The following is a 144179-nucleotide window of genomic DNA, read 5'->3' as shown; positions in this document are numbered from 1 at the left end:
TGTGGCCATTTGTGTTGATTCTTCCAACCAAGCCAAAATTAAACATCACCTTTCTGTGGAAATTATAACAACTGCTGTTGGTTGGTGGACCAGAAGGTCTTCCACTCAAATTATACAAATCTCTGCTAGTAGGAACGGGCAAATAAGTGTTTTTCATTTCACAGGAAAGCTTTAAAATATTAGACTGAAACAATTTGTCTTTTTTTGTTGTTGTTGTTGTTTAATTTCTTTTCTTTGGAAGAAAAACTGGAAAGAAAAAATAACTTCCTGAGTGCGGAAGACTCCATTTGACTATTGACAGCATGTGGCATTCTAGAACACTTGTGTGAAAAGTAAAGCAACAGCAAAATGGAGAACATGCTTTTTTCTTTTTTTTTTATTATCTCAGAGCCCCAAAGTCTCCTCGTTGGGTTTGTCCACATTCCTCAAGTCTAGTCATTAATCTCCACTTATCTCTCTTCTTGTTGAATGCCAAAATGTAATTGGAGCATTTAATTTAACCTACCAAAAATGTCATTTGTTCACATTGGGCAGAAACTGAAAATTCAGTTTGGATCTGATTTTTAAAATATTTAGTTTTCAAACTGAAAATCAGTCATTAGCACAGTCCTCCATGGAGGAAATTTGGGCTGAAGTTAGTATTTTTATTTAACGGAGTACACTGCCTTGTGAGGATTTACATTGGGAACATATACATACTATAAATACACATGCACTATATTTGTAGAAGAGTGGAAAGATCATCTGTCTACAAAGAATAACAAAACATTTCCATTTTCAAGAAAAAGACCCTATTAAATCATATGCTCGAATCTTAATCTAAGAGAAACGTTCCCCTTTCAGACAAGAAAATGCTTTTAGAATGATAAGAGCAAAAGTTACTTTCCTGAATGACCAAAGCTGAATACACAGCTGGACTGCCCAAAGTCTTCTATTTTCTTTAATTTCAGTTTTGTAAGATCGCAGGTAACAAATCATCATTAATTTGACAGTCTGGCTTTCCGTAGGTTTCGTTTAACATGCTGGCATGCTGTCTTTGACTCAGGAGTTACAATAAATTATAACAAAGCCTCCAAATTCAAACAAGTTTCCTTCACATTATCAAATCTTAGCATGTTTTTAAAAATCTGCTTACCAGTTTCAAATGGCCAGTTGACTTGACTTCCCCTATCACTATATCCTTCAGAGTTCACACTCCTGGCATGACTGTTTGCAGGATATGATTTAGAGGTTTCACTCCTATGAACTCACAAAGTCTTTGGAAAGGGGAAATAACTCTCAGATCTTAAGACTAGAGATAGAAATGTTGAAATATGTTTCAGCAGCAGACAATAGCTAAACTCAAACTTTGCATATTGCTATATGATTCCTTTGTTGCACCAATGAGCACTGCACCCTATCATGGCACACTTTGTCAGCATTTCATATTAAAGTTCTCTTTAGCTTTTTGTCACACAGAAATATTTTCTAGGTTCTCTGTCCTCCAAATTAACTCCAACCATCTGCCACCATCCAGGTAGCTATCCAAACCTGCTCTCTGAAAACAGCAATGCACGCATCACTCTTCTTTCAGCCAAAATTTAAGAAGATTCTTGACTTGATTCCTCTTTAAACCATCCATCTTTTTTGTTTAGAGCTAATTTTCTCCAGAGAAGACATTCTTCTGGCTCTGCTTTCCTTTTTCCAGTATCAAGCCAACACAGAGCTGAACAATGCGTTCAATTCCCTATCACCACTGACAAGAGAATTCTGAGAGAGAGTTCTTGCCTGTGCTCAGCCTATTTCTTCTCCTGACATTACCCAGCTTTGGGGCATTTCTCTCCCAGACACAGACAGACACCAGATTTATCTCATCTTGTAGACAGCCAGGAACTTCTTAGGGCTTCTTCACTAGAGTGGCTCTCTCACTGCCTAGTATTTGCTATGACAACCTAATGAGGTAATAAAAAAGAAACAGGTCTCAATCAAAGGAAAGGTGTGATATTATTGATGTGTAGAAATACCTAAGGGAAAGAAGTAAAAAAGATGGAACAAGACCCTTCCCAGGGGTGTGCACTGACAGAACAAGAATTTATGAGCACAAATTGAAATTAATAAGTTTTAATAAGATCCTAATGATTTAAATGATGCAAGATGATGGATGAAAATAGACTTTCTTCTCTCTGATTACATAAAGAAAAAAAAAGAGTAATGCAAAAAGCTGAGAGAAGCATGGTGAGGAAACCTAGCAGGCAAGTCTAGAAGCTTGAGATATCATTGTTTATTCATCTATTTATATGTTTAAGCCAGTCTTCTCCCTGAACTAGCATCTCAACATAGTGGGCTATAAAGTTTTATTCAGTCACTCCTTATGCTACTAGTCAGTGGGTGACAGCCCAAGCATCAGTTAGATAGATGCTAAGCAACACAGTGAGCTGATTTATTGGTGTGAAATTGGAACGGAAGAAATGCCAAATTCCAGAAATCACAGTCTCAAAGACTGCACACTTTCTGTCCCTTTCTTCAGACTGTTCTAACCCTTATTTCTCCATTCCTACTCCTCTTCCTACTAACTCCAGCAAGGAGGTAACACAGCCACCATTGTGCTTTGCTGTACAGAGAACAGCCCAACCAGAAGGACGGGAAAGCCTTGATTCTACACAGCTGTTCTCAGCGAGGTACAGAGGTGCCAGTCTCTAACACAGAGCTCTCCTTAACCAAAAAAAAAAAAAAAAAACCATCAACTTTTCTTCCTTCCTGAGCAGTTTCTGAAATCTCCAGACTGTGAAAGCTCAGATTGATCCAGGAAAAGATGGCATGTGAAGAGATGAGGAATGTCTGCTTCCAGATGAGAAAGGAGTAACATAAATTAGTACAGATTACTATAGAGCTGGCAGTGCTGGTTAAAGAGCAGCAGGAGAGTTACCAAGATATTAGAGAGAGATGACAAGATGGTGACAAGATGGCAGGAGGTAAAAAAAGCAGCTACTAGTTGATCACCTTTTTATTTTTCCAGATCCAAGTAGGCCCGGATTTTATTTAATTCAGCTAATAGGGATTTTTCTGTCTTCCAGAGGGTATTTGTTTAACTCAAAATATAGGCATATGGGAACGATTTCCACACTGTTCATAATCAGCAGGAGCAGAATGGCAGGTGATCATAGAGATGGGCTGAGAAGTTTGGGAAGAATATAAGGCAGCATATGTTTGTGTGAAATATTCTGTTCATTCATTTCCATTTCTACTGAAACTACTTTCTAAAGGCATGTTCACAGTACACATTTCTCACTGATCTCTTTCACTACTCTCAGGCATAGATGGTCATCCAGCAGTATCACTGGCCCTAAATGAGCACTTACTCAGTGGCTGACATAACATCCAGCGTATAACCTTAGAGAGACAATGGCCAGATAAATCATATACCATACAGGAAAGCCATACTTAGCACATTCATAGTATCTCTAATCTCCTGATACTGGAGAGATCTTGGAGAGAAAGTACTATCACAACCATATTTTTCAGTGAGGGGAAAATGAGGCGGCAATAAGCTGAGCTACTGAAGCAACTCAAAAAAATAAAGAGCAAATTGGAGGAAGAGTAAGCAGCAGGACCCAGATCTCCAGATCTCAGGCTGTAGTCTCCTACACTTCCTGTGGCAGCTTAAATCTTCTAACTTTTCTACATATGTTGCCGAGCACCACTCAAGGTTTGTAAGCTTTTGATGGGTTAATTAGCACTGAAGCATTTTTTTTCTTCTGTGGTCTAGACATAGAAATATCCACATTTTGTTTCCCTTGAAAGGCAGCCCATCCTGGAAAATGTACTTGATCACCCATTTCCATGTTTTTCTAAGGCCAGATGGGGCTAAACATGAATTGAAGATTTTTCTTTTCTTTTCCTTTCTTTAATGTTTCTTTTCCTTTCTTTCACCGACTAGCAGCTTGTTTGTTTTCTTTTGAGGATGATGCCAACTGTAAAATAAAAAATGCAATTTCCAAGGTGGGGAAATTAGAGAATGATGGATTTGCTGTTGCCAAGAAGAAATAATAATTCCTGGACCTAACAAATAAGTCTGAAAATAAAGAAGGGATTATTAAATGTTATATAATTTCAACAACTTCAACGCCGAAAGAGCTTTCAAGAGACTGTCCTCATTTCTTTTTAACACCCTGGTGACCATAGCCCATATACTTCATGCTCATGCTGCTGTAAAGTTGTGTCCCTTCACTTGAATTACCTCAGATGTCCTTGATCAAGCAAAACAGGGTCTCCCTCTCATCCTCTGCTCTTCTCTTCTAAGCATATGCTTGGATGCAAACAGTGTGTTAAAGACCTGGGCCTCAGCCAAACAATATGGAACTAGATTTGAATTTTCCCATGTGGTAGAAGATTCAAGTTTAGTGAGTTGTGCCTCTAAATTGAGTGGTCCAAGTCCACATACAGTGAAATACTGAATCCAATCTAGTTCTTCATTTTAATACCACCGCTATTTTATTTGCTTCTAAATGTATTTTAAAGTGTAAAACCAATTTTTCAGCACATTCCTGCAGTAGTTTTTCCAGTATACATACAATAAATGCAGAACTAAGTTTGAAAAAAGAAAAAGAAGTGTCACTAGCACTCATTTGGGAATAGCTGTGCAACTCTTCCCCAGCGTTCCCACTTGAAAAACATCCACAATCTGTGAACAGCGCATGCCACACCACACAACTTTACATCCTCTTGTTATAAGTCAGCATACCTACTTTAAGTAGTCACTTTGCCAATACTCAGAAGAGCATTGGCCATCTGAATGTCAAAACTGGTTGGCCAAGAAAATTAGCATATAGTGGAGGTGGGGATTTTTACTTCACAGATCAGCTGTGCACTTACTGACTCAAACTGTGCAAGAGCAATAGTACAGTGTGCTCCGGATTTATTAATAAGATTTTATCTTTTTATGTCAAATGTAGGTTACTGCATATAGCAATCAAATAATGTACTGCCAGAAACAAATGACTTCCATGCGCTAGAACAAGAACGTACAATATTAGGATTCTTTCCAAATATTATTGCCTTGGGCACTCCATTCATATTTATTGGACATAAACACTGTATTGTGTTTCTACTGAAGTCAAGTTTATGAATGCTGACACACAGTAGTGACATCTACATTCTTGAACAGGACTTGAAAAAAAAATCTGTTTCAAGCAGTAAAGCAAGTGTCAATGTGATAAATTCTTCGGAAAACATACTATTTCACCCCTAATATAGTAGGATAAATGCTTGGAGCAATCCTTCTTCATCTGCCAAGGCTTAATTCCAGTTCTTTGCTAGTGTTACTGCCACGACTACACTGGTGTAAAACTACAGTAATGAAGTCCAGAATCAAGCCAAAGGGGTTACCCAGCAATGAAGAGTGCAATTTTATGGTCTGCATCTTGATCTTAAAGACAGCCCAGCCCCCTTGCCCTTTCCCCTCAAAGCAGACTCCTCTTCTGTCCTATCAAAAAACAGCTAACTAAGAATGTTAAGGTCAAAGACCACCTGGAAATGCCTGATATTTCAGGTAAAGACATTTTTCATGTCACTGACTGTTGCCAGAATTATCCACACATGAGCCAGAAAATAAATGATGAATAAATGATGAATAAATGGCCTGATGTAGATGATTTCATGTCTCTGCTTTTCCCTCTTTCATTTACTGAGATTACATTTCTTAAGAACACACACCATTTAGCATAACGACCTCCAGTCTCATGTGCTGTAACCAAAGGCGTAGCGCAAACCATGTTAAGGCTTTATTTACGGCTCTATTCACTTCCACTTTTTGCTGGTTTTTTTTTCTTTTTTTCTTTCTTCTGTATTTCTGGTGTTCTATAGTTATCTGAACAAAAACCTATCCTGATGAGGATAGCAAACTAAACATAACAAAATAACTTAGATTACTATACATAATTACAGTGTTATAAACATTAATATTTTGCAGGAAAATAAGGGTTTGGATTTCTACTAAGATTGCTATGTCATCCTAGAAGAAAAATCAGAAAAGTTAATGCATTTCATAGGTATTTGTTGCTGAGAGTAATATTGAGAATCTGCTATTAGTATCACCATGGTAGCTGAACGTGTTTACTTAAGTGCTATTTAACATTCTCCATGATGTGCAGAGCCATCTGAAGACTTTCCTGAACTGTCAGGGAGTACCAAGAGTGATGCTGCTTCATAAGGAAGGAGAGCCAGTAGACAGGGTCATGGAAAGGCAAGAAGGAACAACATCCTCACCAACAAAAAATCCAGTCCTACAGCATTCAAAGAGGGGAAGAATCACAGAACCACAGGGGTTGGAAGGGACGTCAAGTGATCATCTGGTCCAACCCTCCTGCTAAAGCAGGTCCCCTGCAGTAGGCTACACAGGAAAGCTTACAGGAGGGTTTTGAATATCTTCAGAGAAGGAGACTCCACAGCCTCTCTGAGCAGCCTGTGCCAGTGCTCTGTAATCCCTAAACTAGTACTTTCTTTACATTCATATAGAACTTCCCGTGTTCCAGTTTGTGCCTGTTGCCCTTTGTTCTGTCACTGGGCACCACTGAAAAAAGCCTGGCTTCATCCACTCAGTTCCCACCCATTAGATATTTATCAGCATCAGAAACATCTCAGTCTTCTCCAGGCTGAACAGTCCCAGGTCTCTTAGCCTTTCCTTGTAATGGAGATGCTCCATTTCCTTAATCATCTTTCCAGCTCACCACTGGACTCTCCAGTAAGGTCCTGTCCTTATTGAACTGAGGAGCTCAGAACTGGATAGTTATCCACATGCAGGTCCATGAGGCAGAATAGAGGGGGAGGATCTCCTCCTTCAGCATCCTGGCCATGCTCTTTTTACACACCCCAGGATACTACTGGCCTTCTTGGCCACAAGGGTACACTGCTGGCTCACAGCCATCTTGTTGTTCACCAGGACACGCAGGTCCTTCTCTGCAGAGCTCCTCTCCAGCAGGTCAGCCCCTAATCTGTACTGTTGCATATCAGTACTCCACCCCAGGTCTCCTACTCAAACAGAAACTCATAACAATAGCAACTTAGATTAGTATTCAGACTCTTGACAAACCCCTAAGGTCCAAGAAGCCTGTATTAAGAGAGATTTTTTTTGAATATTCCAGTTAAATTAAATCAGGTTTTTTCAGAGCCCATACAAAAGGTGCTTTCTTGGAGGTTTATAACCTGACCACCTGTACTTTACACCTGTTGAGTAAAACAAGTCCTATTGACATGCAGCTTTTCCTCAGTGCTTTCAGCCTCATTGCCCCATAAAATGCTACACCTGTACCTTAAGGCATTGGCACTCTAGAGCTTTTGAAAGAAAAGTTTGCCACAGCTTTTTTGTACATGGTCAGAACCAACATATTTTACTCTAGTCTTATTTTTGGAAATGGCTGAACTGAGTTTTCCAAAATAATCAGCCTTGGGCATAAAACTGACATGGAAAATTTCAGCCTAAACTGCAATTTTGACAAAATTATAAAACAAGATGCATTATTATGGGAAGGACAGGGCCAGAACAGGTACCGCTACAAACCATACCTTTGATACTGACAAGTGATGTAGATATCCAAGCATAAGTTATCAAGGAATTACTGCAATAACCTCTCTACCTCACAATTCTGTAACAATGAATTTTTATCTGAAAAACCCTCAGCATTACATCAAACTACCCTGAAATAGTCAGCAAAAAACACTAACATTCCAAGAACATGTTCTTTAAAACAGCTAGTATGATCACAGAGTAAATTAGTATGAGTCTGTGGCATGACTGGTAAGGTACCCTTACATTCTGCAACACACAGCAATGAAACAACAATCACTAATGTGTGAGGGTACGTATGTCATTAGAGAGTCCTCCTTCAGAGGAAGAGGATGCAGAAATGAGAGAAATCTGTGATAAATCTCAGTTGACAGCAGGTTGTCTCTGTGCTGTGAATAACAATAAATTTTCATATATCACACCACTCTGCATATTTCACACTCTCCAAACGAATTTATCACAGACAACTGAAGCCACTTAAGTCACTTAGGTGCCTAGACTTTGCTGACTGTATAGGCTTACCCTCTAGCCAAGGAAGGGAGACAAACCCTACAGGGAAATTTATCTGATCTCAGCATGGCAAGCAAAGTTAAGTGGAATAATTGTCTTCTCTGGAACTGCTGGTCTTCCTCTGCTGACAACAGGAAAAGCCCATATAAGGAGCTAGACTAATCGCTATATTTTAAGACAGCTAAAACAAATTGCTCCCAGCACATCAGCATCTACAAACACACACAATAGAAACCTTCTTGATCTACTCTCAGACTGAAATCCTGTAGTCTCGATGGTCAGAATACATCCAGCTTTTTAATGTTCTCTGAAAGATGTTTATAAGCCAACAATTTTGTTTTCCAGGAACATCTTTACTGTAGCTTAGAGTGGAATCAAACTAATACTGAACAGTAAGAGTCAGAAACATTTATTTTGGCTCCAAAATATGAAATTTAGCTCATTCAGCATTCAGAGACATTGGCAGGGGAAATGGCACAGCAAAAGCTTTGATTTTTAAAGAGTGTCAGCCCCACCTGACACAATGGAAAATATTAAAGATTTTCCTTGTACCTATGAGTTTAGAAAAGGAATACTGCAAAGTTCAGGAATGATTTAACAATCTGAGTTGTGAATATATGTAGCACCATTAACATGATTAAGCTTGATACAACAACATACAATGTATTGCTTCTGCAGGAAAAAAATATCTTGTCAATGACATTATGGTGCCTATACATCTACCAGTGTAGTTCTCAAAACCAGCTGAGATTGTTGCTGAAGAAATGGTTTCATTTAGCATTCCTTTCTTACTTTATCAAATATAAAAATAATATGAATACTCCCTATGAGACAAGCTCCCACTTTTTATTTAGTTGGTTAATTAAGGTGTAAGGAAGAGACTTTGCCACGGTAACCCAGCCGGCTGCAGATGTCAGCTGTTCTCAGTTTCATGGCTGAGCATCTTACAGAGAGCTGTCTCCCCTTCTCTGCAGTGTTCCTATCCATATCATTCACAATCTTGGTTTAAAATCTCATTGCTTGTTTTCTTCTTTTTCTTTGCTAGCACCTGCTCCACTCCACATGGCCCCTTCAAGCCTCAGCCTTTGTCTTTTGGATCTTCCCCTGAATCTCACTGATGAGTTCCTTGCTGTCTTTTTAAGACATGTAAACTACTCTGTTTACAATGAAATATATTTCTAAAAACCTTTTACTTTTGAAAAGCATCAAGTTTCCACTGGGTAGCAGACTATACTTTCCAAAGCAGAATACTGCTCTCAGCATTCTTGCACAACTCATTTTTCCTGCACGCCTGTTCTTATTCCTCTATACATCCATATACAATCCAATTTTTAATATTCATGGCATGCATGGTAATATTATATCATATTATTTCAGGAATACAGACTATATACAGTCATCATATAATAGGTAACTGCTTAGTGGAAGAAAAAAAAAAACATTTTCCAGTTCCTTACTTATTCCTGCCTCCTAATGCTGATCACACAACACCACATCAGGCTCCATATTACTGAAGCAGCTGAGCATCTACTAAGTACAACTCTGGGACAGTCATAAGGATTAAAGACCATCTTCAACGCTGTAAGTTGACAACAGACTATTTTTTGTCAGATGTTTTCATTAAACAGGAGCTGCACTGCAAGCTTTGCTGGGCAATGGGAGGCAGGAAGCATAGCTTGTGTAACAAGGAGCAGGAGCAGCACATGTTTTGTATTCAGCCCTTTGCCTGACTCAACAGCAGTGTCAAATGGCCCTGCTGGAAGCCACATCCAGAACTTCTTGGCCAGGAAGAACAGCAAGTAGAATTCCAAGGTTTGCAAAGGTAAAGTAAGAGAGTACAGAAGGGACTCTAAGAGACCTGAGAGTCTGTAGAGAAATATCATGTACTGAGAGAGGAGAAATGACCCTCTAGGTCCTAAGAACTGTACCAGTGTTCAGGCTGAGAAGGGTTGAGAGAAGTAATGTAAACAACAGTGGAACTCTTTTGCAGATGGAAAATTAAGCTAATATCTCTCACTTTGGATCAAACCACATCCTATTTTCAGGATCGTTGAGTGTAGCCACATTAGACATGCATCTGGCCTAGTGTGCTTTTCCAAGCCCAGCAATGCCATAGCAGACATACAGTTCAGTTCACAGAAACTGCTATGTTCCAGATTTCTTCTATTATAAAATGAAAAAAAAGAGAGGGAAAAAAAAAAAAAAAAAAAAGCATCGTATGACAGCTCGAAGTGTCCAGAGAAGCCTTAAATGCACAAAATCCCTTTTAGTCTCATACATAAAATACATAATCCTATGTTCAGGTATCAGGGAAGCAGATCACAGATGAAGCAACTGCAAAGCATTTCTTTGTAGCTCTGTATGCCTTCCTTATGCTGTCTCGTTCTTGAGAATAAATCCCAATAATACCTCATTTTTCTTTTTTTCATTTACTTCTCTTGACTCAAAGATCAAGCTTCTCCTCTCTAGTGGACTTGGAGCTGCCTGCAAACCCTGAATCCTCTGTCCTGATTTATGGTGATGTTTACTGCATGTAGATATTGAATCAATACAATAGCAGGACAATCAGGTTTGAAAATGAAATTGGGATTAGATTAGTGTTCTTCACTATACACCTGAGATTCAGGGCAAAAGCCTTTGTTGTTATTATTATTATTATTTTGACAGAACATGTAAAAGACAAATCTTTTCTTTCCAAGAGATAATCAGTCCTGGCATCAAGAGCAGGAACCCAGGGATTCAAGAATCTTTAAAGAATTAAACTCAAGAGAAAATGGGAGAGAGATTTTGTTTTGAGACTGAGAAATCAGAGTCTTCTATATGATAAATTACAGAGAGGAAGACCCATTAGGATGCCTGGGAAGAGACAGTAAAATCCAAGTCAGGCTGTTGGAGAAGTGAACTAGGTACAAACCTAGTGCAGTTTTAAAGGTCTGTTCCTCTGATGTTACACTTTGGTTCAGTTAGAGCTATACAGCAGTTTTGCTTAGGCAGACTGGCCTCCTTATTCACAGCCACAAGGTTACTAGCCCAAGAGAAAAACAATAGTCAACAGATACATGTGAGAACCTGCTGGGTGAGCCCGAATGATAGACAGGTTGCTTTTTTGTGACAATAATTCAAAAAAAGATGGAGGTGTGAAGCTTTGTAAGCCCCTGCTGGGGTATGTGCAGAGAAATCCAGCAGGGAATATGTCTCTCATCATTGACTTTACCATGCTTTTCCTACTGTTAGATTAAAGTGATGGCAAAACATTTAGAAGCATAGGAAACAATCCTACATTAACAGGCTCTGTTATGTGCTCGAACTACTGCTTCCAATAAATACAACCTAATAGACAAATGTGTATTTCAACACTCAGATACTTAAGTTCCTCCTCTCGTTACCCTAACACCTATTTCAGAGGTTACTGTTGCTTGTATGGGTGACTCACTACTGCTACTGAAATACCAGCTTTCCTTGTCTCACAGCAGAAAAGGCCCTATGAAATCTTGGGCTGCAGTTTTTAATGCGATTGCTCCTGTGCTAATACAAATCCCAGCGTGTGCAAACTCAAACAAGTGAGTACATCTGCAAACAGCAGTTAGTCACGGACAGCTGTATTTGCAAAACAGACCCCAGAGTCACTATAAAGCTCCCTGCTTCTAGAAATGCATTTACTGACTTGCAATTAAACAGAATCATTTACAGAGCATGGAAGCTCAGCTTGCACTCTGCTAATTATAAGAGCTATTTACTTTGTTATAAATTGCTGACAGCACCAGCAAGGCTGGACATACAAACAGATGCTCCTACTGTGACTTGGTGACACTTGTTAAGTTTCTTCCTATGTTGTAAATAGTAAAAATTTAGTTATCAGCTCTGATGCTGTATGTGAGATAATTTGAGTCCTTTCAGAGCATTGTTAACTCTAAAGGATGGAAGAAGCAAAAGGCAGTTAAAGGTTGCTTGGTGGTGTTTTTTTCCCCCCACAATGCCTTTGATAAACACAAGCTAAAGCTCTGCTGAATAAAATGGTGCTGCTGTTTTTGTGTTTCAGAGTAGAATCACAATAGAAAAGGTTGCTACGGAAATGAAGGAAGGAAGCCAAAAGAAAATTGTGTTTTCTTTTTTCCTTCAAATGGACAAGTTTTGAAGTGGTTATATAATATTTAAGTTACTGAATACTGAATGCTACTCTGTTCAAGAATAAATGATTCACATATGTGGAATGATTCAGCCAAATTTACATTCTATGAATAAATGTTTATTTATGAAATTACACATGCTGCACAATCGAAATGAAGCAGGGACAGGCTATGACAGCTCTCCTAGGATATGTGTGATACTGAATCCTTCACAGAGCTACTAAACTGGCAGATACATATTCAGCAGGTAGCTGAATTCAAAGCCTGTTTCTCACAACAGTGTTCCTGATTCATCCTTATCAGGCCATGCATACACCAGGTAGCCCTCCAGAGATGGTAGACTAAGAAAAGTTTTTCAGACACCAGGGATACACCGTAAGGTGGTAAAAGAAGAGGAGAGCTGTTAAAGAAAGTCATCATCTAGCTCACCAGTTAGCAATCTGCACAGTCTGAAAGGACAGCATTATAGTTCAGAACAGAATGAAAAGCAACCATTAAAAACTTCATTAACGTTGACACAACTGCAACCTCCTTAAGCTTCCAAAGGAATGGCTTTCTAAACTGCTGGAAAGGTTGAACAAGTTTCTCAGCGTGAAGGGTCCAAAGAAAATTTCTTCAACTTTGGCTTGCATGTGTATATCTTTGAAACTTGAGGACACAGTCACATATGAAAAATACGTGGACTGTACTGAAACTTTCTGCACTTGAACTTCACATTATATAATTCATTAACTTACAAGTTACCTTGGGGTATTTCCTCCCGCATCTTCATATACAAGACAGAGGAACTGTTTTTATGTTAAACAACCAAGCGGTATCACCTTTCTCTTTCCTTTTCAGGTAAGAAAGCAGATACTGACTAAACAATTAGCCCAGAGCTTAGAAAAACAGCTGATATATGGGAGCTAAGACCCTGCTTACAGCAGGGCCATATCTTATTTCAGATGCTGACTCCCTCCTCACCAGACCCTTGTGATTTTTCCCAAACTTGTTTTCCCACCTGTGAAAAGGCTGTAACAACCAGCCCAAAGGAATTCCAGCTAATTGTGGAATTCATACAGCTATATGGTAACCAAGCTGGAAACTGAATTTAGGAGGCTTTGTCCCAACATTTGTGCCTGTTTTTGTGAGCTTCCTAATTGAATTCAGAGGCACCAAAACTTGCAACTTTCCTAAGTGTTTATGAAAGCATGCCAGAGAACTCTGCAAACAGATTCTTCACAATTTGAATACACATATAAAAATGCACATAAGCACTTCCCTGCATTCTGAAAAGTCAGAGTTAAATATAACCAATAACAAAAAAAACATGAGAAAGGGGAATATGTTTTAAAAATGTTAAGTCTGTTTCTTCCATTTTGCAACTTGTCATTTATGCCCAATAAAATAAGTACAGATGCACTGCTAAAGCATAGTATAAAATAATAAGGAACTGAAAATTCTAGATCAGTGTCCATAATGTTAAAATCTGGTATTCAAAGCCTTGAGACTTAGTGAGAGACATGAAAAAAATGACAAGTTATAGCACGTATAGCTAAGCTAAGCTTCTGTTAAGCAAATGCAAACATATATGTTTTAGTGGGAATAGTGGAAATGTTCTTCACTGAGGCTGAGGTTTCTACTACTTGTCACTAGAAATTACTGTAAAAGGGCATGTGTGCCCTGTTGAAAGTTTTCGGATACATTTTTCACATGTCTATAAGTAAGAATGTAATAATTCAGCCTGAAAACTGTGTGACTTATGAGCACCTGAAAGAACAAATTTAGTAAGTTACAAAATTAATCATATTTTAACTGAAAACTATTATCACCACCCATGTTCTCATTATACAAATCCTGTAAAATCAAGAGGCTGTATAATCTACTGTCACAGAAGTAATGCAGCCATAATCACTTCTGTTGTTATGTAGTATTCTGATCAAAGGATTTTTATAGTATTCATGCTGAATGCTTCAATGGTGAAAAAAAAAATAAAAATCAGGATCAGCGATCACCAAAGGGTGGAGCTTCATTTTGTTTCACTAGGAAGTATAAAGCCAAGTCATCTTCCTAAACACGTAAATTTACAATCACATCTTTCACCTCCAGTTCTTCACCTCTCCCACAGATAAAATCTAACGCTTGCCATTTTATATATGAGCCAACTATAAGGCGACCTTGAGCAACTTCCTACAGTCCAACTGGAAGTGACAGCAATGGGTGCCCTAGAATTTGCTTGAGCCTCTTGTCTTGGACAAAGTGATTAACAACACACATTAATATTGCAAAGCACTGACAATACTCCTGCAGGTGAACGGGTTACAGAAGAGATCCAGATTGCTAAGAAATTCTTCAAATACCACTGAATTCAAGCAGCGTTACATAAAAACAGGAGCTAACAAAATGCACTATTGAAACTCTGACACAAGGTGAAATTTGGTTGTATTTTCGATACTCGAGGCTGACTGAAACCTTGGAAGAAAGGCACTGCATTTGGAGCTCTTGCTCAGATTCAGAGCCGAGCCTTAACTCAAACAGAACAGGGTCCTGCACGTGGTCCCCCATCCCCAGGCGCTGCGATAAGGTTGCTCCCCCCTCTCCTCTCCAAAGCTGGATGAGACCTAACATCGGTAACAGGCACCTCATGCCGTCCCGCTTTCCCCCTCGTTAAGACCCTGCCCGTACCCCTCTGCTGCCCGTCGGCCGGAGGGGGTGGGCGCCACCTGGCGGGGCGGCGAGAGGAGCGCATCCCTGGCCCCGACCTGAGGCTGCCTCCGCAGCAAGAAGGGGCTGCTGCCTCCTCCCGTGCCGCGGCTGGAACGACCTTCCAGGCGTGTGCAAGGCAGGTCTTGCCGTGCAGCTTACCAACAGGGTTTCAGTCTAAATGCAAAGATTAACACCACCGTGCTGTCTCAATGCTCCAAAGAGCACAGCCTCCTTGGCCAAGAGCTGTTAGCAAGCTGGCAACGGGTAACATTAAGCGAAAATTAGAAGGAAAAAAAAAAAAAAAAGCCTCTTGATTCTCCTGAAAGCCATTACAAGCTTTTCATAATGTGCTTTACTGAAACTGGGAGGCTTTGAGACTCTAAGAGCATCAGAGTCTCAAATGTGTTCTGGTGCTGCCATGGTGTGAATTTGCTGTGCTAGCTCTCTAGCCACCCCTGCTTACTCCAGCAGTGTTGTATGCCAGCCTCCAGACCACAGTCATGCATCAAAATGGGCTGCCAGGCCCAGCTGTCACCAGCCTGATGCCTTGGATTTTTGGTGGAGTTACCATCACTGTGTAGATACATCCTAAAAACAATGCAGCTGACTTGCAGCTTTAAAACACCAAGCAAAAAATAATCCACTACAGAAACTCTACAGACTTTGTCAGTTCTATTGAATTTACACTTGTTACAAGAGGATGGGTTCCAGGTTTCTAATCATACAGAAACTTTAAGGAATGGCTTCATGAATTACTGGTTTGGTTTTTTTTAATGTCCTTTTCTCCCTCTTTCCATATGTTCAACTTCAGACAGAATTATTAGCATTTTAATCTTTTAAAAAGTTGCTTTTCTCACAAAACAAAAATTGCTTACAGAGAAGCATAAACATATAGGGAAGACAAACTGTCAAGAGAATCAGCCCTCTTCAATGAATCCACTCATCAGAATCCACTCAGGAAAGCATTCAGCTCACCTCAGTGAGACTAAGGAATCAGGCCCTGCACTGCTATCCCAGCCAGGAAGGAGTCAATTTCAAGGCTGCATCTCACCCTGGGCTCATGCCTTCAAGGAAAGGTCAAAAATAGGAATTACAAAGGAGACCCCTCTCAACCACCCCCTTCAGTTTTGTTCTTACCCTTTTAGAAAGCTCTTAAAGAGCAAGCACAGTTATATTAAAGAAAGACCAGGAAAATAAGCTCTTGTTCATAGAATTCTGATGCCCATAGCATAAGAATATGTATGAAGGATCAGTGTAGGAGCTTTCTGTTCTCAAGGCTTGAGCTTTGCATCCTCTTGCTCTGGACAGCAGCTCATGCATTCATAAGGTAATGTACTGGCTATACGTGCCAGAAGAGATCATTGTATGCATTGTATTCCCAAAGCATGAGAATCAGGCTTTGCATTTTCTGAAGGTTCAGAATAGTTCCCTCTTTGTTGCTAGTGGAAATAACTTCTTGTTTTAATGCACAGTAGGCGATATTTGCTTCATCCCAAAGCATTTCTAAACTATAATCAGAAAATAGTGTTTTCTTAAGTAGGATCACCAGTTTAAAATGAACAAGCAGTCTTAAAATGTACAGTAACCCTTAAGTCTACAGATTATGATTAGCTGTACCATAAGATTTCACAGAACGCATTTCAGAAAGCTTATATTAAGAAGCATAAAGATAAAAGGAAGAGAAATGAATAAAGGAGAAGAGCAGGATATCCAGCAGTTGTTTGCAATTGTACGTTTACTTCAAAGTTATGGCTTTGGTAAGTTCACTATCTATGAAGTATCAAGTTTTCCCACTGTGGTGTCAGCTTTGGAGAGAGATTTCTGCTTGTCTGCATTGCCATTCCCAGTGACACAGCAGCTTGTAACATTCCAAGAACTTTTCACTTGTTCTCTATGCTTTTATTTCTTTTTTGGTATCCCCAGTCTGAATGTTCACCAGATGCAATGACTGTTATATGAAAACAAGGGGAAAAAAAAGACCAAAGATCTAAATAGATGCAGTATTTCCCAGTGGCTTATTTTCTAGTGGGTTATCCTTGCTGAAATGAGTATGTAACAAACTCTGCTAACCAGTGGGAATTCCAGAGATGAATTCATACCAGATATACTCAGCTCCATGTAGTTCTTGTTGACTATTGTGCAACAGCCGATCTAATGACTTGAATAAAAAAAACTACTAAATTCACTTAGTGGCTTATTTACCCCCACCGCCCCCATTTCACTTGTAACTTATGAAAGTTCACAGGACCAAATCTGTGTGCAAGAGAATATTTGTGGTAGCAAGAAGGTTCTGTCTATGTTTGTGAGAAGGTCCATCTGCAGCAGAAACATTAAAGTACTCATACTGAAAATTCATTGCAAGTTTGAGTTACCCAATCAAGACACAGAACCACACCACCTGGAATGACTACAGTAGGCTCAAGAAATAAACTTCCACAGCTCTCTGAGGAAAGGATCTGAAAGCAGCTGATAGGCTGGAAGGTACTCATCTACACCCCCCACCAAACCCTTGGAAATCATTAGTTCATCTTTAATGGCATTTCTGCTTTGCCAAGCTTGGAACAATGCTGGACCTGAGTAGTGAAGGGTATCTGCCCAAGGACTGCTGATAACAGATAAGCAAGCGGAGAGAGGATACAGCTGAAAGATAACACCAACCTCCCCACTCATTGATATAAAGATGAGAAGCAGCAGTGTTGCTAGTCATGCTCACCTACAGAAACTTACTAAGGAGTGGTCCAGTCAGTTAGCAGAGACTGGACACTATAACAAAACCAAACACAGGACCTCCAAAATGAAACAAGTAAGAACTCTCAAGTGCTTTCTGTGGGGTCCATTACCTTCCCAAGGTTCAGAAGCATCTCTGCCCCACTACTATGGGATGTATTTAACACCAGCTCTACAAAATTGCCAAGTCATATGATGAAACTACAGAAAACATGAGCTAAGAGAACAAATCTCAAATCACTTCACACTGCTTTTGAGGCTGTTTCCCTGCTCCCTTCCCCTTCAGGCATGGTTCCTTTTGAACTGTTGTCTCACACTCCAAACCCCTAATGCCTTGATATGCTCGGCAAGAGCTGATATGTTGTGCATCTGTAAAAGGCACACTCCTTATTCAAAGGGTGGTGTCCCATTAGCAACAGCTTTAAAAAAAATGATTTAAACATTATGTTCATTGCACACAAACACTTCTCACAAAGCCTTCTGTTCCCATTGAGGCTAAAAAATTCCATTGTATGCGTAATCTTTTATGAGTGCATTCTTTGAATACTTTATATCTTAGAACTGTAACAGTGCTGTTTATAAAAAGGAATGATACTGATAGCAATGTTAGGAACTTTCAGAAGGGACCACTTAGATCTTTAAATTTCCATATTAGTCCGGTTTCAAGAAAAATATAAAGCAAAACAAAGACCCTCAATTGCATAGTTTAGATTCTTTAAGAAACAGCTTCACATGCCAGGCTAAGAGGATAGAAAAACCAATCTTTGCCTCCTTGATCAGATCTTGCAGCCTTCTGAGGACAGATTCACATCAGAGATTTTAATCAGGCACAGCTGCAAACTGATTTACAACTACTGAGTCAGATATCCCAAGCTGTCCTGATGGACTGGGGATACTTAGAGAAGATAAGGGAGATAAGAGGTCTGAGGAAGCAGATAGCCGACCAGTTTGAGTTGCGCAGGGAGCGAGGGAACCTCTGTATGTCAACCAGGGCCTGTGTCCACAGGAAACTCAGATGAATGGTGCACCCACTGTCCTCTTATTAATACTCAGATGCTTTTCATTGCAAAGCCTCTGTTGTTAAAGATTAACACTTTGCAGCCCAACTCAATTCTAGCTCTAACAGCAAGGGACAACCTTTGTAGTCTAAGGCTGCTTGATCTTTATGTTGTCTTCAGCTAAGAGAATCTCAATTTGCTGCCTCCTTCTCTCATCATTTTCTTGGTTGTCCTCTTAGTTTGCTTCTGTGGGTGAAATCACACCTTATTCCCAGCTCCTTTTAAGCTCAGTACCACTCAGCCATTTTCCCTATTTCAAGTACTAGCCTGAACTTGAATGAATGAGCTTGGTTTATTTGCAAAAGCACTTGCCTCTCTTTGTTCACAATAGAGCTAGTGGAAAGAGAAATCATACCAGAATATATTAACAAGTGTTTAGGACACATGAAGTAGCTTTTCAGCTCTAGGTAAAGCCTCAGCAACAATGCATGAGTGAGACATGAACATGCCAGAAACAGTCTGGAAGAAAGCAAAAAGGAATAACTGGAGGTCTTCAGAGCAAGACCTATGAGGTAATACTGAATGAACCAAAATTGTTTTCTCCACTGCAGAGAAAAGCAAAGGGGGAAGAAAGTGATATTTCCATACACTGAACACCACTGCAGAGTTGAAAAGGTTACACAGATATTTCTGTTCATTGGAAATAATGTAGGTAGAGACAGGGGATTTGTTAAGGGAAAGGGGAGAAAGGGGACCCATCTGGTTTGCTGTTTTTCTGATTCCATGCAAACTTCAATGTTGGCACATTCTGTCCTCACTCTAGATTTTCTGTCCCTAGGTTTAGAGTGATTCCGAGTTGTGGTTTTTTTCTTTTTAATTCTATACTAGCAGTCCTCACTATTTCGAAACACCTGGCTAGACAATGAGCCAGCTGATCTCATTTACATGGTAATCTTTGATTTTAACTTCAGTTAAACTCTTCCTTCACTTTTGGACCTCCTTCAGCTCGTTTCTTCCTTGCCAAAACACTACCTAGTGGTACTCTTCTGTAAATCAGAAATGTAATTTAAAGGTTCAGTGAGAGTGATTATTTCAAACTCCTTTTAATCCTCATACAGGAACACTTCCATTTAATGCCCCCAACATATATTCTGGCTAGCTGCAAGCCTACATTTCAAGGAGTAGCCAGATTACCCTGCACTGTAAGTGACTGTGTTAGGACAGTGCTACATATTTGATAGTAAGGCATACACACTTGGACTCACCTGTGACAGTGCAACCGCTTCACTTTGAACTGGCTTGAAGAACTGAAAGAATAAGGTCATTTCTTCCCAAAACATGTCACAGAAAAGTTTCCTCATAGTTTCAGTACCTTTAAGAACTTGCAAGTTACTAAATATGACATAATGCTTAACACTTGCAGTGATGTGCATCTGGTTTATATGTTACCTGATGGTTTCAACTGCAAGACACGTGTTATATCATCTCTGTGTGCTATGTGGCATGACACCTGTTTTAGAGAAATAGTGAGGCCCATAAGATTCCACTAAGGCCACAGGATTCCTTAGCAGACCAAGAGCCAAAACATGAGACTCACAGTTTTACAAAACATCTTGCATAAAACCTCAATTAAGACTTTCGAAAACTCACAAAATGTGTTTTGCATCTACAGGTTTAAGGAAGAAATTACAATCTTTTATTGTGCATCTGTTTTTCCAGCCATTTGTAATTCAAGCAGCTATTTGCAGTGCCTGAAATATTTTCTAGAAAAGAGAGAGAACGTGGTATTAGCAAACAGCAATTTGCCCTAAACAACCAGAAATCCTGTTTTCCTTACACTGGTAAAGGCTGACCCTACGGTGATCATTATGAAGGATTCTTTCAAGAATGTCTCCTTTAACTAAGAGCTCATAAAAGGCATAGAGGGTCAGTGAATTAACAAATACCAGCAGGTCAGGGAATACAATAACAGCTTATTTTCCACCCAAGAATTAACCATTCTAAATAGTTCAAACTCAGTTTAGAAAGTGAAAAGAAACTAGGGGCAGTGGGGAAGTCATACAGGACAAAGCTGTATTTTATATTAAATTTGCCAAGTTATTTGGAGAACAAAGACAGTCTATCAAAACAAAAATGCTGCAGTTTCCTGGAGCGCTCTGGAAACTACAAATCTTTGCATAGGAGAAATAGCTAACGCTAGAGGCCCAGTCTGTCAGTGGGAGCAGAGCTGACTGTAATTATTACATCTTTACCCCCATAAATCTTGTACCACTATTGCAGAAGGCATTCCTAAGCAGAGAACTCAATCATTTGAGCTGTAACTATTCTGTTACAGCTACTTCTGTATGACTCCCTCCTGTGGACACATTAGTCTAGAACAATTAGTGAGTAATTATTTCAAAATGAAGTCACTCTATTCTAGAGCAGGACGTCCACATGAGGGAGTTACACTGAGTAAAGCTCTTCCACTGCAACACAGCACTGGTCAACTTCCCCATGTAAACAAGCCCCATGCAAGCCCTGTGACTCTGGTATTAAACTTGAGATACCTCTCAAGATTAAAGTTATGGAGTCCAAGGGAGTCCAAGAGAATCGATCTTCCAAAAAATTGTATAGCTTAAAAACTAACCCTAGAAGGACCAGAAACATATTAATACACCATTTTTTGTATCATAAGTATAATTCATTTTATGTTGCGTGAAATGTAATAGAAATCACTCTGGTGTTAAACAGCTACATACATACATACTTTGGAGTATCTTTGCCACCCCAAGTCACTAGAAAGCTCAGAGAAGCATTAAAATATGCTGTCACTCCAGAAGATTTTATGAGCACTCAATGACACAATAAAGATAAGGCCTACAGAAGATAGGTAAATGCTATGTAAATGAATTCAAAGTTCAATAGCTTGTACAGTGTGTTATAGAAGTGTAGAGGCAAAAATTTCACCCATACCACGCAGTCATCCACAGGCATAATAAAATCCAAAGAGAAAAATCAGGGAAGGGAATAGTTTACACATTTCTGTACAATCTGTAGGAAGAATATGTCTCTCCTATAAGTTGGCAAGAGGGTAAAAAGCATTTGTCTCCAAACTCAGAAGAGTAAAATAGCAGTTTCCTAATTCTTTTTATGGAAGCTTGCCTTCCCTTAGAAATGGCAGAGAACAGGCTTCTGAACTGAACTATAAGTCTCATCTGCAACAAGAAAGGGAAACCTTCTGTAAAGCTCTCTTCATGTGCTTGGCCCCTCCTGAAGCCACCATGATTTCAGAAAAAGTCTCTCTGTTCTTCCTTCAAAAGACAGGTTAGCTTTGCACTGCTCACAAGCAAAAATCATCCCAAACAGACAGCTTAAGAGGAAAATAACCTATCCGGTATACTCTTCATTAGTTCCCCAACACCCAAGGAAAAATAAATTCGAATTCAGAGTTATTTTGTCTAAGCACATTCAAATATGCACAGCCCTTTCTGGCACCTTTCCCATCAGACTTCATCCTTCTACCCACACCCACCACAGCAGTACAGCTGGTCAAAAGAAAACTCTGAGAAAATGGAAAAATCTATTTTCTTTCATTCTCAAAAGTGATTTTGTTGCTTGCATTGAACCTTACCAAAAGCATTATGAGCTAGGCAGAAAAAAGAAAAGGATTTCCTTCTCCAGCTAGTCACAAACAGCAGAAATACAGAAAAATCATAGGCCTATTAAGACAACAGACCTTAGGCAAGGTAAGTACAGCTGACTGCATTCTATAAAATATATATAAAATAATTATAAATGACAGCTGCAACAAGCTCACACATGCAGGAAAACAGATTTAGTCCAAAACCAGGTACAGTAATAGATCTGATGTAGAGCTTTACCATATACAGATTTCCTTGGCACACATCCATTTTGTCAAATTCCTGCAGTGTTTCTTTGGTTTGAAGAACAATATCCCCAGTAACAGTATGATAGTAAAACAGATAGCTCACTAGTAGAAGCTGCAGTAGTGCTGGTGGTTGCCTTAGTGCTCTTTTGTAATACCAAAAAGATGTGTTACATCTACAGACGCTGGGTAATGCTTTCATTAAAGCCAAATGGCTTAATACAAGATTCATCATAAACAGGTTGTGAAATAGAAGTGATTTATATGAACACATTTGGAGAACATTCAAGGACTTCATGTATGAAGTCAATCCTGATTTATTCAACAAAGCTGACAAAGTTATTTATGCAGTAGAAGATGCATATGGGAATATTTGCCAAGATTTTCACTCTTCTATAGCACAGATGTATACATACTTAAAAACACTATACAGAATATATCTACTCCACTGGGTAGAGACTGATCCAGCCTCATTCTGCTTGTGCTCTGAACAAGCTAGACAGAAGCCAATCACAGACCAAAATCCATACAGCCTTCTAAAATGATGTTTGCCAAACTTCAGTGGATGTGTACATAATCAAGAAATATTAAGTAAGGCAACATTTTATTAATTCTCATAAATATCTGCGTGACTGTGACTGGCTATGGTACTATTTCATAGATTTTGTTTCCCTGTAGGATTGGCACAATGGTAGCAAAGTAAAAAATACATATATATTAAAAGCTAGAGGTCAATTCTTACATGGGAACATTCACTTTTTAACATAAATCTTAAAATAGAATTATTGTTTTGGTCATCACCATTATTTGTTTTGACACATTTAACCTGAAGAATATTGCTGGTGTGCTCTAGATAATATGGAAAAAACAGACCAGATAACACATTTCTGACATGAGTTAACATGCACTGTCAGTATCATATGCCAAATAACGTGCACACCAAGGCTCTTGCCAACATACATTCTTTTGTGTTTCATGTGGGGGAAACTGTATTAGCGCAATTACAGCATGAGTGACAAGTTCCTAATTTGCTGTCTTAATTCTAAACATACTTAAAATAAACTCTGATGTGAATCATTTAACGTCTTTCCTTTCCCCAAAATGCTTTCATTCATTTTTTAAGGTCCTGCTCAAAGATGTCTAAGTCATTGCACCACCAAGAGAAGGGACACGGATCCTCAAGTACTTAGATTGTAAGGCAAAATTAAAGGGTTTTCTTTGGAATGCAAAGGAAAACGGAATGGGATAAAATGTAAACAAATCTATAGTGTTAGGACTGAAAAGTACGAGATAATAGAATCATAGAATCACCAAGGTTGGAAAAGACCCACAGGATCACCCAGTCCAACCATCCACCCATCACCAATGGTTCTCACTAAACTCTGACCATCAACACAATGTCCAGATGTTCCTTGAACACCTCCAGAGTTGGTGACACTACTACTCCTCCCCCGGGCAGCCCATTCCACTGCCTGACCACTCTTTGAGAGTAGCAGTATTTCCTAACATCCAGCCTGAACCTCCCCAGTGCAATCTGAAGCCATTCTCTCTAGTCCTATCACCAGTTAGGCCAGAGAAGAGGCTGACCCCCAGGTCACTACAACCTCCGTTCAGGTAGTTACAGAGAGCAACAAGGTCTCCCCTGAGCCAAAATGCAAGATGTTAATTACTATTGTTAATAATTTTAACTGAAAGTGTTATTCTACAGTTCTAAATATCACTGAGAAGTTCGGAACTGAACAGATTCAATGGGAAGTGGTATGATGTCCATGATATAGTTTTCCACACCAAGAAAGTAAGGGTGAAAAATCTTCATTTAGTCAGTTTTAAAATGGTTAAATTCTTATTCCAGTCACTGAGAAGTGGAGAATTCTTATTCCAGACAAAGTTCAGTATTCATTTATTCAGTTTTACAGTTCTTCTTTAATTAACTTCTTAAGACCCTTCTGTGTGGCTTATCAAGAATACACAGTATTTAGGACGCAGCTGCATTAACCCAAATATCACAGCTTTTACTGTGAATGTAAACCATACGTGAAGCCATCTGTAACGAGCCATAAAAACAAATCTCTTGGGCTTCACTGAAAGGCTGTTCATTCTGAGAAAGTGAATGATATCTTCTGAAGTCAACAGGAATTTTATCCAGAATTTAAACATACACAGTCTTAGCTGTTATAGCCTAGTAACTGCTCTTTAGGGTGATGTAACTTCTAAAAAACAGAGCAATAACGTCTGAACAGGTAAATATGAAACTACTAGGCTGTTCTCAAGAATCCACAGGAGAGTCTAAGGAAAACAGCTCTTAAGAGCCAGTGCTTCCAAAACACTGGCTTGCTGTTCTCTAAGATGAAGTTATAAGGCAGGGCTGCAGTATAGCTGTCTGCATTCTGACATTGCAGGCTGAGAGTATGGGAAGGAAGGAGGTATAAAGACAGTGCTGGAACACACCCTAACCTGCTGGCCAGATGAGTTAAAAAGAAGTTGACAACTGCTCACAGATTCACAGAATTTCAGGGATTGGAAGGGACCTCAAGAGATCATCAAGTCCAACCCCCCTGCAAAGGCAGGTACCCTACAATAGGTTATACAAGTAAGCATCCAAATAGGTCTTGAATATCTCCATAGAAGGAAAATCTACAAAACCCCTGGGCAACCTGTTCTAGTATTCTGCCACCCTTACCATATGGATGTTCTTCAGCATGATAGTACAGAACTTCCTACATTCAATTTTTTTGGCCATTCCTCCTTGTCCTATCACTGCACACCATGAAAAGAGCCTGCCCTCATCAATTTGGCACCCACCTCCCTTTAGATATTTACAGACACTAATCAGAGTCCCCTTAAGTCTTTTCCCCCAGGTTGAACAGACACAGATTACTCAGCTTTTCCTCTTAGGGGAATTGCTGCAGACCCCCCCAGTCACCTTTGTGACCATCTGCTGAACTCCTTCTAGGAAATCCCTGTCTTCTTTAAACTGGAGGGCCCAAGAACTGGACACAGTATTCTAAATGTGACCTCACCAGGGCAGAATACAAGGATGCTGAGGAAATGCTGGCTTCTTGCTTACTAAGGATTTTGTAATCAAAGTCATGAGGAAGTTAATGCTTTAAATAGGCTGAAAGTCCTATACCACAAAGCAATGAAAATCCAGATGACATAGAGGAAGCAAAAGGAACACAGCAGCAGTTTTATCCCACCAGTTCTGCTTCAGATATCAACCTGAGAGATGGAAGTGAAGCAATTAAAATTGCTAGCTAATCTCATATTATCCAGAAACAAATCAATACCTCAGAATCACCAATCAAACAATAAAGCCTTGTGACCTCTGCAAGAAGTGAATTCTAAGGCCGCAAGAATAGATAAAGCATCTTCCAAGACAGATTTAACATCTTTTAAATGATGTTTTCTATGTTCCCATTACAGCCCTGCATACATTTCTTTGCATGTATAGAATCACAATCAAAGGACGATTTGGGTTGGGTGGCATTCCAAGATCACCTAGCTCCAACCCTTCTGCTGTGGCCAGGGCCATCTTTCACTAGATCAGGTTGCTCAAAGCTGAGCTGTAACTTTTTTCTTTTAATGCAAATATGTTCTTGGTCTGTGCCTGTTGGATTTTACTGCTCATGCCCTGGACAGAGACAAGATATACCCAGCCACCTTCCGCAATGCAGATGGGAACAGCAGTCTTGCAGGCTCCTCATTGGTTTAATGATCAAAATGGAAATTAAACTTTTAACAATAGCACAAGTCATGTCAAAGGCAGATGTTTGTTTCATAACAGTTTTTAAATGTAATAAATTCTAAGGTTATTTAGTATAGTGTCTGGAATATGAAGAAACGCTACATGATTTTCAGTACAAAGCCTAAGATAAAATATTGCCTCAGAACCCAATCCTTCCATCTTAGGATGGAAGGAGAAGAAAAAAGTCACTCTTTTTTTCAGCATCTGATTCTTGCTTTTGTTCCTCTCAGTCCTTTCCCACTTGGCTCTGAGTGCCTGGTGTTCAACTCTGGTATGGCTGCTGGTATGTTCAAATGGTCCCAGATCACTTTGTAAGGTTTTTAGGTCATGACTTCCATAAAAGAAGCTAGCAAACAGTAAAAACTGCTGGGATTAGTTACTGGTGAACTTCTCGGAGAAACAGAATGTTAGAGAAGCACTGAACAATTGAAACCAATAATTCAAGTTGTCCAGCTTTGTTACCAGCCATCCCCAATTTGTGGAAATCATTCCGTTCCCATCTGTCATCATAGTGAGTAAGAACTTCCAACACAATCTTAAATTTCTAGGAAATATCTTTATCATAATAATTTACAAGTAGAACTTTATCCAAGACTCCAGACACCCCTTACAATAAAAATAAAGCTGCCCAGTGCTCAGCACGTTGCCCCAAGGCTTTCATTGTCATGATGCAAATTTAGGTGAAGCAACTGAAGCAGAGATGGTCAGATTATCCTGTGTCAAGAGAAGACTCCAGTGAGTATTTAATTGATCACAAACATAAGATAGAGATCCAGTCTCAAATTACTGCTTTTTGGAGCACCAAAAAAGGTAGGAAAAAATCTGCATGGTTGTCTATAAGACTACCCAAACAAGAACAGCTTTCCAAGGGTCCCATTAACTTCTCCTTCAGAGAATGGAAGCTTAGGCTACCTAATACTTACTGATCTTTTAAGAACTATGTGTCTGAAGCTTCACAGCACAGGACAAAATGTGTAGTGATGAATTGTATAAGGCTGGTTCAAGGAACAGAAAAAAAAGAAAAATCAGTGCTCTCTACACACTGATTTCAGATGTATGATGCCAACAGGTAATCTGCATGTAGAAGTATAATCAAAATCCATATGCCTGGAAATAAGCATATGCTTTATTATCATTCAAATTCTTTAAGAAGAAAAAGCTATCTTTGTTAGGAAAATGAAACAGTGAGTACAAGGGAGTTTCTGGAATAGAAAGAGGAGCTGCATGCAAAACCAAGTATGAGAAGGGACTCCAGATATGGAATTTTCTTCTGAGACCAAGAACCCTCCCTGGAACTTGATCCAAAAAGTCTGTATCACCTACATGTCAGTAAGAATAAGCAGATTTGCAGGGATTTCAGTGGGAAGTTACATAAATAAAAGGATCTTCTTGCAAGACTAGGCTGGAGGCTAGAAGAGCTCCCATGATACTCATATATCTAATTAAGAACAGCAGATTGGAAGGGACTTTTGGGTCACTGAGTTCAGTCCCTTGTTTTTGCAGGCAACCACGCCATGTAATCTTTTTCATATGCCGCTAAGGCTCTGCTTAAAATCAATTAAGAGATTTTGTGTGTGNGGGGGGGGGGGGGGGGGGGGGGTGAGGGAGCAGGGTTTTTCTTGTGTTTTGCTCCTGGTACTCTTAGGGAAAGTTGTCTTAGACTCTTTTCTTTCAGGATGAGAAATGCTTTAAAATCCAGAATAACTGCGCTCAGATTATACCCATCTTTTCTTGTGTTAGCATTTCCCTTAGCTTAAATAGCACTTTTCCTAATATATTTATAGAATACAGTCATAACACTCTTTGATTGGCCTAACCAGGCTGGCTCAGCTCTTTCTCTCCATGATTTCTCCAGCCCTGGATATTCTGAGCATTTTTTCCACCTGTCTCTGTTTGAATGAAGTTTTCTTAACAGGTATTCTGGCCCTACTCAGTACTCAGATGAAGACTGCTTGCAGCAGTACTTCCCCAACAAAGCTTTCGGAAACATCTTGATTGATGCAGCCTGGTCCATTTAAGCCCATTTCTATTAGACATAGTAAGTGGAAATTTCAGCAGGAGTGAAGTTAGTCGGTGAATAGATTCTTTGACCAGCTTTAATAGCAATATACCCAAAAGATTTATCAGAAATTATATTAAAAATTACTCTTTCACATGAAAGAATTCAGATTTATCTGCTGCTGGATGCTGCATTTGGCATGAACTGCAAACTTGCAAAAGGGTGGAGGATTTGATCAGAAGATCCAGAAAATTTATGTGGGTAACTGAAGCCAACCTATTTGGCAAAACATACAGATAATGTTACTGTCACATTGCTTTGATATTCTTTGAGTTTGTATTTCATAAATTGGAAGCAACGAGACATAATAAAAGGTATTCTCCATAGGATAAAATAAGCAAAGAAGATGCAGGTTTTGAAGCTGCAGAGAATCTGTCTTGTTATATTCACAGTACAAATCCTGGGACCTAAGATTTGTGTACCTGTCTGCTACACTGGCCACTTTTGAGAAAGTGACAGGTGACACTCAGTGACAACTGGATAATCTCAAATTGATACATACCTTCCTGATTCTTTGTAATACTACACTCTTTGGACTATGTCCCTAAGTAGAGGCATTTCAAAATACACCTGAAACCTGAAAATACAGGTAACCATAGCTGGTGAGTATGCTTGCTACTTTTGTTTATAAGCAGCTAAGTATTAATTGACCAACTTCCTAGTCAAGAACATTAACAAGATAATCCAGCTACATAACAGTGATAACAGGAGTGACTGACATTTATGGGAATTTCCCAATCAGCAGCAACATACATGGTTAAAACAGACTACACTGATGTGTAATATTTTTATGACCAAAGCATGCTTCCATTTATTTACACTAATCACACTGTAAATCAGAACTAGTTTTGTATATGCTTGCAAGAAGAAGATTTGAATGCTTTTTAAAACTAGATTCTCTAAATGAAAATCCCCCCATATTTCCTTCTTTGACAGTTACCCCATCTAATCTATAGACAGGATTGAAAGAATCACCATTTCTTCTAAAGTCAGCCTGGCATAAGCTGTGCTGCAGTTGCCAGTACTAATTAACATTTCTGCCAGCTGTTTGCTGGTAAAATGAGTGGCATTTAACAGAGAACCATATTACTCTCAGACCAAGAATAATGAGCTAGGGTTTCCTTTCTGATGAAATAAAACCCCTCTTGTTACCAGATGCTTCTTGTCTGAAATAATGACTTAATCTTGGTGGCACTGAGTAGTTAAGTCTTTTCTCATAACCTCTTCATGAAGCATGTTCAGTCAGTGCCTTCACCTTCTTAAAACTTACACGTAATTGTGATCCCAGACACTTGAAGTTGGGTTACAGGCAAGCTGAAGCCAAACCAGAGCCACAATATTCAAGCTCTGGACTCTTAAAGCTATGTGCGTAGGGGTACACATGCATACAAGTTCAAGACCTTGGGCTGGCAACCTCTTCCTACCCCCACTCCCCCCATCAGTTATCTTGCCCATTTTATTTGGAATTTACTTCTCTCCTTTTACTTTTGTAGGCACACAGTAAACAAAAATGGGGGGAAAAAACCCATCCCTATACTGAATAATGCAATCAAACACTACCATGAGAAAAAAAAGAAACTGTTTCAACATGAGAAACATTGCATGGTTTTGTGGGAGTCTTCCAATAGTTGTCTACCTCATTTAAAGTAAGTAAATCCTGTTTTACTTCCTTTCCCACTTAAATTCTGTTTCCATGAAGTTGAAACTAACATGATAAAGAGCTAAGCCAGTAACAAAAGCAATACTTATTATAGAGGTATTCACCTGAAAAAGAGAACATCTCAGCTCTCATATTGATCTAAGAACTGCTAATTCAAGCTGTGCAAACACCTGACCTGTGGTTTGAAAGTGACAGAAAGGTACAGAAAGAAAATCTGAAGATGTTGTTTTTGTTTTCAGACAACCAAAAGGGATGATGTGTTTAATTTCTTTTTTTGCTTAGGTCTAATGAGAATGGTGTTCTGAATGACAGCGTTTTTGGAAACATACTTTAAATCTTATTAATTTCAAAATGTTTTATTTACTAGAATTCAGACTACCATTTTTTTCCTGTTGCTTTTCCTCAAGCATTTATTTTGGCCAAAAACCTTGACCTATACCAGCCCATACTTATGAAATGTTCCCATTCAACATTTTTTGAACACAGTTCTGACCAAGATGTTTTTCCTGATCCATTTTAATTTCACTTATTCCTTTCTGGAGAAGAGCAGTGTCCAGGCATCAACATTCAGATCCACAAGCCATGCAAGAGCTCCCGAGATGAAAGGATTCCACTGAGTTGTTTGGCAAGTTACTCCTCCTCTCCTAGTTTCTATCTAATGGCACAAATATTTGCTCTCTTGCCTCACACCCAGGGCTCAGAAAAACCCCACATCGGGTGTGCAGCACCAGACTGAGAAGCACAAAGCTGTCAGAGAAGCTGGATGCCTTTGGCAGCTTTTAGTCCCTGCTCCCAAGAAAAGCACATGCAGTGGTAGAAAACACCAAAGGAGAAGTTTTGAAAGACAGCAATAATTACATTCCTGGGTGTCACTCGTGCATTTGGAGACTACCACGCCCTAAAGCAATTTCTTACAGTGGAAATAAATAGTTAATTGAACCATATTTTATAATTGTAACCATCTCAAAGTGAGAAGAAAAAAGCTCCCACATGCCTTTTACTTTCTTGGACAAAACTAGTTTGTCTAACAAAAAAGACCCATGTGTATTCCTTTTTGTTTCTTTCAATTAGCTGCTGCTTTTCTCCATGGCTACCAGCATTTAGCTGAACAGATATCATTCATTCAACTGACAGCAGAGTGAAAAATGCCATTTACTTTCACTGTATCTGACATGATCCCTACTTTAAGCTACACCCGAGAGAATTAACCCACCAGCAATGGCAGAGAGCTCAGATACTTCCCAGATAGGCCATTTGAGGGAAACGGAGAATGTTTAACCACTGCCTACCTCTGCTGGAAAAGAAAAAACCTTGATGCCCCCTGCTGCTGTCAGCTGATGCTGGTTCTTCTGTAGCATAGTGCCATAGTGATACCTTACAACTGCTAAAGCTTTCCAGGTAAGATATTTAAATCTGCCAAATACATCACCACGCCTACTTCAGTTTGTAATCAGTTTTCAAGTAAGTGACACACCCACTTCCTTATGCCTTAAAAAGAAGTGGAAGACCTTAGAAATTAATTGCACTAGCATCATTTGCCACCCATGCTTGGTGGCACTTCAGCGCTTCTTGTGAGTTACACACCTTATACAGCTGCCTCAGCAGAGCATGAGGAAAAAAAAATAAAACCACCTCTGGCTTAACCTCTTTTTTAAACAATTCCTTCATTAAAAAAGGAAAATGATACCAATGCCCAAATTAGGGCATCACCAAATCTGACGATAACATCTGTGGGAAATTTAAGTGGCAAATAGCTTGTGTCTATCAGAGCATGAGTGATTCATAACAAATTGTGTTGGCAGGAGCTCAGATACATACATTATATATGTTATACATTTTAGCAGAATGCATATTTAAACATGAAATAAATTACTGTAAGCAACAACATATACACACCACAGGCTCAACAAATGCAATCTCCTTTGTAACCAGAAGGACTAAGTCCCTTCTGCTCCATTTGCACCATCATTTTCAATTGAGTCCAATGAATGCTTATATGAGAAAACTGTTGTTAAGTATGTGGACTGCATTACTCATTTCCATGTCCTACAGTACACACCTGCAACAGTCTGACTGTAAAGTTGCTGAATATTCACTTGTGTAGTGTCTCAGAAGAGCAGGCTGTGACTGACAGCAGGATTTGCCTGTCTTTCCCTCCACAAGTAGGAAAGGGCCACAAAACACCATTCAAGCAAAGCCACGGGTCACAGCAAATCTAACCCTTAAAGGCAAAGAAAATCCAAGCAAAGAAGCTTGGCTCCCATTTGCTTTCCATTGGCTCTTGATCTTCTAAAAACCAATCTTCAACTTGAGATCCAGCAACAGACCCAAAGGATTATTTTGTTCCTATTTAAGATTAATGCTGCAGATATGTGGGGGCTACACATCGTCCAGTGACATAAAGTTTCATCACCAGCCAGTATTTTATTAAGAGAAATCCCTAAATGCTGTTACTCATCTTCATCTCTGCCAGTAGCTAGCAATAAGTTGCTTTTTCAGCTTAACTACATCCTTCCTTTCACTCATCTTTAACTGCAAGAGAAGAGCACAACAGTGGCTGGGAGGTGGTGGTATTATTTCATTCTGTAGCAAATCTCCCACGGAGAAGAGTTCAATTGCTATGCTCTCAGACAGAGATTACAAAGTCTGTTAAGATTTTAATTCTCCCAGGGGATACACTGTTTCATACTATGTTTTTTGTATAAGGCCAAGAAAGAAGAGGGCTTGATCTTAGGCATCCAGGCATTTCTGTAAGATTAAAAACAAAATCTAAGAACCTCACTTTCTCCCCTGGCTCATTTCCATTCAGAGGCTGCTGCTATTGTAGAAGTTTCTGGAATAAGCAATAGATGCAACCTATGCTCACTGAGGGTGGCGAAACTGGCTTTATTGACAGCCAGTCAGAAAAGGCATCAAAACAACGCAAATGAAAGAGCCACACCACCCTATGCTGTTTACTGGACCAGATGCAGTTTCCATGTAAGAGCAATGAGGCCAGCAAGCCCAGACCAGTGCCACATCCCTCCACCTTCCCCACTAAGGAGGAGAGGACAATACTGTCATAATCTAACTGGGGAAATACCTGCCATACCACTAATCCTTTGTATCTGATATTCCCTGTGTATTATACATATAATGTATAGATTATATATCTTATAAAGATCACTTACATTTGTAACACAATGTTAATCACAATTTCCAGTCCTAGGAGTTAAATAAAACAATGTTATCTACCACACAGTATATATCACAATAAGCTTGAAAAGTCTTCTCCTCCTCCCCAGAGATGCCTTTCAGTCTTTCTTGAAAAGAAATATTTTCTGCCTTCAGTTCTTGTGTTTGGTCTGTAGCCAGAGCAAAATATTTTGGGAAAGTGTGAGGCCACTTGGACAAGACATCCCTGGGAAACTGGACTAAAAAAAAGGAGGTGTTGTCACTTGTCACTTCAGAAAAAAATTGCTTTCCCTCTCCCTTATCGTACATACAGGCATGTCTTCAAAATCTGAGTTGGCAGATAAACCCTAATAATGACCTTTTGTATTATCTAAGAATTACAGGATTTGTTTTCGTAAGAGGAGGCACAACTTTTGAAGACAACTGTCAAACAATCCAGACTATATCTTATCCATCACAAACAGCTTTGCACCTACCACGTCACTCCTGTATGTATAGTTGGATAGTAGCATTATGGATCTGTTCATGTACAGGAGGTTTACTGCACACAGAAGCAGCCTGCATGCAAAGACACCCAGCTATCAAGAGAGAAGTTGCCCAGAGAAACAGATCCCTTCCACATCAATTGCTATATTACAATTCTGTACGACAAGAAGGAAGTTCTGACCAATCTGACCAAGCCACTTTTAAGTCATTCACATGACCCTGAAAAGCACTTGTGGTTCCCTGGACAGAATGCACAGGTATTACAGCACATCACTGCTCTGGCACACAAAGCACAGAGCCCCAGTTACAGTCACATACAACAAAATTCAAATTTATCTTATTAAAGGCAACAGCTTTCAAGAGTCATCTGAGGGTGCCATTCCGTCCTCTCTAGTGTTTTATAAACATCACCTGGAAATCCTTCCTTTGTAGGCTTTTAGACCAACACAAGAGTAGAATTTCTCCTATTTCTTGACTAAAAGAAAGAGTGACTAGCAAGCCTTTCTGCAAGAACAGTAATCCCAAGGCTTCCTTTTGGTGATACTTCTGGCATTCAGACACAAAAATATTTTTGTATTTTTTTCCTCCGGCCACTTGTACTGGGGCTAGGAAAATGACCCTATCACACAGAGAGGAATCAGGCTTGGAGAACAATACATAAGAGCAACAGTGTGTTCCATATCATAATGTGGAAGCTGAAAAGAACTTATAGTGCAGGCAAGGAAACTGAAGGCACAGAACAGATACAGGCATATGAATGTCTTATTCTTTGTAGCCTTTGTCTTATACATGGCAAACAGATAAAGACCATTTCCAATTTCCTGGGAGTGGTTCTTTAGTTAGAGGCCTATGTTTCCTACAGCAAAGGGACTCATAGGTGCCAAACTGAGAAAGCCAACACAAATGGGAAATAAGGACAGGGAACAGCTGCCCCACTATCCCCAGTCCCACAGCAACTGGGACATGTGGTTCTGCCCAAAGCAAGGACAAGCAAGAAGGAAGGGTACACTCAAAAGCCTACAGCACTGTTTATTTTGTAATTGTGCCACAATATTACATCAGTCTCCCTTACTAACAATATTATTTTGCTCCTGAATATCATTCCCTTACATGATCAATTCTGTGGTTCAGACTCAACAACAAGCATCCAATATCTAGGTGTAACTGTGCTACAGCTGTGAAAGGAACTCCACAAATGCCCAAAACAGACAGAAGACCATGTGGCTTTGACTCTCACAAATACTCATTGACTTAACAGTGCTCACAGCAATATTTTTCCTTACAGTAAGCATTCCTTAAACACATTTTTAAGGCTCTTGCCAAAGCTTTTCTTACACTATGCGCTCACATGTGTGTATTTTTATGTATACTTATTTTTACAGTAAATTTATCAACACAGTCCTCCTTCTGCCTGCTGGTCAGGAATGCCAGTCCTGCACTGAATTTCTTAGTCTACAAGCCCTTTCAGTAACATACAAGTTTAAATTTGTAGAAATTAATCAACTCAGTGTTTGCTTTGTCAGCTGGTACCCTACTGTAATACAACAGGAAGTACAACAGTGACAGCAGAGCAGCAAGACCTCAGACTGCAGCAAAGCAGGATTTGCTCAGACACAACAGCCATAAGCACAAAAATATGGCAAAAAAAACCACCTTCAGAGGGCCTCAGGTACACAGAGAACCCCAAAGAGAGACCCTTGCCTCCACTGCCATCCTTTAAATGAGGTCTGGTCAATCAGGTACACTGCATGCACCTGAGCTCCCCTGAGTTGGCCCTTTCTTCCTACCAGGTGTTTAATCATTGCTTCAAGCCATGACCCAGCACTTCCACTACACTCTACCACTTCACAGCATGAACCACTGACTAAACAAGGTAAGCCCTTTCTAAGACAGTGATCCAGTACACCACAACACTGTACATTGTAGCAGGCAAAACATACAACTGACAAAACATGAGACAACTGATTGATGATGGTTGAAGTCTACACTCCTTCATAGTCTAGTATTCAATGGTTCTCCTGGCTGGCTAGCCAAGTGTAACACAATAGGAAGCACAGCAATTACAGCAGAACAGCAAGATCCCAGGCTGCAGCAAATGAGGATTTGCTAAAATGCAACAGCCATAGGCACAGAAATAAGGAAAAGAGGCTACTTACCCTCAGGAAGCCTCAGGCCCATAGGAATCTCCAGAAAGATACCCTTGTCTCCACTGCCAACACATACGTGAGATCTAGGAAGGAGTGAATCCTTCTTCCTCCACCCCTTCCAGTCAATCAGGTGCAAGCAGTGCACCTGAGCTCAGATGGGTTGGTCCTGCCTTCCTACCAGGTGCTCAATCACTGGTTGAAGCTGTGACTTAGCATTTCCACTACACCTACCTTAAGTCAGGCCTCGTTACACATTGCTGTGTATAAGCAGGAACTTTTGGTTGAAGTCAGAATAGATGACACAGGCCATTTCACAAGGTGGGTAGTTGTGGATACTAGTAGGCACTTTGCCTTTTGGTTTGCAGACTAAGAGGCTTCACCTAAACAGCAGTGCACAGTGAATGAGGCCCATAGAAAAGAGATAGCTGAGGGTGGGTATAATAGAGATCTATAAAATCAGAACCATCACAAGAAAATTGTCTGCTCTACATTGTCTCTCCTACAACAGAAGTATGAGGCACAGTTGTTCAAATTCAAATGCTTTAGGTAGCTCTGATAGTAAGCATGAAAAGTTAAAAGCACTTAGAAAAGACAAAATCTGTTTCAGAAGTATGTATGATGTGCTAGAAGCTCGCTGGGGTAAACTGAGCTCTGCGAGTCTTAACGTTACAAATGCCTTCTTAGAGCTTTAATTTTTACTTAGGCAAATAAGTGGGACCCCAAGCAACAGGTAGCACTGCAGGATTAGGTTGTACTCCATGGTCATCCAAACAATTGCTCAAACACAATGTGAAAGAACAATAGAACAAACATTTGAACATTCACATCAGCCCATGGGGAGAGACCATTCGTAAAATACTTGAAAGTGGCTTGTGTCATAATGAGACTTTATTTTGTATTCTCAGATATATTTATATGGCCAGACATCTTCACAGCTTACATGAGAGAGAAAGTGAGAGCAAAAATGATAGAGGGAAGGAGGGAAGGAGAGACTGAGGTAAAACAAATGGATGGATGCACCATTGGAATCACCAACATTTCTCCCGGTATTTCTTCTGTTCTCTCTTAACAACAGATTCTGCTTCCATTCTTCTGTGTTGCCATACTTCCCAGCTTCTTATCCTTTTATTTTGAGTGAACCTTTCTTCCAGCCTGTGAAGAACTGTTTCTATTAAAGACATAAACTGCCCTTCTAGCTTTTTATGTAAACTGGTGACATTCAGTTATGGTCTCCATTGCATGTTCATTGATAAGCTAGGTTTGTTCTTTCCCATTACTAGTCCTAACAAACCTACAGCATGCTCTATTCTACTGAACTGCTAAGAGATGTCTACAAGCAATCAAACACACACACAGTAACTGTAGCTGCAGCAGCTTATCATTTACAAAATGACCAAGTACTGGGTGTATTTCAGAGACAAATGCAGCAACTTTTGTTTTTATTTTTTAATTGCTTACTATCTTCTGATATTGATGCTGAATTCCCACTTTACACTTGGATTCTTTACAATCCTGAGTGTCATGTGTGATGGCCCTAGCTTCACAGTATTCCCTTTATCTACTGAAAGTCATCACACTACTTATAAAGACACGGGACTCATACGCTAAGCAGGTTTTCTTCTCTAATTAAAAGCAGCAGTATAACATCATTAGAATTAAACTGATTACCTAGAACTCTAGAAATGTTCTGCAGATACTGACTGGATTTTGGAAGGGGAGGGTGGGTTATGTCTATTGAAGATGTTCCAGGGAGAGGAAGGAGGCTGACAAGTTGGAAAGGGTTACTTTAAAATCACACCAATATTTTGTTTGTTTCCCGGTTATGTGGGACTGAGCTGACACTGAAAGATCATGTTAATGGTTTTGAAATACGTTAAGATATAATTTGGGAAAGATTGTACATTTTTCTTTTTCCAAGCAACACTCATTAAAACTCTTTATTAACAACTCCATGAACAAGGAGTGAGAAATATGTAGACACGGAGACTGGAAACATCGGCACAAAATAACCATTTATGTTTAAAAAAGATTAATGCGAGCTTGTACTAGTAAAGGAAATAATCTGAAACATAAGGATTGAGTATAGGGGAAAACCTGGAAACAGTAATTCTGAATGATTCAGAAGTGAAAATAAATACTGAATGATTCAGAAGTGAAAATAAATATTGAATGCGGCTGGACAGCATATAGGAATAACTTAGCCTGCTTAAGGTCAGAATCAATCACTGAACAGACTTCAAGCATTCAGAATTATTCAAAATCACTGCAAAGACTTCGAACATTCCAAATTATTTAATTCTTTTTTACGTGACCATGCTCCACTTCATGGACTTCATGCACGCCATTATTATTTATTTTTTTTTTGCAGTGAACAAGGTCTTCAAGTACTTGCTATTCAGAGCATGTGATCCATCATTTCAAGTGCCTGATAGTGATTCACACACTGTCTGGATAACTCCCAGTGCAACACAGAAGTCTTTAAAGTTGGCTGCACAAATGTTCCAATGTAAATAAGCAGACTAGTTGAGATCCTTCTTCAAATAATAATAATTTAAAAAAAAAAAAAAAAAAAGATAGCAAACTTTCCTATTTGTTGCTCCAAATTTTGATTTTATTTGTTTGCCTCTTCCTCTCTGCAATGCCCTTTCACATGCTTGTGATGATAGTTAATGTTCCCTCTATATATTTTCTTTCAACCAAGAAGTCCACACTCTCCTTCTTCCTTGGAAGTCAAAAGCCACAGGGCTCTGATCATTCTTCTTGCTGTGTTCTGAATCCTCTGCAATTAATCTGAATCTTTCTAGAAGTGAGATGTCTGAAGCTGGACTTCTCAGCACTGGGCAAAGTATGAATATCTGCATGTGTAAAAGATGCAGAAATTCAGATGCTCTCTACAACACCCTGGAAGGAGGTTGTAGTAAGGTGGGTGTTAGCCTCTTCTCTCAGGTAATTAGCGGTAGGATGAGAGGTGATGGTCTTAGCTGAGCCAGAGAAGTTTCAGGCTGGATATGAGGAGATTTCTTCTCAGAAAGAGTCACGAGGTATTTGAACAGGCTGCCCAGGGAGGTTCCTGGAGGTTTTCAAGAAACACGTAGATGTTTCACTGAGGGACATGGCTAGTGGGCATGATGGTGATGGGCTGACTGCTGGACTAGGTGATCTTAGTGGTCTTTTCTAGCCTTAATGATTCTATGATTCTACATTCCACTTATAGTGGTGTGCTTCCCCAGCCCCTCCTGTCTACTTCCCTCAATTTCTTCCTTTAGACTGGCCTAACACAGAAAGCTTTGCACAGGAAGACAATGATAAGCAACAGTACTGGTAACAACCACAGATCTGTCTCAAATTAGGGGAGGTTAAAAGAACTGAAAGCAGACATTGGTTCAACAGTTGAGGACCAACTGAGTATGTACCTAAAGAAACAACTTATGACTATGTGACAAAGGTCTTAGCCCATAAACAGCGAGCAGCTGAAGAGCCCCCTAAGCTCTTTTGCATGGCTGCAGGTTGCCTGACAGAGTCTCCCATTGAGCAGGGATGCCTCTTGAGATAATGCCTGTGCAGAGTTCACTTTGACATCAAGATGTCTTGCTAACACAGATTCTCTGTAAGTAACTAATAGTTGTTTTAGGCTTTCTTGGCTTTGTAAGATCATATCCTAGACTGACTGAAAGGTGTTTTGTTTTTTTTTAGCTTCACTAAGATTATATCTTAGATTGATTGTGTATATATAATCCCTTCAGCATAAACTGTTGACCAAGCCTGGGACCATGTCTGGGACCCAGTCACACCTAGGCTCCTTACCTCTGCTGTTCTAGTTTAGAAAGCAGGGGTATCCATTCTAAATGATGTGTCCCAACAGAAGAGTCTCCTATATGTGTGGGTTTTCCCTACCCACTATGCAGTAATTAATCAAGTGTATCCCACCATCTTGAATCTTGTTGTCACTGCTTTATTTACAATTAAGCTCAGTTAAATTACTACATTGCTTCCAAATTATATCAATAAATATTTTCTGGCTTCTCTCCTGCAAGTGCAGTGTAATGTAGTTGTTTCCATCTATGACACCATCTATGGAATACCAGGATCTCTAACATTGATAAAGGGGGATGTAGATTACCAGGAATGATGTGCCATCTCTTTCATAACTAACTATGAAGTCATTCCCCATCAATCCTGTATAGGACAGCTACATATGTCAGTATGCATATACATATGCATACTTTTAAATACGCACACCGCCTTTAAATAATTATACGTAAATGGTACTCAGAAACTCATATTCTTACATAAAAAGTCATAGATTCCTTCTTCATACATAATATAATTCATTTTCAGGTGTCTTTAGGAAAGTGGAAGATGTTATGCCATGAAATGTTATTTGGGGTACTGTAGAAGTCTGGTATTTTTGTTCAGTGAATATCCTTGATCTTACTTCTAAAGCCAGTATGGGTAGTGCAGGTATTTTAAAATGGCTCTTTTAAATATAACTGCTCTCCTATTTTACTTCCAAATCAACCCATAGATCATGACTGGCCTCTGATTCTTCTGCATTAAAAATGGATGAAAAAATAAGATTAAGGGAAAAAAAAATCAACTAATATGAAAATGTTCTTAATGAAAAGTTCTGTAGAAAACCAGCTGAAGATTCCAAATCAATAAGTACATGAGACAATGTCCTTGTCATCCAAAACCACACTTCATAAAAGCCTGAGAAAAGCTGTAGCCACAGTATTTCCTCTGCCACCAGAAAGGTATAGAATCCTGTGAGAAAGGCTATTCAACTGTTCTCATTGTTCCTGAATCAGATGGTATATGCAAGTATCTCTGTCTGTAGTGGGCTACCCAAACCAGAAACTGGACAAGAACATACACCCGGAATTTCTCTGGAATGGATAGATAGGATTTATCAGGTACAATGCGATAAGCAATGGCATGTACATACAAATACAGGATAACAAGTTGGTCAGCATTTTACACCAAAGTCCTCTACCCTGAACAGAACACTATTCAGGTACCTCTGTCTGCTGCATGTCAAGTACGTGCAGGTATGATTTGCCAAACAGCAGCTGACTTGCAGAACAGCCAACTTTTCTGCACAGTCAGTGGTGTATGTCTGATACCTTGTTTCTAATCATCTTTGGGGAAAAGTTCTTCTATAAGTGGGACTGAGAAGCCCAAAGGAGCTACATGCAGCTGATTCCATTCTTTTTTTTTTTTTTTTTAATGCTTCCTTAGTTGGCATAAACTTCATCTGAGTTCTGTGAGACAAAACGCTTTTGGCTTTGTGCTTATTCAAATGTTAACAGTAACACATAAACATGAAACTGTTTGAGAAAAAGTAATGCTTGGACACTCCATCCAGTCCAACACAAATAGAAACAAATGTTTTAAGATACGAAGTGCCTGTGCATCTGGATTGAGCAGAAAGGCTTTCACAGAACATGCTACGCCTAGAGTACCTTCAGTATTTCAGCCTGCCTTTTCTTGGTGCAGCTGGGTGAGTGACAGATCCTAGCTAGCAGAGTTGCTGTTCTTGTCTAAAATAAGTCTGAACTGAGCACTCACAGAAATAAAACAATGTCAACCTCTCTATAAATTAAAAAATTTATAACGCTGATCTCTGGCTTGGAAATTGGTAGTTGAAGTAGTTTGATAAACAGTCTAAAAGTATTCTGGTACAAGAACGCTGCACTGTTAGCTCAGTGACTCACAGCAGAGGTCTATGAATCTCCCACAGGAGAATGTAGTGTCTGTACTAGCAGTACCACTCACCTACTTACAGAATAGAGGAGGCACATTCCTGCTACAAAGCTGTGACAGTTCTGGATGCTTCATCTCTCTGACAGTACTACAACCAGTCTGCACTAGGAGAAGAATTCTCTAATTAATCACATACAGTATGTTTCTCTTTCACTACAGAATCACAGAATCACAGAATGACCCGGGTTGGAAGGGACCTCAAGGATCATGTAGTTCCAACCCCCCTGCCTGGCAGGGCCACCAAACATACACATATACTAGATCAGGTTGCCCAGGGCCCCGTCCAACCTGGTCTTGAACACCTCCAAGGACGGGGCATCCACAACCTCCCTGGGCAGCCTGTTCCAGGGCCTAACCACTCTCCTAGTGAAGAACTTCCCCCTAACATCCAACCTAAATCTTCCCTCTTTCAACTTAAAACCATTTCCCCGTGTCCTGCTAAACTGTTCCACACAATGTCTAGGCCAAAGGGAGATCAGAGAAGAGGAAAGCCCTTTCTGCAGGTTGTTGTGTTGCCACTGAAGTCTACCCAGCAGGTGCACACAAATAAAAACCAAGTTTACTACCATCATCATAAAAGCAAAAGGCCCTTTTTAAGTAGGTGGTGAGCTTACTCTCTCGTCACTCTTTCATCTAGTATAACTCACAGCATTACAGTGCATTAGCAAAAGGCTGTTAAAGCTTAGAATGGATTTAAATTTAAAAAAAGCCAACATTTATCTAACTCCTCCAGTTTCAGTAGGAGCAGATGAACACACCAAGAATGAACCCATGATGTGCAAGGAGACAAGTTAAACCAAGGAGATTATTTTAAACTCTAAGGAGCTGTCTAACAGAATTTCTACAGTTAGGAAAATGCCTTTGACTGTCCAGAATATAATACATAGAAAAGATCATTTTCCACACACTCCTTCCCTTTAGTGTTTTCAATACTGAAAAGAGCTTTTTCCAGATGAAACATACACCAAAAAAAAAAAAAAAAAGAGCAGAAGTGCCAACTACCAATTGGGAATGCATGCAAAAAGTGCCAATGTGTCATGAAGCACTCATTCTATATTCCTTTCTGCCTCCTGAGGAACATGCTGGTAAGCAATGTTTTACTCAGTGATACGCTGATACTTTGAAAAAAAATAATTAGGATTATTGAAATTTACTTGAGTTTGGTATTTTTCCACCAAGAGTGATGGAAAGCTTTTAATTCATACTAGAATTTCTTTCAGTCTAGTTGTTGCCCAGTGGTAATGATTTCAGTGGTTTTCCATGACAAATCTGAACTACAAGCTGAACAGATCACTCAGACGTTGTCTTAATCATCATGTTAGTGTGAACTCAATACTTGCTTGCAGAGTTTATTGCTCTTTTGGATATTCATTGAAGTACTTTGTTGTGGGTTTGTTGTTTTGTAAACTCTTTAGGTTCCTGTGAACAAATTAGCATGGTTTAAGGTCTGCACTAGAAAAGAGTAATGGAAGCACTAAACTAAGAAGCAAAGATCAAAAGATATAAGACTGTCTGCAACTTTATATATAGTAAAATAATGGAACTGATGAAACACTTGCAAATGGCATCAAGCTGAGTGTCTTTGCTAGACAGTTCACAGACCACACTCCGATCTATTACAGCAAAGCAAGAAACCTGAAAAAGAGACTAAAGGAATGAAAAGCAAATCCACTGAAATCTTATGAGCACCACCAGTCGTATCTGTGTACAACGGTACAACAGCACAACTGAGAGCCGAAGCTGACCTTATTCCTTGACACGGTATTCTGTGCACAAATAATACTGTCTGCTCCAGCACTAAAACATTATGCAATTTGAACAAAGTGTGTGTCATTATTACAATGTGCTTCTGGTGTCCTCTGAAAACCGTCCCTTTCCAGAACAATTAGGGATATTTTAAGTTTCAAAACATTAATCAGTTTTCAAAATTAATTTCAAAAATGACCAAATACACATATTTTCAGGGGGGAAAAAAACACCAAAACTGTTAAGATGTTTGGACTCAGGTTCCTATGGTTTAATGGTAATAATACTAGGCAGCTTCACAAAGATAATTTAATCCTGTCTCAGCAGGAAGGTTTGTTTTGTGCAGAGGGAGAAAGAATATATTAATGATGTAATCAAGGTAGCAAAAAATGTTTGTCATTTCAAAACTTATGAATTCTATAGGGACAAAGTAAGCGATATCTATGAAATAAGGCTCAAGTTCTGTGTAGTAGAGCTGGAATAGAAAACACCAACATTTAATTCAAATTGTGTTTCAATCCATTGTTAATCTCACTGTCAGTGTAGCAAATATTTCCTCTGATCAGAAACATGTTTTCCACAGGATGCTATATTTCATTTGAAACAGAGCACAAATTAGCTTCCTAAAATAAAATAAAATAAAAACGCTATATAAACTTTTGGCAAAGAGATTTAAAAGAATATATATTACAGCCAAAATGCATGCCACTTGGCTTCATTAAATAAACTTTCAGGAAACGTATTTAAAAGAAAAATACTCAAAATCTACACACAGAATGCATAATACTGCCACCAAGCACGTTCTGGTGGAACTGAAGAAAAGTCTTATTTAATCCCCAATCATACATTGAAAGTTAAGACCTTCATTTGCAATGTGTTCTTTTTCAGAAACGTACACACCCACTGTTTAAATACATGGTCACTTTATCAACTTTGATCGTACTCTGGGTCAGTGCCTCAGTTTCTTAAGTGCAGGTGAACTGAAAATCAACTAATCTGAACATTTCCACAGTATCAGGTGAGAAGTCTTAGTATTACTGTCCGATAGCATAGGACCACATATTCGTTTCATTTGGAAAGGAGCTCAAGAGGCCTCTGGTCTAATGCCCTCCCTGAGGCTGGGTCAGCCATGAGGTCAGAACAGGTTGCTCAGGGCTTTGTCCAGTTGGTTCTTGAAAATCTCCAAGGATGGAGGCTGCACAGCCTCACCAAGCAACCTGCTTTGTCTACTGTCTTTCTATCATGCATCACTGCAAAGAGATCTACTCCACCTTCTCAATAAACCTTCCATAGGTACCTGAGACCGCTGTTTCTTATGTTCTCTCCAAGCTAATTGTTGGCCAAGCTGAATAAACCCTGCTTCTGCAGTCTCTTCTCACAGATCAAGTGCTCTGACCCCTCTGGACTCACTCCAGTTCACTGATATCTTTTTTACATCAGGAGGCTCAATATCAAACATAGTATTCTAAATGTAGCCCAGTGAGCACTGAGTACAAGGGGATGATCACTTCTCTCAAGCTACTGGCTATGCTCCTGCTCCTGTAGCTCAAGGTAGCGCTGGCCTTCTTTGCTGCCAGTGCCCACTACTGTCTCACATCCAGTTTGCTGTGTATCAAGACTGTCCCATGTTTTCTGCATAAACTCACCCCAGCCAGTACGTTTCCAACCCTCATATGTTTAATCTAGCTTATGTTATATCATACACCTTCTGAAAAGTAGACAGTCTAAGCAAACATTGCCAAGACAATAATAATTCTTTTTCTAGTAAGCATTTCTTTTTCATTTATCAAAATGATATGGTGAGCATGAAAATCAGCTAATGTCTCCCAATGGAAGCCCCAGAGCTGACCCTCAGACATAGGAAGTCAGTAAATATAGGACATGAACAACACAAACAATGGTAAGCTGGGTGGATTGATCTAATAATAACATTGTTGGTCTGCATTCCCTTATCACTCATGGATTCAATGCTAAACAGGTAAGACACATTCAGAATGATGTCAGTTATGGCTAGAGAGTGTTCTGCATCAACTCTTTCCAGTTTTCTTAATTCTGTCTCAATCAGGTCATGTGGTTACGTCTGCCAAGCAGGTGAAAACACTGGTTGAGGTTGGCAGGTGCTGCTTCCATACTCACACTCAGGCCTTGCTGTATGCTTATCTAGAATGCAAGACCCGCACTTAAAAAATGTATCCTGATTTTGCATCCTACATTGGAATGCCATAAAACAGTTTGTAGCCAGATCACCTAAGTGTCCCCACTAGCAAGCTGTAATCTGTCTCATAATCATAATGTGCTCTAGGGATACTGTTGGCTATACCAATATTCTATGTAGTAACACTTATGCCATAAGAAAGCTGCAAAGGCTGCCTGGGGGAATTCTTTTATAGGATCATTGCCAAGTTTGCTAAATGATAAGAAAATGTCAGGGCACTCCAACCCTTCTTGGAAGAGTTCAGAGTTCCCAAATGAATTTAAATGTATTTCAAGAGACTTTGCACAGAGCTCTGTGTGGAGCCACAACAAAAAGGTCAGCTGAATTATGCCAGATGGTCTTGCTCTCTGAACCACCACAAAGTATTTCTTAGCTGAGCATGCACAGTTCCCAAAAGCATGGTAAAACACTCTTCCCAAGTTTAAGGCACTTTCACAAAGCTGATTCCCAAGGTAGCAGTTCCATTTTGTACAAAAATAATACGCTTATTATAAAATAAAGTGAGTGCATTATATGGATTTTGGATGTGCTAAAAGCATGGGCTACTCCAAGCGATTCTTGGAAATGAATAGTAAACCAATCTGGACATTTTAGAATAAGAATTGAGCAAGAGGACTACACCACTGAAAGTACTCGTGGAAGGATAACTTTGCTTTTAAGAAATAGATAGGGTATAACCATTTTAGACAGGCTGAACGTTTTTCTTGGTCACAGAGACAAGACACGTCCACACTGATGATACTGTCTAGCCTGGAAGTATGCCCTGAAATCTACTTATTCACGTGACAAACTAAATCAAATTTCCAACCGAGCTTTTGGTAAATCTCGTTGGTAGACGAGCAATGCAGTGCAGTGACTAGGTAAATACATGACTATACCTAACATTCTAGTCTTATCAGGTAATCTTCCATATAATTATACCGTGGTAGTGCTTTAACAATCATTAACACAGTCTGATACTTTTCATCTATTTAAATTTAATATTTGTAAAGTGCTTTAACGCTGCCTGAAGGAGAGAACTAAAGAAAAACTTGTTTGTTTCTTCTCTTCTGTAAGTACTAAAAGGTAAGTTTACCCCTCAGTCTGCCATACAGCAGGATGTGTAATCATCTGTGCACAGCCAATGGCATATGAGTTCACTTGAGTATGGACTCACTTTTGAAAAGTGGTACTTAGCATCTGAAGATAAGAGTCAGAAGGTTAAATAAAATAAGTCTACAGATAATTCTCTACATTTATGTTTTTGTTTCCAAGAAAAAAGTAGGCTGACCTTCAGAAGGTATTGAGCTTAAAATAAGTATCCATTGATTCCAAAAGGGATGTGGAGAAAGGCCAGCAATTTTGAGACAGTAACAGTTAGTCATTAAATAAAGACTTAGGTATATATTTTACTCTCTAATTTCTGAAAATCTTGACCTATATTTCAGTAAGCTCATAACCAACCAGATGTTAGGTGAGTATAATTCCAGTTTATGTGCATTATTTAATCTATCAAAGCATCACAAACTGCCCATGCCCGAACTAATTATTGCATAACCTTATTGCTATCACTTACACCCTTTATAACCCTATTCCTGTTGTCATTACTTAATGTAGCCTTCCTAAAATCATACTGTAATCTCTTCAGAGAGCTCATCTCTTCATAAGAACTATAAAAATCCATTGAGTACTGCAGGAATAATTAACATAATTTTTGTTGGTAATTAGTTGCAAGAACATGGTTGTCCAGTCCAACAGTCACCAGATACTACAGAAACCTTAGCAAAACTTAGCAGCTTAACAAGTCAGTTAATATTCTCAGTCTGCATCATTACGGTTATGCAGCTATTTCTACCACCTAACACTGATATACAAGTGATTTGTAGGTAGACAAAACCAAATGGAATTACATGCAAGCCTGGTCAACTCATTCAGTGCTCCTTGCACAGGATGCTCAGAGAGGCTGTGGATGCCCTGCCCCTGGAGGTGTTCAAAGCCAGGTTGGATGGTGCCCTGGGCAGCCTGGTATTAAATGGGGTTGGTGGCCCTGCCTGCAGAAGGGCATTGGAGCATGGTGATCCTTGAGGTCCCTTCTAACCTTACCCATTCTATGACTCTTTTTTTCAAAAATGCTTATTATAATCTAGAGAAAAGGAGAAGAAAACTAATAATGTGAATTTCAACCTGCGTCTGTATTAAGGATTAATCTGCATTCCCAGCATAAATGTCCCAGGACTTGGTACCTAGTTAGACTGATAATAATATAATAATAATAATATAATCAGATCACAGAAAATGGACACAAGCGTCCACCACTAAGAACAAATTCAGGATGTTGACAGAAGTGTCAGGGTTCTATAAGCATCTCATAACTCTTCAGACAGTGATTACTTTGGCCCTTTAGTGCAAGAAGCGGCATATATTACACTTCAGAGTGTTCAGAGGAGGGCTACGAAGCTGGTGAGGGGTCTGGAGCACAGGCCACAGGCCTTATGAGGAGTGGCTGAGGGAGCTAGGATTGTTCAGCCTGGAGAAGAGGAGGCTCAGTGGAGACCTTATAGCTCTCTATAATTTCCTGAAGGGGGGTTGTAGTGAGCTGGGGGGTTGGACTCTTCTCTCGTGTAATCAGTGATAGAACTAGAGGGAATGGTTTTAAGCTGCATCAGGGGAGATTCAGGCTGGACATTAGGAAGTATTAATTTTCGGAAAGAGTAGTCAGGCATTGGAATGCGCTGCCCAGGGAGGTGGTGGAGTCACTGACCATGGGAGTGTTCAAGAAATGCTTGGATGTGGTGCTGAGGAATATGATTTAGCCTGGAAGTATTGGTAATGGTTGGACTAGATGATCTTCTAGGTCTTTTCCAACCTTGATAATTCTGTGATTCTGTGATTCTGTGATTCATTCTCCATTGCATTCACTACAGTCTTGCTCTGTAAATTCAGATTGCCATTTGTTTTCCTCCTGGTCTTGCCCAGATTGTAAAGCAGGATGTACCTCTAGCCTCTCCCTTGATTTCACACCACTTTTCTCCTCTCCCTGTTCTAACTTTATGGCTTTCTCCACTCACACATGTTCCAAAATGACACAGACATTACTCATGGATTATGGTAAATAACACCAACAAGAGTCCAAATGTCTCATTCAGAAATCAGTGCAAATACAGAATCAGTGTATTCCAGACAGGTACAACTGTTTGTTTCACCTCCTGGAGCCCATATCTGGATGCTGTGCCACCCATTCTCCCATGCCCTAAAAGCAATGAATGAGTTAAAATGAACAATGAATAATTTTATAAAGAAACCACCAGGAATGTGTATTCCTACTGGTTTGTCTTTCTGGCTACATTTGCCTTTTGAGAATACCAGTTGGGAAAATTGTTTAGAACTCAGACACACAGAACAATAAAACCACTAAACTGAACATAAAGTTAGTGTGTAGATGGAACAAGTTACAGCTGCATTAAGGAAAAGCTGGGTAGCAGTGCACGAGAGAAACATAGAAGGGGTTCCAGAGCCGTGATCAAATAGATGCTTTGAATATAAAGCAAGCTGTTTATTCATAGTTATTCCTTTTCAGAAAGAGAAACACAAGCCCTTCTGATAACTACTTTGTGTTACTATCTACGATTGCTACCGAGTTAAAAATCTTTCCAAAAGACTGAGACCTAGTAGCATTATAACTGTAACCAGAATAATGCACCAGAATCAGAGAAACAAACACAGTAGAAAATCTTCAGTTAACTAAACTATTTGAAAACAAACCAGTAAATCCAACACTGTTTCTCCTGTGAATGCCATTCAGCATGCTTTTCCCCCCTCCTTCCGTCCCCAAAGAGCAAAATCCTACTGTGCAGTGCCTTCTGAAGGCTGTCTGCCTGCTGTCCTTACTGCCCACCTACCGTAGGGAGCAGCTCCTCCCACCTGCACATAAAAGCCAAGTGCATGCTACCAGCAGCTGATCAGAGCACTTTCTCAGCCCTCCACTGTTTTGAACCAGTGATCTTCTCTCCTTGGATCTTGTGCACTCAAGGTAAGGTTACTGCTGCTTCAGGTTTCTGTTCTAACCAGCTATCGTGAGGAAGTCTTAATGTGAACGAACTCTAGCACTGCCTTACTGGGTGGTGCTGGCAGGGTGCTTTGCTTTTTATTTTTTTTAAGATGCAGTGTCATCTGACAGTTAAGTTAGTAACAATCTGTTGTTGTGGCAATGAAATAAAAACAGACCTTGCTGGGAAACACTGTGTGGCTGAGAAATGGTCTTCTTTCTGATGGCTTTTTGAAGAGATTAGTATCCCCTGGCCACTCCTAACTATGTATTACTCCTCTCAGTAGTCTCAGTCCAGTCGAAGTTATTGGGGGAAAAAAAAGTACACTTTAGAGCTGCCTTAGGTTTGAAGGAAAAAAAAATAGCTTAGTGATAAGTCAAAGTGCTGACTCAAGAAAGGATCTTTTTAGTACTATAACTGTTATTATATACGAGGCAGGCTGAGACAGTTTTGCGAATGAAGTGCACCTTCACAGGTTTCACTGCCCTTTAAAAAAACATATCATTGAACTTAGGCTCCCACAGGAGCACAGTAATAAGGCTAATGGAGTTTGCTATATGGTGTCAAATATGCTTAAAGGACATGTTCCACAAGCAAAATTCTGCTTCTTGGAACAGACTTCTTCTGTCTATGAAATCTGTTAATCAATTTGAATTGCATTTTATCAAGGTTGCCCACGTAGGTATTTCTAATGCCACAGGAAGGAGTAGTTAACTGTCTCATGCAGACAGCTGCTGAATAGTTGAAACAGTAAAACATAAGTGCTTTCAAAACTGTGTTTGCACTCCCCTCTGTTCATGTATCATCCTCTCAGAGATGAATCTATTACTGAGTAGTGTTCTTACGTTGTGTCAGTGCGCTTTTAACAGTCACCTGCTTAAAGAAACTCCATCGCAGAAATAAATCCTCATTGTAGAATGCTTCTACAGTGCTCAGGGATGAGAGAGCATGAACTACTGAATGCAAGCAGTGCATGCTGACTGTAAATAGTTTGTTTATATTATATGTAATTCACTCTGCTGTTCAGGTAGTTTCCTTTTTGAAAGCCAAACATTTCTCTGAAGAAAGAATTATCTCCATGCATATCTGTACTCACAGTAGCTGAAATTTTTAAAGCTACAACTCTGTATAATATCAGCAGAACTCTCCTCAAAAGACCTTTTCCTGCATACTGTAAGAGATTCTTCTCTTTATTTTACATGTTATTTGTTGTATCTAATGGAGAAAAGAAAACATTGCCTTCAGCTACTTGCCTGGAAGATTACATAAGTAACTTTGCTTAAAAAAAAAAAAAAAAAAGTAACTATTCAAAACAAAGTACAGTGCTTTCTACAGCAGGATTACAGGAAAACTACATTTGCATCCAGGTAATCCATGCAAGTTGCCTATAGAAAACATGAGCAAAATCATTGAATTCTATTCCTATAACAGGTATTCTGTCTTTAAGCAACCAAATTTTATTCCTTAGTTAACACTGGATTTTTATAGTAAACCCCCCTTCCATCTACTAAAAGTGCCCCTCTTGTAAAGCACAGATATGTGATTCTAAGTGCAAAGCATATAGAATTTGCATCTAAAATCTGGCAGTGAAGCCTCCACTTTCATACAGAACTTTAACAGATAAATCAACTCCTATTGGAGCATTTTTTTTCAATGAAAAAAAAAAAATAATTAAAAATGCATTTGCCACAAGAAATGTGTATATAGCAAAATACCTTTTATTAAAGCCTGCTGTGAAATGTGATGTTTTGGCATTTCAAAAATGGATTGCAGGGCATATTAGGAAAACTCCACTGAAAGGAATGTATCTAATTTAGATCAGAATCTCCTCTGAGCAATTTCTCTGTTAGGCTGAATAGATCATTCAGCTGAGCATCATTTGGCAGCAGGGAGTGAAGGGAAACTGTAACCAGCTTATCTCCTGGAGTACTTAGGTATCTAGAAATGCCTTTATTGACTCATGTGCTCATCTGAAACTCCTATTTTAAAATCAAAACGTACTGATAGTAAGATAAAAACATCATCACTTTAAAATAAGCCTATAACCAGAATCAGAAGTAAAAGAGAGTCAGTGGGAGAAAAAGGAATTCAGATATATATATTTTTCTTGAGTGATGACCACAATATTGAATTTATTTATTTATTTATTTTCTACTACAGACCATCCAATTGTTCAGAAGGCATTCTCAGCCACTTCTCTTGGTGGTGGCATTTGAGAGTTGTTGTTTTATTCTGGTGTTCCTTTAGGGCACAAATGCCCAGTGAAATTACTAGCATAATTCCTACTGCTGTTACAAATGCTAGGCTAGATGTCTGAAAAAGTTATACCTGTGAAGGCTGAACTACTTAGTCAGTGGCCTGCTGTTTCCACTGGCTCTGAGACATTCTGTTCTACACTGATTTATTTTCACTGCCTCTTTGTGATGCAGAGATATGTTTCCTCTGGCCATTCTGATACTCTGAGGGCTATCCCAAAAGCACCGTCTTTATTTTATGTTGTACGTAACATCAGAGGTGAATGTTGGTGGTATTGCAGTAGAAATTAAACCTTCCCACCAGCATTCCCTTACATGTTGTCGCTGTGTGACAGATGACAGCAGTGGTACAGTTGGAGAAAATGGCATCTGGCGTGGAGGTGTGGGTAAAGCAAAGGTATATCATTAAATTCTTCCGTGTGGAAATAAAATGGCACCCATTGTCATTAATCGACACTTGCTGAACATTTATGGAGTTCAAATGGTGGATGTGAGGTGATGGTATGTTTCAGTAGCGGCAACAGTTAGAGTAGATCAACACCTCCACTGGTTCATATAGTTACGAGTGTGTCATGAAAGCTCCTGTTCATCACTAGCAAAAATGCACAACTAATGCTGGCAAATATGTTGAAAAATGATATTTTGTATCTGAGACTTTGCTTTATGAAATAGTGTAAATGTGTTCTTTGTAACTGATGTTGTTTCCATGGAAATAAATAGCGCTGAAAGCAATGCCCATCTATATAAATACATGGACTGTTTGGCTCATGGTCACAGTGGAAATTCATTGCAGAACAGAGTCAGATTTAGCTCTTAAGGGTTCCAGTCCAGTACTTTAATCCCAAGCTTCATTTTGAATTCAGCCTTATAAAGTACACCCCTTTGCAGCTGATCTGTCTTTGCAGACAAAGAACATTTGCAGAACAGCAGGGAGGATTTCAGTGCCACTTCTTAACAGAGGTAATTCAATCCTAACACTTTGGATCTTCCTTTGAAATCATTTGCAACCCCCTTACCAGGATTTGAAAGTCATCCTTGGAGGGGAAATAGATACAGAAACAAATAAATAATCAAATGACCTCCCCTTTCTTATCTTCTATGGTTACCTGAGACTAGCCCACTCTTGTCAGAATGAGCAAGCAGAGATTCACTGCCATGGACCAGAATAGGCAACAACACCTGACTGTAACAGTGCGGTCTTGGTAACACAAGACTGGTCTTGCGAATGTTCCATTATCAATAAATAAATACAATTAACACATGCTTATGCTTGATTTCTGAAGTAAGTGCCCTACTTGCTTCTGGAGGTCTTGTCTATCATTCCTCTACATGGAAAGTTACCACAAAGCTTGCACTGCTCAAGAGGCAACTGGAAAATTAGTTGGGGGTGTGGGGGGAAGATTACTTGACATAGTATTACCTGCAGTAGAAGTAGGACAGTTGTTGTAAGTAAGTGAGAAAACCTGCAACACAGCGTTTTCAGCCCGTTCACTCTATGTCCTGTTATATATCTCAGGGGAGGAAGGATTACGTTTTATTGCTGAGCTTTAAATATATCCCCGTATCTGCCCTTACTCTTTTGGCCTTTCAATTACCCTAGCACATGGATTCCTTCCTTCTCCAGAGAGATAATTGTTTTTTTTTCACTGGTGTCATATTTCTAAAAGAGCACTGGTTTTCAGTGGAGTTACTGCAGTGAGGAACAAGAAAAGACAAAAGCATAGTGATGGCTTGTTCTGTCTTTGATTAAAACCAACAAATATCTGTATTCAACTGTGCAGAAGTTTCTTACTTTTACCTTTTCACTGACATGAAATCCTAGCAAATGTATATTTCCTTTTTATAGCTTTCCCTCCAGAAGGAAGTGAGATCTATTCTTTATGCTAAAAGAATTTTGCTTCGGCAAAAGTTACGAGTTTAAAAAGATAATGATGAGTCCTGATTCTGAAGCCTTTTGTGGGTCTTGTGCAATAACTCTGCCTATTCTTTGGACACATCAGTAAGCAATTGTGCTTGGTCTCCCCATACTCCTGAAATGTTGGATGTGTTTCTGTAATTGTCTTGATTTGTAATGAACTTAATGTCTCATAATTGCACCGCAGGAGATTAATACCACTGTGCAGTCTAGGGACATCTTTTGATTATTAAATCTTCATGCAAGCCCACATTTTGTAGCAAAGGCAAGACAAATATAAGTCTCTTGCTTCTTGGATGGCAGGTGAAATTGCTGAGGGGTGACATGTAATGGAGTGAGTGAGAATCAGTGCCCTCTTTTGGTTAGAAATAATATATAAAGAAGCCCTATGAGAGTGTTTATCAGTTCCCTCTGCTGGCTACAAAGCCCACAGCCAGATGAGCAGCTGTGTTTGCGGAGGCGAAGGTCTTAAGTTCTATTCCCAGTGCTATGTGCATGCGGTAAACTGATGACTGTGGTGTCTATGCACGTATGTGGACATCATTCTTCATAGGGTCTCATCAGAAACTATACTGAGTTCAACATGAGGGCACTCAAAAATAATATGGAGTTCCTGGGAGGTAAGAAGCTTTCCACAAGCATCCTAGCAGCTACACCATTCTTAATATTATGAAGCAAGAGCATCATTCTGTTATGTGTCATGCTCTACATTCAGGTTCACTCCTTGATTTTTCCACCTCTTTGGGACAAGAACACCTGTGCTCATTACGTTCAGTTTAGAGATGTCTGGTCAGTTATCACAAATATTCATAGCAAGAACACTCTAATTGGAAAGAAAGAAGGAAAGAAGAGGTATTAAGAAGACCACAGAGAAAGAAAAGAAAACCCAACAACAACAACGGAAAACCACAAAAATAAGCTATATCGATCTTTTCCACTCTCTTAAGGAAAGGCCTACATATTCTGGTTATGCAACTGGAGAAACAGGGTGTGTAATTTATGCAGCTTCTCTGAAACAAAACTGAAATGGAAAAACTAAAGTATATTGCAAACTTAAGAGGGATTTTTTTATTTTAAATAAACATCTATACCACTAAAAACGAGAATTTCCTGAGTCAGGTAGCCAACTTCACTTCAACTCCTGGAAACTTCTCATAGCAATGTATAGGATACACAAATCTATACTATGAAATCGGAATGAGTCAGAACTAACAGTCTGACATACTAGAAAACAAATGTATTTTAAAAGTCAGATTTTTGAAACATCTGCAGCATGTTTCCTGCTAACTATAAAAGGAACCTCTTTTTCTAGACCAAGATACTGCTCTGTCCTTATTTCAGAGTAAGAAGTGGCCATATGGTACACTGAGGAGTTGCAAAGCAAATCAACATTCTAACACGATTCAGTGTTAAGAGGTGAAGCAACAGCATATATACATAAAATGCAATACAGTCGCTGAAATATCATTTACTTGATATAATTTTCAGTGGGACAGAATGATGATGGCACAGCTCTGGGCCCGGGGATGCTCAAACCAAATGCAATCAGCTTACCTCTGAAAAAACTAGCAGTCAATTCTGTTTATGCCAGCAAAGGGCTTACCTCTGTTCTGGTCCTCCATTCTTCCCACCACATGCAGAGCTCCAGTGAATGTGGAATATCAGAACAAGGATCTTTTATGTAGCTCAGAGAGCAGAACTTTTCCTTCAGTTTGCCTTTGGGAAAAAAAAAGAAAAAAGGAGAAGAAAGTGTTCATATATTTCCCAGCAAAAGAATAAGGTGAACTTAGTCCAACTCTCAGATGATGGACATTAATATAAAACACACAACTGGGACCTCTCTTGGCAAAGCTCAGCAAAAAAATAAGTCAGAAAGTAGTTAATTTAGGTCAAAGTTGAGAAATAAAAGCGGGCTTGCAGGAGAAATTTATGTTGCCAACACTGATATCTGTCACCTGTACTGTGGATAAAAAGCAAATAAGCTAAGAGTGGTTAAGCAAATACACCCCACAAGTACTAGCAGTTGCACATAACGTATTTTAGAAAATGAAGGAAAAAAAGACAACACTCAGTACTTATTTGCTTTCAGTCAGTGGCTTGAATTGAATTTACCATAGTAGCACATCACATTGTTCGCTGCAGAAAAATGCAAAGTTAGGCCTTTAGGACTAAGTCTCTTGTGCTTTACTGGTTCCAAAAATGTCAGTGCTTGTCAAAGTGTTTTTGAAATAAAACCAAAAGCATGTTAATAAAGTGAACTTTCCAAGACAATGCTGGCCAAAACCGATTCTTAGATTTCTTTTCAGTAACAAACTGCCTCTGCGGTTGCTGAACTGATAGGGAGGAGGATTTAAAGGGCCAAAGCCAAATTCTGGTCAACTCAAAGGGGGTAAAAAATAAAGTAAAAAATAGAGCTCTCAAACAGAGCACAACCTTCCAATGAATCAAAAGATTTTTGCTGAGAGTGGGCAGAGCTTAGCAAAATCCAGCTGAGCTTTCAAAAATGCCTGTAATCACTATTAGGCTCCCCTTGGAGGTATTTTGAGACTGTAATACTTGTGGGTATGATTGGTGAGGTGCTGCTGTAGGTTACTGGACAAGGCTCAGTGCTTATGTAATTTAGAACTCACGAGCTGAGCATCGGCACACAGGACCTACCCTGTTTATTTGTTAATTCCCTAAATGAACTGATGATACATCAAAAGGATTGTCCCATCTTACTCTGGCCTTCCTCAAAAAATAGCTCCAGAAATAGGCTCCAGTGAAGAAAGAAGGTATTGGTGATGAACCGAGTTCCCACTGTGCAGACAAGCTGCTTGCAAGTCTGAGTGGAGAGATGTCTGAACTGTTTGGCTGTATGCACATCTGTAGCAGCAGCTTCTGTCTCCCACTGAAGAGTTCTACAGTAGCTGGATGCTCCGTGCCAGTTACAGGAATCCCTGCAGTCTGCCATCCCCAGCCAGTACAGCTGGCATTAGGAGTCCTGTGCTGACATTAGGAGGCCTATGCAGTACAACCCAAGTTGTCACTGTAGAGGTGCTTTCTTGGTTCTTGCTCTCAGGAACTCCTACAGGCTACTATTATCTTTGGGGATCTGAGCATAGCGCATTACCTCAGGGAACACAGAAAGCATTTTAGGATCACTCTCTAAGCTTGCATTACCAGCCACAGCTAAAAATTTCGTTCATAATATCCCAGTAATAAAAGTGTATGTCAGCATCTAAGCCTGATATTTGATTAAAGATTCATTTTCCAGCAGTAAAGTTTTATTTTGTACTGGTATAAATTTACCAGATGACTTTAAAGCTTTAGTTTAAAGGAAATCCACTCTGCTCTGCTTTTCTAATGTCACAAGGACTGCCTATTGGTTTCAGGAGAGCAGTCTAAAACAAGCTGCAAGCAGTATCTAAAACCTAACCAACTTGTTCTTTTTGGCACATGGCTCTCAAGGCATAGCTCTGTTCCACAGACAGAACAGGATGGCTCTTAGATTCAAATTTTGAACACAAAAACTGCCTTTCACTGAGTTCAGAATTAACTTGCAATGAATATTTTTTATTCTCCTTTTGAAACCCCCTATTTTCAACATCACATCTGTCACTCGTATGTCGAATGCTCTCAAGAACGCAATACAAAAGGTCTGTGAGACACAAGTTAAACAAATTTAATTTGCAACTGCTCAGAGACATTTTCTCTGCTACTCTTGCTTTTAACTTTCTATTAACTGCTCGTGTCAGGAAAACAAGGGTCTGAAAAATAAACAAGTGGAAGTCTATGATATTTTCAGTGTTCCATTCATCACACGTACTGAGAGCCGGAATTTTAGCGTGAGGGATGCTCACAACATTCAGCCTTAACCCTCAATAATAATGAAGGTGCTCTGACTACATGCACAAGAAGCTGCTCCTTTAGCCACTGCTGAGGCTGACTCACCTGCTGCTCCACAGGGCACATGGGGCTGAGAGGGGTGCAGCCCTCCCTTTCCTGCATTCCCCTCCCTGCTGCCCAGCACCACGGGGACAGACATTTCAGCTCGCTCAAATATGAAACGTCTTTGAGGCCTCCATAAAGACACGAACTGTCATACCTGAAGCCCCAATGCTCTCAAGGTGGTGTTTTGTGAAGCTGATTCAACCTGCTAGATTGCACTTCAAAACAAACAAACAAAAAAAGAAACCAAAATCGAACTAACAAACAAACAAAAACCCCACCAAATAATCCAAAACAATAATGAAAACCCTACTTTTGTAGGCATTAAGCACCTGCCCCCCAACCCATCCCCTCAGCAGCAGGGTGTCCCCACTACCATTAATTGCCATTGCATGGCAACAGGGCATCCCACCCTCAGTGCACTGTGGGCAGGGCCAGAGCACTAGGCAGCCCTGCTTGTTGCCCCTGCCAGCTGGATCAGACCCTGTGTATTATGTTCACGCCTTCTGTCTCCCGTTGTTGTGCTGTGGTGGGGTCAGCGCCACGTCTGCCCATAGGGCGGTCAGAAAAGTGATGTGGAGCCTGCCCTTCCCTTACCCAAAAGGAGGGGTGAGGGTTGAGGAGCGCAGAAACTCCCTGCAGCCCAGTCAGCTGAGGAGCGTTTATGGAAACAATGCGTTTGAGGTTTTTTTGGGTTTGGGATATACAGCCCAGGGGCTTCGCTTCTGCGTGCCAGCCCTCAGTGCCCCTCGGAGAAGGATCTGGGCAGCATTAGCACACACAGATGCTGACAGTACTGGAAGGCCAAAATGGGGGAGGAGAGGGAGTTGAAGCTTCTCTGTCAGCTGGAAAGAAAATGTTGCATCCTGTGAGAGGGCCGCTCAGCACGCACAGCGGGAGGTGCAGGGCCTTTCAGATTTCTCCCATCTGGAGGCAAAATTGAGGACACTGTGAATTTTAAAGTAAACTAGAGTTAAAGTGCCCATTTCAAAGGCAAGGTTCTTGGAAAACCCCAGGAAAGCCCCAAAATAATGCCGTATGTGGGTATCCAGTCTATAAGGAGAGCAGCCGATCTTTTAAATTAGAGATCCGAAAACACCAAAACTCCCACATGAACCACCAGACACTTCTTGTCTGCTGTGACAAAAGAAAACAATAAAACTGCTGCATTCAGAGGCAGAGAGGAGGCAAACAGCTGCACAGAACAGCTTTATCATTTCTTTCCAAAGAAAATGGCCTGCCCTGCATTGTTTGTTGCAAAGGTTTTTCAAGGTGCGTCATTGTGATCTCTTTGTTACATCCCCTAGCATGGCAGAGCCCTGCCTCACTCTTGGGAGTTTAAGGCAAATAAAAGCAGCTCCTGAACTTGACGTCCTGTAAATCTTACATACAGTAAAGCTGATTCCTGGATCCTGCTCTATTCCCTTTATCAGACTCCTTCTTACATAGGTGATTGGTATGTCTGGAAAGATATGACGCTACAAACACTTTACCTCCCTCTCCTGACTGCAAAGCATCACCTACATAGACTAATGAATTTATCCTTACAAGCACCCTGGCAGCATCACTCTCATTTTTTAAGGAACCGAGGCACAGAGAAATTTGTTATGTAGCATTCCAAGGGACAAGCCAGATTCTCAAGTGTCTTCCCATCATGATGGAGACTGGTGGGAGAGCTCAGTTCGTACAAGGGCACCTCAACTAGACCCACATTTTCAGGAGTGCTCAGCACCCAGTAGCTCTCACAATGGCACTCACAGCCAGTTTTTCTGAAGAGTCCCTTTGATCATCTGGCCACTGCTTCGATGGAAGCAGAAAGCTTTTGAACAACCTGATCCTGTTTGTGGGTGCTGAGCACTTCTCAAAATTCTTGCTTAAGTGACCCAGCCAAGGATGCGGACGAAAATTTGAGCAGACCTCACTTTGCTTAATGCCTGGGCCAGTGAATTAACCACAGGCGTATCCTTCCATCCTCAGCAAGGAAAGAATAGGCACTAGTTGGGGCAGGAATCATAATGCCAAATAACTGCCAGTACCCCATGCCTGCCAAGAAAAATGCCCAGATACCTGTGGGCAAGCCAGACAGCCACATTTCGGTACCTTCCTGAGAAGGGATTATTCCCAATAGCACTGCCAGCATCTGGCAACCTGGATTATGCTCTTTCCAGATGTACCTATTTCTTTCTGGGAGAAAACTATTGTGAACATGCTCAGGCACACCCTCCCTGCTCTTCAGTAAAAACAGCAGCTATCCAAACACTCTGCTGTCTCCATTATCCTTAGAGAGCCAGGCACACTTGGGCAAGACAGCAGTATTTTGTGTAATTATTAAGAAGCAGTGGTCGAGTCAGTGAAGATTCTTGTTTTCATGGAATATTTCATTCATTTCTGAACATAAGCAACCACTTAGCTGCAGTTGTGCTAGATGCAGAGGAGGAAACACATGCTATTCTTGGCTGGACTGTACCTCTGTGGGAAGCAGCAGCAGCAGCCTCCTTACAAGTCTCTGTCGGCTACATGATTTAGCTACACTTGTGACTGTCCTAAACTTCAAGCAAGGACATGCCTCCAGATTCTGAGAACCACCAAATGTGAAGGCAAGCAAAACACCCAAAGGTAGTCTGGAACCTTTATCTCATATTCTGTTCACCTGAGGCCTGTTTGCAGACAACACTCTCCAAAGCCATGCATTCCAAGCTACTTTAGAAATCCCTCTCCAGGCTGACCACTTGAGATGCTGTCACTCAACATTAGCTTGTTGGGCTGAGTATTGCTGGCCCCATCTCAGCATCAAGCTTTTATTAAGTGCTTCCTTATCTTTGGCCCAAGTTTTCAGACCACCTCCCAATTTAGTCTCTAACCAGTCTGCTAATAAGAAGATAAGGCACTCAGTCTGTCGTGGTTTTAAGGAAGCAAAAATATAATACACTGACTATTGAATGAAAACATTTACAGAGAAATAGTTTTGTAAAACAGTTCTGACTAAGCTGTTGCTTAGGACTGAACTCAAGCTATGTAAGCCAAAAAATGCAGCTGCATCTTTTCTAGCCGAACCTAGGAACAGCTACGTGTACTGGAAAAACCTTTGACTGGAGAGAAAAAAAAAAACAGTAAGGATACTGTCCTAATAAAGGACTATATCTGGAAGCAAGTGTGAGCATTTGTTTCCTGCTACGTGGGGTCTCATACCTGTAACGAAGCAAAGAAAGTGATGTGGTCTACATTTTAATTGCTAAAAAACAGTGCTTTCACTTCATTCTGACATCTGTTGCAGAGACTTTTGTAATAACAGTTACGGTCACTTCAGAGCAATACCACAAGCAAGTTTTACAGCATTTATAAACAGCAAAACTGAGGTAGAAAGGGATGAGCTCATGCAGCATGTTTATGCAGGGAGTTAATTGCACATGGTTTAATGTAGAAAGTGTTAGGCAGCACCACTGGCAGAACTTAGATTACTATTAGTAATTCTGTAGGCCTTCAGTATTTGTCAGCAAATTCAAGACTAGAACTTGTCACTTTTTCTCTCTCCCATCGTGGGCCCAGTTCTAGAAGTCTGCCTTAGTTGTTATTTCCTCCGAACTCAACATCTAGCAACAGTTCAAAAAAGTTCTTAGTCTGGAAACCAGCAAGGTGAGCATGACACAGGCCACTTGTAAAAGGACTGGGGGATGTGGCAATAGAGCTCAGGTACCAAAAATGGCCCAGGGAGAAACCCACTGTGTGTAACACCGCCAGCCCGGTGAGCCAGTAAGCAGAGCAAGCAAAGGTACCCACACTGGCAGGAAAGGATGCAAACGTTAGAGAAGGGTTATGAAGAATGACCCTGCAGTTGGCCTCTACTGGAGCCAAGGACTTCTACTGCAAGGCTCTTGTATTTTCCTTACAGTTCCAGGCACTCTAGCACCAATTTTTCTACCTGGCCTTAAGGGCAGTTTGGGGCTTGTGTCTTTGTTATCAACAAAGCAGTACTGTACAAACTGGGGTACTCAAACTGCAGGTAATTGATCTCCTTATGAGATACTGTTACTCAGGGAAGGTTATGTTTCTCTCTAATTTTGTCTAGAAATTCCCTCCAGGACATGGAAACTACAACTAACTAATACATCTGTTTTCAACAAAGAGCTGTAGTTTTGAATTGATGTATCCCGAGGAAAAAAGAAAAAAAAAAAAAAAAGAAAAAAGAAAAAAGTTTCGCTTTGAAATTACTGCTGATTTCTTTGGGAAATAATTATTAATTATAACCACAAAGAAGCAGAATTGCATTCTTCTTTTTGTGCCCATGATGACTGTCACTTGAAACCAGTGCCCACTGGTGCAGGTCTTAAAAGAACTTCTGTCTCATTCTTAACCCAGACCGGCATTATGGAAAGCTGTACTTCTGTAAACTACACAGTTCAGCCTCCTTGAAGATTCTGCCAGCCTTTACAGATTTACCCATGACAAAGCAAAACAATTGCCAAGCCTGACTGAATTTATACAGCTAAATAAATCACTTTTCAAGTGTTTAAATATCATTGTGAGCGTGAAAAGATGAAATGTGCTGTATATCATCTCTCCAAAACCAGAAGGAGTTATATTATAAATAAACAGAGTTTGCTTGGTATTAGGGACATAGGAAATTCCATTCAAGAACAGACAAATGGCACATCTTGTCTGGTATCCTGCATCTGGCACAGGCCTGTAGCAGATGCTTAAAATATTTGGCTCTCTTGGTTCCAGTCTCCTCCGTTCCACCTACCACCAATGTTATAAATCACACAGTTTTGCTAACTTCTGGTGAGAGTCTCTTTCCTGCTCACTTGCATAACGTGGGAGTCGGAAGCTCAGGCCAGATAATTACATATCTGCCCTGTGTGATAGTTATAACTGTGGCGGGTGCTGAAGCTTGCCTGAGCCGTGGCTCTGCCTGTTTCAGAACATAAATGGTATTACTGCCTGCATTGCCCAAGTATCCAAACCAAGGAGCACACAAGCAAGGACTATGCTTGGCTCCAGAGGAAAGGGGAGGAAATCCTCTTCTCTCTCCTACCTGTCCATAGCTAGCAAGCATACTCATCATTTCTAGGCTGTCATTAATAGACTGCCCTCTTACTGTAAAGGCACTGCCACATAATTGCACTTAATGCATGATGACCAAAAACTAAATTAGTTTAGTGTCTATCCAGCGGAGTTTGCTTTTGTTCTGTCTTTATTGCAGTGGTTATCAAAATACGGTTCACCCAATAAGCATCTCACCTAACGCAGACTACTCTCTTTAGAAGCCTTGTTGTTCTAAGTGCTGTCATGGGTATATGTATACACCTGAAAATAAGCATGTGGAATTCATCCTTACCAGAAACATGCTTCCCAAAATTTCCCTTCATTTTCTACAGTCTTGTTCACAACCAACATAAATGCAATGGCACAATCCATTAGGGTTTTTAAAAAGGCTAAAGAGAATTTATGACTATGTGTAACTTCCAGTTGTGGTTGTGGATGGTTTATGCCATCTTACAAAAGCAACAGGAAGAGAGTGGCAGCTGTAGAAATTATAGCCTCACGTATAGGCTATATTGCTCAAAAACAGAAATTTTAAGTGTCCCTGCGTCTGAGCGTATTTTCTCCACAGTTGCTGAGCACTGCTGTTCTTAAGGAATATCGTAAGAATCTTTATATATTAATAAGGGAAAATTTAATCCTGATGGTGAACCCAGACTGTTGGGTATCATTTCAGATGTTGGCTTTCTCCAAGCTCAAAGATTATCCAATTTTGGCTCCATCCTACCAAACATAACTTTCAGTGTCAAAGGTGTAAATCTAGACCAGACCTTTGATCCAGCAACCTCAAATGTGTGCCTGTCTCAGCCACAAACCACGGACTTTGCACTGCCAATCTTCCTGAAAGTACTGAACACATTAAAGCTATCAAGCAGAATTTTGCATCCTTTAACATGCTCCAAATCAAATATTCATTTGGAAACAGCTGGGCTCAATACTAGCAGGAGCTCCGTGACTTTCTGCACTTCTCCTGTTGTTCAACAAGAGTGACTTCTAGAATATCCGTCTTGCTTCACTCAGGAACAGAAGTAGAGTTTTTTAAGGCAGACGAATGAGTCAGCCACTTGCTCCAAATAAATGGTAATGGTGTTCCAAGTTTCCTAGACAGCTTCAAAAACTACATAGAGCAATTCAGCTGCTTGATATATTGGGTTATGCGCCTCACAGTTAAGACAGCGCAAAATCAAAAATTTTGCTTTAAAAAGCAAAATTTGCTTTTTAAACCAAATAAAAGTTGCTTTACTCACAGCAGTCCAAAGCCACCTCATTTTGTCTCTGTCCTCTACATACATGCTAGTTGCCTTGTTTGTGCTATTCTCAGGAGCAAAAGCAGCACCCTTTATAGTAAAGAAAAGCAGCTGAGGCTCCTGTGCTGCCACAGATATACTAAATAATACTAAGAATGTTAGTGATTGTGATTGCATACGTTCATTTCTATAACAGGAATGTTAATATTTTGCTTTCTGAAGAGATGTAATCCTCAATTAATATAACAGTGACAAACAGGGCATAAATTAAATTTTTTAAAGTGCATTAAAATAGATTATCTGCTTGGATAAATAACTGTAAGAAGATACAGAAAACTGCAAAACTAATTTCTTTACTTCAAAATTTGCCTTAACCAGAAACATAACTCCTTCCTGCCTCAAGAAAGCTGAATACACTGACTCATGTCTTTAAGTGTCATGGCAAGTTTGTTCTTTTATAATGTGCAGTAGTCTAGCTTTGAACTTTTGATTTTTGGAAAAGGCAGAGCGGAAAAATGTTTTCATGGGAGAGGAGTGCACATTCCAGAACTGTCGACTGTTATTCGTTTATGGGGGGGGAGAAAAAAATCTGCTTGGGTTTTAGGGTTTGGTTGATACAATTTGTTGTTTTCTGCTGTTGGTTTTGTGTCACTCTACAGTGAAAGATTCCAGTTTTCACCCTCATTTTTCCAGCTATCACTTCTTCAAATCGTTGAATAGTCGTTATTTGTAGGACACAAAGTAGTCCACAGGGAGAAAATAACTTACAGCTTGCTGTGAATTACAGAACTATGCACAAGCATCATGTGGGAACACAGACAAATTTTACTCATAAAAATGAAATAAAAGAAAATGTGAGCCCTTCATGGTGTCTTTGTAACCTGAGCAACAGTTTTAAACACAATTTTCTCTGCTGTCTCCTGTTTAACTTTTGATTGCTTCAAAAAATATTAGAATAGAAAAATAAAATAAACTTTCTGTAGTTTATTTATTCAACTACAGTAAAAACTATTTCTCTGATGTTCTGAATATTTTGAAGATTATTAACATACATGCTTTCTTTCCTTCATTTTCAGAAACAGAAGAAAGTGCAGACAGTCAGAGCCCTTCACATTTGATACTCAGCACTATTATGTTCTCTTCATTGCCGGATGTCAAGTCTCAATATCAGAACAGCTTCAGTGAAGTACTTTTCTATTAAGCTGAGGTAATTTTCTTCCTAACAACTTGTTTTTAAGCATTACAGAAGTCTTCTGTTCCCTCCCAATAACGTTTTTCTGGGCAGAACATTTTGCTGTGAAGTATAGCATCAGTCGGCCCAAAAGACTGGAACACTGACACTTTCACTACCAGATTAAGATTTAAGCCCTATCTGTTATTACAAATTTAGCAGTAATGCATTATGAGCACATGGATTTTGGTTTGGAAAGCAATTGGAAGCATCCATTCCTATCCCTTCGTAAATAAAATATTGACATGATAGATGCAACATTCTGGATTCGTGGCTTGTCAGAAGACAACTGTATAACCACTAGAGATATGTCAAAGACTACATTTGGTGATACACTGGCATTTAGAGATAAAGTCACTGAGTACACAGAGAAAAGTGTAATGCTGGAACAACTAATAAGTCTTTCAAAGTTTTGTTTCCTTTGGAAAACTGTAGGCTTTGAAAGCATCAGTCTTGTCAGAAGTTCTAAGACATAAAGAAGAAGCTACATAAAAGCATCTGTCCTAAGCCAGACAAGGAGAAAACTCCTACATGTCCAAAGCCAGCTCTCAGCATATTCTTTGGGGAGATCATCTGCTTCTCAGGCACTTGCACACTGAGATAAGATTCTGCTTAGTGAGATGGATGTTCCTACTTCAGGTTATTTTGTAAATATTATTCACTCAGCATGAAAAGCTGCATTCATGAGAGCTTACCAGTCCCTGGCCAGCAGCATCACGTTTCCTCCCAAGAACACAATCGCTCAGTGTAGGACTGATGCGATCAAAGTTAGCAACAGGAACATGCAGCTTAGGGTGCAGGCTGGGAGGCATCAGTTCACTAAGCTGTATTCCAAAAATAGGAGGTAGCTTCTGTTGCATCTTGTCTAAGAATCCCGAGATGCAATTAGTCTTGGAACAAGGGTACACAGCAAACATTTTCGTACAGATTTATACCCTCACACAGCTTCGGTGTTTCCCCTCCTTTTCTTGTACATCAGTAGTCAAGACACTGACAGCATTCTCTCTGTTGCCCTAGTAGAAATGTGGATCTTTCACAATGTCAGATGTAGTTTGTAGCTTAAAATCAAGAAGTTTCTAGAAACGCACACCAATGTAGCTGAATTGTGGTAAACTGAATCAGAAAAATATATGCTATTAGTTTAAATAATTAATTGTTTTAGGTAATGTTCAAGTAAATGTGATACTATATAAATACCAGCACAGAAAAGAGAAGAAGGGGAAAATACAGATGTAGGTACATAGGGAGATTCTTATTAATATTTCTAACAAAGTTGCCTCAGGCTCCACATTTGCTTTCAAAGCAATGAAATTCTATTACAGGGCAGTAACCAACGTGGCACATAATTTTTTGAGGTCATTTAAAGCTTGCCTGTTAAGCAAACATTACTCTGAATTGTCTTCCAAGGATTCATATTTCCTGTATACTTGCAGCATACTTTTTGTCCTATCTGTCTCCTAAACTATCATTTTGAACCACTGACAAACTGTTTGCCTAAAACCAGAACTCTCTTTTCATTGCCTTTCTGTTATTAATATTCCTTCAGTTACTTTTCAGCTTCCACTCAAGGCTTGCTGCAAGTTTTTTTCTTTTTGTGGAAGTCCACTGTACTTTACCATGGATCTCAATTGAACTAGAATGCACATAGAATCATTGAATCTTAGAATCATAGAATTACCTGGGCTGAAAAGAACCACACCGATCATCGAGTTTCAACCCCCCCCTGCTATGTGCAGGGTCACCAACCACCAGACTGGGCTGCCTGGAGCCACATCCAGCCTGGCCTTGAATGCCTCCAGGGATGGGGCATCCACAACCTCCTTGGGCAACCTGTTCCAGTGTGTCACCACCCTCTGTGTGAAAAATTTCCTCCTAATATCTAACCTAAAGCTCTCTTGTTTCAGTTTAAAACCATTCCCCCTTGTCCTATCCCTATCCACCTTCGGAAACAGCCATTCCCCTCCTGTTTATATGCTCTCTTGAAGTACTGAAAGGTCACAGTGAGGTCTCCCTGGAGCTTTCTCTTCTTTTCCAAGCTAAACAAATCCAGTTCCCTCAACCTTTCTTCATAGGAGAGGTGTTCCAGCCCCCTGATCACATCATCACATAATGTCATGTGAACTGTAAAAGATAATATAACGTAAATTACCCAAATTAGGTTGAATCAGGAGTTGTAAGAATAATCATAATCATATTTTTGTTAGCTAGTACAGCCAATATGCCATTGAAGCTGTTGTATTTTTTTTCTCCACATAGCACAGAATACAACAATTTCAGTATCCATAGCAAATTAGAAAAGCATCTCAGTAAAACAAGATGCATTTTCCTACTTTTTATCAATTTTTATGACCTTCTTAGCACTCAGTAGACAACTTGAAGAGCTTTATACTGAGCAGTGTTATTTATGGGAGATGTGATAATTGCTCATGTTCTTTAGGTGAAATATATGCCCTTGCATACTTGCTTGTATTTATGTATGAAATCATATGTGTTTTTAGTATATTTTGATGCTAAATATTTTAGACCAACTTACAATTTTTGGTAATGCAGATAGAAAGGCAATTTATTCAACATCCATGAATACATCAGTTTAAAAGCAATATGAAGTTTGTTATAATGCCATCTGTTTCATATGTCTTCATAGAACTTGTATTTAGAACCAGTCTGTCACTGATAGCAGAATATAAATCTTTGTCTTTCTGTTGCTGTTGTTGTTGTACTGGGTTTCTTTTTACTGCTGACTACGAAGGCCTTATCAATATAAGTGGAAGTTATCTGAATGGAAGCCAATGTATAAACAAAGTGAGCAGCCATGATTCAAGGCATTCTCTTTTTTTTAAGCATTATTATTTAAGTATCCAAAGGTCATACAGGCAAGAACTTAGTCCCCATCCTGTGAGATGGAAATATTGTTCACCTCTCTTTGCGAAACCACAGACAATTATATCCAAGTGATTAAACCAGAGCTAAATGCTTTCTCTGAAAGGTGGCACCATGCAGCTCAGCTGAGTAGTGGCTACCCAGAAAAGGGAAGAATTTGGCCATCTATGCCTGAAAAGAGACATCTTAAACTTGTTCTAACCATGGCGTAGGTTCTGCTAAGCTGGATGATTTCACAATGCTGAGTTATTTCCCACGTTTCTTTGTTGCTCCAGTAAAGTTAAAAAAAAAAATAAAAAAAATGCAGGAACTGCAAAGTCATATGATCCATGGAAGAGAGAATAATGTGGTTTCTAAGAAAAATATTTATTACCGAGCAAGCTATATTGATTTATTAAATGACAGCTTCCCATCAGAGTGTTTGTTTATATGGTGCTTGAAACCACAATGGTTATATAAAGCCAGGACATTATTTGTTTAAAGGCATCCACTTGTGTTTTTCTTAATAGAAATATCAGTACATGACAATGCCAGGTTTGCAGAAGCTCATCCAGGAACAAACTCCTGAAAAATGATTTTTTTCCTAGAGCATCCACTAAGCCAGTGCAGGCACTGCGTCTCACTGCTAGTCTTCTGACATAAGATTTATAGGATGTTATAATTAACAACAGGTGGCAGGGAGCACTGTGTGCACGGCGAACAAACTGAAAAGACTAGCAGCTCGGGAGACACTTGTGAATCATCAAAACTATTCCCTGGATAAACTCGAGTAGTAATCCTGATAGGTTTTATAGCTTTTTCTTTCTTTCTAATTCCCCACTCCCTTTTCCTTTTTTTTTATGTCAGAGATTAAGGCCAACTCTGAAGATCCTAACACATTTGTCTTTACATTACTTATCTTTCCCACTTTTATATTTACCTATCTGTAATGTCAGATTAATTACACTTCCCTATCACTGAGCACTTTTTGGAGAACTACAGACAGTTCCATGCACAACATTTCTAAATGATGCAGATTTTTTGTGCCTCCAATTTTCCAGCTCTCTCAAACACATTCGGCACAAAAGAAACCATACAGAAAAAAAAAAAAAAAAAAAAAAAAAAAAGGTTCCATTCAAAATATACACAGAAGCAAGAAAACCACATTTTCACTTCAGGACTGAAAAGAAGAAAATGGTAAGGATGTTGTGCAGGGAAAGGCTTTATTGACTTATTGAAAGGAGGACTCATATCTCAAATCTACCAACTGATCCAACTTTCAGCAGTCATTTCCAATGTACGAGCCTGAGGAGAACAAGACATTCACAAGGTAATCATACACTATAACATAATGACTATAAGAAGGTACTTGTATTTGGCTTTTATTTTTTCAATTAAGAAAATATTTTGGATAATTGGCTGTATATCCTCACTGAGTAGAAAATACTTTAAATGCATTAACTCGTAGGAAAGTACAAATAGGAATGTTCAAGCAAACAGGAAAAAAAACAAACAAAACACAAAAAACCAACAGTATTTGTACTATAGAAGGGATTTGAGATTTTTACTGAGACATTCCACATTCTTGCCAATACAGTCCCCTCAGTTCCTCTACAAATAACTCTGATGCATGAGATTAGTTTTTCCTAAAGCCTTTTTAGGGTGTTTCTTCCCTTCCCTTACCTCCTGCCCTCAAACCCCAAGTACACTTGAGTCACTAACTGTAGTGTTCTTAGCATTACTGCATTAGAGAGTAATGACAGTTATTCTTGCTTTTTGCTACCAGGCTGCCAACATGAACACAGGGTGGTAAAAGTTTGAGTTCTTTATAGTGTAGAGAGCTAAAACTCCCTGAGAACTCTTCACGTTAACTGTAGAACACGTTCATTTTTCCTGAACATATGGGACTATTTCACACAAGTGCTGGATATTAGTCCCTGAGAGAATCTAGGCTGTGACAGTGCTACATAGGCTGTGACAGTGCTACACAGGTGTGCATTTATATTTAGTTGTATTTACATACAACTTCATAATAGAAAGCAGTTAATTTTAGTGAGTGTGCTTTATAATTCTACAATTGGACTACTTCTCTCAAATCCACCAGCAGATATTAAGTTGTGTGCTTATTCAGCACAGCCCAAACTGGCACCAATGTTTTGGATAAGACATTGAGAATTGTAGTCTTAATTGATTTTTGCTGAACTGCTTTAATGCCTAGCAGCGACTGCTGTAATGATGAAGTTATCCTGCTAGTTGCAGACTGCATTGGATTAAAATTCACATAGCAATGTCCATCTATAGCTGAGACACTAGTTGCCCAAGGGATAACTTGTTACTCTGGATAATTAATCAGAGGTGATGGGAAATTTTTCTTAATGTTCTTGATAATCCCCAGGGCATCGTCTATGAGTGAAGTGTTGGCCTCACTGAAGTGGAAAGCAAGTTTCATCAGTAAGGAGGGGAGGCCAAGAGTTTTCTCACAAAGCACTTAACGACCTGGTGTCATCTGGCAGAGTTTCTCTGCTCAGTCCTTTTTCCGACTTGGAGAAATATAGCTCATTTCTATTACATATTTCATATGCATACATACCAAGACCCTTGTTTTAGTAACCATAGACATTTTAAGGAAGGTTCCACACATTCTTTAGGTTAAATAGTTTGTAAATGGCTTGAATCTATATCCAGACAGTCTGTCAGTTCTGTGTGCTTGAAATCACATCCTTAGTAGGAGAATGTTTCTGCACAGGCAGAAGGGAGGTAAATAAGACTGTCTAAAATGCTTGGAGATTCAAGTCCTTCACTTGAAACAGCCCAAAGACTATTGCTCTGTAGAGTGAAGCTAGCCTCAAAGATCATTTTTATTTATTTTTTAAACAAATAAAACCTTCCCTCTTTTTATCAGATGTCCAAATATAGGGATTTAATAACTGGCGTACTCAAAACAATCGCTTTTTAAAAAAATCACTATTTCTTGCAGTAACATTTTATTTTTGAGAGTAGCCATAGCTTTTAGATCTTACATATGTAGAGACCAAAATGGGGTGCTATTCTTATTTATATGCTTCAGTATAGCTAGACGAAAGTAGGAGAAATTAAAGAGAAACTTGAAGTATTTTCAGTTCAGAAGAATTCTCCCCAACCCAAACCTGTCAGGCTTTTTGTTTTAAACTCTTCAATGATTTAGACAGATGTTAAATCCCACTGAAACTGACTCAGCAATTTATTTTCTCTAGTCAGCTCTTTCAGGTGTGATTTATTCGTCTTAAATCTGAGAGATGAATTAGCACTTGGCATTTTTATTAGCTATTCACTGGTTTAGCCATCCTTGCTCTAAAACCAATATTTTCCTCAGCTGCATCTATTTAAAATAGAGATATTTTAAGAAATGTAAAATAAATACATAAAACAATTTAATTATGGAAGTTTTGATATACTGGATGGAAGTATAAACTCTCAGTTATAATTTGACTGATTTTTCATTTGTGTCTTGTAAAAACATACAAAATGTTTTCGAATGAGTAACTGCTGAACACAACCAGATCTTAACGTATAGATTTTGCCAAGCTCCTAAAGAGAGCTATAAGCTTTGCATTCCTTCTTTCGATTGTCCCCTGGCTCTGTAAATTTGACTCAATTAAGAGCATACCATGATATCGCTGAATGCTCTCCTTTTGAGCATTTCATGACAGTTTCAGTGTAGCAGGAGCTAACCAAATGCTTATTTTTTCATATTGCTCAGCAAATCATGAACTCTAGTACAGACATTTCAACAGCCTTATTTCTCATTATGGCTAATTCGAGTTCTCTGTAAGAGGTTCTCAAAGGTATCAGCACTTCTATGAATATAGCAAAAGTACCTGGCAAGTTCTTTTCATGTGCCTTAGTTTCCCATTTGTTAAAACACAGTTACTGCATGCCCTTTAACATCAGGGTTAGGATGGTAAACTGACTATAGTTTGTGAAGTAATGACATGCTGAAAGCTGTTTACAAATACTCATTGAATGCAAGCATAGAGCTACATATTTTCTGCCATAAAGAACTTGCAATCTTACTACTAATTTGTGAGAGACACAGCAGGAACCTGCCTGAGCTGTCCCATAGTCCTGATCCCAAACAGCCATGAGTAGTTCAGCCAGTGGAGTCGCTGTTGCTGGCATGGCTCTATCATTTGAATTCTTTTAAAATGGGATAGAACAAACTATCTGCTGATATTTAGCCTTTAATATGTTGACCAGAGTCCTTTATTTATGGAAATGTACACACATGCCTGTATACATGAGAACACATAAAAGAAGTTTGCTGGGGGAATAGGCACAATAAAACACCTCAAGTAAAATGGAAGACAATACTGAAACATTACAATCTATGCTGTATTTTTTCTATAGGAATAAGATATAGAAAAGATAAAGGCTCTTTGTAAGAGTAAATTATCACAAACCTTGTAGTAAATGGCAAAACACTAAAACCACCCAGCAAAAATATCCTCTGTGCTTCTGTTCCTTTATTAAATGAATGAGAACTAAGTCAGGTAAAGATGATACAGGTGTGGTATGCTTGTCTTTATATCAACTCTACTCACATCAGCTCAGATCCATATAGATATATTCACTTACTGACATTATTTTATTTTTAGCAAACTTGCTGCTTCTTGCAAAAGATATAAATATTTCCATGAAATCAGTAAAATATGCACAAAACCAGGAAGCAACCAACTAGCCTTCCCTTCAATGAAAACATGTATCTGCTCACCACCTCTTGGGGTTTGGGTTGTACTGAAGTATCTCCGGAATGTATCTGAATTACACTTCTTTGGACACATACTATGTTGCCATTTACTCTAAGGTGCGAAAGTTAAGAATGGGACAAAACAAGTCAGTCACACTCACTCATCAGGATAATTTGAATTCAGCGATGCATTATAATCAGTCCATTATTCTGCTTTTGGTAGAGCTCCAGTAATAGTTTTCTGGGACATGACAGAAGGACAAATGCCAAGCCATCATAGCAGGAACCTGTCCGGACTACTTCTCTCAAATTCTCTGGGATCTTCTTGTTCAGGACTGATTGCAAACAACACAAACCCACCAATCCTCCTCTCTATTTGACTTATCAGATCCCTGGCAGTTCTGGTCTTCCAAATGTAGGAAAACATTAAACTATGTTGTGAGTCATAAGATAAAAAGATTTTGGTAGTTATCTACTCATGTTGAAACCATTAGACTGGTATTTTCCAAGCTTTGGTCCATGTTTTATTTTAAAATGAAAGCCATAGTTTTCACAAGATCTGAACTTGATGTAATTAAATCTTCACCATTTAAGACTTGGCAGCACCGGCACAGTTACCTTTAACAAAAACTATTACTTAAAGTACAGATCGGAACAAGCAATGAACAGCTCTGTTCATGTAATGAATGCAGTAAGTGTAAGTAATTCAGACTCAGAAGTTCAGACTGAGGGTTTAGTTTCAAAGTCTTACTACCCCCAAAACTCTGCAGGTGTAGGCTGCAGGCGTCCCTTACAGAAACCAGCTGTAACTATTCATACTTCACCTAGCAGATCTGGAAAGCAGAGTATGTTACCTGAAGGGTTATGATTTGATGAGCCTTGGGACTGATGGGTCAAAAATCATTATCTTGAAAAAAAAAAAAAAAAAAAAAAAAAAAAATGATTCCCAGTTCACAATATTTTGGAAAGAAGTAGGAAAAGGAAAGGAAAGGAAGGACAGAAGGAAAGGAAAGGAAAGGAGAAGGAAAAGGAAAGGAAAGGAAGGAAAGGAATAGGAAGGAGGAAAGGAAAGGAGGAAGGAAAGGACAGGAAAAGGAAAGGAAAGGAAAGGAAAGGAAAGGAAAGAAAGGAAAAGGAAAGGAAAGGAAAGGAAAGGAAAGGAAGGAAAGAAAGGAAAAGGAAAAGAAAAAAGAAAGAAAAGAAAAGAAAAAAAAAGAAAAGAAAAGAAAAGAAAAGAAAAGAAAAGAAAAGAAAAGAAAAGAAAAGAAAAGAAAAGAAAAGAAAAGAAAAGAAAAGAAAAGAAAAGAAAAGAAAAGAAAAAAAAGAAAGGCATCTACACAGATCTGGATTATTCTCAGACAAGTTGAAGATGGAAAATAATTAGATCATCTAGCCCATTTCCCTGCCAACACAATATTGTTCCCTGCAATACATATTCCAGTACTTAGGTTTTGTTGTTGTCTGAAGTCCCTTGGAAAGGGAGATTCCAGCATTTCCTTTGGATACATGCTGGCACACTACCAGGGAGGCTTTTCCTTCCCTGTTTAGCCAAGCATTCCCTGTTCCTTCATTTTTCCCTCCTTATTTCTTCTTCCAGTAAACAGCCCTTCTTCCTCCTTGGTGCCAGCACCCTTCATGAATCCAGAGGGGATGATTTGCCAATGTTCCCGAAAAAGGATATTCCATATTACAGAACCCATCACAAACAATTTTAGCAGAACATTCCTGTAACATCTTTTTGTTTACAGCCAGATGGGAAGAACACATCTATAAACTACTTCAGCACTTTTCAACATCTTTAATGCAATAACTCTTCAGGATAAACTTCAGGGAGAGTATTTGTTAGACCCAAAGCTTGATCACTGATTTCTGTTTTTGACAGAGAAAAGATTTACTGCCATTCAACAGCCTGTGCGCAAGCTAAGATTCTTTATGTGTGTTTGTGAAGAGCTCCTCCTGTAGTTCCCACAAAAGCTGTGGTTCACAAGGAACCACAGGACAAGACAGCCTGCTTATTTTCAGACATTTAAAGAGTCAGGTCAAGGCAGGAATTTAACTGTGGTTTGCTGAACGGAAGCGTCTTCATGTTAACATTGTCAGACTGAGTAACACAGACTTCTAACATAAGCAGTCCAAGTCTGCTACCTTGATGAAAACACTGTAGTATAGGTCACAATAAATGTCATTCCCAAACAATAAGTTTAATTTTGCCTTCTACAGGCATAGCCAGAGTAGTCAGAAATATTTTCTTAGAAGAACAACGAATATTAAAGATCTTTTTGCTCATATTTGAGCCAGTGGACTTCTTGGTAGTTGGTCATAGAAAACAATTTGCACAATGGAAGAATGAAATTTCCATTACCTAATTCAAAAGAAAGGACAAATATAAAAGAAAAACAAAAGAATTTGATTGTAAATCTGTCCGCCTCCTTTAAGGAACAGAAATATTCTTGGATGTGTTTTCTCATTTGACACATTTATACTGACTGCAAATAGAAGGGGAAAAAGAGGAGCATTACATCCCCAAACTGCCTCAAAGCATTCCCTGGGGAGAGGCAGAGGAGGCCTTTTGGGCACACTGTGGCTTCTCTGCTTAGCAGTAGCTTTAGTTTTTTTTCTTCAGTGAAAAGGGAGAGCCCGGGAAGGCACTGGAAAACTTGTTCTATTTCAGTGAAAGACCAAACTTAATCCATTCCACAAAGCGCTTCTGTCAACAGATGACAAGACAGCCTAAGTGAAACTTTAAATCTGTGCACTGACAACCAGCCAAGTGAAGATCAACCATGTTCACTTGAAAGTTGTTAATGGATGGCGTTACACTTTGGACAAACCCCATCAGGGTTCAGAGTTAGTTTCAGAGTAAAGATGGCACAATGTTACCTCAGGGTCTTTAGGATCTACCCAGTGTTCTCTATCATCAGTGTTTTGTCCTAAGCTTAAAAGAAAAACAAAACAAAACAAAACAAAACAAAACAAAACAAAACAAAACTTTATGTTCAAACAATAGTCACAGCAAAAATAATATATATAAAAAGAATACCCTCTTCATTAGTGCATTGCATGTAACTTACCCCCCATAATACTTCTTATTCTGTTAAATGCACAGTCAATCAGAAAACTTACTAATAGAAGCACAAGTTACCTCAAAATTCAGAGGGGGGGGGGAGTAATCAGGTTTGAGACTTTCTACCCTCCAACACCAAAATAATTGGGAAAAGAAGGCGACTTTTTTTAGGCATTTCCATCACTATCACTCCAATCCAAAGTAGAAGCTTCTTTTTCCTAGGTCTGGACCCTTACACGAACACAAATCAACGAAAAAAAGAAGAAAAAGCAACAACACGCCCCCCCCCCACACACACACACCAAATACACCACAATCAAAGAATTTGGCAAAGAAAAAATAACAGAGATATGGGCGAGTAACATTAAACTAACCAATCTGCATCCTAGCACATCCAAGATAGAGGCCTTCTAATGAGCCAGGCTCTTCCTACAACAAGGAAAGAACATTTTCTTGTGTTACATTTCCTGTTTTCCTTTCATTCTTACAGAGAGGGATGGTTCTTCTCGTCAGGGCAGATAATTCCACAGCCTACGGTATTGCTTTGATAAATGCAGAGGACAAGAAAGCTTCTTAAGTCCAAATTCCCATGAATAAGCGCACCAGGCATCCTAGGCAGACTTTGTAACAGTTTCCAAGCTCACAGATAACACTGCCTTGAAACTGTCCAGCGAAGAGGATGAAATTGTGTAAATACAGCAAAGTGTAATTAACTTTTAAATTTTGTAATGTCTAAAGTAACTTCTCTATAATGCAATTATGTTGTTCTTGGAAAGACCTACTGCAGAGCCAGATTACGCTCTGTTGCATTCTCTTTCCAGACAGAAGAATCGCTATTCATCAGCCTGAATGCTTGCCTTTTAACTTCAGGAACTGCATGGCTCTGCATTCACATGTGAGAAAACCACCTTCTTTAATAAGCCTTTAGGGCTTTACATTCAACAGAACAACTGACAATCTGTGGCTCAGCAGTTGTCAGCCTGCATATGCCAACAGAAGCCAGCTTGACATAAACCATTTCAGCTTCATTTGCTATTCTATACCATTTGTCTCTCAGCTGCTGCCTCATCCCAGCTCCACATCATGGAAGGCACTGGAAATGCAGTGCATGGCAGGCAGGAAGAGCTGGCAAAAACTCACTGTAACTCGTGCTGTGCACTGGTTCAGGGCAAAGTGCTTCCTCTGGTATTACAGTAACACCACTGAAACCATTGCTTGCCCAGCACTGTACACAGCAGCACAGACATTTGGATGTAAAATGACAGATGATGGTACCCATCTGTGAGAGACAGAGGATAAGTTATGTTTGTAGAGGTCATAGACAAGCCCTCCAACAAGAAATGTCAATGAATTTTTAACTCCCTGCAAAGCAAATATGGTGTTAGTCACTGATAACATCCAGCCTTTCCTCTGTCTGTCTGATGCTTAATCTCTGCCAGCTCCATAACAACAGCTAAAATAAATATGCAATCCCACTAGTGAGTCCTTTACTTCCACTTCTGCTCCCCTCCCTATTTATGTTCTTGAGGTTCTCCAAAATAAAAGGGGAAATAAAACGTGGCAGTTTATTTTTGACATGTAGAAAAGGGACCTCAATTTTGTATCTCATTAATTTACCAAAGCTCATGGAATATGTACTAATATTGTCCAATGATTTTAATGTGAGTAGTAGTATTTCACATGATACAATCAGTCTCTGCAGAAGAAAGTAACTTCCTCAGACTCTAGAATGGCTAATTGCATAATGCTCTGACTCCCCCATTGTATTGCCTGATACGGGCACTCCACCAGAGTGTTCCACAGAAAGATGTATCTTCCAGGCAGATTGTTTTCTCTTGTTCATAAAGGTTTTGACATGCTAGCTAGCTAAAGAGAACAAATGAGTAGAATCATAAAGCCCAGAACTCCAAATCATGGAATTACAGAGTCATAGAATGGCTTGGGTTGGAAGGGACCTCAGAGATCATCTAGTTCCAATCCCCTGCCGTGGGCAGGGCTGCTACCAACTTACATCAGGCTGCCCAGGAATCCAACAAGCCTAGCCTTGAAATCCTCTAGGGATGGGGCATCCATAGCTTCTCTGTCAGCCTGTGCCACTCTCTGAGTAAAGAATTTCTTTCTAATCTCTTTCAAATCTCTTTTTACTGTAGTAAATTGTCATCTATTTTGCTTTTTTTTTTTTTTCTTTTTTCTTTTAGATATCTTGTATTTATTGTAAATTTACATGTCAAAATTGTATATATAGTTGTCATGTATTTTGTAGATAAGATATATGGCTTCTTAGGTCAACTTCCCTATGGTAAGGTCTGCTGAGCATTTCAAATGAAATGCTTCCTCTGAACTATCTGTAAGTCTTTCCATTATAGTTCACATTTATTTTATTGGTTTGGTAGGGGAACTAAGTTTCTTATGAGCATCTCATGGAAGGAGTCCAATGCAGTAAGAAACACATCAAAATCATCAACAAGAAGGCTTTATTACTTTGTAATTTATTTCCTGCTGTTAATTCCTCAGCTGATTTATCTCATTTCTGACTGATTTCACAGGTCACTAGACTTGCCAGCACATTTTTGCTTTATGTCACTTCCTTGCCAGACCAAACTGAGAAATAAAAAGTCTTCATAAAGAGAACAAGCATATATCTCAGTCTTCCTGCTTCCATCACTGAATACAAGACAAGATAGGAAAAGAGACTATTACAGGCAATAAAAGGGGCGTGCATACCTCTTACGGATATGCACACATCCCCTGTACTCCATGCAAGAGACAGTTTAAAGAGTTGAATTCTAGGAAACATATTAAAACTATTAACACTGGACTCTTCAATCATGGATCAGGACCTCTCTGTAGTACTCTGAAAACATATAGCAGGAAGGTAGCCTCTGAACTAAAAGGCTTTATATTCTGAACTAGATCTTCCAGTTCTTTCAGTTTTCCACTTTTGTCAGTGTGCTTCACAAAGCTGCCAACGTTAAAACCCACCTTGAGGACAAGTCTTCTTGTATTTAAAACAAAATACTCTGTTACTGGATACTCAGCTTATTTCTTGTTACAAATTTAGCCAGAAAAGCAAAAGTGCAGATCCCACCACAAGCTCTCCCTGAGAGAAGGAAGCGTCTCAATAATAAGTAGGTATGGATGAGACAATCACTTTCACTTCCTTTGCTGGGACACCATTCTTGGTTTTCTACAGCCAAAAAACCTTAGAAAACTATATAATTAATTTATTTCTACCCTGATGTAATTTTGCTTTGCTCATGAAACAGTCTGCTTTATTTGTGTCCCTAAGATCTTACCTTTATTACAGGATAAATCAATTGTTTAAAGGTTAACTCTATTAGGGCATTTATGCGGGGTCTCTGCACAATGTTTATGAGATAAAGTTTGAAATTCAGACATGTTCTGTTTCTGATTTGTGCCACAAAAACTGCAGTGCAGCTAGGAAACATACTTCAGTGAGTCACATCTTGGAAAAGAAACAGATAAGTGGCTAAAAATGCAATAATGGTAGGTTATCAGGAAATAAACAGTAACTGAGCTAGTAGACTTGTTTGTCATCCTGCTCATGACCACTTCTAGTCCATGCTTAGGATGAGACTTCAACCATCCAACTGAAGAAAGCCCATCATTACTCTTGATGATACAACACTCATATCGAAGGCCAAAAAGAACTAAATTTGTTTTTTTATGCCAAGTAAGGGAACAAAGGTTGAGACTCTTGAAAGACAGGAATTTATAATTTCAGCTTCTAGCTGATCAATAACCCTTAGCATTTGCTTTCACATCTCAGAGTTCCTTGGAAATATAATGAACACCTACCAGTGCTTTAGTCTCCCCAAATAGGTAGTGTTATACCAGCTACCCTGCGTAAAATCGAAAGTGAAAGGCTGTAATTTCCTACATACCTATGGAAGCAAAAGTGGAGATGATGATGAGTGCTAACAACTCTGCTGGTGTCATTATACACATACAGTCTTTTTATTTTTCTACGTGTAATCATTACATATTTACATATAAATGCCGAAGAAAAGAAGAGGTCACTTAGTCATGAAATGCAGCTTATTTGTCAAAGCAAAATTCCCTTTAACTCTCTGTTACTTCCTTACATTTCAGCCAGGATCAGCAGTGGAGGAAGTCACAGCCCAGTTCCTCTGTAAAGCAAAGGCATAGGCTAAGCCCTGTAAGCGACACACGGCAGCATTCATCTCTGAACCTCTCCCATTCCTTTAGTTTTTAAACCCATTCCCACAGTTGGAAGATTTTGAGTTACGGCTTCAGCTTTTGTCAGGAGAAATATCTCCTTTACTCTGTGTTACCTCAAGATGGCTTTTCCCACCTTGCAGAGGCTAGATCAGGAACAGGACCAAGGTGATTCTTACCTGAAGCGACCTCATAAAATATATTAAAAAAACAGCTGTTCAATGCTTCCATTACATTTGCAAGTTTATTTTTTGCTTGGGTACAATACTGACACCTCTTCAAAGTTGCTAGAAATTTATTTTGAAGCAGAAACAAATGGAATGATGTCCAACAGGTCATTTGATTTATTGCAGTAAACCTCTTTTAAATGCAGTGTTAAAGTGATCATGTGTATAATTGTTAGGCATTGTGATTCTGTGGAAAGGTTTAAAGTAATAAGTGATACACATATGCTTTTCTAATTACAACTGAATGGTTTTTTGGGTTTTGGTTTGTTTTTTTAAGTTGCTTAAAAGCAATGCTATATTACTGTATAGTATGTTCAAGCTAAACTAAGAGCTTACTTCAGAGAAAAGAGTGAGAAGACATACCCTCCAGGCTAGATAGCAAAAGCTTTGGCACCTCTGAAGTGGGTCTGGAATGTTTCTGCACATAGGTGTGATTCAAAACAGTTTCCAACAGCAAGATTTGTAATTCCTCACCATCCTACCAAAAATGCTAAAGGAGTCTGATAGTTTGTACACTATCTTGGCTGAGCCTGTGTTTGCTGATGCCAGATATCATTCCTAATGTTCTCAGCCTCTTACATGGATTTCAGGACTTTGAATCCAAGAAGTCCCTAATGCTTTTGTGAAAAATGTTATTCTTGAGGATTACTGCATGCAAGGCTTACATTTCATTTTATGATCTTTTATAGAAAGCAAAGTTTATCTCAATATGCTGTTTCCTTGTCAATCCATCCATTTATCTACTCCTTCCACCCCAAGATAATATTCAAGCTTGCTGGGCAATATGAGTTTCAAACTAAGAGAGGTCTAAAATAGAATTGTACCCTTGCACAAGTTCCTGAAAACCAGTGGGTGAGCAATGGGTAGAGACAACTTGGCAACATGAACACAGAGGGAAAGACAGACAAGATTAATATGTTAGTCATTCAGTTTGGCCTCAGGAAAGTAAAGAGTGTAAATCCAGAGGAAATCAGAACTCATTGGTTTTGCTGCTCACACAGCAGCTTGGACAGTCCAGTTGGGTGATACAGTAACGGAACCATTTGGGATCCAAATGTTTTACCCATCCTCACCATAGGACACCAGGAACACACATTGCCTGAATACAAGTCGGAAGTTAAGACAAGTACAGAATTTGTGGAAGGAAAGGCAGAATTAGTCCTTCCCGTTGCCCTTTTGGTTTTCTTCCTCTTCCTAAACTCCTATTTAGTAATATATGGTAATCTGCAAGATAACTTAAAGCACCTTGGATGTAAAATGCACCAGTTGACAGAAAAGCAGGGAAAACATGCTTCCAGGCTATGCATTTACATTAAAATGGATGACAGTGTAATGCATCTGGCAGGATGACCACATACTAAATTTACTCTAGGGAAAAGGTGAAGGAATCGTTGCTCTCTTGCCAAAGAAATACTTGACAAACAGAAAAACTGCTGTACAGGTAGAAGGAATTTGAAAGTTTGCTATGAAGTTTACTATATTTACTATCATTAAAACATCTGATTCTATTACACGTTTGTTGTTTTTTTGTTTTTTGTTTTTTTTTTCTTTTTTACTTCCAATCATACAGCTTAAGGATTAAGCAAAATGAATCACATAGTGCCTTATATAGTAATAGAACATCCTTAAAAACGTTCACCAATTTGGATATAAATCAACTGTCAGAGTTTTGCTGGACTACAGGAAAATGATGATACTGAGTGGTTTCCACAGTGTCATCATGTCTTCATAGCAATATAAATCTTCCTCTCTAGCACAAACCCAGTCTCCTGTATTTTGCCTATGTAGTTCAGAATCTGCATCCACTGCAGGCATGTTTCAGGCTTGGTAATTTTCAAACATTTGTATTAAGTCCTCACACTTTTAATAAAATATGAAAGCCATCCTTATGGGGCCCAGTTTTGCCCCTCTGCCCTCAGCCAACACTCCTACTTTAAGAGTGTGCTTTGCTTCCTTAAGTCAGGCACAGGCACCCTTCACAGTATCCACGAGTGCTTTTCCCAAGAATGCAGCCTCAGTTCAGGAAACAATATTGAGAAGATTAAAAACAGAAGTGTGGGACTACACTCTTTAAACTCCCTCTTCAAAAAACAGTCGTTATAAATGTCATAAATGTATTTGTTATTATTAAAGCCAAATGAGAAAATGAAGGGGAGAGATGCAACAAATCAAGGCATTTCAAGTGTCCTTAGTGCAGCACGTCTGTGTTCCATAAATCCACCTCTATAATCCAGAAAAACATGGGAGACACCCAGTAGATTAGTTGGCCCATAGGAATTGACAAAAGGGACCCCTCAGGGTAGATACACAGCATCTTCCCAGCCCCAAAATAAACACAGCAAGTAAGCATAAGAGCAAATTTACTGTGCTCTGTGCTCTGCAGCCATTTGCTGAGCTGACACTGGTAATGTTTGTAAAGTAGACAAGCCATCAAAATTTATAAAGCTATTAACCAAAAAACCTGGAATACATTTTTTCACACAAGAAATTATTTGACTTTCCATTCCTGTTCATTCATACACATTTAAGTTTCTATTAACTAAAGAAGTTTGTTTCATAGACTCAGAGATACAGTATACATCTCTAAGTACTGAAAGAAAAAGGATTCTTCATTCAGGTTGGTTTGTTTGATTGTTATTCCAAACTGCAGTATGATATAAAATGTTATCAGCACAAATATTTATGTCCATATATATACTACTCTATACGTGTATGTATTCATTATTCCTCCCCCTGAAGAATTATAGTTAAACAAGAATACAAACCCACCTCAAAAGACTCAGTATTACTTCTAGTTCAGAAAGTTATTCTGCCTCTTTGAGAGTGGCAGAAAGAAAAAAGAAAGTATGAAAGAATGTACCAAGAATCCAAAACACCACTCAGGAGAAGCAAGGACAGTAAAGCTGCAGCCAGCTCAAAAATGACCCCTCTAGGGCTGTAGCTGCTTTGCTGTACCAAAAACAAAGAGAAAGCAACAACAACAAAAAAAGCATAGTGGAGAAAGAAGGCTTCTTGTGACAGTCTTGCCAGCTCCTTAGCCACTTGGTATGGTTCACTATGCATTACATGTCCTCAAGAGAACATATGATTTTACAGTTCTTAATTAGTAACTGCAAAGTGCACGTGTAGACTTTCTGCAATGACAAAGATACATACTGCATCATAAAGTATCAGAAGCCAAAGTAAAAAAGAGGAACGCAAATCTGCTACGTAAAAATGTACTTTTACATACAAATATAAGCACAAATTGTCAAAAAAATAAAATAAAATCCTTTGGCTTCTGATATCTAAATCATTTGCAACTATAGGGAGATGGCAATAATCAACTATCAAAAAACAGTTGAGGGGAAAGTTAAGCAAGGCAAGTTTGCACCTTATTTGAGAGGCTTAGGTTTGTACGTGGGGAATTAGCAAGTGCTTTCTATCGTTGCAACACCTCTTTGAGATTTCTACGGTGTGCAAGTTTCTTTCTGCATCTTTGGTTTTCACAGCCTGTTTTTGTTATTACATTCACTACAAAGAACAATTCTTACTCTTTTTTTTTTTTTTTTCAAAGGCAAACTTTGAAATTTAAAGAAAGCAACAGATTAGTGCTACATTTTCCCATCCCACATTCCTGCGTTAAGAATGTGCTTGAATCCTGGAAGCTAGTCACACTCACATGAACTTTACATTTTTTCACACTGGATAGTCCCAATGGCTTCAGGAATCTGAAGTCAAGCCTTCCCTTCCAACTAGCATCTGCAACTCAATAACAAAGTTTGTTGCTTAACGCCATTTCATATAATATCTAATTCAAACCTGACCTTATAAAACTGGACCCTGCATGTCCAACTTCTGGCACAGTTAGACTGGGGAAGAGTTGGTCCCAGTCCATATGATTATTTATTATTTCCTTAGCACCTACATTTTCTTCTGAAGCCAGACTGACTGAAAAAGACCTGCAAGATAAACAAGCATTACCTACACACAGCTATTACTGTTTATAAAGAATTTTTGTCCATATTATCAATGTAATGTTGAGTATATCCTAAAAAGTCAGCTTACTCATATGCATATGATAGAAAATCTGCATCTAGGAATTATAACATCCAGTTCCTATCCCTAATACATAAATTCCAAGTGCTTAAACTAACATATTCAAATCCATACAAGACCACAAAATGCTGAGAAACAGCTCTTTCTCTAGAAAGTTTCTGATGCTCAGAGCTTCTGAAAAGAAGATTGCTTATTAGATGCCAAGTTTTAGGCATTGACATTTGGAAAATGTTGGCCAAAGCTCCTTGGTTAAGCTCTAGGGATCTTGTTGAAGTAGTTCATAAACATGAAGCAAACAAGCAGTCATTGTGTGGGCTGAAGAACACTCTTTGAGATGCACACAAAAGGAGTATTTTGATTAAAGGATGTGATACCAAGTCAACATTAGCTTGAGGTTGCCAAGAGGAGGCCACCAGATGACTGACAAATGCAAATGCACCCTTAGCAGATGTTTCTCATTTCTGTGTATTACTCTATAATCATCACAAGTTTTGTTTCTCCCACTACACAGGTTAAATGCCTGAAGACCTCTATAGCATACTTAAGAGCTCAAATACACCATTGACATTTTCCCTACAGGATAGGTAGCATTGGAAAGAAAGGAACAGGACATTTTTAGAAGAATTTTTAGACAAGACCTAGGTGCTCCGACTGTATTCTACTTAGCTGATATTTGACCCTTTTCTTTTTCTTTTGTAGCAAATGGTTCTTCCCTTCTGAATTTTTTATGCAGTGTTTTTGCAAAAGCAGAGATTTCTCATTACTCATCATAGCTCGTACCTTTTTTATTAATTTGAAGACACTATTTCTATGTTGTCTAATCTCGGTAACTCAAGACCATTTGCCATTTTAACTACAGTCTCGATAACAGTGATAGTAAAATTGACTGCAGTTGTTAGAAACAGGATTATTTTTACCAAATTCTTCAACAACCTGTAGTTACATCTTTTCATTTGAACCATCACTGCTAAGTTACAAAGCTGACTTCCGTTTTCGTTCTTGCAGTCAGTCATTCACTCACTGTTTGTGGGCACATTTGTTTCACTGATTCAAGTTCCACATACATCAGGTGACTAAAGTTCAGGGAGTGTTTAGACATCGCTCTCAGACATAGGGCTTGAATTTTGGGTGGTCCTCTATTGAGCCAGGAGCTGGACTTGATGATCTTTTTAGGTCCCTTCCAACTCAGCATATTCTATGATTCTGTGATTCTGTGAAAAAGTATTTTCAAAGGAGATGGTGATTTTGAATATTTGGCTTTCCACAAGTGCCCAACTGCAGACTGTGCAGCAAGGCCAGCCACTCAAAAAGTACTGAACACTTATTTCTGAGAATAAGATTGCTTTAAAGTATCTCAAACTGAGTATTGGTCTGTTTTCAAAATGTACATAGGCAAAAGCCATCATCATTTGTGTCAGGTATAAAGCAAGAGTTTGTATTAAAAAAACTTAAAGAAGCTGAGACCAGAATGTTCACTGCTTTTTAAAACCAAGTTGCAGTTTTTCTGTTTGTGACAGCATCATCAATTGCTTTGGAAGTTACGACATTCTAGAACCAGTAATGAAAAGCTGAAATCGTAATCATACAAAATTCTTTTTTTCTGTTGAGTTAAGCTGGAGGAAGAGGAATAGAAGAAATCTACAACATATGAGCAAAATTATCTCTAAATGGAGTGTTCAAAAATGTTTCCATCAGGCATCTGCAGACGGGTCTTTAACTGAAAGCCAAGTATTAAATGGCATCTATTTTAAGTTTTGCATTCCAAGAAAGTACGAGCCAGATAAGTTAGTCTGCGTTGACATGCAAAGAACATCACACCCATTAGTAGGGCAGACATGGATCTAAATGACCCAAAAGATTCTCTGTGACTCAACTGAATACCAGAGAAAAGAAGCATAAATGAATTTGACCACTGGTAATTCAGTTGTAATGATTGCACCCCTGAATCAGCCTGTATGTAAACTTCCACTAGACAGAAAACACCTGGAAAAGTTCTCCTGAGAGGGCTTGCTTCTTTGACAGCTTTGGATGACAGCCTGCATAAACAAAGAGGCAAGAAAGAGACATTGTCCTTTTCTTTTTTCTTCTTCTTTTTTTTTTAAACTACAGCATTGTTTTTACGATCCCTTCCAAAAGGCCAAATGTACAGTTCCAGAACTTTTCCTACAAGCATTGCATATACATACGGGCTTGGAGTTATCAATATATACTTAATATTTTCAACATTCTTTGCTGTAACTCATGCTGGTTTTCCTTCAGAGTCTATATTTAATTTTCCCCAGAAAGCTCTAAAATTGAATTTTTTTGCACACATAAAAACTTCACTCCTCAACTATTAGTCTCATGTATGATATCACTTCCTTTTGTTGTTTATAAGCAAGAAGATTGTTCAGAAATTTCCCAGATTTGTGTATTCTCAGTGAATTAAAAATATTAATGTAATCTTTATTTATATGAAGTAATTAGAAAATGAGTGCGGCATCAAACTTAGACTTGTTTCAGTAGTAATGATGGTAACTGATTAACTTCAGTCTACTTAACAACACTGTTTAAATTCTTCCTGCCTCCCCCTGAGTCAATTATTTTAAAACTCAAGGGATTTCTCTTATGCACATCTGCGAATTCAATGTCAGTTCCAGACTCTCATTCTGGTGGTGAATCAAGCTGGCCTCAGTTCACCCAACAAGAGGCCAGCTTTTACCAGACAAACAAACTGAGGTGACTTAATACTTGTGGGGTTTCACTGACTGATATCTGGCATATTCACTTGCTTTCACCATCCTTTTTCCACCTCTAATGAATCAAACATATTACTACATTCTGTTGACAAATTGAAGATGATAGGAGAGAGCAGATGAGATAGACATTAGCAATTTTAAAGCAAGGATGCATGGCTTAACTCCCTAATATCTGACACCACCAACTCTTCAAAGGGAGGCTTTCATTTGTGGGAAAGGATTGAGAAACAGATCAAAAGTTTCAGTGTTTTCTTATAATTAAAACTAAATTATTGGGAAACTATGCAAGAAATAACAATTCCAAATTACTGCACTATCACCAGTGAATGTCCTAGGTAGTATACATAGAATTACTTAGTGATACGGGTTATCCATATATATGGTATCTTCTTATAAACTTTGGGAAACTAATCATAGAATCATAGAATGGCTTGGGCTGAAAGAGACCTCAAGGATCATTAAGCTCCAGCCCCTCTGATGTATATATATTTAGTCATTTTCCCACACTTTATGGTAAATATAAAGTTTGATTCAATATTTTTAGTACAAACTTAAGCAGTACCAAAATGAGAATTCATTACTTAGTGTCATATCATGAACAAGGCCATGTTACAAAATTAAAGACAAATTGCTATGATTTGGACTTCTTCCATGAAACAGGAACAATGTTGGGCTCTTAAAATCCCTGAAAAAAGAGACCTGTGCAAATAAGTCATAAAACCAAAAGCCTGGCACTGCCAATGACTTCCCAGGAACCTTTAGGCAAGTTACTTTCTTTTTTTCCCTTGTTTTCCTGTTCTTTCCTGGTAATAACAACATTTATTCATACTTACTCTGGAAATTCTTGTGCCTGTAAACTATTGGTTCTTGACCACTAGGCAGAATTAGTACAAAACTGATGGTGATAAACACATCATTTTGTTGAGAATGGAAACATCATTTCATTTTTTTCCAGCTGTTGTTTCTTGGCATACTCCCATGTAGTACTACTAGCACTCCTTCCAGGGGGCTTTTCTCACCGTTACATAGCTTTGTTTCAGTGCTGCCTGCTCATAGAGTTTTAGGCCTGATCTTGTGGCTCTTGCTCACACAGAGTTGTACACATCAAGCTCTTTCATGAGAGTTACTGAGACTAATTGATAGGCAAGGAATTGCTCAGGCTGAGAGAAGCCATGCAGAGGGGACAGAAATACAACACACCTAAGATAACCTAGGCCAAACAAGGATTATATGCCCATGTTGATTTATAATATTTTCTGAGGGGGCTGCTCTTCCCACCTTCAGATGTGAGACTTCCAGTCTTTTCCTTAAGAGATTCGAGTTTTCTCGTCTTGCCCCATCATGCTATACCTTTCGTTTCATTTTCTCTCAGACAGGTGCTGTTTTTGTAGCATTCTTCACTGCTTCTCAGCCAACTGTCCTTTAGTGTCTGTCATAATTTTTTGGCTTGATAGTGTCCTTTCTCATCCTTTGCTCTTTGTGGATCAACCTTCACTTACACTGCATAGGCCGCAAAATCTTTAAGGTGTACCTGCCTTTACTACACAGCATCCATAGTGGCCTTTTCCTTGGCAGTCTGACATCTTGTTCTTTTAACAAAACCAGACGCTGGAGGCAAGTGGAAGAACAGAACACATCATATTCCCCTACAAGACAGATATCTCGCTTGCTGTCAAATATGGTGTGCATACACATTGAGCCTCCTGACCAAATTTCTTGAAGATGTGTTTTTGGAAAAAGTGCAGTGTTACTGTTACTAAGAGCAAATGCCAAAGCAAGCTAGTTCAAATAAATACCTTGGAAGATTAGCAGTAGATGCTAGGAGCTCGAATCCCAATAATTACCATAGCATGGGAAAATTGATAGATTTTCTCAATAGCTTTCCTAAGAGATGGCCCTTCTAGAAGACCTGTTTAGCAAAGATTTTCAACTTAGTAGGCTGAGGTTCAATGTAAAACTTGAAATCTGCCATAAAAATAGAGTGTTAACAATATTGATAACTTTCTACCATAAGGGGAGACTTGGAATATCATAGAATGCTTTCTGGGTCACATAAAGCACTATGTATTTGGAAAAGAAAATAGCCAGCAGACTGTTTCTAACTGAATCACAAGCTTTTCTGCTGAGAAAGCAGCAGCTGCCTCAGAGCCATTAAAAATGAGGTCTGCTTTGAAGAGATAAAGCAAGTTTATTTGCTCTGCAACAGAGTAAACCTTTAGTTCTGACTTTTTTTTTTTTTTTTAAACATTCTTTCAATAGTTTAGCCTGGGTTTTGAGCAACCTTTTTAGAATTAAGCACCCTACCAGACTGCTGCCAACAAAGGTTGGTTCATTCCTCAGTAAAGTGGAAGTCTTGTTATTTAAATAAAGTAGCTACTGTAGTAGATTTGCAGATATGTTAAGAGTATTACAGGATCTAGAGGTAGATTTAGGAAGAAAATACTATAAAGCAGGAAAAAATTAAACAGTGTACTCATTGAAACCTAAAAGACATTACGACATGTGACATGATTGCATCAGATAATGAGCAGGTGGAACTGTGCTACCTGTATGTGTGATGCAATGAGTGTCACAAAGTGAAACCTGTTTATAGTTAGGCTCTTCCTTTACAACAGACACCTCTTAAAACCTATGCACTGCCATCCACTACATCAGGGGAGGAGTAATGAGGCTGCTGTGTCCTTCTGTCCCTTTTTATGAACTACAAAACACTATACTGTTTTCCTATGCACAGACAGATTGTCCAGCACCTTTTTTCCTCAGCACCTGAAGCTGAAGTGGTGCATGCACATGCCAAATATTTATTGTGACAGGATGTAGCTTCTGGTAATCCTAATGAGCATGATCAGAATGACACAGAAAGATCACTTGATGCACAGTCTCCCTAAATAAAATATCTGCAAACCATCACTGGAAATCACCAAACTGCAGTCATATACGGAGACTGAACAGCCATCGTAAGTGCTCCTAAATATCCAAGGCCTGCTTATTCCTCTTCAGTACTGACCACATGAGGTCTACACGCAGGGAGTTTCAGGACTTACTCACCTGAACCTTTCAGGCTTATATTCTTAAGGGCAGACCACTGTGTTTTGCCAAGATAAAAGTTACACCACACCAAGATAACCAGAGAGTCATATACAGGCAGCAAGAGGTAGGAACAGGTCGGTAATGCTTTCACAATGGTTTTCTTGTCTGAGGTTCATAGTATGTTAGGGGTGGATTACCTGCCTGATGCTGTAGGGCAATAGCTCAATGTGAACTGTGTGAAACAAGGTATCAAGCTCTTGCCTAGGCTTGGTGTAGAAGCCTCATGTGTCCCTAAGTGGAACTAATAATATATGCTCTGGAAGCACACCACTAGTATGATGTTTTTTCAACTAGTGAAAGTTCATCTGTCAGGCCAATCTCTAGAATAAGAACCCTGGAATTTTACTGGGGAAGAAGTACTTTAACAGAAACATTCTTATATTCAAAAACCTGCATGCAAATTTACTCCCTTTAGAGAATAGATTCAGCTGCAAATATTTTATTGGCAGGTGATTAAAAGCTTCAGTTTTTTGATAAAATTTCAAGAAAAAAATACAGATGCTTATAGGAGACTGACAATACAAAAACAAGAGGAAGAACGCAACACTGGGAGAAATGCATAAGCAAAAACAGAGCCAGATCTCCTCAGAGCTTGCTTTGGATAAATTACTGATGATCTCCAGGGAAGCCCATAGATTTGCATGAATTTAAAGAAGAGTCAGGCAACTTGTTTTCTGAGTATAGGGAATGCATAGGAATCATTTCACCTCCCCAGATACTTGGAAAGTGTCCTACTACAGGAAGTCACAAACCATCTGAGCATAGAAATGTGGAAAGAGATTAAACTCTGGAATCAATTAATGTTTAGCCTATGTGATGATCAATCTTATTTTTACTGCTAGGTATTTATTACGTCAATTATACTCCTTCAGCATTTCAGCATTCCATTAGGTGTCCAGGGAGTGCTGCCTGTATTTAAAATTTTCATAAACTACCCAAAAGCTTTTTAGATACACTTACAAATCATTAATCATTGTAGGGGAGTTTCTGGCCTGTTTAAAGTCAATGGCAAAACTTCCCTTGACTTCAACAAGGATTGAATTTCACCTCACCCCATGTGTCTAGCAGGTGCCATTGCTTTTAATGCCAATTACCATCAGGCGTCTTTGCAAGCAGTTCCAAATACATCACTTTCTTTATTATCCAGTATATTAGAAACCCGTTTTCTGTCTGCTCATGCGGAGCTTTCAGTTCAAGGTGGAGGTTGTGAGATCTACCCAAATGAGGCTGTACACTGCTGGAATAAATTCCTGGCTCCTTTCCAGGCTCTTGCTCTCTGTCTCTTAGTGGCTTTGGAGCTAACCAAGTAATAAATCAAAGCTGATTTGTAATTTACATGGCCCAAGGGTTGCAACAAAAACTTGGTGGATCTACCAAAGCATCCTGCCAATTAGAACTATTTGTTATGCCACTGATCTCATGTGGTGAACTGCCTGATTCTACGTTGTATGCGGTCACATTTTAGGCTGATGTTGCAAATCTGAGCAAATCATATAAGTATGGAATTAATAATGCTAACAAGCATTCTGGACTTCTACTTCAGCTTCCAACCTTAGAGCTGATGATAACTACACATTAATTCATTTCTTCCGGCTTCCACTATGAAGTATTATCATTTAGCAGACGGAGAAACATTAGTAAAAAGCTGCTAAAAGGCTTGCCCACCTGCTGATACAATATCTGTAGAAGGCGGATCCTTCCTCTCATGATTAGTTTTCATGTGTTGCTTATCTATTATCTCTACATGTTTGCCCTATTTGCTCCTTTATTTCAGACTCAGAATAAAATGCACCATAGATGTGAAAAAGGAATTCTTAGAACTATCCCATTTCACATCTCCTGCTAGAGACATTTGTGCTCACTAAACTGGTGACCCATGCAAGAGTTCATATATCTAAGTAACAAAGATTTCGTCTTTGGGAAAAAGCTACTCATTGAGTTGTCTTTCTATTTATTTTCATTTGCATCCATCTGTTCTTGAAGGAAGAAAAAGCTGTTTTTATTTTTCCAGTTTCCAAAAGCCAAAGATTATAATTCTGTGCTCCCATTTAGGTTTATTCTACCACTTCCAAACATGGTATCCATTTATGGTCATTCCATATGAAATACATACCAATAGTTAAGTCCCATGGAACTGTTTACCTCCCTATGATTTGGATACCAATGAAGGTATTGGTCTGTTAAATTTTCAGTAGTTAAATGCATGGAAAAAGAGGACAGTTATTTTTTACAACATTTAATCATAGAATCATCAAGGTTGGGAAAGACCTCCAAGATTATCCAGTCCAACCATCCACCTACCACCAACATTTCCCCACTTAAGCCATGTCCCTTAGCACCCACATATGAACATTTCTTGAACACCTTCAGGGACAATGACTCAACCATGTCCCTGGGCAGCCCATTCCAGCACTTGACCACTCCTTTAGAGAAGAAATTTTTCCTAACATCCAATCTGAATCTCCCCTGATGCAACTTGAGGCCATTCCTTCTAGTCCTATCACTAGTTATGCAGGAGAAGAGGCTGACCCCCACATCGCTACAACTTCCTTTCAGATAGTTATAGAGAGTGATAAGGTCTCCCCTGCATCTCCTCTTCTCCAGACTAAATAACCCCAGTTCCCAAAGCCATTCTCCATAAGACTTGTGCTCCAGACCCCTCATCAGTTTTGTTGCCCTTCTCTGGTTACACTCCAGGACCTTGATGTCTTTCTAGGTGTGAGGGGCCCAAAAGTGAACATGGTGCTCAAAGCTCAGCCTCATCAGTGCTTAATGCAGAGGGTTTATAGCTTCCCTGCTCCTGCCAGCCACACTATTTCTGATACAAGCCAGGATGCCATTGTCCTTCTTGGCTACCCTGGCACACTTCTGGCTCATGTTTAGCTAAGTGTCAACCAACAATCCCAGCTCCATTTCTTCCACACAGCCTTCCGGCCACTCTGCCCCAACCTGTAGCATTGCCTGAGGTTGTTGCAGCCAAAGTGCAGGTCCTGCCACTTGGTCTTGTTGAATGTTAGCCCACTGGCCACAGCGCAGCAATCCAGCCTGTTCAATTTGCTCTGTAAGGACTTCCTTTCCCCACATAGATCAATACTTCCTCCCAGCTTGATGTAATCTGCTAACTTACTGGGGGTGCACTCAACCTCCTCATCCAGGTCATCAATAAAGATATTAAACAGGAGAATGTTACACCTAAATTATTTTCTATCACATGTACCATGTAAATTATCTACAAGTGATAGTAGAACCATTCTGGATGTAATATAAATATAGATCACTTTGATTCTCAGGCCATTGTAGAAAAGGTGGGACTTATCCTGAAAATGGTTTTATAACCAATACAGCACACAATTTCAAGTGAATTCAGAATAAAATACCATGGATAACAGAAAGAAGGGTTAACTGCTGGAATTGCTTTTCCATGTGCAAGCAAATTTGATTTCAGTCCTCAGTGCAGTGCAAACTCCACAGCAGAGAAGCTCTATTGCCATATTTGGATAGCTCCAGTACAGGGAACATTTTGGACATAACCAGCTCATCTCACTCCATTGAAATTCTTCTCATTACCTCCAGAAAAGGCCAATGTCAAACTCTGTTCTATAAGGGCTGCTCTGAAAGCAATGCCTCCTACTTTATTATGTTGGCCCACAACATCAGAGGTGGATGCTGGTGGTATGGCAGTAGAGATTGATCTTTCCCACCAATATTCCCTTACATGTTGTTGAAATGTGACAGATGGCAGCAGAGGGGCAGTCTGACAAAACCATGTCTGACACAGAAGTGCATATGAAGCAAAGGAGTGGACCTGAATTCCTCCATGCAGAAAAAAATGGCACCTACTGACATATATCAACAACTGCCGGACTTTTGTGGAGACCAGATAGTGGATGTGAGCAGAATGAGGTGGTGGGTGATACATTTCAGCAGTGGCATTGACAACATGAATGACAAGCCATGTTTTGGATGGCCATACAGATTTTCAGGAACACACCATGCATGCTCTTCTTCATCACTGGTGAAAATGCACAGCTAACGGTGGTGCCTATGTTGAAAATAGTGTTTTGTAGCTGAGACTTTGCTCTATCGAGTAATGTTATTGTGCTCTTTGTGCCTGCTGTAGTTTCTGTGGAAATAAACAGGAGGCATTACTTTCAGAGCAGCCTAAATACATTTATGCTAATTTTAAATGAAAGCAGCGATCTACCATCATTATGAACTGATTCTCAATTAATTTAAAGTAATACATTTGATTTATAGTTGAGAAGATTATTTCTAGTGTGCTTGCCAGACCACTGCCCAGATTTTGCGGTCTACCTGTTTTCAGGTTCTATACTTTTCACACTCTTCATAATTCCAGAAGCTTTAGGAATACGATTAGAAAAATTCTTATCACCAAAATCATCCCATCCATCCAAATCAGAACAGACATTTTCACTTAGAATTACCATTAATATGTCTTTTTATTTTCTATAGGATGGTCCAAGGAATCCATCCATATCTGGACTCCTGTTGCTTTTTAGAGCTGACTTGTTTCCAGAATATTTGCTTAGGTATATTTCTATAGAAATGTTCTTTCTGTTCCTACACTATGTGTGGAAGTTCATCTAAGTCAAAGTACTCGTATTTTGTGGTGCTTGTGCTGTCTCTTCTTGCATAAATATTTGAGGAAATCCTTAAACACTTCCTTTAAAGTCATTCATGAATGCTCTCATTTTAACCAGCCCACTGTATTAATTAAATTCATTCAATGGCATTTGAAATGGTTATTTCAGTACTCAGCATGACAGATCTGAGCACCATTTCTGACTTTTCGCACACTTGACCTTGTAACTGCTGTGTCATGGCAGCCTTGAATTTATGTTGCATAGCAGCTGGGAGTCTAGTACAGCCTCACCTAGAAATACCACCCCTATAAATCTCTAACATTTTGAAAGAGAAATTCCAGGCACGGTGGAAACACAGCATGTACTGTAAGTTTGAATTACCTAATGACGATCTGAAGATAAAAACTATTCTGCACTTGAAAAAATGCAGGCCACGCTTTTTGGCGCTGGGAAGGCAAGGGGCCAGGGGACATGAGATCTGGCTGGGATGGCAGCACACACCTCAGGTAGAACACAGTTCAGGAGGTGGGTTGTGTTGCAGATTCCTCATAGACAAGCAATGCTTGTGCTGCTGGTTCTGGTTAAAGCTTCATATTGCTACAGAAAGGTGGGCGACCCACTGACACAAGCAGAGAATGGCTCTCACCTGCCTATGTCTTTAACACCCCTCCAGATTAATAATGGACAAAGGATTTGGCATGTCTGTCTTCATGCACCAGCAAACAGACAGCAGAGGCTCTTCATTATCTCGCAAGGTATTGTGAATATCTGAATATTTAGGTACTACTGTGATAGTGACCAAATAAGCCTCTGGTATGAGCTTATTCTGTACTATATTAGCACAGAGAAGAATTCTCCTGCTTGCCTGTAATGGGAAACTTTTAAAATCTGGCCTTAAAAGGAGTGGACAACAAACAGCCAAAATCCCTGAGGGGGATGAAAGGGACATCATACGTTGCAGTTCGCAAAGGCATTTTACTTACAAGGGTGGCATTTTGAACATATTTTCAGTAAATTTTCCTCTATAAGCCTGAAAGCATTTCACTTTATGATGAAACACACAGTTTCTACTTTTTTATTAGGGTAATATGTTCCTTTTCATTTTCTCAACCCAACCTGAGTAGAAAATACTTATCTGTTTGAGAACTGCTTTAATGTTTTGATTTTACTTGAGAGAAAGAATGATGATGAACAAAATAAAAATATGCTTTTCTGTAGCTGATATTTTGCTCTCTTCTAAGTATGGGGTCATTTCCACCAGCTTCAGGCCCTGATTCAGCAAAAGGAACTAATCTTGCACATAACACAGTGTACACAAGTAATCTAATTTAGTTACTCTCAAAAATAAAAGAGATGCATGTTTTGCTACTTCATCAAATATGTTCTCTGGAGAGTTGAAACAGAAAATATTTCCTTTATGATGTGATATCCTATAAGGCTAGAATAGCAATTGCTTGGAAAGCTTGGAAAGCTCATGTCCTTTAAGACTTACCCCGTGGTAGGACAAGGGAAAATGGCTTCAAACTAAAAGGGGAGATTCAGACTGGATATAAGGAAAATGTTTTTTACAGTAAGAGTGGTGAGGCACTGACAAAGTTGCCCAGAGAGGTGGTGGATGCCCTGTTCCGACAAACATTTAAAGTCAGGCTGGAGAGGGCTCTGGGCACTTGACCAAGCTGTAGGTGCCCCTGTTCATTGCAGGGGAGTTGAACTAGATGGCCTTTAAGGATCCCTTCCAACTCAAACAATCCTATGATTCTATGATTCTATAACTGTTCACCGAAGGTAAAATATGCAGTGTCCAATATTCACTTATCTGGGTATCAGCAGTGGAGGACATAATTTGCTTTCTTGTTTATTCATTTTTCTGTCCATAAAGAGCTCTGACATTTCACAGTGATTATATTTAAGATATTTTGGAGAATTGTTCCAAATATATTACTTGGAAGTTAGCATAGTCCTTACAGCAGCAGCTCAGCCTTTTATGGTAAATTACACGAAAGGATATGGTGTGATTCAGGGTGCTCTGCTAAACAAATAAACAAAGGAACAAGAACTGACTAGTGCAATGAGGGCAAGGAGAGCTACCTATTGCTGTGGTGAGTAAAGCACCTTGGTCATTGCACTCCATACTAGCAATTTATGTTCCGACTTATATTATATCAAAAATGTGCATTTTGGTTCATTTCTCCTTATAACATGAGACTAAGCTGATAAAAATTCCAGGATGGATAAAGAATTGGTTTGTTAAGATTGGCAGCAGCAAGGACCTGGAAAGTTTACTTTTCTGATATATTTTTATTTTATTTTATTTTTTAAAGAAGCACGCATAAATAACCTGACTAAAATTACTCAATGTCCTTTATGCCTTATGTTTCCTTCTACAGGTACCTCTCCCAGAATAGCTAGTGTTGGCTGGCAATAGCAAATCTTTGCATGTATTATTTAAAATTGGGGGGGAAAAAAAATCAAGAAAGAAATTCAGTAGTCTTAACAGAGCTTAGATTTCATCATAAATGTGAAATTCTGTCCAAGTTCATGGTGTAGAAACATACCAGAGAGAAACACACAGTGATACTTAATTCTGTCCTGGAGGCCTGGCAAAATTTCAGTCTGGGCCAATAATATCTCCCTATAATCTCCCTGGCACTTTCCACCTACTCTATTAAAGCAGTTCAGCATGCTCATACAAACCCTTTCTTGGGAGGCGGTTTTGTAGGAATTAACTTTGGCTGAAAAGCCTGAGAAACTTATTGCTGTCACAAACCACTACTAACCAAAAGCATCTCTTGTGATACTCCCAGTAGTAGCAAAGAAATCACCTGCCATAATCCAGTATCTACCTTTACTTCAATGTAAGTAGCTCACGCTGCCTAGCAAGCAGATACTGAAACACTGGTTTTTCAAGGACTAAACAAAGTGCAACATCTATACCTACTTGTATGATAGCTGTAATCACACCCAAATAGCTTCTAATAGTTTAATCACAAAGAATCAAGTTACTGACATTGAACAATGTAAATGTGTTCCATATCAGAACAAATCCAAAGTAGTGCATTAATGAAGAAGGTAGAAAAATTCCTTAGACAAATTAAAGTTGGAGAAAACAGAGACCGTGATTTCATTGGCTTAAGGCAGTACTTCTACAGCTAGACATTCAAAGCACTGTGCTGGTTCCTAATTATACAGCCATGTATTTCTTCCAGTAGAGTCCGCAGGAATTGTCTGGATAAGACCACCCATTCAGTTCTTAAATTCTAATCCTTAATCTTTCATGTTGATTTTCCACAAATGGTGTGTTCAGTTTCCGTACTTAAGCTCTCCCACACAGCAGGAGAAGGCGGCATGAAAGTGGCCCAGCCCAGCCCAGGTATGCACCGTGAGCAGCTCCTTGTGTTATCTCACAGAGCACAGACAGAGCTGGGCAGCAGTGGATAGAAGCAGGGCCCCAAAGCAGTTGGAAGTGCAAACAAGTGGCACAAACAGAACTAGCACTCACCTACCTCAGTTACTTTCAGGATGAGAATAGCCACAGCATGGCTCAAGTCCGATAGAGTAATTCACTGTACAAAGCATGCAGCACATAAACAATGGCAGTGAAGCTATCACAGCCAGAGAAATACCTGCTATGATGCACGTGCTTAGATCTCCCTGTGCCAAAGTATTTTTCTGGGTTGCGGCCTGGCAGTCCAAAGCGTCTGTCATTTCCCACCTGAAGCCCTTGCTGTGCACCTCAGGGAAGTGTCTTGGCAGAGGAGACACTGAAAGTAGCAGGTCCTTCTCAAGGCTGAACCCTGGAGGTGTTCAAGAAACATTTAGAAGTTTTATTGAGAGTGGGAAATAACAGTGATATGTGGATGGTTGAACTGGATGATCTTATAGGTCTTTTCCAACCTTGCTGATTCTATGATTCTATTCTGTGATTCTATGAACACCTGCATTCTGCTGCCCTCAGCTCTCCATAAGTACCACATCAGAAAGAGGGAATGAATGAAGAAAAACTTCCTCGTGTTTTAAGAACAGAAGATTTGGTTCATCTAGCAGTGACTCAAATTACAGACAGTATCACCTGATCACATCAGATGCAGTGATCCATGTTTCTTCTGAAGTCTAATAGCAAGTGGAAACTACTGAGGACATGCCCCATCTACCATCTTCTTAAAAGGGAGTGAGATCATGAGACCATGCCCCATAGTCAGCTTTAATCAGCCACGTGCATTGTAGTAGGAAAGTAGTGGGATTAGAACTATCCTTTTCCAAGAACAGAACAGCCAAGATTTTTCTAGCAGCACAGAAGTCTGATAGACCCAATGGGAGTTAGGATGACAAAAGCGATTCAAGAGAGCAGATGCCGTGACATTCCCCTTTTTGTTTTTACTATCAGTCACTGGTAGAAATTTGGCATACCGTTTCTGAAGCAATCATGGCAAACACGATATTTTCTTCTTTGCTGGAGAAATATAAAAATATTTTTACCTCAGTGTTGCTTAAAGTCTTGGTTTTGATTCAAGCATCTCAAAATATTGGGAATAATTGCAACATTGTGTGCCGCCAGCATCTGCAGTACAAAACTCTTTGTGTTTTTCTCACACTTTATGTGAAAAAAAGAACATTTTGCACCTCAGTGGATGGCTGTGGTTTTGGATCACAAAGCACCAAAGGTTTTGATCTGTTCTGATTCCTACCCTCGTGTCTCATTTTTCTCATGGTTTAGAACAAAATATTAATGTGACTCATCTGTCATAAGTAATTCTCATATCCTCGACTGTATTTTAGTGCGTGTGGTTTTGTAAATGTGTCTGTGTGCTCTAAATAAGGGAGGACGGGAATCTAAGGTGCTTTAATCAAAACAAACAAAAAAAAAGAACAATGGCAGTAGAAAATGGTGAATTATAAACAAAAGCAACCTTTACGTGCTGTAATTAAACACAATAAATTCTTTATAACACACTATTTCAGTTTAGTACTTCCCAGCTTTAAAAATCACAGCTGTCAGTTCCTGGAACACTGGAAAAGGAAACAATCAATGGCAAAACAATATATATTTAGACTTTGCGGACTCGCGTGCCCAAAGTGAATCCCAAATGTGATAGTGAAACATTTACAACAACACTAATTATGCCTGGAAAGCTGCTATTTGAAATTGCAAATGTCAGTTCCAGGATGTCAACATTTTCTGGTACTGTTTAGGAAATCCTGCGTAGTTTGCTACTTTCAAAAGGCATAATTATGTGCGCACATTCCTGCGACTTTGCTCCAAACCCAGCCTTCTATTCCACGATAGTTCTCTCTCACTAAAAAACAAACTGAACAATTCAGTAGAAAATAGCCCAAACAATGAGTACAGCATCAATTCTGCTACAGAAGCATTTGCAGCAATTGACTGGATTCTTCTTTTCTCCACCAAACCAGACTGAAATACTTTACTAAATAGATCCAGCTCGTTGCAAACCTCATTCCACAAAAGTCATTTGCATTTGGGCTGAATACTGAATCAGAGGAACTCAGGTCTCCGCCTAAAATAGAGTTTGTATTTATATAACTGAACCAGGGGTCATGCTGCTTTTGTGTTAAAGAGAGATGACTGCAATTTTCTACATTTCCACTCTTGCCTTTCTGCACTTGCATTGAAAATACAAATGCTGTTTTCCACACCTGGCTGAGACCTGCAGCCAGCAAAGTGGGGGAGAGAGGAGAATACGTGCCACCTCTGATATATAAAGATTTTTTACATGGAACAAATCCTCCTCTCTCCTTTCAGCTACAGATTAGCACTAAAGGGTTCTTAGCAGGGCAATGAAATGCAACTGTACCAATCAGGAAATCTAATGCTTAAGTTTCCTCTTAGGAATGGTTTCCCTCATTCTTTACATATTCCTTCTCCCCTTGCTCCTCCAGGAAGCCTTAACAGGCCCTCTTTTCTCCAAAACAAAAATGACTGCCCTGTGTTGCTTTACTCTTTCAAACACTGTGGGTTTCCACTTGTAACATCTCCATGTAGCCTTAATCAATATATCAGGATCTCTACGTGTCCCAGTAACACGGGGAAGACAAGGCATGTAGTAGACATTTCATGAGATTAATTTTCTGGGATAAAAAATAGTCATTGCATCATAATAAGCTTTCAGTTCTGAAAGAAGTGAAAAAATGCATGCGCAGCCATCAGTCTCAGGACATGAAGAGCTGGATAATAATAATATTAAAAGGGTTCGTAGAGAACAGCACCTCAAAGCAGACGGCATTTTCTCTCATAAAATCATCAGGAGCCAGAATTTGGCTTTTTGTTATTCAAAACCCAACTGGTTTGGGTTACTCACTGGCCAGGAATGTCCATGGAGCAGAGGAGGAAGGCAAGGGCAGCAGTGGTGGCATGGAAAGAGGAAAGAGGTGTGTGAGAAAGAAAGGGTGGGGACCATTGGTGATGTAATAGGAGCTTTGTGAGGACCAAGAGAGAACACTGTGAGGAAGTTGCGAGAGGGCAGGACACTTTTTTCTGCTCCCAGAGTTGGATTTTATCCTGTGGATCACTTCATCTTTCTCCTCCTGGATGGAATACAGAGACTCTCTGCTCCCTTCTGCTCTCTCCGTCATCACCTTTATTGTCAAGGAGGAGTTGGTACAGGTTTGGAGGAGCAGGAGTTAGGATAGGAGGAAGGCAGAAAGCCAGGGAAAGCCTGCTTCTCCTGGAGGCAGAAAGGGCAGGTGTGACTGCTACTGTACTGGGACCCGCTGGTACATGCTGGCACTCCTTCAGCCGCCCTCTAATCCCACAAAGGCAGTAACAGCAACATGGATGGTACAAACTGCAAGCAGGAATGAGCTGCTTGGCTGAAATGCCTAATCCCTCTCTTCTCAGGCACAGGCAAAGTAACTTGCCATCCCCTCCAGTCTGGCAGCTCTCCACTTCATTAACTATTAAAAGCTACCTCCAAATTCATGACTTTCCTTCATCTACACAAGAAGCTGAGCCAGAGCCCAAACCTACATACCTGGAAGCTGTGGAGAAGATCATGTCCAGAGCCAAACTTTGGTGCCCAGGGCCATCTCTGAAGGTGATAAAGATGTCTGACTTACCAAATCATTGCTTAAAGGAAAAGACCTGTTTGTCAAGATAAACAATTAAAAGCGACTAAACTAGGAAGCAAGTGTTAATGAACCTGGCAATTTCTGCTCTCCAGGCTGTGGTATCCTCTCAGGAAAGGTGCCAGATGCACATTTCTTCATCCAGCTCAAAGGGGCTGGAATAAATCTGAGGTGAAACAGACAGGCAACCACAGGTTTCCCTTGTAAATTCAGTATTGCTTCTTGATTGTCTTCCCTTTCCAGATGCTCTCTTTTTCTAAGGCTATTGCAGTTTAGTGGTGGATGGGCCATCTGGGGCTCAGCTCCTGGAGCACACCAGGTCCTGGGGCAGGCAGCACTGTTGGAGTTCAGCTGAACAAAGGTTAAGAGCATCTACTCTTGAGTTTTCATTTTGTCCTGGCTGATAAAATGCTTCAAGTAAATTGAGAGAGACCTTTGGGTATGTGGCTTTCTGGAGCTACTCTGTCTATTAGGGAAACAAGTGACTTCAAAGGGGCAAAAAACAGGCCAGGGAGATCTTAGGCCAAATACTTAACATTTCAACCACAAGGCCAACCAGTACCCTGCTTATCAAAGAGCTGTTTTTCTAGCTGTCTGGCTTTTAGTACGTGATGAACATCGATCAGCAAAAGGAGTATGCTGTCAGCAGCAGCGCAGGGCAAGGCTACACAAACAGGCGCTGGTCTTTTTCTAGTCCAGTTCCAGCAAAGCACTCATGTATGTACTCAAACACCATCAACATCTCCAGAATTCGTGGTCTAGATCAAATCCTAAACATCCAGGTGGCAGCTGAGTCCGCCAGAACACTGTCTTCTCTGCCATGCCAGAGGGATGTGGTTGGTTAAAGTATCTATGATGTGGTAGTGGTTGCGTGAGAGTGATTAGCCTATAAAACAGATAGACATGGTTTATATTTACTTGGGATGCCAGCATTGCCTGTAGTTCCTCTTGCTAACACCTCCACATTGTGAATACAGTGATGTTCAGAAGTGTGTATGACAGTTCAAAGCACTTCCTGTCAGTCTGAGCCTTTCAGGGATTAATGATTGCAAGGCATGATTTGTATGTACGTTTTTGTGGGGGAACATGCAGAAAGATGAGAATAAGTAAATGTTTTTCAGCTCCTTCAAACGGATAATTTTGTACTTAATAATATGAAAAAGCTACACAGCATCTCTCCAGAAGGGTGGAAACAAGAATCAAGGAACTTTTCCTGAAATCCAGACCCAAGCTTTGATTTATTACAGGATTGCCAACAAAAATATCAAACATTAAGATTTTCATTCTGTATTCAAATTGCTACATCAGTTTTTGCAAGCACTTAAAAGGCTGCCTAAAGTGAATGAGCTGCCAGGTTGTCATACTTAGGAACAGCAGATCTTGAATAAGAAGTCTGAATATGGAATTAAGAAACCATGCTAAGCCTCTATGTTTGAAAATCTTGGGCAAAATTCCTCAATATTTCTGCAAAAGAAGTCCAGTGTGCTCCTACATTTCTTATAAACTTTCTTTTCCCTCTAGGGACCATCTTAAAATCAACAAAATAACAACGGGCCTTACGCAAACAGGAAATCTAGGTCTCTTACAGTGAAAAGCAAACAACCTGTCCTTCTGCCCTTTCCTGAAATCTGAATGTAAGTATATCCAGCTTTGAAATGCTGAATGAGTTATGCATAATGCCAAAACCAAAGCACAAGGGTTTAAAACTGAAGTTGTCGTAAAGCTAGCATGAAGTAGGATTTGATAAATTACTCAAATGTTTGCTATAAACCAAAGGTTTTGAATTTTAAGTAGAAAAATATATGGTGCGCATATTTTGGTGATTATCGTCAGCAGCGTGTTTTTTTCCTAGATAATTAAAAGATCTACTTTTTCAGACGTTCTCTGAAGTTTAATAGGAAAGAACATGTAATTTTGGCATTTTATGTTTAAAGAACTTTGTTTAAAAATCTATTTTACAGTCAGTTAAGATTAAGGGTGGGTTTAATTAAAAGGTGATGGCAAAAAACATTCTGTCCTGGGAATAGAACGAACTATGCTACTGGTGTACTTTTGCTATCCAAAATACGTACATACACATCTGCCTCCTTACATATGTGTATGTGAAGACAAACAGCAGTAATGTTCATTTGGAAATCCATTTTTAATACAATGTGTAGTTTAGTTCAATAATGGGAGGAATATGTTAAACATCATTTTAAGCCCTAATGGAAAAGTTTCTGACAACTAGACATTAGCTCATAGTATCCGCAGTCATCTTAAGCCTATGACTATTGTTTGTTATCAAGTGTGACTTTTGGAAGAAAAAATGCATTATTGCTTAACAAACTACATTGCAGTAGTGTCCTGCTCTCTGTTTTGGTTTATAGATGGCTAATTAAAAGCATCCAAATGTTAAGAATTAATCACAAAAGTTACTCAGACTTTCTGAATGCCTCTTTGGGAAGACGAGCGCCTCATTCTGTTGTGTATCTGTCTTACAAAGTAATCCTGCAGGATATGTCTGAAAGGAAACGCATGGGTTCATACAAACATGGCCTCTCCAGACACTGGGGTGGGCTGGCCTAGAGCCAGGATGTCCAATGCCAGGTGCCTGCCAGCTCTTCTAGCCAGTCATGCGACCCACACCATACGATGAGGATCCTGTGATTGGCCCTAAGGCAAGGTGCTAAACTAGTGTAACATAGAAAAAAAGAAAAAAAAATGGAAAAAAAAAGAAACCAAGGGGGGCCCAAGGCCCAAGCTCACAAATGTTATAGAGTATAAAATACTTTCCTGCTAGTATTTAAACTGTCCCAGAACAACTATAAGAAAGTTTTAGAGCCCAATCCACCTAGCAATAAAACATTCATCCAAGAACGGCAGTAGATTCTGATAACTTGGTTGAGAGCGTTATATAGCAGCTGATTAAAACATTCTGTGAGAACACTGCCTTTGTTATTAGTCTTTACTTCAAAGCTTTTGAGAGAGATTATCCAGCATTATACTATAATATTGATCACTTTTAAAAATGTACCATTTATTCACTGCCTCAGAGTCCTTCACCTATAGCTGATGAAATGGGAATATGAGCTACTAAATATATGTACCAGGCAGTAAAAAGCGATGGTTAACTTGGTCATTGCAAATTGGTACCTGCTACTTTTCACATATGGCAAAATTGCTTTCAGGAAGAAAACAAAATACTGTCCTCTCCAACACAGTGATATCAAGGCACAGTGAATTAAAAAAAGAAAGAACTAGAGAAAGGTTGAAAGTTCTGGAAAATGTTATTTCCTTCTTCTTTTTTTTTTTTTTCTTTTTTTCTTTTTAATCTATTCCAGTGAAGAGAGAAGAATTTCAGCAAAACATTCAGATTTGGATAGAAATATCCCTCAAATTAAAAGGAAACAAAGCCCCAAACCTGCAGCGAGAATACAGAAAATTTCCTGACTTGAGCATCAACTGGCAATTAGACTTGAAAGGCATTTGGGCCCTGAGCTCCTACCAAAATCAACAGTCTAATTGTCTCAGCTGAAACTGGGGCTTAGCTTTTGGGTTTCCTGTAACTAAACCCTGCCACAAACAGCTCTGCTAAGTTTTTCCTTCAATATAACAAAATACGGCAAAATTAAGATAAACACAAGAGACAATGAAGATGAGTACGTAGTTCCCAATGTAAGGCAGGGAGCAGAGAAGCTTGTGAACATATCAAACTAGAGCTCGTCAGTTCTAAATGGTTGACATGACAGCTCTTCAAAAATAAACAATCAGACATCTGAAAGTAATTGCTAGACTAAGGGATTTAAGTTTATTTTATTTAAGCAATAAGGTATTTTAAAAATGCACTCAGAATGTCTAGCTTGCTTCAGATTGCTTTGGTTTTCTACATAGTGTCATGGTAGTCGCTACACATCCAAATGCGGTATTTGAATAATATTTTTAAACTGAAAAAAAAAGACAACCGAAATTAAGAAAATCAAACTATCTGGAAAGGTTACCAGAATGCAGAGTTTAGTTTAACTTCAGACACTTCATAAGCTGATCAAGAAGCAGAATGAAAAAATGTATTGTGCTGCATTTGTCGGCACTGAGTCAGGTGATGAAGTTATTCAATTTTACGTGGTCTTACTGAGGTCTGATCTTGAAATCAAAGGAAATTAAGCGATTGAAAGTAATATTTCAGTTTGTATATTTTGATATTCTTTCTCTCTGTCCTTTCTCCTGGTGCCTTTCATACTTTGGTGTTTAAATCTTATGAACATTGTTTTCTCTTCTGTCCTCAGATTCCTCCTCATTTTCTTGTGCTCTATGTTCCTCCACACAATCTCCACATATGTGCTAACAGGGATTAGTTTGCTAATCATTCTTTTCCCTGTCTGACTTGGGGACTTGGAAGTCCTAGAAAGTTTTAAGGAATTTAAACCTCAAATCATTCATGCATTTATGAAAATGTTATCTCACATTTCCAGGTCCGTTGATTTTTCAACAGAAGTCAGTGGCCCAGCTCCTTTAATCGCCCTGGAAAACCTAGCTTCAGATTCCTCCCAGCAGTTCTGATGGGAGGAAATTAAAAGAGAATTACAAAAGAAAAAATCCCTTCCAAGCATAGCAGTGTTATTCAATAGCTTAGAAATTTACTTCTCTTTTCCTATTGGCAAATGTGGTTTCTTTAACTAATCCAAACATTTTGTGCACATACCCAAGGGTTGCTTTTGTCTGCATTTTGAAGAAGAGGGGCTTCTTTCAGGCTTTGGTAGTGATAACTGACACATTAAGCTCTGGTACTGGGAGCACAGAAAAATGACGAGATGAACTTGCCTTCACAAATCATTCTATTTGGGGCGATTCCACAGATACCTCCTGCTTGCTGTTAGCAACCATGATGACATGTTTATGACCCCAGGCTATGCAAAGCAGAGCCCCATAGGACCTGCTGCTCTGCAGACTCTGCTGCTTCAGTCCCCAGCTCCCCAGCCCACCTCACACATGCACACATGGACAACCTCACTTCTGGTCTGTGGAGTCAAGCTTGCCATTAATGTTTTGTGAGGAGAATCAGCCAAATCAATGTGCTTAGGCTGAAAAAAGGCAGATTTTAATCCTGATAGCTGCAAGCTATAGAAGGCAATGTGTCTGTCTGATTTGGGAAGCTGCAAGTCTCTTAATGGGCCTTGCAGTAAGCATAAATCCCTTGGCTATGTGCTGAAGTGTGTGGTTTGATAACAGATAGTTCAGTAACAGCAATATATAGAACATATAGCTGCAGTCATCACATTGCAAATGTATTCCACATGTTTTCCCATAGCTTCTATGTCCAGAGATAAGTAGCACTAAGCACACCTCCTTCTTTCAGAAGCCTCATTAGCATGATTTGTCAATGCAGCAATTCCTTGTGGACTAGCTGAGTTTCTTTAGGAAACACCAATACATTTTCTGTGCAGGAGTCTCTCCAGAAATGTCACATTTTTGTCCTGTTTTCTAGACCCAGAGGGTTCAGATACAAGAATTTTGTCTTGCAAAGTTCAGAGAACGCTACCACAGTTCAAAGTAAAACTTGAAATACAGTCACATAGAATACCCTGTTAGTAGTTAGCTCACAGATATATCAGGTTGGTAAGTGAACCATCAGCTAAAATACTTGCTATACTCTTCAACTTTCTGATTAGTTTTAAAGGAGTTCAATGCAGCCATTGGGTTTTAATAACAGATTAATTATATCTTTTCTAAATTGCAATAGATACACGGTGTCCAATATTATAGTTTATAGTAGTATTCCATAGGAACACAACTAAAATCCCCCCCGTACTTATTCTCTGCAGTAGTCTAGCTCATGCTTTACCAGGGGTAGGGGAATACCAGGAACAATGCTGAAATCATGGATGTTTTAGTTGAGAAGCTGGAGCAGGAGTTTACTGGACACATTTCTGGACCATTTACTCCATAGTAGCCTGAGTATTTCTGGCATAAATGGGAGACGGTGTAAATGGGGCCAGCTAGGCAGCACTATGGCATCAGCACACAGCGTGGGAATGTGAGCCATGCCAGCTGATGGCTGCAGAATACTTGCTTGCATGCTGCTTTGCTTGCACTACGGGTATTTTTAAGCAATCCACGATGCAGAGACTTAGTATTTCAAACCTGCAAAGGATCTGGAATGTGCTCAGACTCCCCCTCCTGCCCAGTGCCTGTGAAGCTGTCTCCCAGAACATGATAAACTGGGAAGACAGAAAAAAAAAGCAGCAGTGTGGAGGCAGTGCTGACAGAGTAAATAGAAATTGGAGTTCACTGGACAAAGTCCGCAGTTTGCAGTGGAAGGTCAGAAGGATTTCAGGCGTTTTTTGGTATTTTGTCTCTGCTGCCTGTATCAAGCAAATTCAAAAGCAAAACAAAACACGCTGATAGACAGCTTCCAGTTCTGTATACTTGGCATCTCAGCTCAGCCTGAGGAACACAGGAAGCTCTGTCTACAATTATTTGAGGACATGCCACCCTAGTAAAGCATTAACACGTACTCCTTCCCGGATTCCCTGGTACTTTTTCATGTGACATTTGATAATCTAAAAGGCTTACCCTGCTTCAGCTAATCCAAGTGGCCTGCAGTTTTGTTACTGAAAATGAGGTACTGAATTTAGCATGGGGAGGAAGAGTCCAAAAATGTTAACTCTTAAGAGGTGATATTCCTCTTCTTTCATCCAGTGCACGGTCACGTTACAATGTCAAGTGCTTTATGAGAAATATCCTACAATCTGCAGCTGAAACAAAGGAGACTTGGAAGAGTCTGATGTATTTTACAACTTTTGCCCAAATTCATTCTCTTTTGGGTTTTGCTACATGTAACATCTCCTCTAGGGAAAGCTTAGCCTTGGCCTCTGAAATACTGATGGTGACATTTTTATTTCCTGGTCTCAATTAAACTTAAATGAAGTGGAGACTGTTTTGCTGGCAGTACATAACCTCAGAAAACTAAAGAAGAGTTTAACTACCTCTGCAGCTAGGAGTGCAATCACTGCTTTTTGTGAAGTTGCTGCTTTGTTGCTGAAAAAAAATCATATTCATCCTGTTCTTGAGTTCATCTCATGGGTGATAGAATATCTAGAGATTCCTTAGGAGTGTGAATAGGATTCAATAGTAAAAATAGGACAGTAGGCGATCCGGGGCCAACCACCTGAGCCTGTGTTGTGCCTACAGGTGCAGAGAAGTACCTGGGGGTTTCCCTGACATTGCTGACAGCATTAGGAGAGATCTGCTTCCAGCCCCAGCTGCCTGGCTGCTCTGAGAACCTTTTCCTGCAAGCTCAGGAGAAACTGTTCTAGCCACTACTAAACACAGTTCAAACAATACTTTGTTGTTTTCTTCCTTCACTGGATTTTCTTTACTGCACTTGGCTTACAAGAGCAGTACTGCACACACAAGCGCTCAGTGGCTGTAAGGAGCTAAATGCAGGTCTATCCAGGCCCTTTCCTTTGATTTCCCCTACTTTTCTATTACTTCTCCTCCCTCACTTTCTACCTACAGATGGAGGATTTTGCTGTTAGATTTAGTAATACTGAATGGAAAAGAATAAAACCTAAACTCACAGAATAACGTTGCCTCCTCCTACCACGGTCAAGTGTGGGATACAAACACCCTTTTATGTGTGCTTAAACCTAGACAGGAATGAATATAACTCCTAAATAGGAAGTATAACTACAAAAGAACCGCAGACACTCTCAAAATTCATTTTCGTTCTTCCCTAAATATGAAAAGATTAAGATCAAAGGGCTGCTGTTCAACACTTTCTTCCAGCTCAAAGCGGAGCACATTCCACCACAATCCACTTCTGGGTTAGATAGAAAACAAAGCCCCTCGCCTCCTGATGAACAAGAGATAGTGTCTGAAAAATTAAACAAAGACTAAAAGACAGAAAGCCAGAAAGGACTGAAAGGGAAAAATGAGTCCATTTCTTTTCTCAGGTGACAAGTGACAGGATGTAAGGAAATTACCTCAGCTTGCCACAGGGGAGGTTTAGATGAGACGTTAGGAAGGTTCATAGAAAGGTTGGTCAGGCATTAGCAAGGGCTGTCCAGAGAAACGGTGGAGTTACCGTCCCTGGAGATATTTAAGGCACTAAGGAACACAGTTTAGTGATGGGTTTGGTAATGTTATGTTGGTGGTTTGACCTGATGATCTTAAGTATCTTTTCCAACCTAAATGATTATATGACTCTCTATTTGTTAAGGCTCAGCTTGTATCAGCTTTGCCCTGTACAACGCCAGGAATATACTGTTTTGAAGTTGCTGACTCTCGTTAATCATTACATGATAGTTCTGGCTTGAAGGCAGTATAACACAGCTGCATCCCAGCAAACACTATGTGAAGGTGTAGCCATGACACCAGTAGCACCCAAATAAAGAACAATTATGAGGACACGTCTTTATTATTTTGCTTTAAAAATAACGTCAAGCAACTGTCGGGGCTGTACCTGCGCTCGAGTGGATCGCTCACGCCACCAAGGGGCAGCTTCAGTAAGGAGCCGTCTGTGTGCTCTCAGAACTTTGACTCCCCAAGAAAAGCCGCTGCATTTTCGATACTGCTCAAAGCTTGCTCTAGCAGAGAATTGAATTGGCAGCAGTACACATCACTAGCTAAATATGTACACATTAATTAGAAGCATTTGACCTTCAGATGCACTGCTGAAGCATCTGAGATTCACTGTGCTTGATTTTATAAGCGTATTTGTTAACCATCCATTTTTTATCTTGGTTACGAATAAGGATTCATAAACATCAGATCCTCTGTTTGATTACTGATGCAGATTAGTTACGGTGTCTGCTAGACTTGTATTAGAGAAATCATAGAAAATGAGCTTCAAACGTCAATTCAATTTCATCTTCTAAAGATTGTCACAGGGAATCAAATAGAACTTGATGCAAGGCTTACAAAGGCGACACTGCTCACAACAGCTGGCTGTCCTTGAGCTGCTCCATGCAGCGTTGCTTTGGGCCTAGATGTACACCAGCCTGTGGCTGTGGTGCCAAAAAAGCACACAGCACCTTGTCCTTAGGAATAACAGTATACCCTTTGTACAACTGTGCAAGTGCCAACCTTTCCACTGATTTCAGAGGCCCCTTTCCAGCATCCCTTTTAGCTCTTTTTTCACTCTTTCACTTTCATTAACACTACCTAGCCCTTAATTCATAGTGAACTCCAAAAATAGGGTGCAGCACGAGCAGCTGAGCCTTGAGGTGGGGGCAGCCAGATGGGACTCGAGAATTACTGGAAAAAGACCAATTGGCACATTTCTGCTAAATAAATATATATATATATAATTAAAACAATACATGGGTGGATTTAAAGCCAGAGTTAATAGTTAATGGACAAAAGCAAGACGATTTCAGGAGGCTCCAAAACATACAAAACGGTGATCCAACCCAGGATAAATGATAACATGAAGACAAAGAAAAGTGTCCCTTTAAGACAGCAAAGGCAAATGATCCTGAAAGCCAGTGTTAATTAAAGGCACAAGGGGAGTGCTTGTGGTGAGGGGTGGGAGCATAACAACAGCTCATTGCATGTGCCCAGACCAAGCAATGAATGCAGAAGCAGCAATAGCATATAGAAGCTGTGTGATATGGTGAGGATTTAAGGAAAACTGTGACTAGCACATACAGGTCCATATTAACTGCAAATAAAGTGTCCAGCTTGCATGAACCAATTAGAATATGCACTATGACAATATGGCACATACAGCAGTAATGCTGGAAAAAAAAAAGGCAGCAAAAATGCAGCATCTAGTATGAAATTAAATTTTAAAAGCAGCTCCAGTCCTGGGATACCAAGAGACAAATCCATCTGAGTTTGTTTAAGCAAGCCATATGGGCGGAATGTCCTGTTTTAATTTCTCTTTTGGACTCTACTACATTGTTTATCTTGAGCACTCATCTTCTTGACAAATATATTTTGAGGAACTTTATTCTTTCGGGTCTCATAGCCCTGAAGAGAGCCTGAATCAATGTTTCTGCTCATCAAGTGTGGCTTGTTGTCTCTGCGTGGTTTTATTTCAAGTCAGGCTCACAGAGACCAAGAAACAACATGGTACATGAAAGAGATAACTGCCAACACAAGTTTCTTCTCTGCATAAATGTGTTAGACACAGACAAGCAAGAGAATTATAAGAGAAGGCTGATTACACACTCCAGCCCTCATTAAAATGTTTTTCAGAGCTAAGTAAAGAGTGTCAGAACCATTCTGTAGATGAGGAACAGAAGGAGAATGGTGACATGTGGCAGTACCCATACTGCAGTCCAGGAGGATCTGTAGCATATTGCAGGGATATCAAAGCTTAAGTCCAACTCTAAACCAAGCAGCATGGGTACCACCAGGCAGACAGGTTGCAGCACCTTAAGGCTCAGTACAGGTAGGACCATGCAAAAAAAGCCAGAACTGGGGAGAAATACCAAGGAATGTATATACACGTGCAGACAGAGTGGAGGCTGGTGGGTTATGTCTGCTTTTTCCACAATTAAATAAAAACATGGTACTCTGAGCAACTAACCCAGGATCAGAGAGTGGTTTTGAACAACCTTATACATATGCTTAAAATCTTCTAGTTGTAAAATCTGAGTTGGCAGCTTGAGCAATGGTGTCTGGACAGACCAGCCTGAGGCTCACAGCCAGAGTTTTGCCATCCATGCCATCGTGCTGTGATGTGACCAAGCAAACGGGAGTCAAGTCCTGTATAGTCATTTTTCCCAGAGGCAGGGGTCAATCCATTCTCTAACTCAGAGATATTAGACAGTTTATAATCTGCCTTTGGTCTTTTCCAGCAATTCCAGCACATCTAAGTCTGTCCTTAAAAGTTCATAGGGAAAAAAAATATCAACCAGGTATTTCTTTACTTTTCAAGGAGCAGTTTTTCCTATTAGGGGACAGGAACAATTATCACAACTTACAATTATCATTTTCTAATCCCTTCCCTTCCAGCACTGTAGGAAAGAAAGAACAAAAGACTCAGCATGTGCTTGTTTCACCTTTTTGATTCAGAGCATCAGCCTCACATTCAGGGATAGCAGCTGTATTAAACTTGTAGTGAAAAAAAGAAACACCAAAACAAATTGGCTTTTCAGGACCTGGACTCTGCCACCTCAGCTCATTTCTATGGGTGTGCTTTGGCAGCACACAGCCGAGCAAAGCCATAGATGTGTCTTTTAGAACATGGTAGCCTTCTAACTTCATTAAGAATCATCTATATTGTATTACAAGGAAAAAGTGTGGCACCGCTGCATTTCTTTCCAAACTAACTCAATTTAGGACCATTGCCTTATTGCTTTTAGTCAGCGAGGCATCATCACCAAGAGTGAACAAGACTGAACAATGAGTAAGTTTGAAATGTCTCTGAAATGAATTCAACACGTTTCGAAGACCTGGGTCCCCTCATGCACCAGTTTTCTTGGGTTGGACAATGATCAAACACAATACTGTGCACAGCCAGCACACAATATACGTGATCACTTTGGTTCCATTATAAAAAAGACTAACATCTAACTTGTCCATGTCGTGTTATTTGGCAAAACTAATGATATAATTAAATGGGTCCAAATATCAAAACCATATGCATCTGCTTACATTTATACTTTTTTTCCATTTACGAAATAATGCTTTCATTAGAAAATAAAATTCAATGAGCTTCATATGCACTGGTGGAGTCCTGCAACTCAATAATTTCTTCATCACAATGGCAAAAGAAATTCCAGCACAAATAATCTAGATTTATAGAGCTGATTGCAGTGTTGGCAGTTGGCCTGCAGAGCTCTCTAGCAGGCCAAAGAGAAGCAGTCCTTTCCACAGGTATGAAGTGAGCTGGCTGATAGCATCAGCAAAGCCATGGTGAATGATACGGGCAGAATGCTTACAGCCCTGCTCCTTGCAGGACTAGAAGTATGATGTGTCAGTTCCATGAGTGCTTTAAGCAAACTCCTGCAGGAAATGGGATCCATGTACTGGTTTTCTAGGGAGTTCCTTGTAAAACAATAGTCATGTCTGAACATAAGTATGTATTTTAGTTTAATTTATAGGTTTACTTTACATTTAGGTCCCTCCTTCTCCTACTGCCTGTAGGATTGTACATCAACAGACACTCAAAGTCTGCTTTCATTTAATTAAAGGGGATCTTCATTGCCAGTCATAAAAAAAATAAAAGATACCAGATATGTGAAATAATGTCTGTTCTCATGACATCTTCAGCACTGTTTCCAGGAAGATTTTGGGACAGTTTTGAATAGATTAAACAAATGATAAGAAGAAAAAACACTTCCTTTGAAAAAAAAAAAGAAAATAAAAAAATTTAAAAAATAAAAGAAGAAAGGAAGAAAGAAAGAAATAAGGATCAAAGGGAAGGCTTTCCCCCACTTATCTTCCAAATTTTCAATCTTTGGAAGTTTTTCTTCTAGCTCAGAGCCACTAGGCAGATAACGTTGTTCATCTGAAACATCCAATTGATCCAGCATCAAGGCCAGGTTGGATGAGGCGCCAGGCAGCCTGGTCTAGTATTAAATATGCAGGTTGGTGGCCCTACCTGTGGCGGGTGGATTGGACCTTCATGATTCTTGAGGCCCCTTCCAGTCAAAGCCATTCTATAATTCTATGATTTATGATTGAATTAAGCATCATAATTTACATAATATTACCATTATCAGTAAATTTGGGTAGGGAAATATCTGGAATCAGTGATGCTGGTTTTTCTGTATATATGCAGGAATTACCTCCACTGCAATCCACGTGCTACCATAAAGCAGGGGCCAGAAGTGGATACCTGTTCACTGTGCTCCACATTAGTCTGGGGTCTGGGAGTCCTTAAGCTAATATAAACCAGAGTGATTCCTATTTTACTGCCTGAAAATGGGAATTTTGTAGATCTAATTTGACATTTGTTCCTTGCCAAAATATTTTGCACTGGCACTTAGTGTTGGAAAGGCCAGATTTTGCCTACTGCCAAGAATTTAGTAAAACAGCCAAATTCTTCAGTTCCTAATTGAGCAAATTTCTCATTGTAGTTTTGCTTGATCAAGAAAGACAGGCCATGGCCAAATGCATGGCTAACTGCCTGGGTATCTAAGCGTATAGTTTGAGGGCCGTATAAAAATATCTAACAACTATTGAGTTTGATAGAGGTTATAGTTCTCATTAAAAAAATAATGGGGTTGTCTATAAATGTCAGCTTGCCAATCTGCACAAGTGACCCTGGCTGCTGAATTTCACTAGCTTCTAATGTTGCTAACTGCCACATGGAAGTGATTAATCAAGTCACTTGAGAAAAATCTGTTACAGATCATATGGGGTTTTCTTTGCTGTAGTAGAGGCATAAATTACTGAACTCTAGGAAATCTTATTCCTCTTTTTCTTTTTTTTTTTTAAACACATATGTATATATATGTATTTATATATACATATATTTACCAATGTACTGGGAACTGGTAAGATACAAGTTTCCTACTAGCCACAAAAATTCTTCAAAAACATTGTGTTAATAAGTTTGCATTTCCAAAGGAAAGATAAGTAAGTTTATCTTCTCTTCTGCCATTTGTCAGTATACTGTGAATGTAGAATAGTGTTGCGTGGTCTCAGTGTACTGATTACTGCAAGTGGAAGGAAGAGGAGAAAAGCACAAATCCTACTGTGGATCATTTATCATGTTTCAGTCCTTTGAAGACAAGTTTATCACAAGTGTCAAATTTAATAAAGATAAGAACATTGTCAGAAACTAAAGGCCTAACAGCACCTCATCATTAATATCATATCAAAAAAAGAAATAATTTTCAGCTGACCATTGTTAAGAGACTCTGCCTCCTTTGGGGAATAAATACAAGACAGGATGAAACTAGGTGTAGCTGTTAGTCATAGATAAGAGAGATAAAACAAGGAATTTGAGCTATCCATTGCAAATAAGGATGCCTGCAATCCCTCACCTTCTAGGAGCTCTCAGAGGAAAGATGTTAGATTGCCCCTCAGGTGCAAGCCACTAGGAGCTCAGAAATGTCTTCATCTCTGCCCCTCAGATCTCAGCCCAGCTTTCCTTTAGGCATTCTTCAGGCTGAAGTGCTGCAACATGGCTATGCTACACAATGGTAAAGACGCAGCAATATCAGCAAAGCTGACTGGAGTTTGTGGTGTTTAGTTTTATTATTATTACATTATTATTATTATTATTGTTCTAACTTCTTTTCATCTTTATTTATACATACGTGCATATACAGGCAGGGACTTTCATCCCCACACAGCCGAGAGTTGCTGGTATGGCTCCTCCTCAGCTAGAAGCATTTTGCCAACCAGCATTACTTTAGCAACAAAGTAATGCTGCTCTACACATAGGCCAGATTTTACTTAAGTACTGCTGTTTGCCAAAGGTTTTTGGGGTTCACAAAGCTGCAAATACATCTTTGGGAAAATCAGTACCTGGATAACCATTAGCACAACTTGCAAGTAGGGTTCTGTAGAGTTCAATCCTGTAAGATCGAACCAACCTGTCAATTCTTTTATTGAATTTATTGGAAAATTTGCAAATTTGATAAAAACCTCGGCCCTAAGAAAGCAGCTCTCTAACCAAACTCTGAGCCTGTGGACTACAATTATGTACCCCGTAGTACCTACTGCTCTGGTACAGTTAAACGAGTCTTCCACAAAGAATCTCACAAATATTTCTATTAACAATTTCTGCTAACATCTGAAAATCTGAGCAAGTTTCTCAACCTAGCAAAAAAACCAAACTTAGACTGCGTACCCCACGCCACAGTCACAAACAAACCAGCTGCCCCTGTAAGACTGCTGACAGCCACACTCTGTTGTTTGGAGAACCAACACTGTCTCCCTGCAAGTGAAATATTTGTCTAGTGGACTTATTTTGGGTTTGGTTAAGCCATGGCCTGGAGGTTGCCATGAATCTTTTGCTCCAGTGCTCAGCATTAAGAGTCTGGTGGAAAAAGTTTGTGGGGAAGAAGAGGATTTTACTGAGGTGCAATGATTTCTGTAACTGTAGATCTTCTGAAGTCAGTCTTTGTTGTGTTAACCACATCACCCCGGGAACAGCTAGCACATGCTTTAACCACTCCTTTCAATAGATACAAGAAGAATTAAAGACATGCGTATCTGCCTCGAAAAAAAAATAATAATCCAGATTTTAAAACAAAAGGAGGACCAGGCAAGGAAAAAAGAGGCCTTAGTTGATTGACAATACGGGATTTAAAATCTTTCAGATCCTAATCCATGAAGGGATGTTTGCATCTGGCCCAATAATGGAGTCCACATGCCCAAATTAGATGCCTGGACTCCGTGCATGTGCGAAAGGGAGTTAAGTGCCTCAGAAGGGGATTCACAAAAGCCACTGTTTGAGGAGCTGCCTAAGCCAGCCAAATAAGAAAAGCTGAAGACTGCACTTCATCCTAAATCCTCGCTCTCTCGTGGTTTTAAGAGCCTTCTTGTGAATGAGGCACACAGGCTCAAATCCCTCCATATGCAGCTCATGGCCCATAATCCTCTTTCAAAAGTGGGTGCCAAATTTTTCTTTCAAACCATAAGGTGCCATCAGCAGCTCAAGCACACGCTTCCTCAGGCTGCAGCAGAGGGGTTTAATTCCTTCTTTCATCAAAGGGCACCAACACACCCATTCTCCACCCTGAGGCACAATGCAGCCAGCTGGCTGCAGGTGATGGTGAGCTGCAACAGTGTGCAGCAAGCAGGCCAAGGAGGACCAAACCCACAAGAGAGATTGTCTCAAAGCTTTGGTAACAGCTAATCAGTCCCTGATCAGAGACTTGAATTTCATCTAAGGACTAAATCATAGACCCATAGAATGGCCTAGGTTGAAAAGAACCACAGTGATCATCTAGTTTCAACTCTGCATAGTTCCAACCCCACCTCTGCTTCATATTGCTGTCAGCAACCAACATGAGGCTAGTGTCCCCCACCGGCCTCAAAGGAGAAGTTTGGTAGCATCAGGTTCTTCAGCCTACCACCAGCAGTGCAGTCCTCCATCCTGGCCACAGTACTCATGAAATACAAGTGCCAGTTCCCACTGCAGACATTTTTTATGACCTTTCATTTTCACTGGTATCACAGTTACCGATCATGAGTCCAAACGGTTATGCTGAACATTTTGTATTGTTTCTCTTGGAGCAGTGTTGTGAGATTTAAGCAAGTGATAGTATTCAGTCTCCAGTGCTTGGCTTTGATTTCCCTTGGCTCTTGGTTGGGTTATTCCAAGGTGATACAGTAATTTCAAGTCCTTTGAACCACAGCACATTGGATTGCATATAGGAAATAAATACCGTCTTGTAGCATCTTAGGGGTCAAATCCAAAGCAAATTAAGTTGAGGGGACACAATGTATTTGTTTCTATGAGAAGAGAATCTGGCTTTAAGTTGATTAATTCCTTATTTTGCACAGACATATATTTCCATGGATCCAGGATAAGTTTGTTGGAGTGAAGGAGAGCTCTGCACATATATGTTTGTCAGAACTATTATTTTTCTTTGGACAGACCTGATAAACAGTTACTGTCAATACTCACTGAATCAAACCTATGATGAGTGTTTCAAAACTCAGGTTAATAGTTTTTTGATGGTGGTCCTTACGGGCAGATCTGTTCGGAGTGGTATGGGGATATACAGAATCATAGAATCACTGAAGTTGGCAAAGACTACTAAAATTGATCAAGTCCAGCCACCAACCCATCCCCACCGTGTCCGCTAACCATGTCCCTCAGTGCCACATCTATACGGTTCTTGAACATTACCAGGGATGGGGATTCCACCACCTCCCTGGGCAGCCTGTGCCAATGCCTCACCACTCCTGCTGAGAAGAAATGCTTCCCAACATCCAACCTAAACCTCCCATGGTGCAACGTAAGGCTATTGTGCAGTTCAGCCATTACAGAAGTGCAGAGATGCACGTTAGAGCTTTAGATAGAGATGGCACCCAGAGAGCCAAATTGGGAAGAAATAAGCACTAGTAGATCCACCAGTCAACCATCCAGCAACTTCCAGTTTTATGTTAGACCACACAATTGGCCCAGAAAACAAAGAGTGTTTAAAAAAAAAAAAAAAAAAAAAAAAAAAAAAAAAGAAGAAGAAGAAAGAAAGAAAGAAAGAAAGAAAGAAAGAAAGAAAGAAAGAAAGAAAGAAAGAAAGAAAGAAAGAAAGAAAGAAAGAAAGAAAGAAAAACAGCCCAGTTTTTAAAGCATTTTAACTGAATGAGTGCTTAGCTGTGGTGCTGTGGTTATTGTCATCTTAGTCTCCATCTAGACATATAAGAATGAAAATAAGACTTGCCACTTGCCCATTTAGGGAGTAGGATTATGGAGTAACATCTGTTTGATTTGTGAGAATGAAGCAGTGTCAGGTCATGACTAAGATCGGCACGTTCTAACAAATATGACAATATCTGCAGCATTTGACAATAAAATAGAGAAATTTCTCTTGCTAAATAATTTTAAAACATTGCTTAATGATTTTTATCTGACTGGCATAGTCTTGTATGCTTAACCTTCTAAGGAAAGATAATCTCTTCCACTGTTTAAGAAAAGGTAGGGAAAGTAGGCAAAGGATAGTGGCAAATACCCTCCCACTACCCCTAGTAGACAGGAGGTTTTTTCAAGAAAAAGATTTTACAGACATTTCTTATTGTTTTCATATCTCCCTTGGACTGGGACTTTGGGGTTCTGAAGTACTGTAAAATCATAACACAACAAAAAAGAACAAGGGAGAGAAGAGCTGATCTGTCCCTTGACAGGCTCATCAAAGCAGAGCAAAGGGAAATATTGCAAGTGGTAACAATTTGTCTCCAAAATGGGGTCTCCAAAGCCTTTTGCTTTTATACAGAAAGAAAAAATTATGAAAAAGCATGAGGGCAAGAGCAAAGAAAAAATATTCTGTATACCACTGAAGTAGGGAAGTGAACAGGCAATACTGTGCTTTGTTAGTTTCAGAAAGAGGGAGTCAAGCAAATTTTATGGCAAGAAGGCTGTATAAGGCCACAGGATTGCAACAGGAGTCACAGAGAACAATAAATTGCTTCAGATGAATCAAGCCAAATACTTCAGTCCTGCACAGATTTCTGACTTTAGAGTTCAAGAACTCCAGGACTGTTATAGTAAATGCAAGCTGCAAAGATTACAGTGTAATCAGTGGGAAGGGACACATAAAATGAAGCTTCTCTGTAACAAAGAATCATAGAATGGCCTCGGTTGAAAAGGACCACAATACAGTTTCAACCCCCTGCTATGTGCAGGGTCACCAACCAGCAGACCAGGCTGCCCAGAGCCACATCCAGCCTGGCCTTGAATGCCTCCAGGGATGGGGCATCCACAGCCTCCTTGGGCAACCTGATCCAGTGCGTCACCACCCTCTGAGTGAAAAACTTCCTCCTAATATCTAACCTAAACCTCCCCTGTCTCATTTTAAAACCATTCCTCCTTGTCTTATCACTGTCCACCCTCATAAACAGCCATCCCCCCTCCTGCTTATATGCTCCTGGAAGGTCACAATGAGGCCTTCCTTGAGCCTTCTCTTCTCCAAGCTAAACAAGCCCAGTTCCCTCAACCCTTCCTCACAGGAGAGGTGCTCCAGCCTTCTGATCATCTTAGTGGCCCTTCTCTGGATATGCTCCAAGAGTTCCATGTCCTTTCCATGCTGGGGGCCCCAGGCCTGGATACAGTATTGCAGATGGGACCTCATAAGAGCTGAATAGAAGGGGACAATAACTACCCTCTCCCTGCTGGCCACTCCTCTTTTAATGCAGCCCGGCATATAATTGGCTTTTAAGGCTTTAATCAAAGAATACCGTACCCAGAGTTAGACACTCTGTGAGATTTCATGATGTTGACACCTTTTTATGTTAATGGCTCCCATTTAGACCACTGGAAAATGCTCAAACTTAATCATAATCTACGTGAAATGCCAAAAAGAGGAAGGGTGAAGAGGAGAGTTACAGGTCTAAACTTCTAAGAAACCTCTGTTTTGTCACTGATAGCAGAGACTAATCCACTTCCTTTTTTTTACACATGCAGACTGGCTTTCCTAAAATCATTGAGAGCTGCTAGCTCGTAACAGGCTACCCCTCTAAGCAGTCTTCTCAGAGTCACAAGAGAACATCTTAAACCAGTCTATGTTGAATACACATGTGCCCTTAGCTGAGCCTTGTTTGCCTCTGTAGGAATCAATGCACCTTCACAAAGAATATATTTTGATTTTCCTACTTTTAGTACAATACTTCCATTCATCAAATGAGCAACTAAAAGTTCTCTGAGAGTAAAACCAGCAGATAACCCTGAGGAGACTCTTGACCAGTTATGTTTGGGTGAAGATTCGGGTCACATTTAATTCAATTTCATTGCCAGAGCTGGGAACAGCCTCCTGCCTCTCTCTGCCTACTCACACACCTGATACAATGGAGCATTCCACCCCTCTACCCCTCTACTTCATAGCCAACCCACAGAACAAGACCAGCATCAGATCCACAGTCAGCTGAGCTGGGGCACATATCAGAGCCCCTGTCAACTGCAGCTGGCTGAACAGAAAGACACCAATCTGTAAAACTCTTTCACCTCTTACAGTGAGTACAATTCATAGCAGGACTGTTAGAGGGATTGTCTTGTATTAAAATACTGAAATACTAAGGAACACCTTGCAAATCACTACAATCTGGGGAGTTTTTCCTGCATGCTATTAGAACCTCATGAGGGATGAAGTAAAACCAAGAGCAGATGAAAATGGAGGCTGTTTTGTGGCCAGTAATGGTGTGAGGTTCAGCCTGTGTTGGGCAGTGCACCAGGAGGGTGACCGGAGCTGATAAGCACACAAGCAGCATCAGGATTTGATCACTCTGTGTGTGGGCATGCATTATGGGGTGGCAGTGTGGCCAGTGGTGAAGGTGTCTCCATCAAAGCCATGTGTCCATGACTACAGGCAAATGGTTCAGAAGAGAACATTAGACAGAGGATTCAAGCGCATTATACATGGCAGGAAAATGTATTCAAATGCAGGTCTTTGCTAAATCCAACCCATAATTAATTCTAATCCCATAATTACAGTCACACGCTTTTCTGTTAACATTCCCCTAAACTGGTCCTCCCTCCAGGTTCACAGAGAAGACTGAGGACAATACAGTGAGGTCTATATGGCCTCACTTCCCCTTCCCATCTGCTGCTTCCAATCAAAGGATGTGCTTTCACACAAATGCACACAGACCTGTCTGCAGGTAGACAAATACTATATGTGTAGCTATAGACATACACACACAAATGTAAGTTGTTTGAAAGTAGGAAAGGGGTCAGTTAAAGGGTGCCATTTCCATTCAGATAGCCAGCTCACTATCCAGCCTGAGCACATACACAAATCTGCTTGGAAGAAGATTGGAGCAGAACGGTTGCTTCATTTTTGGAATGGATTTACAAATGAATAAATGGAAATATCCCCAGGCGCTGAGAGAAGAGATCATGTAATTACCATGAAGCAAAAGGCAGCTTATAGATGATTATCTGTTATTAAGACTAAACCATTTACTGAGATGTTTTCACGCTTCTCCAGGAAAGCAACTTTAGGCATCATTTTTTTTTAAAAAAGACAGAAACAGCATCTGCCACGTATTGAGTACTCCCCACTCGCAGCAAGTTTATGCATGTGTGCATTCAAAAATGTTTATTGTGACAATCCATGGTATGACTGTCTTAGATTTACTAAATACCATGTGGTAATCAGCTGCAGTTTGTAGACCTTCAGCAAAACGATTTATTTTTAACATACTGAACAATAGCTGTTTCTCAGTTACCCAAGCAGAGCACAAACACTCAACACTACTTTGAGTCCTTGAAGGGGGCAGTGAAAAGGAGGGAGGCAAAAAAAACCAACAAAACCAAACAAACCTGATCTTTGTGGGAGAATCTCACAGGAGACAAGAATGCAGGACCACATTCAACAAACACCAGTTTGCCATGACTGGTCTTCCCTGCTGAGTACTCAGGCCCTTCAGCAAGGTAAACTCTACACCCACAAGAACCAGGCATTGCTGTCCCAAGTAACACTGAACACTGTCAGAAGCAACATGGTAAAGGACACTCCAAGCCTGGCATAAAAGAGCTCTATCCTCCTGGCAGTGCAATGGAGCCCATGGACGGGGTCACTTCCCCAGCTCCTTCATGCTCTCTATTGCAAAAAAAAATAAGGTTTAAGATTAAATTGGCAGAGTGAGCCTGAATTTGTGTTCTGGAAGTTTGAAGGGAATTTTTGTGCCAAGCTGCATTTTGTTGTCCTTCCTGTTTACATGTGGGTTGTGACTAAGAATTCAAAAAGAAACTTTAAATTAGAGGTTTAATTAGTTTGTTTGCAAATGTGAAAATAGCTGTCCAAGTGACATAAAGCGTTGTTTAGTGAGTGGCACTCACCCCAGCCATTCCCTGGTGCTGAGCAACCACCCTATCTAAAGCTCTAGTGGCTACTCTTGTCATTTTGTGATGCATTTCTCAGAAGAAAGCTAGCTAGAGGAGGTATCCACATGCTTGCAGGTAACCCAGAGGTTAAAGGAACAAAGTCACACAACATGGTAGAAGCATAGGTTTTTAGTTACCAGTGCAACATCAGAAATGAAAACAGAAAGCAAATGGCTACCACCTGTGGTGAGCCTCTTTTTGGCTCAGCACCAGCTGCCACTTACCTCTGTCTATGAGCTGGGAGCTAAGGGGGAGATCTGCTGTGCCTCTGAACCTACTAGTGCTCTGCCACACAGCTGTGCTACTCCTCACTCTTGAAACAATGGCTGCTTCCATGGCTTTCTGCTGTCCCTGTGTTCCTCTGCAGACAGGGAGAGACTCGGGTGAGGTTCAGGAGCTCCCAGGTGGGATTGGAACCCCCAGTTCCCAGGACAGGAGCCATCCCTGAGTACACCGCTGTAAATGCTTGGTAATGTGATTAGTTATCAAGGATAATCCTGAAGTAGCTAGAAGTTCCTAACCACTCTTGATCTCAAGCCAAAAAAAACATTGTGGAGAATGCAGCTTTTTGGCACCAAATATTTTCAGTAGCGCTCCTCTGGGTGCCAACCACCCAGAGACATCAGGACGCCTACTTTGTGAGTTTCCAGCAGTCATGTCCACATGGCAATCTAAGCAATGGTCAGCCCATGCCCTTGGTGCAGTGGGGAGCAGGTCCCCACAGCTCCACCATGGAATGGACCCCAGGGCAGAAGAGTTCAGGTCACCGTGATACAGTTTTGATTGTGCAGTTTGGAGAAACCCAGAAGCTCAAAATCATCTTGGCAATTTAAGCCAGTAGAACTAGTCTTGGGACAGATGTCCTACAGATCATGAGACACTGGTAAATCATATGTAACCCAAAAATTGATTGCAAAGCAGTCATTTCCCTGTCACAACTGATTAATCAAGGTCCGGTTTCCACCCTTTGCGAGACCACCTATGATTCCAAGTCTAGACGGGCATCACTCTTTCCATACATTCTTCACCCAATTAGGCTAAACAGCCATTATTTCTTCACACTAATATAAGAATTATGAGTGCTGGTACATTTTGTTTTGTCTTCAGTTTCTGCTGACAAACACAAACAGCCTAAGGGAGGCCCCCAGCTTTCTCAGGAGAAAAGCTCTACCAAAGAGATTATTGAGAAATGTTCTCACTTGAGCTTTGCCCATAAAAATGCTTTCCTCTTTTTTCCATGGACACTCTCTCACCCACAGAGTGACCCACATGCGTTCGCACACAAGCAGTTAAATATTGTGACTTGGGATGATTTTCCTTTGCCTTCCAGTTGCTTGCCCCACCCTAGTTAAAGCAAAATATTTACTATCTGAATGACAGGAGCAAAATGATGTACCACACTGCTTTTGCTATTCGTACACACCAATGGACCTAACCAACAGTTAGGATCTACACACTTATGTAAAAACCAAGACCAGGGTCTTTAGAAGCTTTTAGGCACTTAAAGGTGCTAATAGCTTCCTAGCAGCTGAGAGGTGCTTTGCAGTAGCAGTCAAACACATGGCTTCATCATGCTCATCAAGGCTAATTTTGCCTGACCCTTTCTCCTGTGGGAGCTGCATGGCCACCAACCAGCACAGCCCCTTCCCAGGTTCCTGCAGTGGATCCAAGACCCCGACAGCATGCGTGAGGCCACCGGGGAGACGCTGACCTCCTCCCACAGTGATGTCAGCCAAGGCTCATGGGGCCCAAGGTCACTCAGTAAATACACCCCCTACTTTCCACTCCACAGCCACCGGCCCCAGCCAAAGTCAATAGATCAGAAGCAATCTGTCATTTCCAGGCCACGCTGTTTTGGTTATGATGAGTCAAAGACTTGAAAGGAAGCGCAGATGTAGTGAGGTCACCTCATCTCTAGAGCCTTCCTATCTCTCAAAGCTCTGGTTGGATCGCCCTCAGAGCTTCCACACAAGCAGGCACATAAAAGGTCCTCACGTGTGCACATTCATGCCTGCAGGTGCACTGCGAGAGGTTTGGTGTGGTCAGTGCTCGGTGGCAAGCACAGAGAGGTTCAGTTCTCTCTCTACACCGTGGACAGACTGGTGCCTCCCCGCAAGAATTTACTTCCATTACTTCAAATGGCTCCCACTCGCACACAAAAACCACATCTTGCAATAAAAACAAAAAGAAAAATTAAGTCCAAAGGAATTTTACCTCTTTCCCTCTCCACTAATTCCACCAAAGCAATCTTTTTCTTTTTTTTCTTTTTCCCTTTTGAAAGAAAAAATAAAAAATGAAACATTGGCCACCAGGAGAGCAAAGTAGCCAAAAACACTAATTTAATAAGCTCATTCTTCCAAAGCCGCCCTGCCCTTCATACTTTTAGGTTTCAACAACAGTCTCAAATTATCCCGCACCTTGTACTGCTTTTCTTCAAAAGCTTCTGCGGCGATTTTCCCATCACACCAGCAATGCTTTTCATCCAGAGCAAACCCCGGCAGAGCTGCACGCTCTCCAACAACAGAGAGTGCTCTTTGCTCACCGAGGCAGCAGGTAGATGGAGGATAGTTACTAGCTGTGGTATAGAAAGGAACAGAAAAAGGCCAACGGAAGACCCCTCCAAGCAGGTCTCTATGGGCCATGTGCGCAGCTCAAAGTCCCAGACGACCCCCAGCCGCTGCCCCGGTGCAGGATGGCCTTGCACGCGGCCAGGGCTCGTGGTCACAGCGTTCAGCTGCTTGAGGCTTTGATGCTGAGCTGCAAAGCAACCCCAGAGCTTCCGCACTCCGCTTTCCTCGCCACGCGGAGGGCAGCCGTGGGACGTCCGCTCCACCTAGCGTTAGTTCGCCTGTACGTCGCTGCTTCTCCGGCTCGTTTGCCCTCCGTTCTGACTAATGCGGTTTGCTTTGTCTGCTTCGGATCGTTACCGAAAGTATTAACGCTGGTTTGTTTTAACGTGACAACAGTGACAACATCGACGGAGAGCAAAGCTTCCTGAAGAGCAGACATAGGGAAATGGCAGAATCACAGCTCACAGTCACAGGGGTTGGAAGGGTCCTCTAGAGGTCACTGAGTCCAACCAACCCCCCTGCTAAAGCAGGTTGCCTACATCAGGTTGCATAGGAAAGTGTCCAGACAGGGTAAGAATATCTCCAGAGGAGACTCTGCCACCTCTGTGGGCAGCCTGTGCACAGCTCCAGCACCCTCACAGTACAGAAGTCCTTCCCAGTGTTTGTATGGGATTTCCTGTGTTCCAGTTTGTGCCTGTTGCTCCTTGTCCTGCCACTGGGCACCACTGAACAGTGCTTGGCCCCATTCATTTGACTCCTGCACTTCAGATGTTTATAAACAGTGCTGAGATACCCTCTCAGCCTTCTCCAGACAAAAGAGTCCCAGGTCTCTCAGTCTTTCCTCATAAGGGAAATGCTCCAGGTCCCCCATCATCTTTGTTACCCTCCTAGGTGAGGGATAACGCTCTATAAGAGCAGGCCCTTCTCCAGATGCAAATTAATAGAGAACTCAGAACAGGAGCAAAACAAAGAATTAAGCAAGATGTCACTACATGGTCCAAAACCTTCATAACAGCAGAAAACAATCTCTGCCAACTGTGATTTTTTTCTGTTTTCCCACAGGCGATGGCCGTGCTGCTCACTCCCACACAGCTGCTGGCAGTGGCTGTTGCCATTTCCCTGCAGCTGGTGAGGACCACTCAGGGTGGTGTCTACTATGGAATCAAGCAGCTGCCACCCCAGGTGCCCCAGTACCAAGCCCTCGGACAACAAGTACCTCACATGCCGCTGGGCAAGGAAGGCATCCCGATGCAGCACATGGGCAAGGAGGTACCACACATGCAATATGGTGGCAAGGAGTATCCCCACCTGCCTCAGTACATGAAGGAGGTTCCCCAGGTGCCAATGCTTGGCAAGGACATGGCTCCCAAGAAAGAAAAAGGTAGGCATGTTCCTCACCAGCCTGGCCCTGTCACACTCCACACATCAGTGTTTGGCCATGGGTGAGTGGGCTGCCGTCAGCTGGATGTGGTGTAGATTTGCATTTCTTACTGTATAGCTGTAATTATACAAAGGTAAAGTAGATGGATAGCCAGAGGTTATATAGGAAAGACTCACCAATGTTGAGGCTCACAGTCAAGATGCTCACCAATTAACATTGGTTAAGGCTCACTGTAGAAACTCCACAAAGGAGCAATCTCCAGAAAGAGATCCAGTCAAATCTTTTGCCCTGAAACCTCTTCTCTCCTTTAATTGAACCCCAAACCTTTCACTTCTTCCAGTATAGAACGAAAAAGAAACCAGACCCAAGCATAACCACTCCCAGGTGGTACCACCTTCACCTGAAATGCTGCATGATCATGTACACAAATAAAAACATGGTTTGAAATAATATAAAGCATTTTGTGAAGTGTTTAGAGTGAGCTCTAACTAGCCATGCCCACACCAAAAACTTTTGAGAGCTTAGCAATGCTGAGTGAGGCTGCAGGTTTCCATTAACATCTTAAAGGGAGCTAAAGCCTTGGTGAAAATGCAGTCGTACCAATGCATACATTTCTGACCAATACAACCTTATGTATTTTTGATCCTGCCCTTCCAGCAATAGTATTCTTATGCCAAAACTATTCCTACCACACAGTCACACCCCGCAGCTTCTGTGTCCTTCTGAAACTCACAAGTTAGTCTACAGTAATACAGGAGAGAAGTCAGATTTCTCAGCTTAGTATTGTACACATGGAAAATGCTATTAAATGGCTCTTATGTGAGGAAAAGAAAAATAAAAAGAGAGAGAGAGAGAGAGAAAAGAGGATGCAACACAATTCTTTCATATAAACAGAAACACACACAAGTTGGAAGTAAGCAAAACGGCAAGAACATCCTCTTAATTGCAAACATCAGCCAGTAATTTTCTGGACTTTCCTAGCTACCACAAAACCAAGAGGTACCATATGAAGCACGCTCAGTTCAAAGTTGCCTTTGTGTTTTTCAAGAGTTGTGAATCCATTCCCACTCCTACCTTTTCCTTTTTCTATCTTCTCCCACCCAGAAATACCCATGCGCAGCTTGAGGGGTGAGCAAGGTCCCCCTGGAGAGCCTGGACCAAGAGGACCACCAGGGCCACCAGGATTACCAGGTCATGGCGTGCCAGGAGCCAAAGGAAAACCGGGTCCACAAGGATATCCAGGAATTGGGAAGCCGGGTTTGCCAGGGATGCCTGGGAAACCAGGGGTGATGGGACCACCTGGGCCAAGAGGGGAGATGGGGCCGAAAGGAGAGGTTGGGCCCATGGGGATACCGGGGCCACAGGGACCACCAGGACCTCATGGACTCCCAGGAATAGGGAAGGCAGGTGCTCCGGGATTGCAGGGACAGCCAGGACCAAAGGGTGAACCTGGGATGAAAGGGCCCCCAGGGGTCCCTGGGATCCCTGGTCCAAAAGGGGAGAAGGGTGTTGGGATCCCAGGTTTGCCAGGGCTGAAGGGCCCACCTGGCCTGCCCGGTCCCCCTGGCCCAGTGGGTCTGCCAGGAGTGGGGAAGCCAGGTATGGTGGGGTTCCCTGGCCCTCAGGGCCCTGTGGGCAAGCCTGGTCCCCCAGGTGAGCTAGGGCTGCAGGGACCTCCAGGAGTCCCTGGGATGCAAGGACCTCCTGGCCTGCCTGGCGTTGGCAAACCTGGCCAAGATGGCATCCCTGGCCAGCCAGGTTTCCCAGGTGGCAAAGGGGAGCAAGGCTTGCCAGGCTTGCCAGGCCCTCCTGGTCTCCCCGGGGTTGGTAAGCCAGGCTTCCCCGGCCCCAAAGGTGAGCGTGGGGTAGGTGGCCTGCCTGGTCCTCTGGGACCCAAAGGAGAGAAAGGCCATGCAGGGCCTCCAGGCATGGGGGGACCACCAGGGGAGCCAGGCCAACCAGGCCTTCCAGGCATCATGGGCCCCCCTGGTGCAGTTGGTTTCCCAGGACCCAAAGGAGAAGGCGGCGCTGTGGGGCCACCAGGACCAGTGGGGCCCAAAGGAGAACCAGGACTTCAGGGGTTTCCAGGGAAGCCAGGCTTTCCTGGGGAAGTGGGAGCCCCTGGGCTGAGGGGGCTGCCAGGCCCCACTGGGCCCAAGGGAGAAGCAGGGCACAAGGGCTTGCCGGGACTGCCAGGTGTCCCGGGGCTTGTAGGGCCAAAAGGTGAGCCAGGGCTGCCTGGTGCCCAGGGCCTTCAGGGCCCCTCAGGTATCCCTGGCATCGCAGGGCCCAGTGGCCCTATTGGTCCCCCAGGGCTGCCAGGGGCAAAGGGGGAGCCTGGCCAACCCGGTCCTCCTGGCTTTCCTGGTGTGGGAAAACCTGGGGCCGCAGGGCTGCAGGGCCCTCCAGGGAAGCCTGGGGCACTTGGTCCTCCTGGCCAGCCAGGTCTCCAGGGGCCTCCTGGTCCCCCTGGGCCACCTGGACCCCCAGTAGTCATCCCCCCAACTCCACCGGCTGCGGGACAGTACCTGCCCGAGGTGGGGCCAGGGATAGATGGCCTCAAGCCCCCCTACGGCTATGCAGGCAAGAAGGGCAAGGCCGGCGGTGCTGTCTATGAGATGCCTGCATTCACGGCAGAGCTCCTCACACCCTTCCCCCGGGTCGGTGTGCCCGTGAAGTTCGACAAGCTCCTCTACAACGGCCGGCAGAACTACAACCCTGCAACAGGGATCTTTACCTGTGAGATCCCTGGGATCTACTACTTTGCCTACCACGTTCACTGTAAAGGCGCGAGTGTCTGGGTGGCTTTGTTCAAGAACAACGAGCCGCTGATGTACACCTACGATGAGTACAAGAAGGGCTTCCTGGACCAAGCCTCTGGGAGTGCTGTCGTTCAGCTGATGCACGGAGACAAGGTTTACGTTCAAATGCCATCTGAGCAGGCAGCAGGACTCTACGCCGGGCAATACGTTCACTCATCTTTTTCAGGATATTTATTGTATCCCATGTAGAACACAAACCAGACACACACACACAAATCTAAACCTTTCTTCTCCGCTTCAAACTCTTATACCACAAAAGATGCATTTAATGACCGTTTTGGACCATTTTGTTAAAAAAAAAATAATATGAATTTTAACATGCACAGCTAGATATTAAAAAAGAAAAAAAGTGTGGTGAACATATTTAAAGGCGTGTATCAGGTTCATAAGCAGTTGTTTCGCACCCAAGGGGGACATATTAGCTGTACATTATATATTCCTGTGATGCCATGCTTCATTTCATCACAATAATGCAATACTAAGGTTCAAATCAGATTATGTCACTCACTCCTGTTGTGTATTTGACTGATGCGTTGATCATAGTTATGAGATGAAAAACAGTGACTGAAAACAGAGCAGGTCAGTCTCAAATTACATGGAAAAAAAGAGTGGCTTGTTATTTGTTTTAGGGGATTTTGGTGGTGGTGGTGGTGTTTTTTTGACAGCGGGGCTGCCTGACAAGCAGAGGTTCTCTTACTGGAGAGCTTTCCCTCTCTTCCCTCTATGTAAGATATACCTGCAGGTTTGTTTTTGTTTTTGTTTTTTTTTAAACAATCTGTTTATTATGGAAAAGGAATAGTGACAGCAGAACCGTTCCCTTACAGCTGACTCCAGGGGTCTCTGGACTCAGCACGCCACTTTATTCCAGCAGGTGCTGGGTTCCCCTCCAAACACCACAGCACCTTCAAAAAGCCTCCATCCTGTACTCGCACTGTTGAAGCAGATGCGGTAGGTCAGAGAAAACGTTAAGGACTTGACTGTTTGCATTATGCCACGTGATTAAGACATATTGTCCGCCACGTGGCAATGCAGTGGTATAAATTAGCATAGATTCCCATACTGGTGCTATAAACCTGCAGTTTGTCCAGCTTGTGAAAGGACACGTATTCTGCCACTCAGACCAAAACGGAATCTGTTTACTCTTCCATGACTAGGCGAAGCAGAAGTAGCTCTGTTTGCTAATTAACCAATTAACTCATCGCCTGAGATCAACCAATAACCTTATCCACAATGCTGATCACGCAGATTTATCCGAGAATTTCATTTTATCTAGCGGCTGATTTCCAGTCCCTATTTATACGCTACCAATTGTCTAGGAGAATCTGCAGGCCTCAATCTTATCTGTATCTGGGAAAAGCGACTCTTATGCAAGAACTGTCTGTTCATCAATGGTGCTAATCTCACCTCAAGAGTATTAATTTAAGAAATGACAGTGTCCTTCTCTGTGTTTCCCTGTACAGTGCTGCACATCACACACCTACGTTAGTTGAAAGAGTTAACTGCTCCTCACTTCCTCCATGTCTTAGCTAATGCTACTGCTTTTGATTCAGAAATGAACTAGATTTTTTTCACGCAGAACTAAAATTGGATTTAACTGGCATTACTGTTATTTAAATACAGAGTTTAATGCAGTCTGACATTGACTAAGGACTCCAGTGATATAATGTGGTGCTTTATCTCAGAAATTTTATGGAACGTTGGCAGGAACAGACGGACAGCTTACCAGCCACTGGTGACTTTGGTATGTTTCCAGAATATATGAGATATGTCAAAAGCAAATAATTTTGTATTTAAAATTTTTGTACTGATTTGAAAAAATAAATAAATAAATAAATATATCTTATTAAATATCTTTAAAAAAAAAAAAAAAAGAAAGAAAGAAAGAAAAAGGAAAAAGTATCCTCTCTTCATTTAAACAAGGTTGTTAGAAGGAACGTTCAACCCACTAACTTCATGAGCCAGGCCTCAAGGACTGATTTTCCTCCAGCTCCCCCGTGGTGGCACAGCTTACTCAGCACACAGCAGGGTTAGAGCTCGGACAGCACTGGGAAGGACTGCTGCCAAAAAAGGCATGGGGGTATGAGAGGAGGGGAGCAGAGAGATCAGATGTCCATGAGATGTGCTGCTAGGTGGACATACTTGGCCAAAAAGCCAAAGTTGGCTATGGGACGTCAGGCGAGGAGACATGAGCTACATCCCTATAGTGTGGAAACAACTTTTCACACTCCATCCACCTCCCCACACCCTGTTGTTCACCCATGGCAAAAAGCCAATGTGAAAGCGACAACTAAATTTGTCACTGATCTAGGTCAGCGGTAAACTGCAATTCCACTGCAGAGGTTAAGTTACAGCCCAGGGTGTGCCGCCCCTGACCTCGCTTCAACGATGAGCATTTCCTCCATGCTGGTGAACTCCTGAAAGGGCACTACCAAAATGAATACGTTAGATACCCATGGCAGGAAACTGCTTTTTGAATTGCACCGAAGCTGCTGGCAGAGCAGGATTGAAAAGAAAAAGAGTGGAACATTGCAATCAGTAGCCATCCCTTCCTACCTAAAGTCTTTCATCACGCACCATCTTCTTAGTTAAACACCACTCATTTTAGCATTCTCCTGAAAGAAACAAGATAAGATAAGATCAGAAAGCCAAGAAATGGTCTCAAGAGGATGTTTGTCTTGATCTTACCCACAAATCCTATATCTAGTTTTGCTGTTAATCAGCCCAGAGCAATATTTCTACCTGCAGCACAGCTTGGCATAACCAAGTCTCAAACATTTTAAGACCGGTTTGCCTTTCTAACCACAAAGGTTTGTTCTGAAGCATGATAACACATCTGACAGTGCTGTATTAACTTTACACAGGACTAATTATGGGACTGGGCACGCACAGCACAGACCTCGCCAAAAAAAAAGAGAGAAAGAAAAAAAAAAAGCTCAAAGGTAGCACTGCAACAACATTTAATCACAAAAAAATAATTGCTCTCCATCTGTAGCATTCAAAATTTCACTTGAAACAGCAGGAGACACTTGAAAGGCATGTAAACTTAAGAAAAATGGCAAATAAAATAGTGAAGAATTAATCTGTATCAGAAATGGGTGCTGAGATTTGCATATTTCTTAGGATCAGGCAGCACTTAGAAGTGACAGCACTTTATTACCTGCCAGGGCACTGCTAAACAAAAAAGAACCCTGGCACAGGAACTAAGTACCGTACACTGAGCAGAAAACACCAAAGCTGTGATTCTGCATTATTCTTAACACGCAGCCATGAGAAATGTGATTTAGCTGAATCTGTTAGGCACTGTCCAGTTCCTATTTAGTGTAACAATATGTAACCTTCCTTATCTCAGTATTTCCTTTATTCCAGTAAAGATACTGTCAAAAGGAAACAGGCACCCTAAGGGTCCGGGCCAAACAGAACTTGGGCTGATGGATGTTATCTAGTTTACTGCTTGTGTGCACTTTGGAACTTTAGAGGTCTTTCTAATGGTGCAGCATTTTGTAGGGTTAGCAGATAAAACACAGGAGCATCTCTGCTGCAAGATGCTGCCCACGTGAGCTTCAGTCCACTGCTGGGGAAGGGGAAGAGAGGAAGCAGTGCTGAAACTGTCTGACTTTGCAATAGATACAGAAACTTCACAGGGTACTTGGTACCTATGGAGTCACACTGCTAGACAAGAAAACAGAGCTTAAGCACCTTGGGATTCACAATTTGACAGCTTCTCCACTGATTATGTGATCAATGTAACAGGCAGCTTTCAAAGGAAAATTTCAGTGAAGAATCCTCGCCTTCAGGAAAGGCAAAAAATAAGAAGTATTCGAGGTATGCATTATTGCCCTTTCATTTCTTATAATAAAATTTTAAAGCCCTTGGCTAACCCTTGATATTACATGCTACCATTTAAAATGTGGAGCCGGATATAATAGGCACCACAACCTGCAGACATTATTGACAAAGTAAATACATTAATTCCTGCCCTTCAGAAGTCCACACAGAAATGCTGTCTGTTCAAGGTAGAATAGCAGAAATGGCCACGTGAGGGTGGGGTGACGCTGATAAAGCAGGGCTGGTATACACAGAACCCTACCAAAACATGTTAAGGGAGGAAACCAGTGAATCAGATACTCACTGCTAATTGCTGAAGATAAAGGCTGCTGGACTGTAAGCTGTGCTTTAAAAAATAAACAAAACCAACAGTACCTACTGTTTATCAATACTATCAAATCCTGCCTCAGTCCTGAGCAAACAGGTCTGGCTCTGAACTTCACTGAGAGTCACCCTGCCATGACAGCGGCCTCAGCCCATGCAGGCTCTCTGTTCCCACAGGAGAGAGGGATGTGGGGTGAAAGCATGCACAGGAGTACTGCCTAATTATGGGAAGGAGAAAGTCATAAACATGGAAAGACTTACTGAGAAGAAATTAAAAAACAGCAGCTGATAGGGATAAATGCCTGCAGGCAACATTCTGAGCACAGTTACGATATCAAATGTCAGAAAAGAAGCTTAGAGAGACCATAATGCTGATGTGATTAAAAATGAGAATAAAGGAGACTATTATAGGTAAAAAAAAAAAAAAAAGAATTTTGGGACACCATCTGTTTACCATGAAGTCCTTTTATTCAGTTATTTTGTCTGTGGACACCAACAGGATGCAGCCCCCACCTCTGCCCTCAGCACAGTGAGACTCCTGCAAGGACTTCTGCACAAGCAAAGCTCAATGCTGCCGGCTGCATGATACACCTTGCCTTGGCCTTCTGTTTTCTTGTGGAGCTGCTGACCATAGTCTGAATCAGTGCAGGGCTGGTGCTGCACAGTCACGCACAAACCTTTTCAAATGACTGAGGTAAACATGAGACATAAATGCTGATAGAGCTAAAGGCAGCATCACTCTTTTCTGGCACAGAACTCCACCTACTTCTGTTCAGACTTTTTAAGTAACACCCCTTCAGCCAGTTTATCATAGAATGGCCTGGGTTGAAAAGGACCACAATCATCATACAGTTTCAACCCCCCTGCTATGTGCAGGGTCACCAACCAGCAGCCCAGGCTGCCCAGAGCCACATCCAGCCTGGCCTTGAATGCCTCCAGGGATGGGACATCCACAGCCTCCTTGGGCAACATGTTCCAGTGCGTCACCACCCTCTGAGTGAAAAACTTCCTCCTAATATCTAACATAAACCTCCCTGTCTCAGTTTAAAACCATTCCCCCATTTCCTATCACTATCAACACATGCAAACAGTCGTTCTCTCTCCTGTTTATACATAAATACATCCTGTGAAAGATTTAGACTTTTACTTGTTCTTTCATTTTTGAAAGTTGTAGAGTACATTCCCAGGCAAACATAACTTATTTGGTAGGGCTGTCTGAAACAAATCAATACAAGAAACACAACCTTCCCAATAAATGTCTCCATTAAATTCCCATGTAAACGCCCACTGATTTAGCTCAGCCACATCATTTAAACCTATAAGTAAAAACAAGAGAGCTAAATGGAAGCCAAACAATAATTCAGCTTCTGCAATCTTCCATAGTCCCTAGCACATTCTGCTGCTGAAGACAGGAACATTCATTGTTCATACTGATGCATTTCAGCGTTGTAAATGCTTTGTGGCACACTAAAAAGGGGATTACATTTGGAAAAAATATATTGTCATTCTTGGAGGAGAACAGAAAGATGTATTAGATCCTATCCTGGAGGCCTGGGAATCCAACAAACCAGCGCTTTTAGGGTTAAACTCAAGCATGAACACCTCTGTCTGAGCTCATGTTCCTGTTGTTATTTGGGGGAAGCAAGAGACACAAGTAACCAAGACAAAGCTTCAGTCTTCAAAATTCCTCTGTTCTAAGAGAAGTCAAAAATTGTAAAATTTATTGGAAGCACAGCACAGGTCATATGTTTGTTTGTTGTTTTTTTTCCATAAACCAGTACAACACGAGCATTGTCAATGCCAGCATCTCCAGTAAACAGACCAAAGGGTCTTCACCTTTGGCACGCACAGACAGCAGTTCAGAGTCGATGACCAGTGCAGGTTGTGGCTTCTTCACAGAAGATGGATGTCCTCTGCTCAGGAGGAGGGCAGACTGAAGTCTGTATGTTCCGCATGTTTCCCCTTCTCCCAAACACACAGTAATGACTTAAAGGCATTGCTTTTAAAGCCACTTTTGTATTACAAGAAAGATTCAAGCACTGACATCCATCCACTACTTAAATAGTTGTCTCAGTCTCTTAACAGTGTAATCCTTTTGGAGGATGTTAGAAAAGAATGTACTCCAGAGAAGTAACCATTTGGAAAAAAAAAAGTTCTTGCTGATAAATAAGTAACGTGAATCACATTTTTATACATCCCTGATACTTTCAGCTGAAAGTTTTGTGTTTTTCCCATTAAATAGCTTCACAGAAATTCAGTTAGCTCTGCTTGGAATAGTCCATCATCCTCCGGCTTAGAAGCTTCTGCCTTATGAGGTTTCCACGCTGTTTTTCAACAGTAAACAGTTACGTTGCACTTAAAAAATAAAAATGTCATACAAAAAATAAAAAAAATTTGAGATCTTGAAAATAGTGATTGTTCTTCATATTTTCCATCCAGCTTTCACGTCAAATTGACCACAAAGTTCTTGTCTATAAGCTTCTTCAAGAATTTCTGCTCAGCACTGATGTCATGGTATTCATTCTAAAGAGACGTGAGGGAATAATCATCATTAAAAAACTTAAACTCAGTATATTACCAGAAATATCACTTCATTGCTCCTTCCTCCTCATTTCCTGTGGGGGAAGACACTAAGAGATGGGGAGAAGACTTCTTAGTATTGGCTGTAGTACAGTCTTCCAAGAAAACTGATGAGTGACCCCACAGCTCAAAACTAGACTATATTTTCTATTAGGATGCAAACCAAACTGATAAGGAAATGGTCTCATGGATATCCTTCCTTTACCAGCTCTCCCACCTCATCTCTGTGCTCATAGGCAACAGCTGCTTAACCACATTTGCAACATAAGCAATCAGAAAACAAGTGGCTCTCAAAGCTCATAGTTCTCAAAGAGCGCTCATTTGCAGCTTAAACATGTTCTGCCAGTCAGCTTTCCTACAGGCCAAAACTAATTCACTTTCAGTGCTCTATCATGCAGTATCCTGAATATATATGAGATCGCTGAGGTTGATGGGGGACAACACAAGGAAACCTACAAGGCATTCACTGCAGACAGCAGAGAACACAGAGAGCCTGGTACATCAGGTTAGCTTACTGGAAATCTTGGACAAGAAATCCAATAGATTAAAACAAACATCGTGTCAAACATTGTGTAAATGTCACATAAAAGACTGAACATGCATAATATTTAGAATAAATAAATTAATTAAAAGCATCTGCAGAGAGAAACCTCAAAATAAAGGTGAGTTCAGCATCAAAGGAAAATCACCTTTGAGCAGAAGGCACCTAGGACTCCTCAGAGAGATATGATGTCCTATGGACATTGCCTCATCCTTCCTCTTCAGGAAAGGGAGGATGAGATAAAATAGGTCCCATATGGAACCAATGTACCACACCAGGTGTGCATGTGGAAGAGAAAACTGCTCACACTGAGGTAAAGGACTGAGATGAAAATGCTTGGAGTGCAGATCTGAAGGCAAGAGCAGAGACAAAAAACAGAGACTAGCTGCAGCAAAGCCCTTCTTTGCAGGAACAAGAGGCTTTGCTGACGTCTGCCAGCTTCCTGCTGCTTCCTCCCCTGGTGGGCTGTGGTTTCTCCCTCCTGGAAGTGTTTCCATCTTCTCCAATCCCTTCTTATGAGCTGCTTTTCATTTCTGAAATTCATCTCTCTTCCTAACTGCAAGTTTATAGATCTTTCACTGCTTCCTTTATCCCTCAATTTTGTTATTAAAGGAATCTCATAACTGTGATCACTTTTGCAAGCAGCTGCTGAAGAAAAAGAATGGAAATGTGAACAGTGCCTACGCATGTTCTAATGGTGCTAGCAAATATGCCTCAATGAATAAGAGCTGTCCAGCCATCATTAAAGGAAAACAGAACACACAAATGGACACATTAACACAGACACACTACAGAGTAAAGTGCAGCTCGAGGGACACAAATATCATTATCCACATTTTTCAAAAGCAACAGCAGAGATTAAGAGACTTTAAGCAATAAAAACCCATGAGCAGCAGAGAAGGTGGGAAGCCTTTCTAACCTGCAGTTCCATTTAAAAAACTGCACTGCCTTCCACACTCACCAGCTGTATTTCCCTAAGCATGCCCCTCAGCATAAACAAATGCATGTTACCTGCATCATCTGAGACATTGTTTCGTTGCCATAGTAGTGCAAAGAACTGTTCCTGTCAGTGAAGTCATATTTGAAGCCTGCCAGGTGGACTTCGTGACAAATGTGAAATGCTAGTGTAATGGCAATTAGCCCTGTTGTTGGATGCTTGGGTTTCTAAAACGAAACACAAACAACATGCATACATAAAAAAACAAGTCAGCTTCACATGAATAGCAAAGATTAAAAAAAAGGCAGTCAGTATCAGGGAACTTAGCTCTTCTATGGACATTTGTCTTTGTATTTGGACTCCCTCCTGCCTCCTAAGGAGTAAAGTGCTACCTGCAGTGATTCCATTTGTCAGGTCAGCACCACATGGGCTTCTCTGGTTTCTAACAAGAGCTGAGCACCTACTGTGGCTTTCCCTTGGTAGAGGAATCAGCAAAGTCTCTCCACCATTCTGCTCAGAAACCTGTTTTCATGAAACTGGTCTGACCTCAACACATTGAAGAACATATATCCTTCATTAACTTTGACTGAATTCTCAGATGCGTCCATATGTTTCTAGATGCTGGAGACCCAGACAAACACGACACATCTCAAATCTTCACACTGCCAAACTAAAGAACACAGATGTTATTGCTGCATTAAGTTGGCTACCTTTCATTTTCTTCAGAGCAGTGAAATTGCTGAGGAACACATACACAATTGTTCTAGCAATAGCTAAAATGATGAGGACTTAAATTAGGCAAGGTTTGTACAATGAAGTGACCTCTTTCATTAGATCACAGATGACAAATTTTAGAGGAAAAAATTCCCAGAAATGGACAAAATGTTGAGGCAGACACAGCTGGCTTGGCTAAAATAACTGAGGCACTGGCTGTCTAAGATGGTGGAATCACCATCCCTGGTGGTGTTCAAGAGCTCTGCAGACGTTGCCCTGAGGGATGTGGTTAGTGGGCATGGCTGGAATGGGCTGACGGTTGGACTACATGATCTTGGAGGTCTTTTCCAACCTTAACGATCCTGTGATTCTTACTATTACTTCTGCAGTACTCCAACAATGTCAGGAATACCGCTAGTTGGAAATCTCAGGAGTATCACCAGCTGCAAACTAACCCTCTTCACCTCTGGTTATTATGTGCACACAGCTCAGAGGAATATACTAATGAAAATCAAAACTGCTTTTAAAATATATTGTCATGCTTTAAGCATGCTTTTTTGTCCAACCAAACCACAGAGAAACCCTTGAGCGTGGCAAAGAAAGAAGCCTTCATCAAGCAAACTGATTTTCTGCGGATTCTGTTAAGCAAAACTGCTGCCACCTCAGTGTTCCTAGCATAGCCAGCAATATCCTGGCTTACAATGACATTTGTTCACATCTGATTTACAGTTGTTTTTTCCTGGCTCAGTTAACACCATCATAGTCGCTAATAGAGAAGAAATGTTGCTGGACTAAGCACAAATGAACAACCAAGGAACAAAATTTTGGCTTAATGGAAAAAAAAAAAAAAATGGCAGCAACAGCAGGGAAAGTAACAAATGTCTATGGCATCTCTCCCAGGCAGAGGGGGCTGAAGCACAGGACAGAAAAAGGCAGCACCACACAGACATGCTACGCAACACGCCTCTGTAAAATGTGAGAACTGAGGACTTGAACTCAGCCATTGCTGCTGCCTGGGATGATAGGCTCCAAAACCCCAAAGGATGGAGCAAGGTGGATGCGGATGAGGTGGAAAGGAGAACTACATCCTGTCATGGACATACTCTGCTCCAGCTTTGAGCAGGAGCGGAGTAGAAAGCATGCCCTTTTTTTAAAGTGACAGAGAAGCCTGCACCTTTGTGTTAGCTCAGGGACATCACGCACATCTGCTTGGCTCACTGACAGCATCAGTCCTACTTTTACTCACACTGATAGGGGAGCAGCGCATGAATTGACAGACTAGCTATTTTTTCAACTCAGTTTTTCATCTCTGAGCATCACCTAAACCCAAGGTAATGTAACACGATCCTGAAATGATATTCTAATGGTGTGCTACAATGAAGAAATAATTACTTCTTTGGTTGCATGCAACTAGAAAGCTCACCTCTTTTTTGGGAAATCTTGTTGGGAAATGAAGCCAATCATAAGCTGTTTTTCTGGTGATGCTGGGATCAAGAATCCTGATTTGATTAGATTTATATATCATGTTCAGAGCTGGTTTCTTCCAAAAGCCTTTAGCACTCTGTAATTGACAAATAAATGCATGTTATTTACTGCTACTTTTTAACAGTTGATTTCATTTTTGTTGCAAAAAAAAAGATATTTCCAAGAGGATTGCTTTGTGGTGAAGATTAAACGTGGTTTTGAGAAAGGACAGAGGCATATAAGGGAAAGGGAAACCAAGCAGACAGACTGACAGATCCAGTATGGTCCCTAGCCAGGAGGGCTGAGGGTAAAAGCAAACCAAGTACTTTTCACAGGAGAGGTGCATGGCAAGCTGAGCACAAAAATGCATAAGTAATTAAACTCACAATTTTCTGACCGCCCAGTATCTCCCAAAGCCACTTTAAATCACGTGGTTTGAAGACAATAATAACAACAGTAGTGTTAGGGTCGTAGTGGATTGGATCCGAGAAGATGGATTCTGGGTAGGAAAGGCGAAAAGTCGTCCTTCTCCCAACATCCTCTTCATACCCTATAACAGGGCCGTTATTCATTCTGGAAAGAACAGAGACACAGAAATGGCAATGACTGCTCCAGACATGCCTCCTTACTGTGCAGCGGTTGGCACACACAGAAGTCTGAAAGGGAAGCAGCATGCCCAGGTGTGCAAGGCTTTAGTGTTCTGGCATTCACTTATCACATTACATGGCAGACGATCAGTTATCAAGTGCCTCCTGCACTCACCTGCTAATCCAGCAGGATCAAGAACATACGGGAACTCAGCCAAGGCGGTTTAGAGTACAACTGTACGATTACTTATCGTATGTCACTCGAACAAAAGACCTTCTGATTTTGTCTCAAACACAGCAACTGAAGAAGATCTAAGAGAATACCTGGCTTGGAGAATTACTGACCACTCCATTCAAAGTATTAGATGATTTGAGAGGCAATTGAAGAATGTCTTAATACGCTTCACTATCTACATGGCAGTAGCATTTATGACTGTATACCTGATACTCATTCATCTTTGTTAATAGCTTTTTTCCCCCCCTCTCTTTAAAAAATACCTGCACAGCTGCCATTGCTTTGTAACACAACAGAATAGTAAGCAGCAGGCAGGTGGGTAAAGTATCTTTTGCTCTGAGGCACCAAAGAGGCTGTGTTTAACTCTTCATCTTGTAGATTTTGTTTGGTAGCTGCACTGCATATTCTTTGGAGCACTCAGACACCATTTCTCTACACCCTATTCCTGCCAATATGACTGACTGCTCACAATAGGAGGTGTGCTGCTTGGGAGCAAACATTTACAAAACAAGGCATGTAGACAAGGGAACACTTCAAAGTTTTAATCAGAACAAGTTTTAAATATAGAATATAAACATGACTTCTTTGTTTGTTCACAGTAAACAAATAGGTACTGTAATTCCAAAGCAGTTTTGGTTTTAGAAATAACTGCTTTAAAGAGTATAACACTGGCATATATGGATTCCAATTTTAAGAAGAGTAGCTGCATCTAAGGGGAGCTTTTGATTTGAACATTTAAATCCAAATACTTGAAAATAAGGTCAAAATAATTAATGGGGATCTTCCTTGCATTACTGATAGCAAAGCAACAAAAATGAGATTGAGACAACAGAGAAGCAGAAACTGAAATGGCAGCTCAGAGGTTTTACTGAAAGAGGACACACCATCTGACAGGACAGTTGCTGGCACAGAGACTGATTAGTTACTATCTCCATTCCTATTATAAATTCGCCCATCAGTCTGTTTTCAAATCGCTTGGTGCTTGAATTCCTCCTCCCTTCTTGTCTTTCCTCTCTAAGACTTCCTTTGTTTCCCTGAACCAGAGACCTCTTCTTCTGACCCAGCATCCTCTGGTATACTTCCAGTATGAGACAGTATGTTTGAGAAAAGGGAACAAACATTGATATCATATACTGTAGATGACGAGTGCCTTGAGGTGGACCTCACAGCATTACTTCCAAGTGATGAATGTGTCAGCACAAAGGGAAGACAGGCACGGTGTGGAAGGTAAGAGGCAGGGCTGGACTCCAAAGCTACTGACTTAAAATATATATATATTTAAATCTATACATGTAGAAAAAGAATGAAAAATAAATGCCATTTACCTTATTATCACATCATATGAGTCAATTTTCCCCCCTAACGTCTTATTTCGAAGTACTCCTCCATTACCGACCACAACACACCGTCGACAGGCAACACTGTGAAACAAACAGAACATTGATAGGCACAACACCTCATGTTTCAATACTGTGATGAATATACTTGTCTCAAGAGCATGTAGCTGACTTGTTTATCTGTGCTGTATCTTGGACACTCCTTGTCTCCCACACAGGGGCCTCAGTCCTGTTTCACACACTAAATATTTCAGAGTGTTGCTGCATTATTTCAGGTGCTCCTCTGTAAAAGAGAATTTACATGCTGTTTTCTAGTGGCTTACTGAACGCACAACCAGACTGCAATGTGGGTGCCATTGAGTAAACCATCTCCCACAACACTTGAGATTTTTCTCTCTGGGATACATGCGTGGAAAACTCCCTCAAATGCTGATGTTCCTGCCACAGCTTTAGAGACCTCCAAGGAAAGCTACAGTGGGAAGATTTAGGTTCACAATTTACCTTACAAACCTCCAAACTGAAAGGGTAAAATAAACCTTAGCCCAATGACTCATGATGGGCTCTTCACACGTTGAATTTGTTCCATCCACTGATGAAGTGTCATCTAAACACGTTTAAATGTGCTAAACTTGTTTAAAGTGCATGTAATAGGGATGTGCTTGAAAAAAAGACATCTTTTTATATCACTAAATTCAAATCAGGCACTATTGTAGGCATACAAAACACTGAGCTAAAATATAGATTTTATGATACATCCATCCTGTTGAATTTAATGCATATTCACAGCTAGAAAGCATATGTAAAAGTTAAGTAAATTATAATGCTAAACTAATGAAATTGATGTCTAACAGTAAAATTTTCCAAGGAGTTGTCCTGTACCTTCTAATGGTACCTTTTGCCCTCTACTGCATATTTCAAATACTAGCAGAAGGTGTGCTCTGCTTGCAAAAGAAGAGGTTTTTTTTGACAGGCTTTATCTTGTTTCACTTGGGAAACCTTTATAGCACGTTTGCAGTCCTAAACACCAGGTATCAATTCCTATGGTTCTTTGAGCAAGAAAAAGGTCTTGCGCCATTTCCTACTGCCAGGGATCACAATACGAAGCAATAAAGAATACTGTAACCTGTGTCAAATGCTCAGCATGGCACGTTATGCAGACTCCTCAGTCCAACTCATTTTCTCAGTTGAGGAAAGTGGCCAGGATTCTAGTCTTTTTCACGTCCCTAAGTCTTGCACCCCCATACCTGTTTGTGGGGACCAAGGAGGTAAATCCTTCCCCACTGTAAGGGTAGAGCAAGTCCGAGAGTGCCTCCTTAGACTGAATGAGTATAAGTTCTATGGGGCCAGATGGCGTGCATCCCAGTGTCCTGAAGGAGCTGGCTGAGGTGGTTGCTGAGCCGCTCTCCATCATATTTGAGAAGTCGTGCTGTCAGGTGAGGTCCCGGATGATTGGAGGAAGGGTCACAATCATCCCATTTACAAGAAGGGGAGCAGGGAGGACCCGGGTAACTACAGGCGGTGAGTCTCACCTCCGTGGCTGGAAGATTTGAGCAGATCCTACTGGACAACATGCTTGATCACATAAGAAAGAACGAGCATGTGATCCTAGACAGCCAGCATGGCTTCACCAGGGGAAGGTCATGCTTAACTAATCTGTGGCCTCTATGATGGAGTGACGGCGTTGGTGGATGAAGGGAAGGCGAC

The 144179-nt window shown here is 40.4% G+C and overlaps 2 protein-coding genes across 19 annotated transcripts in view; one reads left to right on the top strand and one right to left on the bottom strand.

Moving 5' to 3' along the window:
• Window positions 1-49329: 49329 nt before the first annotated feature.
• On the top strand, window positions 49330-131774 carry COL8A1 (collagen type VIII alpha 1 chain). 3 transcript variants are annotated; one of them, XM_015876563.2, is made up of 5 exons: window positions 49330-49459; window positions 64939-65069; window positions 103244-103356; window positions 126791-127109; window positions 128214-131774. In XM_015876563.2, exons 4-5 carry the CDS (start codon window positions 126794-126796, stop codon window positions 130118-130120), a joined length of 2223 nt encoding a protein of 740 aa, XP_015732049.1. In that variant the 5' UTR covers window positions 49330-49459; window positions 64939-65069; window positions 103244-103356; window positions 126791-126793; the 3' UTR covers window positions 130121-131774. The 3 variants fall into 3 exon arrangements, 2 of the variants coding, with proteins under 2 accessions (XP_015732049.1, XP_032303562.1); XR_004308977.1 differs by lacking the exons at window positions 126791-127109; window positions 128214-131774 and adding an exon at window positions 106174-110112; XM_032447671.1 differs by lacking the exons at window positions 49330-49459; window positions 64939-65069 and adding an exon at window positions 101113-101691.
• Window positions 131775-135750: 3976 nt separating this feature from the next.
• ST3GAL6 (ST3 beta-galactoside alpha-2,3-sialyltransferase 6) overlaps window positions 135751-144179 on the bottom strand; it is a 68271-nt gene continuing 59842 nt past the window's right edge. For 14 of the 16 annotated variants that reach the window (XM_032447681.1, XM_015876620.2, XM_032447682.1 and 11 more), the window contains 5 exons: window positions 142464-142559; window positions 140703-140889; window positions 140276-140413; window positions 138213-138365; window positions 135751-136603 (listed from right to left, as the gene is read on the bottom strand). In XM_032447681.1, the coding sequence (XP_032303572.1) occupies window positions 136523-136603; window positions 138213-138365; window positions 140276-140413; window positions 140703-140889; window positions 142464-142559 (655 nt within the window). In that variant the 3' untranslated portion in view covers window positions 135751-136522. The remainder of the gene's footprint in view (window positions 136604-138212; window positions 138366-140275; window positions 140414-140702; window positions 140890-142463; window positions 142560-144179) is intronic. The other 2 variants (XM_015876695.2, XM_015876664.2) reach the window with 2 other exon arrangements.

The sequence above is a fragment of the Coturnix japonica genome, chromosome 1, assembly GCF_001577835.2.
Source record: "Coturnix japonica isolate 7356 chromosome 1, Coturnix japonica 2.1, whole genome shotgun sequence".
In the NCBI taxonomy this organism is placed as follows: Eukaryota; Metazoa; Chordata; class Aves; order Galliformes; family Phasianidae; genus Coturnix; species Coturnix japonica.
This window is presented reverse-complemented; position numbering and strand designations above follow the sequence as displayed.

Coding starts and splice junctions, on each gene's coding strand:
- COL8A1 (XM_015876563.2), top strand. CDS start 126,794: ATGGCCGTGCTGCTCACTCCCACACAGCTGCTGGCAGTGGCTGTTGCC. Junction 127,110..128,213: donor GGCTCCCAAGAAAGAAAAAG/GTAGGCATGTTC, acceptor TCTCCCACCCAG/AAATACCCATGCGCAGCTTG.